Source organism: Hoplias malabaricus, chromosome 15, assembly GCF_029633855.1.
Source record: "Hoplias malabaricus isolate fHopMal1 chromosome 15, fHopMal1.hap1, whole genome shotgun sequence".
Classification (NCBI taxonomy): domain Eukaryota; kingdom Metazoa; phylum Chordata; class Actinopteri; order Characiformes; family Erythrinidae; genus Hoplias; species Hoplias malabaricus.
In genome coordinates, this window is record NC_089814.1 from 33,061,867 (window position 1) to 33,205,054 (window position 143,188).

The 143,188-nt window shown below is 41.4% G+C and overlaps 9 protein-coding genes across 10 annotated transcripts in view; 7 read left to right on the forward strand and 2 right to left on the reverse strand.

Annotated features, from left to right (window-relative positions):
* Positions 1–357: 357 nt before the first annotated feature.
* LOC136668347 (liver-expressed antimicrobial peptide 2) lies at positions 358–3,989 on the forward strand. The gene is made up of 3 exons (XM_066645823.1): positions 358–423; positions 2,237–2,379; positions 3,512–3,989. The coding sequence occupies exons 1-3, from the start codon at positions 358–360 to the stop codon at positions 3,552–3,554; spliced, it is 252 nt and encodes an 83-aa protein (XP_066501920.1). The 3' UTR covers positions 3,555–3,989.
* Positions 3,990–5,356: 1,367 nt separating this feature from the next.
* scarb2c (scavenger receptor class B, member 2c) lies at positions 5,357–34,804 on the reverse strand. 2 transcript variants are annotated; one of them, XM_066645821.1, is made up of 12 exons: positions 34,467–34,804; positions 30,395–30,552; positions 28,846–28,990; positions 28,215–28,406; positions 27,169–27,260; positions 25,861–25,980; positions 24,212–24,387; positions 23,924–24,042; positions 20,425–20,498; positions 11,409–11,460; positions 8,291–8,443; positions 5,357–7,674 (listed from the first exon to the last, which is right to left on the reverse strand). In XM_066645821.1, exons 1-12 carry the CDS (start codon positions 34,473–34,475, stop codon positions 7,636–7,638), a joined length of 1,329 nt encoding a protein of 442 aa, XP_066501918.1. In that variant the 5' UTR covers positions 34,476–34,804; the 3' UTR covers positions 5,357–7,635. The 2 variants fall into 2 exon arrangements, with proteins under 2 accessions (XP_066501918.1, XP_066501917.1); XM_066645820.1 differs by lacking the exon at positions 34,467–34,804 and adding an exon at positions 32,107–32,358.
* c15h18orf54 (chromosome 15 C18orf54 homolog) lies at positions 33,009–37,788 on the forward strand. Its single transcript, XM_066645819.1, has 9 exons — positions 33,009–33,133; positions 33,689–34,010; positions 34,860–35,250; positions 35,857–36,197; positions 36,310–36,466; positions 36,582–36,657; positions 36,741–36,923; positions 37,044–37,102; positions 37,192–37,788. Exons 2-9 carry the CDS (start codon positions 33,737–33,739, stop codon positions 37,289–37,291), a joined length of 1,581 nt encoding a protein of 526 aa, XP_066501916.1. The 5' UTR covers positions 33,009–33,133; positions 33,689–33,736; the 3' UTR covers positions 37,292–37,788.
* Positions 37,789–42,643: 4,855 nt separating this feature from the next.
* LOC136668846 (vitelline membrane outer layer protein 1-like) lies at positions 42,644–45,015 on the forward strand. Its single transcript, XM_066646574.1, has 4 exons — positions 42,644–42,914; positions 43,207–43,328; positions 44,235–44,348; positions 44,465–45,015. The coding sequence occupies exons 1-4, from the start codon at positions 42,738–42,740 to the stop codon at positions 44,649–44,651; spliced, it is 600 nt and encodes a 199-aa protein (XP_066502671.1). The 5' UTR covers positions 42,644–42,737; the 3' UTR covers positions 44,652–45,015.
* An 8,124-nt stretch (positions 45,016–53,139) lies between these two features.
* Positions 53,140–56,784, forward strand: LOC136668585 (vitelline membrane outer layer protein 1 homolog). Its single transcript, XM_066646200.1, has 4 exons — positions 53,140–53,386; positions 53,654–53,739; positions 54,700–54,813; positions 54,937–56,784. Exons 1-4 carry the CDS (start codon positions 53,210–53,212, stop codon positions 55,118–55,120), a joined length of 561 nt encoding a protein of 186 aa, XP_066502297.1. The 5' UTR covers positions 53,140–53,209; the 3' UTR covers positions 55,121–56,784.
* A 32,054-nt stretch (positions 56,785–88,838) lies between these two features.
* Positions 88,839–91,890, forward strand: LOC136668698 (vitelline membrane outer layer protein 1-like). The gene is made up of 4 exons (XM_066646372.1): positions 88,839–89,070; positions 89,391–89,512; positions 90,771–90,884; positions 91,008–91,890. The coding sequence occupies exons 1-4, from the start codon at positions 88,894–88,896 to the stop codon at positions 91,189–91,191; spliced, it is 597 nt and encodes a 198-aa protein (XP_066502469.1). The 5' UTR covers positions 88,839–88,893; the 3' UTR covers positions 91,192–91,890.
* Positions 91,891–116,112: 24,222 nt separating this feature from the next.
* Positions 116,113–118,520, forward strand: LOC136668973 (vitelline membrane outer layer protein 1-like). The gene is made up of 4 exons (XM_066646751.1): positions 116,113–116,289; positions 116,859–116,980; positions 117,870–117,983; positions 118,107–118,520. Exons 1-4 carry the CDS (start codon positions 116,113–116,115, stop codon positions 118,288–118,290), a joined length of 597 nt encoding a protein of 198 aa, XP_066502848.1. The 3' UTR covers positions 118,291–118,520.
* A 1,368-nt stretch (positions 118,521–119,888) lies between these two features.
* LOC136668972 (vitelline membrane outer layer protein 1-like) lies at positions 119,889–124,500 on the forward strand. Its single transcript, XM_066646749.1, has 5 exons — positions 119,889–120,192; positions 121,326–121,462; positions 121,688–121,801; positions 122,296–122,480; positions 123,288–124,500. Exons 1-4 carry the CDS (start codon positions 120,001–120,003, stop codon positions 122,477–122,479), a joined length of 627 nt encoding a protein of 208 aa, XP_066502846.1. The 5' UTR covers positions 119,889–120,000; the 3' UTR covers position 122,480; positions 123,288–124,500.
* Positions 124,501–124,521: 21 nt separating this feature from the next.
* The window catches only part of wdr91 (WD repeat domain 91), a 59,421-nt gene continuing 40,754 nt past the window's right edge, over positions 124,522–143,188 (reverse strand). Inside the window, exons 3-18 of the mRNA XM_066646752.1 lie at positions 140,226–140,388; positions 139,200–139,344; positions 138,594–138,773; positions 136,470–136,677; positions 135,926–136,008; positions 134,090–134,196; positions 131,769–131,937; positions 131,022–131,165; positions 130,343–130,524; positions 130,049–130,199; positions 129,705–129,799; positions 128,232–128,391; positions 127,751–127,859; positions 126,693–126,805; positions 126,283–126,480; positions 124,522–125,829 (exon numbers count right to left, since the gene is read on the reverse strand). Coding sequence (XP_066502849.1) covers positions 125,665–125,829; positions 126,283–126,480; positions 126,693–126,805; positions 127,751–127,859; positions 128,232–128,391; positions 129,705–129,799; positions 130,049–130,199; positions 130,343–130,524; positions 131,022–131,165; positions 131,769–131,937; positions 134,090–134,196; positions 135,926–136,008; positions 136,470–136,677; positions 138,594–138,773; positions 139,200–139,322 — 2,187 coding nt within the window. The 5' untranslated portion in view covers positions 139,323–139,344; positions 140,226–140,388 and the 3' untranslated portion in view covers positions 124,522–125,664. The remainder of the gene's footprint in view (positions 125,830–126,282; positions 126,481–126,692; positions 126,806–127,750; positions 127,860–128,231; positions 128,392–129,704; positions 129,800–130,048; positions 130,200–130,342; positions 130,525–131,021; positions 131,166–131,768; positions 131,938–134,089; positions 134,197–135,925; positions 136,009–136,469; positions 136,678–138,593; positions 138,774–139,199; positions 139,345–140,225; positions 140,389–143,188) is intronic.

Below are 143,188 nucleotides of genomic sequence, written 5' to 3' on the forward strand. Positions count from 1 at the left end.
TATTACTTTTATAAGGTTCTGATTTCAGACAAGGAATCTGAGTCTTCTGACCATTACCTCTCTGTCCCACACATACAGATAGCACTGTTTTTATTTCTCTCTTTTGTGTCTGTCTGTGGTTGCTCCTTAGACTGAGACAGATTTGGGTAAAGGTGTTCGTGGAGACGTGGACTCGTCCTAATTTCCCCGGTTAACGTGTCCCTTTTCGCGCCGTCGCGGGTGACCGTTGCCCTTTGAGACTCTTATCAGCAGGTTATCAGCGCTAATATAAAGCCAGTCCACGCTGCAGACTCTGTCGATGCCAACTGTGCTCTAAGCGTGACTGAAGGAAACCTCCAAACAAAGCAAGAAGCCAGAATGCGAATGTCGGATCACACACTCTTCGCCATCGCCATGCTCATCTCGCTGCTCTGGGCCGTCCAGGTAGGATGTCAGCTGTGCCAGGAGATGCCAAACTTCCTTTCTGTTGCTGGCATTGAAGGGGCTACAGAGTCCCTCAAAGCAGGGTGGGGGGAATGTAAAGAATGCTGTGGAGTTTGAGATTGTTAAACAGGAATAAGCTGAGTATCCCTTTTTATGTGGACAATGGGAAGAGCTACCAGGGACTGGAATTTCGAGTACCACCAGTACTTGGTCATTACTAAAGATCAAGGCTCTTAAAGGGGTTTTGGCTTCTACAGCTAGTCTGCCAATTAGAACTGACTGGAACCTAATTTAAAACAAGAGTTATCCAAAGTACCATCCTTGCAAACCTCCAGATTTTTCCTCTATCCCTGTGTTGGGTCGGCTTGGCAAAAATGTGGACCACCTGGTGGGTCACTTTGGAAACCACTTTCCCCAGGTTCCCCTGTGAACTCCTTAATGACACCTTCGTTTTCCAGAGCGTAGGGTCATATCGGTCAGTTACACCTGGGTGCAATTCAGTGGCATGTGGAGAGATATGGACTCCAGCTGTGGGTACAGAGATATGATTTATTGCTTTGAACTTTGATATTCAGACCTATGTCAGGTTTCTCATGCTCCTACATTATGGCGGACGGGTTCAGGAATGGTAGAGGAAATGCTGTCTGTTTTAGGTGGTTGCTAGCAAATGACCAAGCCTTGGTTCTTTAAACAAATGGCCTTTCCATTGGCCATCGTTATGTTTCTAATCTTTTGAGCTGGTAGTGAGTAATGAGGTATGAAAATTGCTGTTCACTCCCACAGTTGTTGAACAGTTGTTCCCAAAATGGGGGGCACTGCCCCTGGGAGGACTGGGGGAAATATATACGTTACTCATGTCGCTTGTAGTAATTGCACTGTAAAGGTTATTTGTCACTTTATTTTGTTTTGTTTAATACGTTTTTGAATAACCATGTTTGATATAAATTCCAGAGGACGTGTCAAAAGATGTGTTTGTTGTGGTCACTTCATCACAACTAAATTTGACATGTTTACACTCTAACATGTGCATGTTAACAATATGTTGTACACATTAACATGGAGAATCCAACAAGGCCGCCCTTTCTCTTCTGCAACACAAAATGGAGTGGCACTGGTGTTATGCTGGTATCAGACTACACATTATTTTTGTCTTTCACAGCCTTCCGTATGTCGGACTAGGCCAAAAGGTCCAAAAAGTTCAAACTTGCTAGACTTTTCGGTGGGGTGTTGTGGGGCATCCCAGATGCCACATGTCACATTACATGACTGATCCTCGCCCCCAACTTCCAAGTTTGTTGGATATGACAAAAACAAGCTCAATTTGTGTATTCTGATCCAACCCTAACCCTAGCTCTAGATCACAGACTTAAATCCAGCTCATCCTAAAGGTATCAGATTGAGGTCCATCATACAGGACAATGCAGCTCCACTGCTCCACAGCCTAATGCCCAAGTGCAGCTACTCCAGAGTCATGCTGTGTGCGCACAACTGAATGTGGGTATACCTTATGTTGCTGACTGCACTCATTATGAAGGACGGCCACAAAAGCTCGGATATAGTGTGTGTGTGTACCTGAGCACCAAGTCAACACTTGCTCATTAAGAGTAGATCAGGACGACCTGGTCTTTCAGGGCTGCCTCACTGATTAAACTTGTTATTTGACTACTGTGACAGAAATTGCTGACTTAATCAACAGTTACCAACAGGAGATAAGACGAATCATAAAAAGTCCTCGCCCACTGTGCCTAGTGTCTTCAGGTTGATTTACTCAGGTGCTTATCAGTCTAACCTTCCACTTTCCTTCTCTCTGCAGGTAGAAGCAGCTCCGCTAGGAGGTACCTGGGCCTCGGGCCTGATCCACCGCGCCAAGCGCTCATTACTGTGGCGCTGGAACACGCTGAAACCCGTGGGTGCCAGCTGCAGAGACAACTTCGAGTGTGGCACCAACTACTGCAGGTAAGCAACGTGGGATCAGATCAGGGTCCGGTTTACCGTGTGATCCCTAAAGTCACAATGGCCAATCCAGATCTAGATCAGTGGTTACCAACACTGGACTTGGAGATCTGTCTTCCTGCTGCTTCTAACGAATTGACCCATCATGATTCATCTATGTATTGCCTTCAGTACCTGATCAGCAATTGATGAAGAAACAGGAAAGAAATCACAAGGAGAAGTGTTGATGACCACTGGTCTAGACAATGTTTATGAGGCAACCATGAAAACAAACTGCCAAATCTTTCAAATCCTTGCCTGAGGTTCCTGATGGACAAACATCAAAGATCCCTGATTGAGTCCTCCTCCATTTTACCCTATGGTCTTGGTACCCAAATTGGTAAAGCCAAATCATCTCAAATGAAGGCCACCAAACTTGAGCGATTCAGATTTGCATTTCCATGTATCATCTATCGGTATCAGTAGTCACACAACATGTTTGTTCAGGAACGTTGCCCTGGAAGGCCAAGTCGTCTTCTAGCTGAACATTGACCAAAAGTTTATTGACTTCTGATAAGCATCTATAAGGCTATTAATACAGTCAGTGATTCAGCAATTTGGTGAGATTAAGCAAAGCGAGACTCCTAGGAATGTCTCCAATTGTCAGGTCAGAGTTCATGTAAGTGGGTATTTGGTTTACCACAATCCCAACTGCACCACTTTCGCTTTAGTAGTGAGTCAACTCTGTACTAAACTTGTAAATTAAAATGTCCCTTGAGATGATCTGCTTTGTGTCCCAACCACAAAAGGTACCAAGAAATATGGCGAATGTTGTGATAACCTCCTTTCAAATCTATAGACAAGAATTCAAATGCACAAATCTTCTTAAAAGTTGCTAGTCTCAAATAAAACAGGTTATAATCTAAAATCTAAAAGTTTAAACCTTGTGTGGAGGTTCCTCAAAGAACCCTGCATTGAAAGTGGTTCTTGTCAAACAGGTCCCACACTTTTGCTTGATTATAAAACATAATGATAGAGAGCAAACATCTCAGTTAGAGAAGACATTGCACAAAAAATAACAATCCTTTATCCTAAACCTGATTTATTTATAGTTCCTCATTTTAACCCATTTCTTTTTCCACTTCTTTTTTTCCAGAAGAAACATCTGTGCTTTCCATCCAAGCTTCTCTCCATCTTAACAAGAGAATCCCCACGCCCTCCCCACGCAAAAACCTGAATGAGATCAGCTCTAACGGAACACGAGAACATCACAACTTAAGACCCAACATCACTGCCCAATCATTTCACCCTGTATTGAAAGATCAATGTGTATAACTGTCAAGTGCATGACATTAAGTATGAAGTTTGGTCACACAAACTTTCACAGATCAAATACGGCTAATCCGATCCGAAACCAATATACACTGTATCAATAAGAAACTCCAATTCAGTCTCATTGAGTTCATTGTCAGCATTATTTATTTGTAAATAGTGGACACAAAACGGAAGACTGTTGTCACAATGTAAATACTGTTTATAAGGTTTTTTTTATATTGAGAGTGAGATATATTGTTATATTTGTTGGTTTTTTTATAAGAAAAATTAAGATGCCTACATTTTACATGATGCAATAAACAGACAAAAACCAACTCTTGGGAAAAAATACGAACATGAGTTGAATAATGTTCAGATTATTTTTGAACAAGCAATGATCGGTGAATATTTTTATTAGTGTTTACACAAAATAACGAACTGCAGAACACCACCATGAGGTTAAAACACAACACAGGTAGAAAACAGGGCTGGGTATTCGTATTTAATATTGAGTGCATTATTCAGTTCTGAAATATTCAGTACTGTGAGCATTAGTGAGTTTGTTCTAAATTCTAGACTGCTGATTGGCTGCCTCACAATTACAATACTGCCATTGTTTCCTGATCTGTTATCTGCCTGCCACAGTGCCCCGAGTTCTCGTCATTAAGCTCATGGTACTTACAGGATATTTATTTTGGGTAACATGATGGTAGCTTCCAAGGCACTTCCAACTCCCAATAGGTTGTAGGCACTAAATGATAACTATGTTGGAATGGGAATTATAACTGGGCTGAAAAAGAAAGAACTGAAGCTTACCATGGCTCCATTTGGTTCCTACCATTTTTCTCTGAAAATAAACACATATAAATATGTTGTCGTATTGCTAATCACCTACTTCTGGTTTAGTGTGATTTTGTCTGTATTTACCACTTACTTACTGCAGTTTACTGTAAATCATTTAGAGTGCTGGGTAATTACATAGTACTTTGTATGTTGTATCTCACACTTGGTACAATTTTAGAAACATTTAATAGTAATATAGATAATATAGACTATTATATAATAATTATATTACTCTGAACTATGTCATTTTCACTCAGTGAATATCTAGAGCCTGTTTGGTATTTCATTGTAATTTAGTTCTATTATTTTAGCAATAGTTAGCATGTTTCCCAAAGTAACTATCTAGTACCACGAAGATTGCATACTTACAATCACCCAGTGAAAATCTAGAACTTAGGGAACTGTAAAAGAAAGCATTAATAATATATCTCATATATCTCAGGCTCATGTTGGTTTAAGTTACTCCCACCAATGGAGTATTATGTAAACGAATGGAATATAAATTCAGGCACCAAACCTTAATTTGGCCAAATTTAAGGTGTCAATATCAAACATTTTTGAAAAGTATCCAGCCCTGAAATAAAAAACCCAACACAAGTATTTTCAGAAAAAGCAAAAACACAAAAATTCCCTTTAGAAATGTCACAGATGAATAAAATACTGAACCCCAGTTTAAGGAAAAATGACCACAACTTTTATTTAATGAAGCCACATTATCAGAGCAGTGACATTATTTTTGTCTATACCTTGATTAGAAAGCCATTACATTTGCAAAAATCCTCTACAATCCAGTTTATGCATGTTATGAGTGTATTTGGTGTGAAATGTTTGACTCTTAATAACTGTTTTATGGCCACACCATTCCATTTTACAACATTATGAAAAATCAGTATCATCCCCCATTTCATTTCTAAAAAACGCTATAAAAACACCATGTCTGTAGACACCACTAATAAACGTTATGCTAACCCATACATACTGTGGACATATACACTGTCTAGAAAAGCATGAAATGAAAATGGACACTCTGGAGCAGCTGTACATGAGTCTAAAGTCACCATGCTCAGTATTGTTACTGTTAACCCCACCAGCATTGCACTTGCGGGAACAGTGAAACTTGCTGTCAGTTCATGAAATTACACAGCAGCCGCCACTTACAACAAAAGCTGCTATTTATATGTATTTATATTATGTGGCAAACGTTTTTCAACTTAAAAGTCTTAGCATCATTTAAATGTAGATTTGCTAAATGGCAGCTGATACATGAAATAATGAAATGATACATGAAATGATTCTAAAATTCTGAACGTACGTAAAACGGAGATCCAAGGTCTTGTTCTGACAGAAATGGCTTACAGTCCATGACTGTGGTTTAATCTCAGCCTTAAGCCTAAATCAATGTTCACAATTGTTAAACAAATACAAAGTTATGTTTGAATAAGACACAAACTGTACATTTCAAGTAAGACATAAAAAAAAGAAGTCCCCACACCCACACTCCCCAAACCAAGAGCCAGTAAAATCATATTAAAGAAGCAATTAGTCATTTTTACTTTTAGAATGTAGCTAGCTGTTAATGAAAGTGTTTATTTATTATTTTTATATTTAAACAAAGTGCAATTCACGTGATTTAGAATCAAACTGCCCTGTCCTCCCTAAATGAACCAGTTTTTGTTTTATATAGTGGGTGGCAATGTTCATAACAGGTTTAGTGAAGGATCTCTGATACATTCAGGACACTAGGTGTCAGGACAATGGCTGTTTCATAATGGGAAGGAGAAACACTGGAGAAAAATGCACTTTTAAAGGATGGCACTTTTAACCAATGTTAATAACTTAGAAGAAAAAAAAAACAGTAAAAAAAACAAAGTAAAAATATTTATCAAATGCTTGTGATGAGCGCCACTGAACTGAACTGAGAAACTGAGGCAAAATAAAAAGGTGAGGTGAAATATGGCCATATGATTATTATTATATATTTTTTTGGCTTGTTCCACCCTTCACTGTCAACCACTTCGTACTCAGATGCTCAAAAATACGAGTCAGTTTCTAAATGTAACATTTGTGTTGACACAGCGAAGGTCAGATACTTAACGTGTCCCATGTTGATCCTGGACTAAGACAAACAGACTGGTCATCATCAGTGTTACATAAGCACAGTTTACTGAGCTAATCTTAAGAGAATTTTCGACTTTGTTTATAAAATATAGAAGATAATCACTGTAGAACTCCATACTGTATTATTTCCCCAGAATTGAATTCCAAAAAAGGGTCATAAAATGTGCTTTTAACTTGAAATGTAATAAAATACTATTATGGTATATGAGGTTATTAGTAAAAATATTAGGGCATTAATAATTATATATAAATAACCTGCCCATGATGGTGTTATAATATTTTTATTAACATTGCAATATCGAATTATTGTAGTAAATCTATGTGATATTTTATTTAACTTAGTACATTGCTGATTACGTTTTTTTGGGCAACTCATTATTTAAATTTCGGGAAATAATTACAATATTGGGTTCTACAGTCCACATGTCAGTCATGTTTCCCGTCAGTTTCAGTTCTGTGTTCACCATCCTGGAGCTGTGGGTTTGTGGGTAATTTCATTTACTCAAGTACCTCATGTACCGAAGTTAAAAAGGCGATACTTTAACTCCAACTTGAGAATATTGATGAGTACGAGTTAAAATACTTTATCGTCAGTTCACGTTTAGGCACTGATTCCCTTTCTGTGTTTGACTGTGTTCAGGTGAGAAGTTCCACTAATAACAACATAACCTTCTCAGCTGATACACTTTTGTACTAAAACCCAAGAAAAATATGGCCATTCCTTGGTTTATGGGATTCTATGGGAGATTGGCCTCTTACAACATTGCCATTATTAAAATAAAATGCCAAATAAATTACAAATAAACCCACTTCTCTCTCCAGGATCCCGCTACATGGCGACACTTGGCAGGTGATGATTGGCGAACAGGTCAAATACTGGACGGCATGCAGTTTTAACCTTATTAACGACTTAGTGGGTGGATTCAGTGAGAAAGCTACCTTTAGTTCATAGAACACGTAAACACTCTCATAGCTACAGCCCAGGAAACAGCAAACCTCCATCAGTTAGGATTCCAGTAAGGGTTGGCGCTCGGCCGCGGTGCTCTGTGGGAAAATAGAGAGGAAATTCACACATAAAAAAATTAAATAATATCATCTCAGGCCTAGGGCGGCACGGTGGTGCAGCAGGTAGGTGTCGCAGTAACACAGCTCCAGGGGCCTGGAGGTTGTGGGTTCGATTCTCGCTCCGGGTGACTGTCTGTGAGGAGTGTGGTGTGTTCTCTCGGTGTCTGCGTGGGTTTCCTCCGGGTGACTGTCTGTGAGGAGTGTGGTGTGTTCTCTCTGTGTCTGCGTGGGTTTCCTCCGGGTGACTGTCTGTGAGGGGTGTGGTGTGTTCTCCCCGTGTCCGCGTGGGTTTCCTCCCACAGTCCAAAAACACACGTTGGTAGGTGGGTTGGCGTCTCAAAAAGTGTCCGTAGGTGTGAGTGTGTGAGTGAATGTGTGTGTGTCTGCGTTGCCCTGCGAAGGACTGGTGCCCCCCCCAAGGGTGTATTCCCGCCTTGCGCCCAATGATTCCAGGTAGGCTCTGGACACACCGCGACCCTGAACTGGATAAGCGGTTACAGAGAATGAATGAATGAATGAATGAATCTCAGGCCTGTCTTAGCTAGGACTTCCCTAGTCTCTTGCCCATGTTCTCATCCTGTGCAGTGATTCTCACCTGTGGAGCTCTCTGTAGGTACAGTAGCACCATGAAAACCACCCCCAGAAGGATTCCTAGACCAATCACGATGAAGGGAATGTTGATCACCACGCTGGCCTCGGTAACCACAGCTCTGAGCTTCTTGGCCGAATCTGCATCAATGAGCATGCTCTAAAAAAAAAGAGAATTCTGCATTAATATCAAGATATAGTTTTTCAAAATTGATATTTTAGAAGCAAACCTGATCTTACTTTAGGAATCGTATGCATTTGTGAAGTTTTAAAAACGTAAACAAATAACTGAAGGTCATGAGAGTGTGTCTGAGACAAAATAGTGCCCCTTGTGGAGCAGTACCTGAACATGAGTGAGTATGTATTCAAGAGTGTGAGTTATATTCCAGTTCCATGTGGTGTTTAACATTGAAAAATGTAAGATTATATTTGACATCATCCCTGTGGGATTATTTTATCCTGTAAGAAGTTTCCTATATGAATTTCCTTACTCACGTCTTACTCAAATTTGTCATGGATGTCATGGTCCTGTTTCAATCTTCACAGTACAGTATTAAGAGCATTCTAACTGGGTGTGACAGGTGGGGTGTCTTAATATCTCTACAAGTTAACTAGTATCTTAGGACTACAATGTCTGTAGGAAGCCAAGCCCAGATTATAGTCTGTAATCTGTCCCCTGGTCTGATATCAGTCGGAAGAAATATCACAGTTAAATGGAGAAATGTTTCCTCACCATTGACTTCCTCTCCAGTCAGTTTGCACTGGAAACCAGTCTAATGTGTTTACAAAGCCAAAGTATTTGCAATGTGTCTCGGTCCGGTATGCTAGGCTCTCTCTCTCTCTCTGCTCATGGCAGAGGTATATGGAGTATGTTTGACAATGGCAAGAACTCCAAACATTAAAATATGGACTGAGATGAGGATATTGCTCTATTCCTGCTCCATAGGTGGGTAATATTGACTTATTTTTGCTGTTTCGGATCACTTAAGTTGGAAACGGCTAACTGCATTAGCGAAAGTGCTACAAAACTAAAGAACTAAAGTTACAAATGAGTTTCTGTGGTAATTCAGACATACAGTTCCACCTTAGAAAACGCAGAGCTTCTGAACGTAAACACACCAGAGAGAACAGCATTTACCCACCATTGTAGACGACCCCCTTTAAGGCCATACTTAGGCCATGGGTCATGGCTCTGGAAACAAAATATATAAGCCCCCATCTGTAAAAATACAGAGCTTTCCTGTGAAGCTCTATCACTTTCACAGACATCCTCTATGGGCCTGACAACTTTCAGGCAGCAGAAAATACAAAACAACGCATCCTCATCCTGAAGCACTGCCAATTTCACATGCACTACAAAGGGTGTGCCACGAGGAAGTGTGATCTCACGATATCCAATGGTAGAACGGTATCCGGAAAGTTGTAAAAACTGATGAAAACACAGAGCTGATGTGACATTCAGATCACAGCAGCCTCCATTCCAGAGAAAACCACAGGAACAAATACATTAATCACAAGCTTGTACTTTATTTGTGGAGAATCTAAAGGAAATAGTGTTTACAATGTAATGCACTTGATGTGAACAGCAGAAATGCCACACTGTAACTCCCAGAGCAGACATTTCTCTTTAGCGTACAAGGTTACAAACTTCCATAATGAGTGGGTTGAGGCTATTCAACCCATGACTAATTCTGTTCTAAACCCAGTAAAACAGGACAAATCATGCTCTAAACCCAGTTAAACAGGACTAATACTGCTCTAAACCCAGTTAAACAGGACTAATTATTTTCTAAACCCAGTTAAACAGAACTAATACTGCTCTAAACCCAGTTAAACAGGACTAACACTGTTCTAAAACCAGTTAAACAGGACTAATACTGGTCTAAACCCAGTTAAACAGAACTAATTCTGCTCTAAACCCAGTTAAACAGAACTAATTCTGCTCTAAACCCAGTTAAACATGACTAATACTGCTCTAAACCCAGTTAAACATGACTAATACTGCTCTAAACCCAGTTAAACAGGACTAATTATGCTCTAAACCCATTTAAAAAGGACTAATACTGCTCTAAACCCAGTTAAATAGGACTAATAGTGTTCTAAACCCAGTTAAATAGGACTAATACTGTTCTAAACCCAGTTAAGTAGGACTAATACTGTTCTAAACCCAGTTAAATAGGACTAATACTGTTCTAAACCCAGTTAAACAGGACTAATACTATTCTAAACCCAGTTAAACAGGACTAATACTGTTCTAAACCCAGTTAAACAGGACTAACACTGTTCTAAACCCAGTTAAACAGGACTAATACTGTTCTAAACCCAGTTAAACAGGACTAACACTGTTCTAAACCCAGTTAAACAGGACTAATACTGTTCTAAACCCAGTTAAACAGGACTAACACTGTTCTAAACCCAGTTAAACAGAACTAATACTGTTCTAAACCCAGTTAAACAGGACTAACACTGTTCTAAACCCAGTTAAACAGGACTAACACTGTTCTAAACCCAGTTAAACAGGACTAATACTGTTCTAAACCCAGTTAAACAGGACTAACACTGTTCTAAACCCAGTTAAACATGACTAACACTGTTCTAAACCCAGTTAAACAGGACTAATACTGTTCTAAACCCAGTTAAACAGGACTAACACTGTTCTAAACCCAGTTAAACAGGACTAATACTGTTCTAAACCCAGTTAAACAGGACTAATACTGTTCTAAACCCAGTTAAACAGGACTAACACTGTTCTAAACCCAGTTAAACAGGACTAATACTGTTCTAAACCCAGTTAAACAGGACTAATACTGTTCTAAACCCAGTTAAACAGGACTAATACTGTTCTAAACCCAGTTAAACAGGACTAATAGTGTTCTAAACCCAGTTAAACAGGACTAACACTGTTCTAAACCCAGTTAAACAGGACTAATACTGTTCTAAACCCAGTTAAACAGGACTAACACTGTTCTAAACCCAGTTAAACAGGACTAATACTGTTCTAAACCCAGTTAAACATGACTAATACTGCTCTCTTTGGGAAACCTGGTGGAGGTGGTAGTTTTTTGTAAGTGCTGACTCTATGCAGTAAACACAGTACATAAAAAGTAATCAATAAACGTATTTACCTCATTAAGGTACATGACCGGGAAGACCAGAGTCCTGACGTCCCCTGTTTGGCTGTGAGAGGGGAAAGACGAAGAGGACAGGGGTCAGTCTACAGAGAAGTTAACACACTTGGGTGTATTTATGGGGAAAATGTTCACGTAAAACAAGCCACCAACAAGCTACAGTCGCTTCTTACAGTCACACCATTCCACCTTAAAACATGCAAAGCTTCTGAATTAACACAAACAGTGGGGGAGATTGCTTTGCTTTGAGAACAAGGGTTCCCCCAGAATCGTCTGTGTTGAGCAAAGAGGAGCAGCTGTGCATGAGCTGAAGCTCTCTATCCTCAACGTCAAAAGACACTGGAGCAGGGAAACAATGTTTTCGGAAGGGACAGAGCGCCATCTAATAATTGGGAGGTCCAGAGGGTTCATGCGCCGTGGTGATAATTTTAGCCATGGCGTGATCTTTCCTTCCTCATGGTCATGTGATTTTTTCAGAGGTCACAAACTCAGTCCCCGTGCACAGCCCGATCTACAGCTGGAAAACGAGGGGGCATGTCTGCTTTCATCTCCCGATTCATACAGGCTTCACATTCCCAACACTAACCCTGGGCCCCCAGCATGTCCTACATAACCAACTCCCACAAATACAAAAGTCCACAGCAGGGACTGAGGGGGTGGAGTTGAGTTATCAGTCCCTCTCCTGCAGGTCAGGGTCTCAGAGCTTTGTGTAATTCTGATCTATAATTAACTCACATCAGTAACTCTATATTTGGAAAGGTGTAGAAAGGAAAGCAAGTCTCAGATATTTACTAATTGCTATTTACTAATTTATTAATTAATTATGTCAATATAAAAAAAAATGCAAATAGATTTTCAATATATGTTTGCATCAGTTGCAGCAGGAAGTGTCACACTCACACAGCACCAGGGACTTGGAGGTTGTGGGTTCGATTCCCGCTCCGGGTGACTGTCTGTGAGGAGTGTGGTGTGTTCTCCCTGTGTCTGCGTGGGTTTCCTCCGGGTGACTGTCTGTGAGGAGTGTGGTGTGTTCTCCCTGTGTCTGCGTGGGTTTCCTCCAGGTGACTGTCTGTGAGGAGTGTGGTGTGTTCTCCCTGTGTCTGCGTGGGTTTCCTCCGGGTGACTGTGTGTGAGGAGTGTGTTGTGTTCTCCCTGTGTCTGTGTGGGTTTCCTCCGGGTGACTGTGTGTGAGGAGTGTGGTGTGTTCTCCCTGTGTCTGTGTGGGTTTCCTCCGGGTGACTGTCTGTAAGGAGTGTGTTCTCCCTGTGTCTGTGTGGGTTTCCTCCGGGTGACTGTCTGTGTGGAGTGTGGTGTGTTCTCCCTGTGTCTGCGTGGGTTTCCTCCGAGTGACTGTGTGTGAGGAGTGTGGTGTGTTCTCCCTGTGTCTGCGTGGGTTTCCTCCGAGTGACTGTGTGTGAGGAGTGTGGTGTGTTCTCCCTGTGTCTGCGTGGGTTTCCTCCGGGTGACTATGTGTGAGGAGTGTGGTGTGTTCTCCCTGTGTCTGCGTGGGTTTCCTCCGAGTGACTGTGTGTGAGGAGTGTGGTGTGTTCTCCCTGTGTCTGCGTGGGTTTCCTCCGAGTGACTGTGTGTGAGGAGTGTGGTGTGTTCTCCCTGTGTCTGCGTGGGTTTCCTCCGAGTGACTGTGTGTGAGGAGTGTGGTGTGTTCTCCCTGTGTCTGCGTGGGTTTCCTCCGGGTGACTATGTGTGAGGAGTGTGGTGTGTTCTCCCTGTGGTGGGTTTCCTCCCACGCTCCAAAAACACACGTTGGTAGGTGGATTGCCTACTCAAAAGTGCCCATAGATGTGAATGTGTGAGTGAATATGAGAGTTCCTGCCTTATGCTGGATAAGTGTTTACAGACAATGAATGAATGTTTGTGTTATTATTAACAGTTTTAACTATTTAACCACAAACCTGGTGTTCTGTATTCAGGTTGTTAAACACATTCTAATTCACAGTTACTTCTATGAGATGTGAGTAAACTGATGGTGAAATTTGCATATTCTCATTTTACAACCAGTCTTGCCAAGTCAGTATTAATACAGTTCTAGAAGAAGGGCATGCGGTCACCATGCTGTCCACATTCAGCTGCTTAATGCGTTTTGGAAGAAGGCCATTTTGAGCCTCTTCATTCTGATGATGCAACATCTGATTACTTATCTGAGGTCAACTGGAGGGCGATCAAGAGCAGCTTTATGAACCTAAATGCCATTTAAGGCGAGTTAAATGTCTGAAATAAAAAATCTGCCATAAATGTAAGAGCAGATAACCATCTTCCTGCAAATGTTTATTTATAATTTGTATTGATGTTCTTGAATTTATTTATCAATTATTCATGAATTGGATGGTGCAACTGGGATACATCTGTCAATGCAGCAACAAAAGAAGTCAATGTGTCGATATATTTACCACAGAAATATGGTCGTTTTAATGCAGTGCTGTCTGAGGGATTGAGGGTTCCTAGCACTCTGTTGGTTTTTCTAACTTTTCCTTACGGCAGAAAATTCTTAAAACCTTTCTGAGCCTTTTGATGCTGTTTCATGCCATGCACGGTTTAACATCGTTCTCAAACAGTGGCCTAATTGCTGCCTGCTGCTCCGGGTGTATGTTTGCTGCCTCTAATCCTCTTGTTTGTGTTTGTGTGTGTTTTCATTGCCAGGAATGGGTTAATTGTGGAGGAAACATTTCACTGTTTATTACTTTTTTGTTAAACCACATAACTGCAAAAAGCCTGAACGATTAAAACTTCCCTTGATGCTCTGTTATGAAACTGCTTTGTAACTCACTCACTCACTCACTCAGTCAAACTCACTCACGTTTAAGAACTGCTACACGGACAGCGCTATTGCAGCACTTGGTTTTCCTTATTTTAACATCTAACTGTGTGGCTAATCTTAAAACTGCCCCGTCTCAACCTTTATGAAATGCACTGGAGTTATCGATTTCAGAATTAAACACCAGAAAGAAAAAAATTAAGGTGTTAAAAATTGAATATATGTTTTCAAATAAATACAGATGAATAATTCATTTAATTTCATTTACATTTTAAAAACAGACGTTTGTTCATTGTTGTTTTTGTGGATGCTGAAATGGTTTGTTTACTTCAAGCTACAATAATATGACTTTTACTTACAGGTGATTTTTTGATTCCTGTTCATTTCGGCCTACACTTTTTGATCACTTTATTTATACAACGGCCATTTTCGCCACCAGCTCTTCTAGTCTGATTGATATTAAGTAGAAATTCAATATCAGCAAACTTTGGCCCCTTAAAGATCAAAATTGAAGCTGTAATTGATTACAGTTCTGAAGATAAACTCAGATAACTCTTCATAAACACAGCAATAAAAAAAAAAAAAAAAATTAATGGCTTATGGAACAATTAAATGTACAGTGCCGGGGAAAACGTATTTATACAGAGCAACTACATTTCTTTCTTGTGTATATTTATCAGCATTGCTCTAATTTTGGACAAAGAATATATTTCTACAGTGAATACACAAACATATCATTTCCCTTCACTTTTAGAGCAGTTTATTGTTAGTTGCTAAGTTTGAAACACAATGAAAAAAAGGCTACGTTTTAAGTTTTATCCGTCCACTCATACGTACAATTCAATAAATGATCATTATTTAAGAATTAAATATGAAGGAGTCTGTTTATGATTTCAGCATGTGTACGCAAACATTTGTATATGATTGTATCCGAACCAGCTCTGCTTTGATTGGTTGCCTTGCACCATGCCACATTCAAAGATGAAAATGAAACACTCCTTATAACTTCAGAGTGAGTGAGTGGTTGTGGAATAAAGAGCTGACCAGACTGGAACTTAAATTCCAATTTGACGGCATTGATGAAGAATTCATGATGTGTTCACTCTTACACTAATACAGCTCAGGAAAACACACCCAAATAAACTTCAGACTTTTATTGTGTAATTACATTTAACTGTGCAGTTAGCATTGAGATTTGAACATACCTCAAAATAATGACTGGTTTGTATTTACTTTATTTATTCCAGGTCAAAAGGGTACGTGCTGTCAGTGAAAAAACACTAAAAGGAATTAAAACAGTATGAGAACCCAAACAAGAAATAGAGCATCAGATGTTTGAGTCCGAATCTGGGTCAGATTTAGTCTGGCCTCATGGGCGTGTAGACATCTGTGTTTTCTGAAACACTTTGAACTGTGTTCCTCAGGGATTTTTTCATCAGAAGACAGAGTATTTTAAAATGTCTGAAGTTTAAAAAAAAAAAGTCCAGCAAACAAAGCCATCCGAGAGATCTGTATGTGTAGCATAGGCCTGCTGTGAGCTATAGGTTGCAACACAAAGAGCTGCACACTTCCTCTGCTCTAATCTCATTTCCGCACATTCTCAGCTGTGCAAATATTCATACTTGTGACTGCACCAGTGATCCATACATAGATGCAATATAAGCAATGACACGCTGCAGATTTTATGCAACATATTGGTTTGGAACTCACACGCAACCAAACTTTACCTGAGTTGCGAATCCTAGAGCTGCAACCGCCTCAACTTTGTAAAACATGCCAATCAATATCCAGTCACTGGATCATTTGGATAACATTTGGAGACAGAAGTCAGTATGTTGAGTAAGAAAATAATTGTTTTGATATAAAGTCAACATTAGCAAAATTTGAGAAAACACGTTATTTTTATGTAATTTTTATGACAAAGTAAAAATTACGGAAAAATACAAAGTGAAAATTAGAAGTAAATATTTTGAAACAAATCATAATTGGGATAAAGTTGTCAAATGTAACAGAATGTTTTTATTTTGATGTACATGATGTCATAATATGTGACATGTGTGATGTCATAATGTGTGGCAAAATAAACCATTATTTTCACATACACATTCAAAATAAAGAAAAAGTAAAGTAAATATTAGGCGAAATTTGGGAGAATATAAGTCGATATTTACTGAGATAAAGAGTCAAGCCGAAAGTTTAAGACGTGCTGTATTTGTAATGCTGTGAGTTCGAACATTAATAGCTCAGGGAGATGTTAAATGACAGCATTATTTTAGGAGCTGTAAATGTTTATTTATAACAACATTGAGCAAGTGCTTCAACACGGCTGGTGCAACCCAATGACGTAACTCACACTCGTGTTTTATTTTCATCTCCAATAAGTCATGGTTATGTGGGAGAAATGGGTCAAAGGTCCTTTTCCACGCTGGATTCTAACTTGCCAAAACCTGAGCCACTGTGAGATCACAGCGGATGAGGAGGTAACCCCCAGGCCATGCTCACGTCTGGTGTTTAACTTGATTATATTCTCAGTGCATGCACTTTTTGAGCAGGTGGCTTGGGTGCTATCAATGAGGAAGACTTTCACAGACAGCCACAGAAGCTCCACCCACAAGTTGATATTTTCAGTGCGTTAAGTTGTCCTCACTGTGCATGTTATGCCAATATCACAGATTTGTGATTGGTCCTTTTGCTTGCATTTCCTGTAGTAGTAGGCGGTTCTTGGCCATGATAAGTGGCGGAAGCTACCAGAATCTCCCTAGAAAGTGTGGAAACGTGAGACTCATTTTCCCAGATTTAGACATTTTTTTTACTCTGAAGCCCATGTGGTTATAATTATTGCTGTAGCATGACAGATTCCTATGCAGTGCCATCTGAGGGCTCAAAGGTCATGCTCATTCAACACGACATGGAGTTGTATTTCTCAATATTTCCTGAAACATTTTTATGATATTACGGACTGTAGATGGTGAAATCACAGGAACGGCGTTTGTAGTAGTTCCGTTAATTGGATTTAGGGCAGAATCACTCCTGTTGTAATGGATTTAATGCAGAATTTGTCTATTTTATTTGGATTCCGCATATGTTTAGTGCTGCACAATGTACTTAACAAAGTAAAACATATATATCATTAAGATGCAGTTTTAAAATGTAGCACTAGTGCATTTTGTCTTTCTCTGAATAACATGAAAGGTGTTTACTATCAAGAAGTCGTGATTCTGATCCTTACTTCCATATCGTTGAGCCCTAATCCACGTTTGACAGACAGTAAATGATAGGAGCTAGAGTTCCTGTTGTGACTCACTGCCTCTCTCTCTCTTTATCTCATTTTATCTCACTTCAATCTAATTTACAGCCCTCAAATTGACACATAAAAGGAGATAAACATTTTGCCAAGTAACACTGTGAGTCCAGGGGCTGTAAATATGAGGTCCAAATTGCCCTGAGGATTACAGAACAACAGCATGCAATGAGATGAAGGTGAGTTGATCTGCATAAAAGACTATAAATACAAACCTCAAATGGTATATATTCTGTGTTAGTGCAAAATTTAAGAAGGTGAGGTGACCGGAGCTGTCATTTTGACCCACAGTTGGTCAGAAAGACAACATTACAGTTGGTAGTTGGAGATTTACAAAAGAAAGTAGCACGTTTGGGGTCAATCTAGAGCTGGACAATAATTCAGTATCAATATATATCGCAATATGAAATGTTTCAATAACGATAAGGGTTTTAAACCCATTTTCAATATTGCGATATACATTATTTACAGCATCGGTCATGGAATTTAAAATTAAGTTTTAAAATATTAATATTGACAAAGCCAATTGGATTATGTTCGATGGGGATGTCATATTTCTTGTTTGTTCTGGGGCGTATTTGTTGTTTATATCATTACGACTGAAGCATACAAACATATCATGATATAAATTTTGGCCGTATCGTCCAGACCAGGGGTCGCCAACCCGCGGCTTTTTGATCCCTCTGATGCGGCTCAGCTTTTGAAAATAATTAAGAGTATTTAATTAAAATGTGCCCTGTGAAGGATTGGCGCCCCCTCCAGGGTGTATTCCTGCCTTGCGCCCAATGATTCCAGGTAGGCTCTGGACCCACCGCGACCCTGAACTGGATAAGGGTCACAGATAATGAATGAATGAATGAATAATTAAAATGTATTTTATTTTTGGTTCGTTCATTTTCAAAATGTAATTCTATGAAGATTATGGCGATCTTGTAACATCTAGAATATTTTAATATTTAATATTTACAATATTTTCTCGGTGGCGGCACGGTGGTGCAGCAGGTATGTGTCACAGTCCCACAGCTCCAGGGGCCTGGAGGTTGTGAGTTTGATTCCCGCTCCGGGTGACTGTCTGTGGGGAGTGTGTTGTGTTCTCCCTGTGTCTGCATGGGTTTCCTCCAGGTGACAGTCTGTAAGGAGTGTGGTGTGTTCTCTCTGTGTCTGCGTGGGTTTCCTCTGGGTGACTGTCTGTGAGCAGTTGGTGTGTTCTCCCTGTGTCTGCGTGGGTTTCCTCCGGGTGACTGTCTGTGAGGAGTTGGTGTGTTCTCCCTATGTCTGTGTGGGTTTCCTCCGGGTGACTGTCTGTGAGGAGTTGGTGTGTTCTCCCTGTGTCTGCGTGGGTATCCTCCGGGTGACTGTCTGTGAGGAGTGTGGTGTGTTCTCCCTGTGTCTGCGTGGGTTTCCTCCGGGTGACTGTCTGTGAGGAGTTGGTGTGTTCTCCCTGTGTCTGCGTGGGTTTCCACCGGGTGACTGTCTGTGAGGAGTGTGGTGTGTTCTCCCTGTGTCTGCGTGGGTTTCCTCCGGGTGACTGTCTGTGAGGAGTGTGGTGTGTTCTCCCTGTGTCTGCGTGGGTTTCCTCCGGGTGACTGTCTGTGAGGAGTTGGTGTGTTCTCCCTGTGTCTGCGTGGGTTTCCTCCGGGTGACTGTCTGTGAGGAGTGTGGTGTGTTCTCCCTGTGTCTGCGTGGGTTTCCTCCGGGTGACTGTCTATGAGGAGTGTGGTGTGTTCTCCCTGTGTCTGCGTGGGTTTCCTCCGGGTGACTGTCTGTGAAGAGTGTGGTGTGTTCTCCCTGTGTCTGCGTGGGTTTCCTCCGGGTGCTCCGGTTTCCTCCCACAGTCCAAAAACACGTTGGTAAGTGGATTGGTGACGCAAAAGTGTCCGTAGATGTGAGTGAATGTGTGTCTGTGTTGCCCTGTGAAGGACTGACGCCCCCTCCAGGGTCTATTCCTGTCTTGCGCCCAATAATTCCAGGTAGGCTCTGGACCCACCACGACCCTGTACTGGATAAGGGTTACAGATAATGAATGAATGAATGAATGAATATTTTGTCGCTCATAATACACACACACACTTGAACTTTTTGACCGCTGACTGCACGGCGCCAGTAAAATAATGACGGCACGCAGAGAGGACAGCTTTTTTGTTTGCTGCCAGTGGATAATTTAAGTTCAGCGTTTTTTCCCCATTACTACAAGGACTCAAACAGACATTGAGTATTTTACTTAACCGTCAACACAAGGTCTTTTTTTCAGAGTTAAAAATGTTTTGTTGAATGCAGAAATGTTACTTCATTTTCTCTGCAGTCGTTCATTAATTACATGAATGTAACACAGTGTAGTTTGTTTATACACAGCACAAAGGCAAAAAACCCTGTTATGCGCAGTGTTATTTCATTTAGAATTTCAAAAGAGTTTTGTGGCTCCCAGTGTTTTCTTTACTGGGTGAAATGGGTCCAAACGGCTCTTGGAGTGGTAAAGGTTGCCGACCCCTGGTCCAGCCCTAGGTCAATCAAACTCCAAAATGGGTGTCCCAACTAAAAAGTTAAAGCCAGAAAGGGTGTGAAACTTGTGCGAACCAAATATAATCTCTGCCCCGGTTCCAGTGGTGTCTACACTTAAAAAAAATGGCAGTATATTTAGTGTAAAACTCCAGTGCCTTAAATTGGGAAATGTATTTGTGCCATATACCATTGCCTTTTCATCCGTTTCTTTATGTTGCACTGACTCCCAATACTCTGTTTAAAAAGGCTCCCAAAAGAGGTATTTAAAATTGGTTTTCGTACAAAAAATCTGTTTCTCCCAGGCCACTAGGTGCCAGTATATCTGTCTCGTAACATGACGAAGAATCACAGCTCCTTTAAATTGATTACTACTTATTTCTGTACTGTTATTACTGGACACACACACACACACACACACACACACACACACACACACGTACCTGAAGACTGGGAGCTTCTCGACAAAGACGTTGACCTGAAGTCTCTTTGCTGCCTGCACAACAAACCCCGTGAGCTATGGAAATAAATAAATAATTAATTAAATAAATAAATAAATAAAATGAATATCTTTCCTCCTCTTGCTTTTCTTCCCTCTCTCTTCATTTCCTTTTTCCGTTTCTTTGTTTCTTTACTTTAACCTCTTTTGCTATTTGTCTGTTTTCTTTGTTGTAATTTAATTGTCCCTCCACATTCTCTCATCTCTTTCTCCCTGTCCGTCTTCCCCTCACCAGAAACTCTGAAGACACAGTGTTATTACTCTTTTATCTTCGTAAACATTTAGAACAATGCAGTCAATTAAATCATATAATACTTTATTGATAAAGTCATAGTAAACACATTCGTCATTATTATTAAAGGTAATGTAGTAGAAGCAGTAGGAGAAATAATAATGACAATAATAGGCTTTCCAAGTTCCCAACAAACTCTTCCTATTACTATCACTGAGCGATTTCCCCAAATGATTCACGTGTAGGAAGTGATACAGTACGGTTCTCACTCTATAATTATCTCTGTGTACAAAGCTCCGGGGCTCGGTTTTGTCGTGTTATTGTTCTGCCGTCATTGTTCACTTACAGACGTCGGCTGATGTTTTTCTCAGATGTCACCTCTCACTACAGCGGCTGTCACTGACAAAACGACTTAAACCAAACAAAAGCCAGGCCAATGTTAATAGGAAAAAAAGCCCAAAAATGTGCAGGTTTTTGTCACGGCTGGAAAACAATCAGTAAAACAGTTATTTCCTGCAGTGGGAGAGATAACAAAACAAATAAGCTTTCTTTGGTCTCATGACTACATTTTTTTTAAACTCAATTTTATTTAAGCGGTAATCTACCGGCGTCTCCCCTAGGCACTAGTCACTAATGTGCACTGATCTTCTAAACACTAAATACTGCCCTGACCTGCATTCATCAGCTCAACATGCTTGGAGGAGAACACTAAATGCTGATTCTGTTCCATGTTCTCTGCTTCACAAATACAGTCAGTTATTAGAGAGAGGGAGGGAGGGAGAGAGAGAGAGGGGGAGGGAGGGAGGGAGAGAGAGAGAGAGAGAGAGAAAAAAAAAAGAGAGTGGAAAGAGTGTGAGTGTGAGAGAGTGGATAGAAAAAAAGTTATAGTGTGTGTGTGAGAGCAAGAGAGAGAGAGTGGGAAGAAAGAGACAGTGTGAGAGTGGAAGAAAGAAATAAAAAGAGAGAGAGAGAGAGAGAGAGAGAGAGGAAAAAAAGAGTGGAAAGAGTGTGAGAGTGAGAAAGTGGATAGGAAAAAAGTTATAGTGAGTGTGTGTGAGAGAGAGAGAGAGTGGGAAGAAAGAGACAGTGTGAGAGTGGAAGAAAGAGGAAAAAAAGAGAGAGAGAGAGAGAGAGAAAGAGAGAGAAAAAGAGAGAGAGAATGTGAGGCAGTGGACTGTTGAGCCATTGTGTCATGCCACGTTTTGTACACGTCTTGCGTGCACTATGTGCCAGGAGCATGATGGGTAATCAGAAAAGAAAGTGTGAACACACCCCCATTGTCCATCTCTAGACTGTGCTGTAATTATCACACTGAGCAGTGCCTTAGGTCAAACGTATACATAGTTGTCCAAACTGTACATTTGACTATAGTCAGAGTTGTGTGTAGGAGAACAGTGTTGTTAGGGAACTGGGCGTGTAACTGGAAGGTTGCTAGTTCGATCTCCAGAGCTGGCAGGTCATGACTGAAGTGCCCTTGAGCAAGGCTTCTAATCCCCAACTGCTCCCCAGGCGCCAAGGCTACGGCTGCTTACCACGCTGGGCATGTGTAATCACTGCCCCCTAGTGTTCATTAGTGTGTGTAAACGTGTCTTTCACTGCACGTATTGGGTTAAATGTGGAGAGGAAATTCCTCTGTGGACAATACAGTGATTCTGATTCTAATTCTAACACTAACCTCTGATACTGACACTAACCTCTAACACTAACCTCTGATACCTCATCAGACTCAACACGCTCAGAGGAGAACACTAACCTCTGATTCCATTCATCAGACTCAACACACTCAGAGGAGAACACTAACCTCTGATACTGTTCATCAGACTCAACACGCTCAGAGGAGAAAACTAACCTCTGACACTGTTCATCAGACTCAACACGCTCAGAGGAGAACACCAACCTCTGATTCCATTCATCAGACTCAACACGCTCAGAGGACAACACTAACCTCTGATACTGTTCATCAGACTCAACACGCTCAGAGGAGAACACTAACCTCTGATTCCATTCATCAGACTCAGCACGCTCAGAGGACAACACTAACCTCTGATTCCATTCATCAGACTCAGCACGCTCAGAGGACAACACTAACCTCTGATTCCATTCATCAGACTCAGCACGCTCAGAGGAGAACACTAACCTCTGATACTGTTCATCAGACTCAACACGCTCGGAGGAAGACACTGACCTCTTTTATCACAGAGTTAAAATAACAGTTGTCCCGTCCGGCCACTGTCTTCACTGTAAATATGCAAATGACACTAACTGGTTTATCAGGAAAGGGAAGACTCACAGGGATGTGATAAAAAGGGTTAACACCCTTTGTGATAAAGAGCGCAAACACCAAGATACAACCTCCACCACAATAAACTGTCCTTCACCAGCAGCCGCAGTCGCAGCAGAGCCTTCCCGTCTGCTTTATAACAGCCAATCAAAACAAATGAGCTAATTATTTTTCCACTGAACGTCCATATTTCAAAATACAAAGGTATCCCTCATGCACAAGCACGGGAAAAGGACGCAAGAGATGCCTAGGTACATCCTTCCTTCCAGTGTGGGTCTGAAAGGATGTGGGCTGTACAGAACATGAACTTGACCTGAGGAATATTTCAGGACTGATTGCTTTACTTTAAAAAAGTGTAACCAAGTGGTAAGACTGAACTTTGGGTGTATGTCTGATGATTTATTTATTTATTTTTATTATTTTGAGGTCCTGAAAATGAGTGTTACTTATTAATGCTTTAGTTAAACAGTGATTGCGGCAAAACTAATGATGGCAATGAGTCAGCCAATGTCACACACTCGAGCCATTATAAAATGACCTGCAGGATTAGTAGATTTCATCCATACCCAGATATATACCCCTCATATATATGTTTATGTGGTGTGAAAGCTCAAAATGGTCAGGACGTGCTGTACATATGTCCATTAGAGACTTTAATGTGTAACTTCAGTGTTGTTTCTGAATTAGGGAAATAAACAGAAGTACCATACTGCCCTCTTGTGTAAGAGTTGGTAACTGCACAAACAAAGAGGACTGGCCAAAGCCTGAAGGCATGAACTTACACTGTCACACTATAAAACAATATAATATAATATTTAGTGGCTTCAGACACAAGGATACAATGCAGGTACTGACTAATGAACAGCTGTTTACTGTCCTGTCCTTCGCCTGAGCTCTGTTTACATGTGTTACAATAAAGTGGGGGTTTACCGGGTTTATATCGATGGCCGTCTGATGCTCCATTTTATTGGGCTTCATCCCAAACACATCGTCAACATACTTCTCATCGGCCTGATAGAAATGAGGAGATGACATAATGATCGGAGCACCTGAGAGAAAAGAGGATAGTAAAGGACTTCAGATACAGAATCATTTGTTGATTCATGTATTCACTGATTCATGAATCGTTCAATAATTCCTTAAAATATTCTTGTTTATAATCTTGATCTAATCTGAACTTCACAAACAGCTTAAAACACACACAAACACACACTCAACCTTGTTTGCAGACGCTGATGTTGAGGAGGCCAGAGCCGAGACACTTCCCGTCCACACAGAAGCCGGCGTTATCGGGGTTAACAGTGACATTGGCGAACACTGCACTGGGAGGAACAAAGCGGTACGCGGGAATGTCCATCACATTTAGTTCGGAGTCGAATGTGGCGTACAGGGACCTAAGAACACACACACACACACAAGGTACTTCATTTTAAATATCCCTGTACCATATACATCAGAATATTTCACATTTCATTGGTTTGATTCCCAGCTCGGACAGGAACACCATGCTACACCAGTAAGAGTCTCCTCCCTCAACATCCACAGCTGGGTGCCTTTCAGCAAAGTACCTAACCCCACACTGCTCCCCAGGTGCTGGGATGGCTATCCACCACTCTGTGTGTGTGTGTGTTGTGGGTTCACTGCCACATAAGGGTTAAACAGGTTCTGCCCGACTGCAGCGATGTCAGGGCGTGTTCAGACATGTCCGCTTGGCTTTGATGAATTTAAAATGAACCCTGGTTGTTCGTTTAGTTTTTGAGCACATTTGGACTAACGGCATCTAAACGAAGCCAACACAGGATGTGAGGTCACAGGATGCGACAGTAAACTTCTTTGGTTTGTGCTGTGGAGGAATTTCTGTTTTATCTTTCTCAAAAATGAGAGCGAGGAACTCGGATTAAGACATTTCACACGTCTTTCATTTCCCAATGTTTATTACAAAACGAAAATGGTTGCTTAGGCCATTTCCACGTCCCAAACATCTCAAATTAACGTGAAAATGCTTTGGGCCGTAGTCTGAAGATCGTTAGTAACGGCCGGAGTGACGTAAAAATCACATAAATTCCGATCTGGCCGCTCAGACAGAGTCAAACAGCCACAGATCAGATATGGATCGGATTTCAACACCGCATACGAACGTGGCCCAAGTCTGATTTTAAAGAAGTCAGATTGTGGTTGTCAATGTGATTTGTGCTGTTCACACAGACACACAAACAACACAGCTGAATCACATATGAAGAGCGGGTTTTTTTTTAACATAGTCAGCCTCCAGTCAGTAAAAGTACCACCAGGTAAAGTACATTTTTTTTACTTATTTCGGTTAAATTAAGCAAACAAGGACTAAAATGTAATAACGTCTAATTGTCGTTTTTAGTCCAGTACAAGAACATCGACAAATATCAACATGCACTAAATGTACCATTTTCATCAGATTTTGTCAATAAGTGTTTTGCTGTATTTCTACAGTTAATCCTTCAGTAATTTTTGAAGACCGCTATAAAAATAGTTAATACAACATTGTAATTCATGTTTATGAAAGTAAAATCCAACTCTAACACCTCAACCCTAACGCTGGCAAACTCACTGCAGACACACTGACCTACAAAACCAGTTCTTCTTTCACTTCGCTCTGCCTCCCACACAGTGGCTCAAGGGCTGTTTACAGGCCAGTGTCTGTGCAATGCCTCTAAATCCAAAAGGGCTTTGGCCTGCACTGACCTACATAAAGTCCAGCCTAGTGGCAACCGACTGGTTTAGACTTGTGGTCAGACCTGATTAAACAACAATGAAGAAATATGAGTCAGGAAAGGCCAGATGTTTATGATGGTAGAGAGAGAGAGAGAGAGAGAGAGAAGAGAGATCTTCACCTGCAGAGGTCAGAGGAGAACATGTAGAGTTTCTCAGTCTTGGTGACGATGGGATGAAAAGATGCTCCGTTCGTTCCGTTGATCATGTTGCACTCGACAGTGCTCCACCAGTTCAGAGAGCTGCCACATAAACACATGAAGAGTCTGATTAGAGCGCACACACTAATTCTGTAATGGGGCTCACAGCACAGACCCGGGCAATCGGGCACTAAGCAGGACTTCTCAATAAACACTTAATTATATTAAGCCCAGTGTTATCTGTCTAAATCTGTGTGTAGCTACGGTTGTCAGGTTGCACACATTTCTGTTCTAGTCTGGACTCACTGAGGTCATTAGTTTCAATTTCATTTGTCAGTGTTCTCACAAATCCATCATCCAGAACCTGAGAATCTCTGGGGGTCGACAAATACTGACCTGCCATTGTAAGAGAACAGTAGGCAGGTATTCAGCAGGTATAGCAAACGTTATTCATTCATTCATTTGTAACCACTTCATCCTGAATCACTGGGGCAAGACAGGAACACACCCTAAACAGGGCATCACACACTCACCCAGTCAATCTCACACTCACCCAGTCACTCACACACTCACCTAGCCACTCGCACACTGACCCAGTCACTTACACCTGTGCAAAATTTCACACACTCACCCGGTCACTCGCACACTCACCCGGTCACTTAAACACTCTCACACACACACACTCACCCCTGTGGACTGTTTCACACACTCACCCAGTCACTCACACACTCACACCTGTGGACAGTTTCACATTCACACAGACACGCGCACACTCACCCAGTCACTCAAACACTCTCACACACACACACTCACCCCTGTGGACTGTTTCACACACTCACCCAGTCACTCACACACTCACTTACACCTGTGGACAGTTTCACATTCACACAGACACGCGCACACTCACCCAGTCACTCAAACACTCTCACACACACACACTCACCCCTGTGGAGCTTCACACACTCACCCAGTCACTTACACCTGTGCAAAATTTCACACACTCACCCAGTCACTTACACACTCACTCACAAGAGTCTTCCCACCATCATGTTTTTTTGTTTTTTTTTATTGTGGGAGGAAACAGACACAAAGAGAACACACCACACCCCTCACAGACAGTGATCTGAGAAGGGGATGGAACCCAGGACCCTGGAGCTGTGTGGTAGAGTCACTTTCTACAGCGCCACCCTGTGGCCCACCAACTGGTATAGTTCCCTCCTTGGTCCTGTGTCCTCTCCCTGACCCCATGACAGTTATAAAGAACTCTGAAGGTGTGACAGGAATTGTTACCTCTGTCCTTTCCACATATCGACCCGAGCAAAGTCCGTATAGTTTTGCTTCCCTGTGAGGAACACATACTCCCCATCGTCCGTCCCATTCATCTGAAACACAGACACACAGAAGAACACCCCGCACTGAGCCTGAGGCATGTACATGCGTTTCCAAACAGGCAACATTTCATCAACATAAAAATCATTATCCTGAATTCAGAGACTCCGTATTAAGTTATTCTACTTTCAGCTGCTCCAGGGACGGGTCGCTAGTCGCCAACGAAGATCAACAGATCCACACACTTGATTTTTAACTGTGGTTACACCATATACCTTTTTATTACATATACCTTTGTTACTCTAATATATGTTAGAGTATATTTTATCTTATACAAAATCAGTAAAGCATTTTGGCTGCACTTGTGCATTAAAGGTGCTATACAAATAAAGAGTATTAACACTCCCGGCTGGCTTGGGAACACCTAGGGACCCCCTGAAGGAGCAAGAGGAACTGAAGGGGACAGAGAGGTCTGGGCTTCTTTGCTCCCCTTGTTTCATATGGAATCAGTTCATTTTAAAAAACATAAAACGTAGAAACATGTTAGAAATTCAAAATGGAAATACATAGAGAATCATGGCAGCATGATTTGCCCAAAGAAGACCACTCCTCGTCCACTTTTCATCGTGTTGTTGTTGTATTTCCAGTGAGAAACGGTGCTGTATCTTGATCGTTACTGAATTGAAGTAAATAAAAGAGAATATCGCTGACATCCTGATTGCTGTGGACTTTGAGACCAAAAGTGGTAATAACAATCCTGAGTCACTGAAGATATCACAGTGTGTGTGTGTGTTTGTGTGTGTGTGTATGTGTGAGAGTGATCTCACAGTTGCAAAACCTGCAACGCCAGCGGTGCTTAAGCAACATAAGAACATGTCGACACATATTTTAGCCTAATTCAGCTTCATCAACACAGGATATGACCCGAAATGTCATCTAAAACCACTGTGTGTGCATATATATATCCAGCTGTAAAATAAGGTGAATAGCTTCACTGGAAACTCTACCTTGTAGAAGAGGCCGAAGTGGTCCTCCAGAGTGGGGACAAAGACTTTGAGGGCATTGAGTAAAGGGTCCTCGTAGCCCCACAGCAGCTCGCCAACGGGCCGAGCCACAAACAAACCAATGCTCCTAGCTACCATCAAGTCAGAGATGACTTTGCTGATGATGGTATGATCCTTATACAGCTCCATCACCGTCTGAAACAACAATAATAGGATCTGTAAATAACTCCAGAGGAACAATACAGCAGCTGACTGGATTGAAATGAATCTGTGACCGTGGGGATAAAATCCAGAATGGCACTTTTAATTTCAATATATTTCTGTCAATATTAGGTCAACAGTAATGAAAACAACGAAAACAAAATGATTAAGTTCATTCTTCGTTTTTACTTCAGGAGCTAAAACAAGCCTTACAACAGCCTGAATAGATCTCGATAGGAATTTATAAAAAAAATATATATATCTGACAGATTGTAGTACATCACAGGAAACACAGGGGGCGATATGACATTTATTGTTTCCTTTATTAAATGCCATATAAAGTTCACATCAACCAAACAGACTTCTGCCACACCGTAAAACCTTGCAGAAAATATTCTCCCCACTTGAATGTAACGGTAAAACCGAGTCTCACCATTGCGGGGATGTTGACGGTCCTGATGAGGTCATCCTCTAAGCCTTTTGACATGTTGGGCTCAAACACGTAGGTTTTGGGGTTAACTGCAGCTATTTTGGTATCGTTTTCCATGAAGATCACGTTCTCCATCGGCCTATATTCTCTTTAAAACAAAAGGGGAAATGAAAATAATTCAGCACCCATCTCTAGCCTCTAAAAGACATGCTTTAGTGCTTTGTACGAGACTCAAAAACCACAAACTACAATAACATCCTAATTCTGAATCTGCTGAACATGCCTCATGTGCATAACCCAATCTGAAGCGACGGAACAGAGCAAATCATCTTACATCTTCCTCCTTAATTATCTTCCATAATTACAGTCAGAGTTTCAGAGCAAACCGAGGGGAAGTTAGGGCTAATCACATTTCGGGGAAGAGTCTTGGAACAATCAACAAAGTGACGTGGATCAGTCACAGTCAGGGGGAGGAGTCTGAGAACAAACAAGACTGGAATTAAGAGGGAGGGGAAGAAAATTTTGAGTTATCACAAGCAGGGGAGGTTTCAGAACCAAGCCCAAAAGCAAACTGGGACCAATCAGAGTCAAGAGTAGCAGTCTCAGAACAATCAACACACTGATTAGGACCAATCACAGTCAATGGGATTATTGTACTTAGTGCACAGTCAGTGATAAACACAGGGGTAGAACAAATGAACCAATCACAGGGGGCGGAGTCTCAGGAAAAATCAAACAAACAAACAAAAAACCTGGTATATAAGCTTGATAACTTAAGCCCAAAGTTGAGGACTGTCCAATGGGAATCTCCCACAGCTCTTTTCACATTGTATGGGCTTGACTTTGGGCTTAAGATATCTAGCTAAACAGAGAAATCCTGCTTTGTGGAGTACTGGGAGAACAAACAAACCAATCATAGTGATTAGGACCAATCACAAGCAGGGGGTGGAGTCTTGGTGGAAAAAATAAAGAAAAAATAATGATTGGGAATATTAGGGAGAAGAAATGGACCAATCACAGCCAGGGGTACTATCAGAACCACCAGCACTGTGATTTGGACCAATCACAGTCAAGGGGGTGGGGCCTAAGAACAAATAATTAGGATTCAGGGGTGAAGAAACGGACCAATCATATTGAAATCTGTTCAGCAAGTAACTGAAAATGTATTCATTAAAACGTGTTCTAATTGGTCTGGGGTGTTTATTATAATAAATTCACATTTTATAGCAATAATTTCATAATAATAACTCCTGCTCTGAAAGCACAGGAAGCACAGATCATATTTAATGAACAAATATCTCAGAAATACCTCCTAAGAACACACATTTGTAACTGACCACAGCTAGATGACTGCAGGGTGCTCCCTGACTTTTGTACTATATTTTTCAACTCTGACTCATCTAAACTGTGGTAAGAAAACTGAACACAAAACGTGTGTCTCATGCGCGGCTTTGATTTCACTTCCCATCAACAAAGTCCTGTGACAGTCACAAACAACACATGCAGTATATGGAAACAGGTTCAACTGAAGGTTTCTGCAGGGGCATTTTACCTGTAAGTGTAGGGGCCAACCTCAATGACCACTGGCTTCTCTCCATTCACTACCTCGTCAGGATTGGTCAAATTGAAGAAGTAAAACTGCATGTAGATAGGAGACGGAGGGGACTGCCACACGGAGAAAGCCTCTGTTCCATTTTCCAGCACCACTTCCTGTAGGTCAAAGGGCAGTGAGTCGAATGTATACTAGAATTGGTAAAACACAACAATGGTCTGGAACAACTGGTGAGGGGCTTCAAAAATAGATATTTACTGGGTCATATTTACACTGGACTAATCTCTGACTACACCTTACAGTAAAAATAAGAAAGCTATAGATATTTAAAAGATAAATATGAAGAAACCAATATAAAAGGGCGGCACGGTTGCGCAGCAGGTAGTGTCGCAGTCACACAGCTCCAGGGACTTGGAGGTTGATTCCTGCTCCAGGTGACTGTCTGTGAGGAGTGTGGTGTGTTCTCCCTGTGTCTGCGTGGGTTTCCTCCAGGTGATTGTCTGTGAAGAGTGTGGTGTGTTCTCCCTGTGTCTGCGTGGGTTTCCTCCGGGTGACTGTCTGTGAGGAGTGTGGTGTGTTCCCCCTGTGTCTGTGTGGGTTTCCTCCGGGTGACTGTCTGTGAGGAGTGTGGTGTGTTCTCCCTGTGTCTGTGTGGGTTTCCTCCAGGTGACTGTCTGTGAGGAGTGTGGTGTGTTCTCCCTGTGTCTGTGTGGGTTTCCTCCGGGTGACTGTCTGTGAGGAGTGTGGTGTGTTCTCCCTGTGTCTGTGTGGGTTTCCTCCAGGTGACTGTCTGTGAGGAGTGTGGTGTGTTCTCCCTGTGTCTGTGTGGGTTTCCTCCGGGTGACTGTCTGTGAAGAGTGTGGTGTGTTCTCCCTGTGTCTGTGTGGGTTTCCTCCAGGTGACTGTCTGTGAGGAGTGTGGTGTGTTCTCTCTGTGTCTGCGTGGGTTTCCTCCGGGTGACTGTCTGTGAGGAGTGTGGTGTGTTCTCTCTGTGTCTGCGTGGGTTTCCTCCGGGTGACTGTCTGTGAGGAGTGTGGTGTGTTCTCCCTGTGTCTGCGTGGGTTTCCTCGGCGTGCTGTGGTTTCCTCCCACAGTCCAAAAACACACGTTGGTAGGTGGATTGGCGACTCAAAAGTGTCCGTAGGTGTGAGTGTGTGAGTGAATGGGTGAGTGTGTGTGTGTTGCCCTGTGAAGGACCGGCGCCCCCTCCAGGGTGTGTTCCTGCCTTGCACCCAGTGATTCCGGGTACACACTGGACCCACCGTGACCCTGAACTGGATAAAGGTTACAGACAATATACGAATGAATTGGGTTAACCATGGTCTAGTTGGTTTCTTTTTGTGTGTCCATTTGGGTTGTGTCTAAAGATACATGTGAACAGCCCAAAAACTCTCTTTATTCTGTGTCGACATGGGCCCATAATGGGAAGAACAACACAGGTGGGGGCCTATGTTCAACCCGCCCTGGTCTGGACAACCACGCCATGGACAAAACCTACTTGTACAAAGCTGGGCTGCCCATATGTGCCCTCTACGGGTGTTCTGGCTGGGAAATTAAACATAGAATTCATCCTATTATTTAACAGCCCTCAAGAGACACCACAGTCAGTGCCAACACCCAGTCTAAGGTCCACATTTTATTCCTACAACAACAACAACTACTTTAAAGTAGGTCATCTGAATATGACATATGTTAAGCTCATGTCCACTCACCGATTTTATATTTCTGTTTAAGGCGTTTACAAAGACGTGAGTCAACACCATAGCGATCCCTGCGATTAAAGTGAGAATGGACAACACTCCAATGCTGTAGATGCAGCAGGACTTCAGCATTTTGCCCACGGGTTTGTTTGGTTTCGTTGCGGATTTCTGGTGTTTTGGGCTGGAATCTCTCTCTCTCTCTCTCTCTCTCTCTCTCATTTAGAACTGACAATCCATTATAAACAACACCCGCGTTTCACATTAAAAGTTACTTGTCAATATTTTAGCAAAAACTGTAAAAAATATATATAAATATTCTGAATTTGTGAAATGTTAACAGGAAAGCAAGGAGTATTTTTTTTTTCAAAAATATACTACAAATAGTAATATTCAAATATATAATATTAAAACATCACAAGCCATAACCAATAAGATAAAAACGAGATTCGATTTAAAAAGCAAAATAAAGCCTATCAATCCACAACATATTATATGCTTAACATTTTCAGGGAAAAACAACCCTCTAAAATAAAAACTATCCACAACACAAACGTAATCCTGCCTCTTATTTTGACACATTCCCAGGACGTTGTGAACAATCAAATTTACCGTCAAAATAACAGTCATTTAAGTAAAGGACGAATCGAAGATATTCAGTAATAAAAGATTTTACCGTTAGAGACAAGTTCATTCATTCATTCAAGAATAGTCGTAATAGTGATATCCCTTACAAACTAATTTAGGCAGTCAAAGGAATGTTAAACCCGTATGCCTTTCAAAGCTGGCTCAATACCTTATTTAAACGCCCCACGTCTTATTAACTCGTTAACACGCATTTATTAATGTAAAAATATGTAACCCACAGGACTCTGTGGAATAGCTTAGAGGGCTTTTATTTTGACAGTATTGGGTTCGCCCAGTACTGAGAGCTGGTGGAGCCGTTAGAGCCTGTTGCTAATCACTGTTTTATGTTTGTTTACATCAATAAACAATAAATAACTCACCAGTACACAACAGAATACACCACCAGCGATGACTGGTAAGTTTTTCCCACTAATTTTCACAACAACCGATTATAACGGTATTAACAGATTGTTAGATTGTAACAAAATATGTTATTACCCTGTAACTTATTCATTCACATTGAGTTAATAATTTAGATCATGTATCACTATGTTAGTAACAGGATATATTATGGAGTGGTGAATTTTAGTGCAGTTTAGTGTTGTTTTATACTTCAGCATCTGCATTTAACAGTGTATTAGAAAACTAACTAATCAAATAAATAAAATAATAAATTAGCTTTATTATGGAAAAATATAAAAATAATGTTCAAACTCAATTGTGTGAGTGGTCTATTGTGGTTCAAGTTTATACCTTCAATCATACAACATAGCATCATCATCCATAAATCCAAAAATATGAATCAAAATTAACCATAATGTGTACATCTGAAACCTCTCCACCTCTCTCTATTATTAGATGAAATGTCAGCTCTATTTTGTTAAATGTGTAATAAATAGTGACCACTTTATTACAGATTTTTCCTGTTTTCTTTTCTAAAATATCTGACTGCTTTTTGTTTGCTTTTCAGCTACAACACACCGATAATGTTGGTGCCTATAAAAACACTGCTTGGATCATGGGGTCAGTGGATGGCCTTCTCTCTCCGGAGTCGACTGTCACCTCCCTGCTGGCCAGTTCTGGAAGACTGAGAAGCTCTCTGCACCCAGAGCCAGTTCACACCATTAAATACAATGACAGAAATTATGAATCTGCCTCTGAGGCACTGGACGCTTACATTGCGGATTTCCACCGAAGCCTGCAGACCTCTGAAGCCACCGTAGGACAACTGGAACTTCCTAAAGAACCAGTCACTCCTCGCCTGCATCTCTCGGGATACAGAAACAGAGACGGTGGAGGGGTTTACTGAATTCTGAATATTTACAAATGCTTAATTATATTATTGTATCTGGGGCTGCTTTGTTGTTACCCGTGTGCTAAAACATGATTCAGTTCTTGTTGACAATACAATCAGAAAGAATATATTTGATGTCTGAAATTCCTTGGTTTTAGGACTGGGGCTACAAGGCTAATGTAGCTAACACATAATGTAAATCTATGCCTCACGCATTAGCATAGTGCGGAGTGACAACCTGATAACTAAACTTAAACAGTCTGTGCTTTCTAACATTGTATGACACAGTGCTCCAACTCAACATGTGCTAACGTTTGGACAAAATTCTTAGCTAAATGCTAATACTCTTTTGTCCAGGTGTGTAGATGATATATACACACACACTGTTCAACAATATGTACAGAAAACTAATTAATGAATGATTGAGAGAGGACAAATTAATTTAAATACCAACTTGCTCCATTGTCTGGATTAGTTCAAGGTTGAAACTCTTATATGGGTTGTTTTTTGGGTCTTAACCTACCCACCACCCCCTGCCATGGATAGCGAAACCTCTGCTTGATCACAGCAATGACCGATATATTTTTCTTTCAGCGAAAGCAATTTTACACCCTTATCTTTGTACTTAATTAGTAGCATCGCAGTTTCGTGATGATGGGGGCCTGGATTTGAGTCTTGTCTTGGGTCACTGCCGGTGTGTTCAGTGTGTCAGCCACTGGGGTTGCGCTTGTGTGCCGCTGGTGCTGTTCCCAAGCCCTGGTGATATGAGAAGGTTCACCAACAGCAGCTTTTGTGCAGTATTTGATGGCATCTACTGATGGACCCTTCTGTTCTGCTCTTATTCCAGTGCTGAAAGAAAGACTAACCCAAAGGGAGCTGGACTTCCTGAAGCTTCCTGTTGGCTCTAAACGCAGAGACTCTGACCACCTCAGTGTGACCACCGACGACCTGCTGCTGCTGCCGTCCGACGGCACGCTTCCAGTGACCCGCACCTCAGCCTTCCTCTCCCGGTCAGAGAGATACCGGTTGGGCCACCGCTCTAACTCCAGCTCCCAGTCTCGTCTGATGCCTAGTGCTGCTTCACTAAGTTCACTCCATCGCTCCCAGGCTCTAAGGACTGAGAGGTCCCTGCGGGTTGATGATTTATTGCTTAGCAGGTCGAGGACGACGTCTAGAACCCTCCCTTCATCTTCTTTTCTTTCAACCAGAACAAATCTTCAACACACTCAGGAAAAAAGGTACTGACACAGGGTAACATCTTAAATTTTCCACATCTTTAATTAATGATAGGGAGCATATAGTGACACCCACAGTGTTAGTAGTGCTAAGTTTCTCTAATCGGTACTAACAGAATGGAAAGCTATGGAGCAGCTCAAAATGACTCCATGGTCACCATGCCCAATGCCAGGAACCTGCAAGAGGGGTATAAAGCCCTGGGTTGTGGAGGGACTGGGATGGGTTGGGTCAGGATTTGGAATGGTGTTTTTGACCCAGTCATAACAATAATAATTTGAGCATCTTCAAAAGACAACGGCATCATGTTACAGGGATTAGGGATGCACTGATATCAGTTTTTCTCTTCCGATGCCGATACCGATACCTGATTTTCAAATATCGGCCAATACCGATACAAATTAACACAGTGAGAGCTGCTGGATTTCCACTCTGTTTTGAGGTGAATTGCTTGTGCTATGACTCACAGGAATCGGTGCGCCCTTTAACCGACACTGATACTTTGTGTAAGTGCCAGCCTCTGCACCGATACAACACTTGTTTTTACCATGTGTATTTACTGGCGATATTTGCACACCACAAAAATCCACTTTCCCTTTATTTTCGGACAGTGCCGGCACTCCGTCTTCCCTCCCCCGATGGATCACGAGTCACAAATCCGAGATGGACTTCTCCGGTGTTACAAGCATTCCTGATCTGAAGTATCCAGTCTGGCTGAGAGAATATGAAACCGACTTAACGTCTGAAGTCTCAAAGGTTCCCTCTTGGATCGCTGAGCAGGGGGACAACACTTCTGAAGGTTTTCAGCACCCTAACGACCTCAAACACGGTCAAACCTGCAGTGACCAGACCACACTCGGGGAGCTGCGACTGCAGTTCTCAAAGACACCTGCGGCGGCCAAGAGCGGAGAAAACACAAACACAAAGTTTGATAACGAAGGACCTTTCAGAGGTGAGTGAGCTTGAGCACGACGGACAGGGGTTCGATTCTCAGATCGGGTAGGAACAGCATGATTTGCTAGTCCTTGTAATTAGCTCACACAAGCATGTGTGTCCCTGCTCAGGTGACAGGATCGGCTCTCTGATCCAGAGGGCCGAGCAGGTCTTGAACACCCCGTCTCTGGGTCTCTGCGATAAAGTCGCGGATCTGCAGCTTAGTCCCGGAGGCTCAGAAGAGCTGCTGGAGGCCGAGCGCTCGTGGGACAATCCTCCGGTCACGTTGTGAGTAAAAGCTCATTTATTCTCTGGCTTAAGACAATGGCATTTTGTCTCCTCTGTGACTGATTAAGCCTTTGGGTACACCCCCCGTTTCTATATTTGTTCTATATTTACACAGCAAGAGTCCAGTTCCTGTTGGGGATCCTGAGGAACAACTAAACACTGAAGAATCTCAGAAGGATGCAACAGAGAAGGTTGGTCAAAGCACATTTTTAGGACTTCTGTATCAGCATCTTCAGGGATTCATGGCTCTATTTTAACCCTTCTTTCCCCTCAGTCTATTGGCTCATCGTCAGGCTACAGCAGCAGGAGGCACCACGGCCCAGTCGAGGCCCTGAAGCAGATGCTCTTCAGTCTCCAGGCTGTGGAGCAGAGGGTTTCACAGCAAAAAGAAGCTGAGAGACACAGTGGAACTGTTCCAGATCCGCAAACACAGCAGGAGAACAGGGAGCTGACAGAGGTACATGTGTAACAACTATACTGCCAGACAGAATCAGCCTAGAGCTGTGATTGGAGGGACTCAGACAAGGGGGTGGGACTAAATGTAAAAAGGTAAAAACAAATATGGTTCTTTTGACAGGTTCCTGAACCAGAGGCTGAAGATTATGATTCAGCTCCAGGTGGGCAGTCATTACAGAGGTCAGTACAGGGTTAAATCTACTGAAGAAATTATTACAGACCAGGCTTATGTTGGCTGAAGTTTCTCTTGGTTCTTGGCCTGATTTCAGAGCTCTGCATCATCTCGGGAGACTGAAGAGCCTGGTGGAGGAACTGAATCAGAAAAAGTCCAGAGAGCTGCAGCAGAGGGGAGGAACAGAGCACAGCTAACAGCCTTCGTCTCTCAGACACTGTAAAGTGTGGACTGTAGTGGGATTGTTAGACTCAGGTGTCTTGGAACTGATGAACAGTGCTGCCCCCTACTGGACTGCGCCACAGTTTTCTGTTGAAATCACATAACTTTTATTTTTCTATACAAGTTAAATAGTTCAAAATACTGCCATTGCTGCTGTGCCTTGTGAACTATCAAGCACAGAGCGTCTTTGTAATACTCAGATAGTCTAATGTTACCTCAGTCCTGTGTTGGTGTTCATTTTCAACCTGTTTATATTTTAATAAATTACGTGTATTTGCTTTTTTAAATTAATGTCAACAGACAGAAATGGCCTTTTTTAACCGTGTGGACTTTGTTTGTGAAAGCCATTGTGAATGTGTAAGAGCATGACATTATCATACTGAAACCCAGTGAGCATTTTTGAATATTAGATTACAGTTTGTTTGGTTACAAACAGCACCAACTAGTGGAAATCATTATAAAAACAATTACACTGCCAGTGAATAAAAAAAAACAGTTCCAAAACAAAAATTAATCACCTTTGTCTTTGGGCAAATGAAATATATATATAACAAAAAGCTGAGACTAAGAGCAACGATCATTCCTGTCATCAGGAGATCCTTGGTCAGGTATCAGGTTTCCTAAGCCAGGAGTGCAAAGCCCCTTTCACACATTTATGATAACCCCAAGATTTCCCAGGCTTTACCAGGAGGATCTAAGTCTATTACCCAGACTTTATCCTGCCAGCCCCCTACTACAAAGTCGAGGTAATGTCAAAGTGAGTCCTTGTGTGAATAGAGCCGCTAATGTTCCGGAGTATGCGTAAATTCATGCAATGCCCACTGCATGTGCTGCCCAGGCACCCCCCATGCCTGAACCACTTGTGAAAACACTGAGACAGTGGGTTTGTTCTCTCTGGGTGTGTAGAATGGCTCTCCCTCTCCTCTCAGTAGAAGCACAGTGATAGTCTGTGCAGGTGTCTGTTTGCTCACACAGCAGATTTTATGGTCTCCTTCAAGTGTGTTGATCCGTCCAGTGGTGCTGTGTTAGCTGCGGTTTGAAAAGAAGTGATGGCTGGCTTCACCTGTCTTGAAGGAAGCGTGTGCTCTTCACTGGATTAAACTGTAAAATTGTATAAAAAACAAACAAACAAAAAACCTGAGAGACAAATTAAATTAAATGGTGACGTCCTGGGGACTTCAAAAAAGTAGTGGATGACAGATATGTCTTTTAGGGGATTCACTATGTGGTAATCTCTATTTCATATATTGCCTATGTCAGGATTTTTGGCTATGTGCATATTTTTAGATGTTTGTTTTTCTTTTAAGGTCTGAGAGGTTATGTAAATGGAGAATGTTGTAGTTGGACAAGCAGATGACTCCTATTGTTTATTTTTCCAAAGAGTTTAAGATTACCTGTGGTCCCTGGATTTCTGGCACACCATGTTCATTGTGCAAAAATGGAAAATCCCACATCATTCACCTGTTATACATAATATAATATATAACGTAGTTGTGGAGGGTCCTGGGATATCTCATACAGTACTGCAGTTATAACTGTAATAAGTGGCTACGTTTACTATGATATAGTTATTTTTTTTTAATCATTTGTACCTAAAAATCATGCCCCCTACCAGCATTAAAATAGCCCTATTCAATGCCCAGTCCTTATCAAACCTGGCACATACCAGAGTCCTATTCTGCACTGAATGTGGCCTGTCCCACAGGTTATACCTATTTGGAAAAGGCCAGGGGCACCGGTCGTGGAGGAGGCTTGGCAGTTATTTATCACGCAGACCTGCAACTGTCCCCGCTCCCCTTGCCCAAGCTGTCCACATTTGAATGTCTTTCATTCAAATGCATATTAAAAATGCCCACAACAATATTACTTATGTACCGCCCCCCCAAATCTAACCCAGGTTTCACAGAAATACAGGACCTGTTGACATCACTCTGTGCAACAACATCCAATGTAATATCCACGTGGACTCACCCACAAGTCCATTCACTGCAGAGTTTCTGGAGCTTCTTGAGTGTACCCATCTAAAGCAGCATGTTGATGTGCCTACACACACCAGGGGACATACACTTGACCTGGTCATCACTGATTCTGCCCCCATAACAAATCTCTCTGTGTATGATATGGGCATTTCTGATCATAAGGTTATCTCTATGGAGCCGTCTGTAACACGTTTACACTCCAAACCAAAACGCCTAATGAGTTTAAAAATATATAAATTCTGCTTCTCTCAGCCAGGATATGAAAGAACTGTCAACTACTGCACACTATACATCACTTCACAACATTCTTGAGTCCCATGCCCCACTTAAATCAAGAACAGTTTCTTTTTTCAGATCATCCCCATGGTTCACTGATGAGCTGCGGAGAATAAAGACAACTGGACGTGCCCTTGAGCGACGATATGTTACCACAGGACTGGAAGTCCATAAGCAGGTTTACCGTGCCCAGCAAAAGGCCTATTCTAAAGCTCTGGCCACAGCTAGGTCTCAATTCTATTCATACAAAATTAGTAATCATTCTGGAATCTCAAGAAAGCTATTTTCTACAATAAGTCACCTCCCGAAACCCCAAACCCATACATGCAGCGACCACACAGAAGAACAGTGTAACCGGTTTATGTCATTTTTCTCTAACAAGGTAGAATCCATCCGTTCTGCCTTTCCATTACCATCCCCACCTGTATCAGTGATGCAGACTCAGAGCCAGAGACCACACTCTCTCACTTCACTGATACTACACATAGGCCCTCCACATGCTCACTCGACCCTTTTCCAACATCATTGATAAATACAAACAACTCAGTCATTAGCCCACTCATCAATGCAATTATACATAAGTCCCTGCAAACTGGCCAAGTCCCTTCAGTCTTAAAAACTGCTCTTATTCGTCCTCACCTGAAAAAACCCTCATTAGATCCTGAAAACCTGGGAAATTATAGACCCATCTCCAATCTACCATTTCTCTCCAAGGTCTTGGAAAAAGTTGTAGCAGCATGACTCCATCACTACCTCCATACACACAGTCTGTATGAGACTTTTCAATCTGGTTTCCTCTCTGCACACAGTACAGAGGCAGCCCTGGTCAGAGTTACCAATGATTTGTTGATGGCTGCTGACCAGGGCTCCCCGTCACTTCTCATACTCCTAGATCTCTCTGCCGCCATCCTCCAATGGTTCCAGTCATACCTCACCGGCAGAGTTGAGTATGTGGCCCTGGGGGACGTGAAGTCGTCTCCCCACACTGTCACCTGTGGGGTTCCTCAGGGGTCAGTGCTTGGACCAACTGTGTTTACTGTCTATATGCTCCCACTGGGCAACATCATCAGAAAATATGGATATTTTTCCATTCTTATGCAGATGACACCCAGCTTTATTTAAGAACAGATTCCATCTCCACTTCAGCCACCCCCCCAGCTCTCACAGCGTGTCTGGAGGAGACAAAGGCATGGTTGTCTGAGAACTTTCTTCAGTTAAACAGCAGTAAAACAGAAGTCATTCTCATCGGTACTCCACATCAGATTAAGACATCTTTTATCAGTAATATTATTGTCTCTGGTCATAGCATTCCCCTCACTTCTTCTGTTACAAATCTAGGTGTCAAACTGGACCCACATTTATCACTTGACAATCACATTCGCCATCTATCCAAAGTCACTTTCCTCCATCTCAAAAACATAGCAAAACTCCATCCTTACCTCCCCCAACCGGATGCTGGAAAATTGGTCCATGCCTTTGTCTCCTCCAGGCTGAACTATTGCAATGCCCTCCACATTGGTATCTCTGGCAGGAGCCTGCAGAAGCTCCAGCAGATTCAGAACTATGCTGCCAGGATCCTTATGAGGAAGCGGAAATATGAGCACATTACAGCGATTCTAAAATCTCTACACTGGCTACCCGTCCACTACAGAATCCAGTACAAAATCTGTTCTCTCACTCACCAATGTCTCTATGGATACGCCCCGCTGTACCTCAAAGAGCTCCTTACCCCGCACAATACCTCAAGACATCTCCGTTCCACCAATGCCTATCGCCTTCAGCAGCCCCAGACCAAACTCTCTACTATGGGAGACCGGGCTTTTCAAGCTGTTGCCCCACGTCTTTGGAATTCACTCCCAGATTCTCTGAGGGCTCCACAGAGCATGGAGTCTTTTAAAAAACAACTAAAAACTTTTTTTTATTCAAAAAGGCTTACTAGGATTTACATTTTTCTTTTTCTTGTTTTTATTTACTTGCTCTTAATAGATTTTTATTGTTCTGATTATCCTGTAGCACTTTGAGATCTCCTTGAAATGTAAAGTGCAATAAAAATAAAATTTATTATTATTATTATTGTTATCATCATGACAATTAAAACTGGAATCAAACTGTACACTGCACCTTAAATGCACAACTTTCCAAGGTGCAAGTTAGCTTTTTATTCAGATTTTCAATACCACCTTAAATGGACAATTTTACAAGAGGCAAGTTGGCTTCTTAGTCAAACTGTCAATGCAAATTTAAATGTGGCCCTATGGGCATCTTTAGGAAGCTGAAGTTGGCTTGTAGCATTATGGCTCACATTTCCATTTCATTACACATTAAATGAGCAATTTTACAAAGCCCAAGTCAGTTTCTTTTTTAAATGTTCTGTTCTTAAAAGGGCAAGTTTACAAGGTGCACGAGTTTCTTTTAAATTTTTGCATTCCACCTTAAACGGGTGTGAAGTTAGCATTTTGTTCAAATTTAACAAAAGTACTGTTATAGTTTTTTTATTCACATCTTCCATTCCACCTTAAATTTGTCAAAACTAATGGTGCATGAAAGATTCTTTTTAAAATGTTAGCATGTTAGCTTCTTTTAAATTGTGCAGCAGTTTTTGACAGTTTAAAGGGCAGATGTGTATCATAAAATAACAGCAACCATGACACTCAACCACAGCCAACCACAGCTTCTTTTCAAATTAATGCTACCACAACACCACTGCAAAGCTCAACATACTTGAAGGAGGATGCTAACTGTCCAGATCTGCTGTCTGATGAGGAGAGTAGGCTGCTGTATGTGTTCTAATTGTCTCTAATAAGATATAGGTGTAGAATAATTTCAATAACAAACTGTCATGCTTGTGGTCATGCACTCGTACCAGTGACCACAGCTTGACCAGCGCCAGTATCTAGCACCGTTTTGTACGTGTCATTGCGTAAATTGTTCCTGCTTTATGATCTCAGTGTCCCTGTTACTCTGTACCTGAACAGGAGCTCTGCCGGGAAATCAATAGTCCCTAAGAGGGTGATGAGCCAGTTGATACGTGAGTTATGGTCAATCATGAGTGTCTGGAGTGACTATAAAACAGTTTATGTTTTGACAGCTCTTCTAAAGACACAGCAACAGCTGGGAAAGGAACCAAAACAAAAGCTTTCCTAAGGAGTCCATACAAACAGGACCAATGCAGCAGCTAACTTTCCTAACAGTGGTTCTGTTTTTAGCCACTAGTGGATGCTACGCTTTTCCAAATCGGCAGGTTGGTTCTACAATATCAGTTCTAAATGGTGGTGGCTGGGGCACATGGGGCCCAAAACAGATGTGTCCATACGGCTATTATGCTGCAGGTTTCAGTCTGCTGGTGAGTGCACTGTTTTCCAATTGATTCTGTCCACTAGGGGGTGCTATAATACTGGGGTAATACATTGGTAAGCTCAAGTATTCAGACACCTCTTTTGTGGAGGACTGAAACTGTTACTACTGTGATTTAGGGGGATGGAGCTCCATCCAGTTCTTTGGGGAAGAGTTAGAGTGGGGTTTATGATTCAGAACTAATCATCCAACACAAAAACCTGACCTCACTTTAATGTGCACACTCTCTGAAAACATTAGACAAACAGAACAGGAAGAACTAAAAAGTAGTGTGTTTTTAGGTGGAGTATCCAATACGTGGAGATGACACGGCCTTGAATGGAATTCGTCTCCACTGCGTTAACTCACCTTTTGGCAAGTCTGTACTTTCATCCTACGCCACGGTCACATCTGCGACGGGAAGGTGAGTGGGCCTTTCTTATTAATTGTGTCTAATAATTATAATAGGACTCAAATTTTACATTGCCCCTTAAATAAGCAACTTTACAAGGCGCACGTTAGCTACTTATTATTCCGATTTTCCATTCCACCTTGAATGGCCAATTTTACAAGGCGCAAAATGGCTTCTTATTCAAATGATCCATTCCAACTTAAAGAGTGCACCTAAAGTGGGCATGTTTAGGAGGCTGCAGCTGGCTTCTTTATATTTGAGAACAGTAGCATTGTGACTCTTTTTCTCATGTTCCATTCCACCTTAAATGAACAAATTTACAAAGCGCAATTTACCTGACCCTCTGGCCAGTCTGCCACTCCTCATTTTGAGGTCATTAAGTCATTAAGGCTCTTTTTTCTTCCTAAAACTTAGAAAATAATAAATGGACTTTTTGACCCTTTGATGGCCCTTGTGGTTAGACACTGTTGTCTTAGGTGGAGTTTGCTCTCTGTATTTTGGGATGGTTTCGATGCTGGAATTAATTGTTTTTTAACGATGAGTCTATTATTTTAATGGAGTAAGAAAGCCCACTGCTGCCCTGCATTTAGAGAAGCCAGTTGAGGTGGCATTTCAGAAGATGGCTCCCTACTGGATGCCTCCCGCTGGAGGTATAACAGACATAGCCAACTTGGGGGACATCCTGACTTTATCTGTCTGGCCTGGGAAAACCTGGATATCCTCCAGGGTGAGCTGTAAGAAGTTGTAGGGGTCAGAGGCTGCAAATGCCTGGATTTCTTTGCTCACCATGTTGCCAATAAGATGCTTTTTTTGGCAGAAACTAAGGGTACGGCAAGGACAAGGGGAGGGTGGAAAGTGTAGAGGCTGTTTAACATTTGGATAACAGGAATCCTCTCCATGTTTGTGATCTTTCATCAGCTGGGGTACATGGACAAAAGCAAAGTATTGTCAAACTGGAGTGATGAAGAACTTTCAGCTCCGCGTGGAAGGTCATCAAGGAGATGGCGATGACACGGCTGCAAACAACATAAAGTACTGAACTTGTTTATTATAAATACCACTAGTTTTGGTCTCAGATTGGACCATCCATGGTCTTAATTCTTAGTGCTCTACCTGAATTAACATCATCTGATCTGATTTCTTTCCAGGTTCCAGTGTTCAGATCGCAGTGAACTTGTCGGTGATGGTACATCCTGGGGAACCTGGGGTGGCTGGAGTAAATGGTGCAGTGGACAGGGCATCTGTGGCATCCAAACAAAAGTAGAGGGTCCTCAAGGGTCAGGAGACGACACTTCTCTCAATGACGTTCAATTCATCTGCTGTGATGATTACTGACACGTGCCGTGGAAACCAGACATGTCGTTACTCTCCCTCTGTTTGTTTGTCTTTTACGGCTGATCTTTCCAGATTATTGTCTGTCAATGCACTAAAAATTTTGAAGATAAAATATGTATGCATGCACACTGCCTTTAACTTGTTCATGTAGCCTGTTTCCACAGGCCCCCTAGTGGCCATCCTGCCTGCTGAACTGAAATCTACAGACACAGTTGATTTTTCTCCTGGTGTGAATCTTTTGATAGAGGAGTTCCAGTATGTGCATATTCACTCTGCACTCGTCTTCACTCAGAGTGAAATGTATCAAATTTGGAGCGGTCAGGGATGACCTTGTTTGTATTTAATCAGAGTAAATTATATTGTTGTTTATGTGTCCTTCTGTTGTTCTGATGTCAACAAAATAAACATCTACAAATATTTGGCATTGTTCGACAGTTTTCATTACACAATTAAACGCATACACACATGCACACACACAAACACACTCTACATCACTGACCAATCATAATATCAACAGAGAAGAGAAAACAAAATAACAGCCACTTGGGTCAATGCAGAAAGGGCTTAATGAAAGAAATAATTGGAACATAACCTGATTGTTGTCTATTTCCTCGGCTCCACTGACCTTACAACAACAACTCTGCATACGTTTGCCAACCCCCACAGTGCAGAAACAACTTGGTGGTGGGTCATTCTCAGCGCTGCAGTGACACTGACATGTTGCTGGTACGAGTGGATCAGACACAGCACATGCTGCTGGAGTTTGAAAACATTTCAAAGTTACTACTGGACCGAGAATAGTCCACCAACCAAAAACATCCAGCCATAATCTTCCTGTGGTGGGCATCCAGTGATCACTGATGAAGCTTGTTTGCTGGCTGTTTGAACAGCTAGCTAGCATGCTAATCTACAAATACACTCTTTAAAATAAAAGTCCCTCAAAAGGTTCTTTGAGCGATGCCGTAGAAGAGCTGGTTTTGCTGGTAAGTTTCAGTGGGTAAAAAAACTTAAGATCAAGTGATGGATTTTTAACCCTTAAAAAGGTTCTTCACACTCACACATCTCTTAAAGGAACTAAAAGTGGTTCTTCTATTACCTCATCATAACTAAACTTCACAGAACTAAGTGTAGCACTGGTCTCCGTGTTGAACTTGAACAAGGTTTCAAAACAGCAGGTGGGAATCAATAGGCCAGTCCTGCCAGTAAAAGGGGGGTGGGACTGTTGAAAACTATGTTGGTGTCATAGTCGTATTCTACAGAGCGTAAGGAAATATTTGGCACTGACTCTGAACTCTTCCAGAGCCTGGAGAACTCTGCCGGGGCGAGTACTTAAGAAGAAAACAGAGGAGGGACAGTTTTCTCCAGATTTTAGAGATGCCTCGACTCCTTTTCATTACAGTGATTCTGTTTCTTTCTTCTGGTATGGAAGCAAATCTGTCTCATCAGATTTTGAAATATTACCACCACAATTTGCTTTGCAATTATGCATCTGAATATAACTACTCTTGAACTGAACTCATGAACATTCAAGAACAGGTTTTCACTCTTATTATTCAAGGTTAATAAATTCAGATAAAAAAATGTCAAGCTTAAACAAATTCAAACAATATATTTCGAAGTTGCTCCAATTCAGGAGCCAAAATACGAGGAAATTGTAAAAAACTGTAATATTAGATTACAGTTTGTTTGGTTACAAACAGCACCAACTAGTGGACATCATTGTAAAAAAACAATCACACGGCCTGTGAATTTACTAAAAAGTTTTGGAACAAAAACTAAACTCATTTGTCTTTGGGCAAATTTATTTATTTTATTTTATTTTCAAAATGAAACATTAAAAACATCAGCTGAGACAGAAAGCAAGAGTCATGCTAAGTCAGGAACCCAAAGCCCCTTTCACATATGCAACCCAGAAATTTTCCAGACTTAACCAGGGGGAGCTCCATCCATGAATGCAACATTTGTACCATTGTACATTTGGAAACAGAAATTTTCTGACATCCGCAGGGAAACACATTGCACTTCACACATTAGTGGCAGCACTATTAAAACCACTCCTGTTGCCAAAAGCTGTTGCCATGATTAAATGCCAGACTCACACAAAAGACACTTCAGAAGTGGCACGAGGAAATTATTTTGCAGATGTAGCAGCGAAAAAAGCAGCTGGAAATGACCCAATGTTTTCTCTTTTTCTGGAATCCTGTGTTCCGGAGCCCCACCCTCTCACACTCTCACACACAGAACTAACATCGCAGGCCTCAGAGGCAGAGTGTTCTGCTTGGTGCAAAGCAGGCTGTGTATTCAAAGATGGAATGTGGCAAGTTTTAGATGGTAGGCCTTGCCTACCCTCTGTTTATTTTCCCTATTTTGCAAAATTGTCTCATGGGAAAGATCATGCATCTAAAGGGGCTATGGTATCTGCAGTACAACGAATCTGGTACACAAAGGTTTTGTGAAAAATGTCTCATATGCGCCCAGCACCATGCAGCCCGAGGCATCAAAATAACACCAGGGGGAAAACCCTCCACCCAATGTGCTATTTGAACATTTGCAGATGGATTTCATTGAACTCAACCAATCCGAGGGGAAATGGTATTGTTTGGTGATAGTGGACATTCCAAATGGGAGGAATGTACCAGAAAGCAAGATGTGCAGGCTGTAGCAAGAGTCTTGGTGCATATTATTCCACATTGGGGTATTCCCTGACACCTTGGCTGTGACAAGGGACTAGTCTCCATTAGCACAGCACTCACTCAGCTCAAGGGGAAAATGTATTATCATTTTATCCACAAAGTGTAGGTTCATTGGAGGAAGTGCAACAATCAAAAGCAAGCTTCAGAAATGTTGTGTGGAAACAGGGCTCAATTGGGTGCAGGCATTACCACTGGTCTTAATGTATATGCGCATGCAAAACAGAACCAGAACTTGGTTTAACACCTTTTGAAATTTTGTTTGGCAGGCCACCAAGAAGGGGTTTGGATCCACCAGGCCACGTGGACGACGTGGGACTCCTGGAAGACCACATGTTGTCCTATTGTAAGAAATTACTAACAATCTTACGCTCTGTTCACTCACAGGCAGCAGCAGCTTCGCCTAAAAAGTTGGAGGGGAAGTTACACTCCTTGAAACAGGAGACTGGGTGGTGAACAGCGATGGTTGGGGCCCTTCCAAGTCCTGCTGACTAGCGAAACTGCGGTGAAGGTGGAGGGACGCGCACCTTGGATCCACGTGACGCACTGCAAGAAGGCACCCACCTTACAGGGGGACGACAGCGACGCCGTGAAGCGAGAATAAATGTTTTCCAACTGTTAATCTTTATCTTTTGGCTGATGTTGTTGGCACCAGCATTAACTAGGCCATTTCAAGGTTCAGGTTATCCCAGCGACACCATACGATCAGGTATAAATCTTTGGCATCAAAAGGCTAAATATGCTGTTACAACAGCAACAGATTCATCATGTTATGTGTGTATGGGTACTCGGGAAGTCCCCATTATAATGCCGTTTCCTTACAATGCTTCCACTTGTACCAAATACATGAGAAAAATGCATTCAGATCCATTAAAGATAGAATGCTTACTTCAGGAGAATAAAAGTAAAATGTGTAAGACATCCTTGATCAGTCAATAAATGGAGGCTATATGTGTCCTAGAGATCGTGCTCTAGCAGCTGGCTCAAAAACATCCAATTATTCAGTTATACATCGTGAATGTCCCACATGGCTTAAGTCTTTCTTAATGTTGTCCCGTACAGGGATGATTGAAAACCCAGATGATTATGTTGACGATTTGAACACTCCCTGTGAGTGTTACACTAGAAACTTGTCAAAAGATGTAATGTGTGTTGTAGCGAACCGCTTGCGCCCTTGCACGATAGAAGTGGAACATTTTCTAGGGCGTTGCTCCATCATGTGGGTGGTTGATCAAAATCAAAAAGTTTTTCAACTGGAGTCTGATCACGCAACTACATTTCAGAACATGTATACTCTCTATCCCCCACGCTACATGCACTTAGTGACTCAACTCTGGGGGAATTCTGGGGGAACAGTTGCATTACACTTCACAAATGACATATCAGAACCGAACTGCCCTAGATATGATTTTGGCTGAAAAGGGAGGTGTATGTCACATGTTTGGTGATCACTGCTGCACTTTCATTCCTAACCACACAGCAGCAAACAGGTCATTCACTAAGGATATGAAACAGTTAACTTTCACGGAGGAGTTGTATGGATTTTCAGGTATAAATAATGACTGGATGGCATGGTTTGTTTCCTATTTTGGCAAATGGGGAGCATTGGGGCTGAAACTGGCTGTCACGGGGGTCATTTCTCTATTAGTAATAGCACTGATCATCCACTGAACTAGTGGACAGCATTGTAAAAAACAATCACACAGCCAGCGAATTTACTAAAATGTTTCAGAACAAAAACTAAACTCCTTTGTCTTTGGGGAAATTTATTTATTTTATTTTATTTTCCAAATGAAACATTAAAAACATCAGCTGAGACTGAAAGCAAGAGTCATCCTGGGTCAGGAGCCCAAAGCCCCTTTCACATGTGCAACCCAGAAATTCTCCAGACTTAACCAGGGGCAGCTGTATCTGTGAATGCAACCTTTGTACCAGACATTATCCGGACTTTATCATGCCAGCCCTCTACTACAATGTCCGGGTAATGTCAGAGGTGAATTCATGCCATGCTTCCTGCACGTGCTGCCCAGGCACAACCCCATGTCTCTGTCATGGGCGACTTCCAGAGAAGTCTCTGTTATGGGAAATCTTCACCTTATTCTCCAGACATTTTCTGGAGTTCATATGTGAAAACTGACTGAGAAAGCGCAACTGGGATTGTTCTCTCTTCGTGGGTAGAATGACTCTTCCTTCCCTGTCATCTCATTACAAGCACAGTGATAGTCTGTACAGGTGTCTGTTTACTCACACAGCAGCCTTCTCCTCCAAGTGTGTTGATCTGTCCAGTGATGCTGTGTTAGCAGCGGTCTGAAAAGAAGTGATGGCTGGTTTCACCTGTCTTGAAGAAAGCATGTGCTCTTCACAGGATTGAAGCAAGAAGATTACTATATAAAAAAAACGAACAAACAAAAAGCTGAGAGCCAAATTAATATTATATGGTGACTTCCTGGGGGCTTCAAAAAAGTAGTGGTTGACAGAGGTGTGTAAAATGATTTGATTTGATTACACTGTCTTAGGGGATTCACTGTGTGGTAATCACTATTCCCTACAAGTCAGGATTTTTGGCTATAAGAATATTTTAGTTGGACAAAAAGATGTTATTGTTTATTTTTCCAGATTTCATGTTTAACCTGTGGTCACTCTGAATTCCCGGCACACCATGTTCATCACACAGGAAGAAAAAAAACCCACATCATGCTCCTATTATACATAATATAATACATAACTTGTAGTTGTTGTGGGTATTGGGATATTTAAAACAGTACAGCTGTTATTTAGATATTTTTTACTATGATTATGGTTATTTTCTCATTATTTGTACCTAACGATCATGATCATTACAAATTGAATCAAACTGTACACTGCACGTTAAATGAGCAATTTTACAAAGTGCAAGTTAGCTTTTTTACTTTGATTTTCAATACCACATTAAATGTGCATTTTACAAGGAGCCAGTTGGCTTTTTATTCAGATTGGCAATACAAATTTAAATGTGGCCCTATGGGCCTATTTAGGATGCCGACGCTGGCTTGTTCAAATTTCACAATAGTACCATTATGACACTTATGTTTCCATTTCATTACACCTTAAATTATCAACTTTACAAAGCACAAGTTAGTTTCTTTTTTAAATTTTCTGTTCCATTTTCTTTTACAAGTAGGCTTTTTGTTGAAAATGAACAACAGTAGCATTCTAGCTTCTAATTCATGTGTTTCATTCCACCTCAAAATGGACAACACTTAATGTGCATGTTAGCTTCTTTTTAAAATGTTTCATTTCACATGAAATTGCAACAGTTCTTTCACCTGGACAGTTTAAAGGGCAGATGTGTATCAAAAATAACAGCAAGTGATACACAAAGACAAAACAATGACACTACCACCGTGTTTCACCTTAAATATCACAGGTAAATCTATTGCTGTTAATCAAAACTAGTCACAAATGGAGAAACTGATCCATGGGAGAAGAGTCAGTGAGTAGCTTGATCCATTTTAGTTAGAAAAGTAACTAAAATTGGACTTTATTTCATCCAATGTATTGTTGATTATCCCCCTTTAGCTAAGACTCCTTCAGTCACACACTGTCCTCAGCCTGAGAGTGAGGACCATGTGCTTCATCTGACACAAGGTAAAGCCAACCACAGCTTCTTTTCAAATGAATGCTACCACAACACCACTGCAAAGCTCAGTGTTGCTTGGAGGATGCTAACTATCCACATCTGCTTTCTGATGAGGAGAGAGGGCTGTTTTATGTGTCGTAATTGTCTCCAATAAGATATACAGGTGCTGGTCATGAAATTAGAATATCATGAAAAAAGTTGATATATTTCAGTAATTCCATTCAAAAAGTTAAACTTGTATATTATACTTATTCCTCACACACAGACTGATATTTTTCAGGTGTTTGTTTCTTTTAATTTGACGATTATAATAGTTCGAGCATAAGGGTGTCCAGAAGTGGACTGGCATCAGGATACCCTAGGCTGCATTTCGATTATCAGCTTTATAGTCATATCATCAGACTTGCGGCCATATGTTCTGGACGCTCGGGTGAAGAGAGGTGCTGAGCTGTTAACTGATCACCACCTAGTGGTGAGTTGGATCAGATGGCGGGGGAGGATGCCGGACAGACCTGGCAGGCCTAAAGGTGTGTTGAGGGTTTGCTGGGAACATTTGACAGAGGAACCTGTCAGAAAGATCTTCAACTCTCACATCCAGCAGAGCTTCGACTGCATCCCGGGGTAGACCTGTGACATTGAGTCAGAATGGGCCATGTTCCAGACCTCCATTGTTGAGGCGGCTGAACAGAGCTGTGGCTACAAGGTTGTCTGTGCCTGTCGTGGTGGAAATCCCCACACTTGGTGGTGGACACCTTGGATGAGGGAGGCTGTCAAGCTGAAGAAAGAGTCCTACTGAGTCTGGTTGGCTCAAGGGACTCTGGAGGAAGCTGACAGGTACCGAAGAGCCAGGCGGCTTGCAACTTCAGCTGTCGTTGAGGCAAAAACTTGGGTGTGGGAGGAGTTCGGTGAGGACATGGAAAACGACTTTCAGTCAGCTCCGAGAAGATTCTGGCAAAGCATCAGGCGACTTAGGAGGTGAAAACAGTTTTCCACCAACACTGTATATGGTGTGGGTGGGGAGTTGTTGACCTCAGCTGGGGACATCATTAGGCAGTTGAAGGAATTCTTCAAGGATCTTCTCAATCCCACCAGTACGTCTTCCGCAGAGGAAGTAGAGTTTGGGGATCCTGGGAGGGCTTGTCTATCACTGGGGCTGAGGTGGCTGAGGTAGTAGGAAAACTCCTTGGAGTTAGGGCCCCGGGGGTGGAACTGCCCCGGGTTCCTCAAGGCTCTGGATGTTGTGGGTCTTTCCTGGCTGACATGTCTTTGCAACATCGCATGGACATCTGAGGCAGTGCCTCTGGACTGGCAGACTGGGGTCGTGGTTCCCCTTCTTAAGAAGGGGGATCGGAGGGTGAGTTCCACCTATAGGGGGATCACACTCTTCAGCCTCCCTGGTTAGGTCTATGTGGGCGTACTGGAGAAGAGAGTCTGACTGATAGTTGAACCTCAAATGCAGGAGCAACAATGCGGATTCTACACTGGTCGTGAAACACAGGACCAGGAGGGTGCGTGGGAGTTTGCTCAACCAGTCTACATGTGTTTTGTGGATCTGGAGAAGGCATTCGACCGTGTCCCTCGGGATATTCTGTGGGGCGTGCTATGGGAGTATGGGGTACTGGGCTCTTTGCTAGGAGCCATTCAGTCCCTGTATAAACAGAGCAGGATTCTGGTTCCTATGGCTGGCAGTAAGTCCGACTGGTTTCCATTCTGAGTTGGACTCTGTCAGGGCTGCCCATTGTCACTGATTCTGTTCATAATTTTTATGGACAGAATTTCTCTGCATAGCCAAGTGGCGGAAGGTGTCCGGTTTGGTGGTCTCAGGATTCCATGTCTGCTTTTTATGGATGATGTGGTCTTGTTGGCTTCATCAAGCCGGAATTACTGAAATAAATACACTTTTTCATGATATTCTAATTTTATGAACAGGACGTGTAGATATAATTTCAACAACAAATTGTCATGCTTCAGTTCATGCACTCGTACCAGTGACCATGAGTGTTATTGCGTAAGTTGTTTATGATTTATGATCTCAGTGTCCCTTTTACTCTCAAAACTGCAGCTCTGCCAGGTAATCAATAGTCCTGAAGAGGGCGATGGGCCAGTTGATAAGCGAGTTATGGTCAGTCATGTGTCCTGAGTGACTATAAAACAGTTTAAGGTTTGGACAGTTCTTCTAAAGACACAGCAACAGCTGGTAAAAGAAACAAGACCACAGCTTTCCTAAGGAGTCCATAGAAACAGGACCAATGCAGCAGTTAACTTTCATAACAGTGGTTCTGTTTTTAGCCACTAGTGGATGCGCCCCCTCTCAATCCCAGGGCATTGATTCTACAATAACTGTTTCTAATGGTGGCGCCTGGGGCACATGGGGCCCAAAACAGATGTGTCCACAAGGTTCTTATGCTGCAGGTTTCAGTCTGATGGTGAGTGCAGTTTTCCAACAAATTCTATTCATCAGGGGGTGCTATAAAACTGGGGTAAAACGTTGGTAAGATCAAGTATTCAGACACCTCTTTTGTGGAGGAGCTCCAACCAGTTCCTTGGGGATGAGTTGGAGTGGTGTTTGTTATTCAGAACTAATCCTCCAGCATCTTCCCCTGACCTCACATCAATGTGCACATTCCTTGAAAACATTTAAAACAATATTTTGACACACTGAACAGGTTGAACTAAAAAGTAAAGTGCTTTAGGTGGAATATCCAATAAAAGGAGATGACACGGCCTTGAATGGAATTCGTCTCCACTGCATTAGCACGGTCACATCTGCAACTGGAAGGTGAGTGTTCCTTTCTTATTAATTGTGTCTAATAATCAGAATTGGAATCAAATTTTACATTGCCCCTTAAATGAGAAACTTTACACGGTACAAGTTAGCTACTAATTATTCTGATTTTCCATTCTACCTTAAATATCCACTTTTACAAGGCACAAGATGGCTTCTTATTTCAATGATGCATTCCACCTTAACTGGTGCACCTGAAGTGGGCATATTTAGGAGACTGAAGTTGGCTTGCTGTTTAAATTTCAGAGCAGTAGCATTCTGACTCTTTTTCACTTGTGCCAAATGCAAGTTACCTAACACTCTGACCAGTCTGAAGCTCTCCCTTTTGGGTGGTTTTAAAGTCATTAGGTCTATTTTCCTTCTTAAAAGAAAATAATAAATGGACATTTTGACCGTTTGATGACCCTTTGGGTTAGACACTGGTATTGAGACCACTCATGTCCTATCATGTGGTCTTAGGTCCTATGGAGTTTGCTCTCTGCATTCTGGGATTGTTTCGATGCTGGATTTCTTTGTTTTCTAATGATAAGTCTATCATTTAAATGGAGTGGAAGAAGGCCCACTGTTGCCTTGTGTTAGAGAATCCAGTTGTGGTAGCATTTGATAAGATGGCTCCCCACTGGACGCCTCCCGCTGATATTATAAAAGTCATAGCCAACTGGGAGTAGGTCCTGAAATAGACTTTATCCCCATGTCTGGCCAGGGAAAACCTGGAGATCCTCCAGGAAGAGCTGGAGGATGTTGCAACTGCCTGGACTTCTTTGCTCACCATTTTGCCACCATTTGTAGGAAAAATCAGAATCTGCACGATCATATATATATTTATATATATATATATATCTGTTTTTGGCAGAACCTGAGCGTACCACCAGGACAAGGGGAGGGTGGAAAATGTAGAGGGTCTTTAACATTTGGATAACAGTAATCCTCTCCATGGTTGTGATCTTTTGACAGCTGGGGAATATGGACAGAACCAAAGTATTGTAAATCTGGTGCACTGAAGAACTTTCAATTCCGTGTTGAAGGTCCTCAAGGAGATGGCGACGACACGGCTGCAAACAATATAAAGTACTGATCTTGTTTATTATAAATACCAGTTGTTTTTGTCTCAGATTGGACCATCCATGGTCTTAATTCTTAAGTTTTAGTGCTCTACTTGAATTAACATCATCTGATCTGATTTATTGCCAGGTTCCAGTGTTCAGATAGCAGTGAGCTTGTCGGTGATGGTACGTCCTGGGGAACCTGGGGCGGCTGGAGTAAACAGTGCAGTGGAAAGGGCATCTGTGGCATCCAGACAAAAGTAGAGGGTTCTCAAGGGTCAGGAGATGACACTGCTCTCAACGATGTTCGCTTCATCTGCTGTAATGAATAATTTCTTTGAACCGACATGTGCCGTGGAAACCAGACATGTCATTACTTTCCCTTTGTTTGTCTGTCTTTTACTGCTGATCTTTCCAGATTATTGTCTGTCAATGCACTAACAATTTTGAGGATAAAATATGAATGACAAAAACATACTAATGATTCGTTCCAATGACCAGCACCATGAGACATCAGTAACATCCAGATCCTCTACATCATCACAGCATTTAAGTTTGCATTAGCATCTCAAAATAAGTGTTTAAAAACATATTGGAAAAAGACAGAGGGTGCAGTGGCTTGGTAAATAATTAAATTAATATGTACCATCTTCTCAATTCATTCTCACAGTTTTAAAACTTTCTATTCACTTAAAGGCAAAAATTCTACAAACTGTAGGATTGTGTGGCCACAACTGAAGTAAACATGCATAAAAACATGCATGCACCCTGCCTTTAACATGATTATGTAGCCTGTTTCCACAGCTGTGGAGCAGCAGCCATACCAACAGTAGATTCATGTTCCCCAAACACGAGGCAGTCCTGTAGCAGCATAGCTAGAGATGAAAGTAAGGGGAGGCTCAAAGCCATGCACCAGTGTCTGAGGCAGATGCGAGTGGGTCACTGAGTAGGCCGGTTGCAGTGGGAGGAGAAGCAGGAGAGCAGAGTACCGATTCGGAGCGGGTAAGACCGCGGAGAATAGTACAGTTGAAGCGGTTGCAGGCGCGACAACGGCCGTACGTAACTTCAGATACCGGGCAGATCCATAGCAAGTTTTAAATCAGGAGGCTCTGTGGGCTTGATAAAGGCCGAACACGGCTAAGAATATGGGAATCATCAGGAATGACCCAGCGCGGAGGAGCGAGCTGACGTAGTGAAGCGAGTCGAGATCCGTCTAATGAAATTAAATGAAGCGAGTTTGTTCGACACAGAAATGACGTGAATTTGTGGGGTATATTTAGGGCGGAGAGGAGGAGTTTGGGCGTGGTCCTACTCCCAAAATTATGTTATTACATAACTTCAATTAGGGAAAGTAATTATTGGCTCTGCCAACATGACTAGTGCACACGTACCTGTCAAATTTGAAGGAAGGGTTGATCTGAGGCACCCTCCATTGCCACATCGCCAAAATACGCCAGCCCTTTGTCTCTGTTGAGTCACCAAATGCATAAAACGTGGCAGATAGAGAGTATACACATTTTGAAGTGTAGTTATGTAATCAGAACCCTGTCGAAACACCCTTTGATTTTGATCAACCACCCACATGATGGAACATTGCCCTGGAAAATGTCCCACCTCTATAGCGCATGGGCGAGAGCAATTCGCTACAACACAATGTTTTTTGACATGTTTCTCGTGTAACACTCATAGGGAGCATCCAAACTGTCATTGTAGTCATCTGGATTTCCAATTGTCCCTGTAGGGGATGCATGCACCCTGCCTTTAAGTTGTTCATGTAGCCTGTTTCCACAGGCCCCCTAGTGGCCATCCTGCCTGCTGAACTGAAATCTACAGACACAGTTGATTTTTCTCCTGGTGTGAATCTTTTGATAGAGGAGTCTCAGCATGTGCATATTCACTCTGCACTCATATTCACATATTCACATGTTTGTGTTAATCAGAGTAAATTATATTGTTGTTCATGTGTCCTTCTGTTGTTCTGATGTCAACAAAATAAACATCTACAAATGTTTGGCATTGTTCGACAGTTTTCATTACACAATTAAACACACACACACACAAACATACTCTACATCACTGACCAATCATAATATCAACAGAGAACAGAAAACAAAATAGCAGCCACTTGGGCCAATGCAGAAAGGGCTTAATGAAAGGAATAATTGGAACGTAACCTGCTTGTTGTTTATTTCCTCAGCTCCACTGAACTTACAACAACAACTTTGTAGTTTTACAATTACAGGCTGTAGTCCATCTGTTACTCTGCATACGTTTGCCAGCCCACTTTCACCCTGATCTTCAGTGGTCAGGACCCCCATAGCGCAGAACTGGCTTGGTGGTGGGTTATTCTCATCGCTGCAGTGACACTGACGTGTTGCTGGTACAAGTGGATCAGACACAGCACATGCTGCTGGAGTTTAGAAGTTACTACTTGACCGAGAATATTCCACCAACCAACAACATCCAGCCATAATCTTCCTATGGCAGGCATCCAGTGATCACTGATGAAGCTTGTTTGAACAGCTAGCTAGCATGCTAATCTACAAATACACTCGTCCTTCAAAAGGTTCTTTGAGCGATGCCGTAGAAGAGCCGGTTTTGCTGGTATGTTTCAGTGGGTAAAGAATCTTAAGGTGAAGTGATGGATTCTTCACACTCACACATCTCTTAAACAAACACATCTCTTAAAGGAACTAAAAGTGGTTCTTCTATTACCACATCACAACTAAACTTCACAGAACTAAGTGTAGCACTGGTCTCAGTGTTGATCTTGAACAAGGTTTCAAAACAACAGCTGGGGATCAATAGGCCAGTCCTGCCAGTAAAAGGGGGGTGGAACTGTTGAAAACTATGTTGGTGTCATAGTCGTATTCTACAGAGCGTAAGGAAATATTTGGCACTGACCCTGAACTCCTCCAGAGCCTGGAGAACTCGGCCGGGGCGAGGACTTAAGAAGAAAACAGAGGAGGGATGGTTTTCTCCAGATTTTAGAGATGCCTCGACTCCTTTTCATTTCAGTGATTCTGTTTCTTTCCTCTTCTGGACTCTACATCAGAGGAAACCGAGCTGTGAGAAGCATTGACAGACCCTATAAGATTTGGTATGGAAGCAAATCTGTCTCATCAGATTTTGAAATATTACCACCTTTGAATTTGTAGCACAGAATGTTTTTGAAATAATGCATGTGAATTTTGTTGCTTTTGAATTTAGGTCTTCAGATTTCCACCTTCGCAATTATGCATCTGAATATAACTGCTCTTGAATTGAACTTAATTAATATTCCATATTTTCAGATAAAAAAAACAAAATATTGTGAAGTTGGTCAAATTTGATAGGCCAAATTCAGATGTCAAAATACGAGTGAAAAAATCCTGAATATGAAGAAATTTGTAAAAAAAGTGTAATATTAGATTAGTTTTTTTGGTTACAAACAGCACCAACTTGTGGACATCGTTTTAAAAAACAATCACACGGCCAGTGAATTTACTAAAATGTTTCAGAACAAAAACTAAACTACTTTGTCTTTGGGGAAATTTATTTATTTTATTTTATTTTCAAAATGAAACATTAAAAACATCAGCTGAGACTGAAAGCAAGAGTCATCCTGGGTCAGGAGCCCAAAGCCCCTTTCACATATGCAACCAGGAGGGTATGTATCTGTGAATACAACATTTGTACCACACATTACCCAAACTTTATCATGCCAGCCCTCTACTACAATGTCCGGGTAATATCAGAGTGAGTCCTTGTGTGAATAGAGCCGCTAATGTTCCAGAGTATCGGGTGAATTCATGCCATGCTTCCTGCACAAGCTGCCCAGGCACAACCCCATGTCTCTGTCATGGGCGACTTCCAGAGAAGTCTCTGTTATGGGAAATCTTCACCTTATTCTCCAGACATTTTCTGGAGTTCATATGTGAAAACTGACTGAGAAAGCGCAACTGGGATTGTTCTCTCTTCGTGGGTAGAATGACACTTCCTTCCCTGTCATCTCATTACAAGCACAGTGATAGTCTGTACAGGTGTCTGTTTACTCACACAGCAGCCTTCTCCTCCAAGTATGTTGATCTGTCCAGTGATGCTGTGTTAGCAGCAGTCTGTAAAGAAGTGATGGCTGGTTTCACCTGTCTTGAAGAAAGCATGTGCTATTCACAGGATTAAAGCAAGAAGATTACTGTATAAAAAAAACAAACAAACAAAAAGTTGAGAGCCAAATTAATATTATATGGTGACTTCCTGGGGGCTTCAAAAAAGTAGTGGTTGACAGAGGTGTGTAAAATGATTTGATTTGATTACACTGTCTTAGGGAATTCACTGTGTGGTAATCACTATTCCCTATAAATCAGGATTTTTGGCTATAAGAATATTTTAGTTGGACAAAAAGATGTTATTGTTTATTTTTCCAGAGTTCATGTTTAACCTGTGGTCACTCTGAATTCCTGGCACACCATGTTCATTACACAGGAAGGAAAAAACCCACATCATGCTCCTATTATACATAATATAATACATAACTTGTAGTTGTTGTGGGTATTGGGATATTTCATATAGTACAGCTGTTATTTAGATATTTTTTACTATGATTATGGTTATTTTCTCATTATTTGTACCTAACGATCATGATCATTACAATTTGAATCAAACTGTACACTGCACGCTAAATGAGCATTTTACAAAGTGCAAGTTAGCTTTTTTACTTGGATTTTCAATACCACCTTAAATGAGCAATTTTACAAGGAGCAAGTTGGCTTTTTATTCAGATTGTCAAAACAAATTTAAACGTGGCCCTATGGGCCTCTTTAGGATGCCGACGCTGGCTTGTTCAAATTTCACAATAGTACCATTATGACACTTATGTTTCCATTTCATTACACCTTAAATTATCAACTTTACAAAGCACAAGTTAGTTTCTTTTTTAAATTTTCTGTTCCATTTTCTTTAACCTTTGGTTTAAAATGAACAACAGTAGCATTCTAGCTTCTAATTCATGTGTTTCATTCCACCTCAAAATGGACAACACTTAATGTGCATGTTAGCTTCTTTTTAAAATGTTTCATTTCACATGAAATTGCAACAGTTCTTTCACCTGGACAGTTTAAAGGGCAGTGTATCAAAAATAACAGCAAGTGATACACAAAGACAAAACAATGAAACTACCACTGTAATTGATGAAGCACAGTCTTGTGCTCAACGTGTTTCACCTTAAATATCGCAGGTAAATCCATTGCTGTTAATCAAAATTAATCACAAATGGAGAAACCGATCCATGGGAGTAGAATCAGTGAGTAGCTTGATCCATTTTAGTTAGCTAAGTAACTAAAATTGGACTTCATTTAATCCAATGTATTGTTGCTAATCCCCCATTAGCGAAGACTCCTTCAGTCACACACTGTCCTCAGCCTGAGAGTGAGGACCATGTGCTTTATCTGACACAAGTTAAAGCAAACCACAGCTTCTTTTCAAATGAATGCTACCACAACACCACTTTAAAGCTCAGTGTTGCTTGGAAGATGCTAACTATCCACATCTGCTTTCTGATGAGGAGAGAGGGCTGTTTTATGTGTCGTAATTGTCTCCAATAAGACATACAGGTGTTGGTCATGAAATTAGAAAAAGTAATTTTACTCCAAAAGTGAAACTTGTATATTATTCTCATTCCTGACACACAGACATATTTCAGGTGTTTGTATATAATTTGACAATTGTTCGAGCATAAGGGCGTCCACAAGTACATCTGGCATCAGGATACCCTAGGCCGCAGTTCGATGATTGACTTCATAGTCGTATCATCAGACCATATGTTCCAGACACTCAGGTGAAGAGAGGTGCTAAGCTGTCAACTGATCACCACCTAGTGGTGAGTTGGATCAGATGGTGGGGGAGGATGCCGGACAGACCTGGCAGGCCAAAACGTCTGTTGAGGGTTTGCTGGGAACATTTGATCGAGGAACCTGTCATAAAGATCTTCAACTCCCACATCCAGCAGAGCTTTGACTGCATCCCGGGGTAGACCTGTGACACTGAGTCAGAATGGACCATGTTTCAGACCTCCATTGTTGAGGCGGTTGAACATAGCTGTGGCTGCAAAGTTGTCGGTGCCTGTCATGGTGGCAATCCCTGCACTCAGCAGTGAACACCCCGGGTGAGGGAGGCTGTCAAACTGAACAAAGAGTCCTATTGAGCCTGGTTGGTTCAAGGGGCTCCAGTGGAAGCTGACAGGTACTGAAGAGCCAAGTGGCTTGCAGCTTCAGCTGTCATTGAGGCAAAAACTCTGGTGAAGGAGGACTTCAGAGAGGACATGTAGAACGACTTTTGGTCGGCTCAGAGAAGATTCTGGCAAACCATCAGGCAACTTAGGAGTGGGAAACAGTTTTCCACCAACACTGTGTATGGTGGGGGTGTTGAGTTGTTTACCTCGACTGGGCAGTGGAAGGAATACTTCAGGGATCTTCTCAATCCCACCAGCACGTATTCCACAGAGGAAGTAGAGGTAGCAAGAAAACTCCTTGGCGGTAGGGCCCCCGGGGGTGGAAGAGGTTTGCCCCAGGTTGCTCAAGGCTCTGGATGTTGTGGGTCTTTCCTGGCTGACACATCTTTGCAACATTGCATGGACAAACCTCTGGATTGGCAGACTGGGATGGTAGTTTCCCTTTTTAAGAAGGGGGATTGGAGGGTGAGTTCCAACTATAGGGGGATCACACTGCTCAGCCTCCCCCGGTTAGGTCTATGAGGGGCTACTGGAGAAGAGAGTCTGACTGATAGTTGAACCTCAGATCCAGGAGGAACAATGCAGATTCCACACTAGTCGTGGAACACAGGACCAGCTCTTTACCCTTGCTAGGTTCCTGGAGGGTGTGTGGGAGTTTGCTCAGCCAGTCTACATGTGTTTTGAGGATCTGGAGAAGGCATTCGACTGTGTCCCTCGGATATTCTGTGGGTGGTGCTCTGGGAGTATTGGGTACTGGGCTCTTTGCTAGGAGCCATTCAGTCCCTGTATAAACAGAGCAGGAGTCTGGTTCGTATGGCTGGCAGTAAGTCCGACTGGTTTACAGCAAGCAGTTGCAAGATACAATGATGTACTGTTGATTCAGTGGAGCTGGACTGAAGATTGAGTAGCAGAAAAACACAGCATATATAGATTGACAGTACTGCCTTCCCCAGAGCTCCTCCTAAAGGATGTGATGTCATTTGTGTCTGAATAGAGTCTATGTGCAAATACCACTCAAGTTCTAACTCAGTGGAAGTTGAGTTCTGCCACCTTTGTTGAGGCTCTTCCTGATTTGCCAGTTCATATGCTAAATAAGTCAAGTGGTCACCCTCTCTCTAGGAAGACACACTGGTTTGCAGTGAGGTAAGCCAGTTAGATTTGGGTCAGCAGTAATGCGGACTCTGTACTGGTCCATTGTGGTGAAGAGAGAGTTGAGTAGAAAAGCCAAGCTCTCGATTTACCCTTCAATCTATGTCCCAAGCCTCACCTATGGTCAAGAACTTTGGGTAGTAAACGAAAGAATGAGATCGCGGGTACAGGCGGCTGAAATGAGTTTTCTCTGCAGGGCGTCTGGACTCTCCCTTAGAGATAGAGTTAGGAGCTCGGACATCTGGGAGAGACTTCGAGTGGAGCCGCTGGGTTTCTTTACTCGGACTGCTTCCCCCATGACCCTGACTCGGATAAGCGGTGGATAATGGATGTATGGACAGATGGATAATTGACAACTAGTAAAAACTGCAAATTCAGTATCTCAGAAAATTGGAATATTGTGAAAAGGTTCAATATTGAAGACACCTGATGCCACACTCTATTCAGCTAATTAACTCAAAACACCTGCAAAGGCCTTTAAATGATCTCTCAGTCTAGCTCTGTAGGTTACACAATCATGGGGAAGACTGCTGACTTGACAGTTGTCCAAATGACAACCACTGACACCTTACACAAGCAGGGCAACACACAAAATGTCATTGCTAAAGAGGCTGGAGCACAGAGCTGTGTCCAAGCTCATTAATAGAGAAGCATTAGTGGAGATTCACAGAGACTGGACTGCAGCTGGAGTCAGTGTTTCAGGAACCAACACACACAGACGTATGCAAGACATGGGTTTCAGCTGTCTCATTCCTTTTGTCAAGCCACTTTTGAACGAGAGTCAGTGTCAGAAGCATTTCGCCTTGGCTAAAGACTGGACAGCTGATGAGTGGTCCAAAGTTGTGGTCTCTGATGAAAGTAAATTTTGCATTTCTTTTGGAAATCAAGGTCCCAGAGTCTGGAGGAAGAGAGGAGAGGCACAGAATCCATATTGCTTGAGGTCCAGTGTAAAGTTTCCACAGTCAGTGATGGTTTGGAGTGCCATGACATCTGCTGGTGTTGGTCCACTGTGTTTTCTGAGGTCCAAGGTCATTGCAGCTGTCTACCAGGATGTTTTAGAGCACTCCATGCTTCCTGCTGCTGACTAACTTTATAGAGATGCAGATTTCATTTTCTAACAGGACTTGGCACCTGCACACTGTACCAAAGCTACCAATACCTGGTTTAAGGACCATGGTATCCCTGTTTTTAATTGGCCACCAAACACGCCTGACCTTAACCCCATAGAAAATCTATGGGGTATTCTGCAGAGGAAGATGCAATACGCCAGACCCCACAATGCAGAAGTGCTAAAGGCCACTATCAGAGCAACCTGGCCTCTCATAACAGCTGAGCAGTTACAAACTGATCGACACCATGCCACGCCGCATTGCTGCAGTAATAGGAGCCCCAAACTAAGTATTGAGTGCTGTACATGCTCATACTTTTCATGTTCATACTTTTCACTTGGCCAGCATTTCTTAAAATCATTTTTGTATTGATCTTAAGAAATATTCTAATTTTGGGGTTTTCATTAGTTGTCAGTTATACTTTTTCATGATATTCTGATTTTATGAACAGCAACTGTATGTGTAGAATAATTTCAACAACAAATTGTCATGCTTCAAGTCATGCACTCGTACCAGTGACCACAACTTGTTCAGTGCCAGTATCTAGCAATGTTTTTTATTTTTTTTGCATGAGTGTTATTGCGTAAGTTGTTTCTGATTTATGATCTCAGTGTCCCTTTTACTTTCAAAACTGCAGCTCTGCCAGGTAATCAATAGTCCTGAAGAGGGCGATGGGCCAGTTGATACGTGAGTTATGGTCAGTCATGTGTCCTGAGTGACTATAAAACAGTTTAAGATTTGGACAGTTCTTATAAAGACACAGCAACAGCTGGTAAAAGAAACAAAATAACAGCTTTCCTAAGGAGTCCACAGAAACAAGACCAATGCAGCGGCTAATTTTCATAACAGTGGTTCTGTTTTTAGCCAGATGCTACCCCTCTCAATCCCAGGGCATTGATTCTACAATAACTGTTTCTAATGGTGGCGGCTGGGGCACATGGGGCCCAAAACAGACGTGTCCACAAGGTTCTTATGCTGCAGGTTTCAGTCTGATGGTGAGTGCAGTTTTCCAACAAATTCTATTCATCAGGGAGTGCTATAATACTGGGGTAATACATTGGTAAGACGCCTCTTTTGTGGAGGAATGAAACTTGTTACTTCTGTTGTTTAGGGGGAAGGAGCTCCAACCAGTTCCTTGGGGATGAGTTGGAGTGGTGTTTGTGATTCAGAACTAATCATCTTCCCCTGACTTCACCTCAATGTGCATATTCCTTGAAAACATTTAAAACAACTGGTTGAACTAAGACGTTGAACAAAAAAGTAATGTGTTTTTAGGTGGAATATCCAATAAAAGGAGATGACACGGCCTTGAATGGAATTCGTCTCCACTGCATTAGCATGGTCACATCTGCAACTGGAAGGTGAGTGTTCCTTTCTTATTAATTATGTCTAATAATCAGAATTGGAATCAAATTTTACATTGCCCCTTAAATGAGCAACTTTACACGGTACAAGTTAGCTACTTATTATTCTGATTTTCCATTCTACCTTAAATATCCACTTTTACAAGGCACAAGATGGCTTCTTATATCAATGATGCATTCCACCTTAACTGGTGCACCTGAAGTGGGCATATTTAGGAGACTGAAGTTGGCTTGCTGTTTAAATTTCAGAGCAGTAGAATTCTGACTCTTTTTCACTTGTGCCAAATGCAAGTTACCCAACACACTGACCAGTCTGAAGCTCTCCCTTTTAGATGATTTTAAAGTCATTAGGTCTATTTTCCTTCTTAAACGTTAGAAAATAATAAATGGACATTTTGACCGTTTGATGACCCTTTGGGTTAGACACTGGTATTGAGACCACTCATGTCCTATAATGTGGTCTTAGGTCCCATGAAGTTTGCTCTCTGCATTCTGGGATTGTTTCGATGCTGGATTTCTTTGTTTTCTAATGATAAGTCTATCATTTAAATGGAGTGGAAGAAGGCCCACTGTTGCCTTGTGTTAGAGAAGCCAGTTGTGGTAGCATTTGATAAGATGGCTCCCCACTGGACGCCTCCGCTGATATTATAAAAGTCATAGCCAACTGGGAGGAGGTCCTGAAATAGACTTTATCTCCTGTCTGGCCAGGGAAAACCTGGAGATCCTCCAGGAAGAGCTGGAGGAAGTTGCAACTGCCTGGACTTCTTTGCTCAGCATTTTGCCACTAAGTAGAAAAATCAGAATCTGCATGATCAGATACATATATACAGGTGTTGGACAATGAAACACCTGGGTTTAGACCACAATAATTTATTAGTATAGTGTAGGGCCTCCTTTTGCAGCCAATACAGTGTCAATTCATCTTGGGAATGACATATACAAGTCCTGCACAGTGATCAGAGGGATTTTAAGCCATTCTTCTTGCAGGTTAGTGGCCAGGTCACTACGTGATGCTGGTGGAGGAAAACGTTTCCTGACTCACTCCTCCAAAACACTCCAAAGTCGCTCAATAATATTTAGATCTGGTGACTGTGCAGGCCATGGGAGATGTTCAACTTCACTTTCATGTTCATCAACCCAATCTTTCACCAGTCTTGCTGTGTGTATTGGTGCATTGTTGTCCTGATACACGGCACCGCCTTCAGGATACAATGTTTGAACCATTGGATGCACATGGTAATCCAGCATGATTCGGTAGTCCTTGGCAGTGACGTGTCCATCTAGCACAAGTATTGGGCCAAGGGAATGCCATGATATAGTAACCCAAACCATCACTGATCCACCCCCATGCTTCACTCTGGGCGTGCAACAGTCTGAGAAGGTACCCTTCTTTGGGGCTTCTCCACACCGTAACTCTCCCGGATGTGGGGAAAAACAGTAAAGGTGGACTCATCAGAGAACAATACATGTTTTACCTTGTCCACAGCCCAAGATTTGTGCTCCTTGCACCATTGAAACCGTGTTTGACCTTGGCATGTGTGACCAAAGATTTGGCTATAGCAGCCCAGCCGTGTACAAACCGGATTCCAAAAAAGTTGTGACACTAAACAAATTGTGAATAAAAACTGAATGCAATGATGTGGAGGTGCCCACATCTAATATTTTATTCAGAATAGAACACAAATCACAGATCAAAATTATAAACTGAGAGAATGTATCATTTGAAGGGAAAATATACTGTTTCAAAATTTCATGGCGTCAACTAATCCCAAAAAAGTTGGGACAAGGCCATTTTTACCACTGTGTGGCATTCCCCCTTATTCTTACAACACTCAACAGACGTCTGGGGACAGAGGAGACAGTATCTCAAGTTTTGAAATAGGAATGCTCTCCCATTCATGTCTAATACAGGCATATAACTGTTCAATCGTCTTGGGCATTCTTTGTCGCACCTTCCTCTTTATGATGCGCCAAATGTTCTCTATAGGTGAAAGATCTGGACTGCAGGCTGCCATTTCAGTACCCGGATCCTTCTCCTACGTAGCCATGATGTTGTGATTGCTGCAGAATGTGGTCTGGCATTATCTTGTTGAAAAATGCAGGGTCTTCCCTGAAAGAGATGACGTCTAGATGGGAGCATATGTTGTTCTAGAACCTGAACATAGTTCTCTGCATTAATGGTGCCTTTCCAGACATGCAAGCTGCCCATGCCACAAGCACTCATGCAACCCCATACCATCAGTGATGCAGGCTTCTGAACGGAGCGTTGATAACAACTTGGGTTATCCTTGTCCTCTCTGGTCCGGATGACATGGCGTCCCAGTGTTCCATAAAGAACTTCAAATCGTGACACATCTGACCACAGAACAGTCTTCCATTTTGCCACACTCCATTTTAAAAGACCCCTGGCCCAGTGCAAACGTCTGAGCTTGTGGAGCTTGCTTAGAAATGGCTTCCTCTTTGCACTGTAGAGTTTCAGCTGGCAATGGCGGATGGCACGGTGGATTCACTGACAGTGCTTTCTGGAAGTATTCCTGAGCCCATTCTGTTATTTCCTTGACAGTGGCATTCCTGTTTGAGGTACAGTGACATTTAAGGGCCTGGAGATCATAAGCATTCAGTAGAGTTTTACGGCCTTGACCCTTACGCACGGCAATTGGTCCAGATTCTCTGAATCTTTTGATGATGTTATGCACGGTTGATGATGATAACTTAAGTCTTTGCTATTTTACACTGGGTAACACCATTCTGGTATTGCTGTACTATCTTTCTGCACAACAATGGTGGAATTGGTGATCCTCTTACCATCTTGGCTTCAGAGAGACACTGACACTCTGAGAAGTTCTTTTTATACCCAATCATGTTGTCAATTGACCTAATTAGTGTTAATTGGTCTTCCAGCTGTTCGTTATATGCTCAATTTTCTTTTTCCAGCCACTTATTGCTACTTGTCCCGACTTTTTTGGGATTTGTTGACACTGTGAAATTTTGAATCAACATATTTTTCCTTTAAAATGTTACATTTACTCAGATTAAACTTATGATCTGTCATCTATGTTCTATTACGAATAAAATGACATTTGCCATCTCCACATCATTGCATTCAGTTCTTATTCACAATTTGTTTAGTGTCCCAACTTTTTTGGAATCCGGTTTGTATATTGACCCTGTGGAGCTCCCGACGGACAGTTCTGGTGGAAACAGGAGAGTTGAGGTGCACATTTAATTCTGCCGTGATTTGGGCAGCCGTAGTTTTATGTTTTTGGATACAATCCGGGTCAGCACCTGAACATCCCTTTCAGACAGCTTCCTCTTGCGTCCACAGTTAATCCTGTTGGATGTGTTTCCTCCTTCTTGGTGGTATGCTGACATTACCCTGGATACCGTGGCTCTTGATACATCACAAAGACTTGCTGTCTTTGGCCACAAATGCGCCAGCAAGACGTGCACCAACAATTTGTCCTCTGGTACGTCACCCATAAGGTTGTGTGCATTGCAATATTTCGAGCAAAACTGTGCTCTTACCCTCAGCTAATTGAACCTTCACACTCTTCTCTTACTGATGCAATGTGCAATTAATGAAGATTGGCCACCAGGCTGCTCCAATTTAGCCATGAAACCTCCCACACTAAAATGACAGGTGTTTCTGTTTCATTGTCCAACCCCGGTATATATAATTTTTTTTTTTTTTTGGCAGAACCTGAGCATACGGCAAGGACTAGGGGAGGGTGGAAAGTGTAGTGGCTCTTTAACATTTGGATAACAATAATCCTCTCCATGGTTGTGATCTTTCAACAGCTGGGGCACGTGGACAGAACCAAAGTATTGTAAATCTGGTACACTGACGAACTTTCAGCTCCGTGTGGAAGGTCCTCAAGGAGATGGTGATGACACGGCTGCGAACAACATAATGTACTGATCTTTATTACAAACACCAGTTATTTTTGTCTCAGATTCCACCATGAATGGTCTTAATTTTTAGTGCTCTACCTGAATTAACATCATCTGATCTGATTTATTGGCAGGTTCCACTGTACAGATCGCAGTGAGCTTGTCGGTGATGGTACGTCCTGGGGAACCTGGGGCGGCTGGAGTAAACAGTGCAGTGGAAAGGGCATCTGTGGCATCCAGACAAAAGTAGAGGGTTCTCAAGGGTCAGGAGATGACACTGCTCTCAACGACGTTCGCTTCATCTGCTGTAATGAATAATTTCTTTGAACTGACATGTGCCGTGGAAACCAGACATGTCATTACTCTCCCCCTGTTTGTCTGTCTTTTACTGCTGATCTTTCCAGATTATTATCTGTTGAGGTATATTTATCAGACGGCCTTATAAGACAGTATTAAGAAATGTTCAGTGTGTTTTTATGCTCAGCCATATGAACATATGTATGTGCGCTACAGAGAGGGATGTTTAGGATAAGCTGTCAGTGAGGCAGGACACTATTAATTTTACACCCTCCCTTAAGTGCATGCAAATGTAAACTATTCTCTATGTTTGCCTTATTTGGAAAGGAGAGAGCCATATAGACAAAAGGATTCGAGCCAGGAAGGAGAGAGATCCTAGACACAGAGATGATCGGAGCGCTCAAATTGAACACCCTCTCACGGGATCCTTAAGAACCCGTAAGACACTGTTTTGGTAAATAAAGATGTATTTACACTTTTAACCGTGTCTACGGAGATTCTTTTCCATCACCTGTCTTCACAACACAGCAAAAGTTAACAACAAAGTTGGCGACGAGGATGGGATTTGAGCTGTGACCTGTTTGCTTCAGATGACCCCTGCATTCGAACTACCGCTTAAAAGCCGGCAAATAGAAGGTGAGATTTTCACAAACTTGAGCGCTGGTTGGGTGTTTGGGCTGTCTGATGCAGAAGGGTTGCACCGAGATAGACTCATTAGTGTATGCAGTGTTGTGTTGGAAATGGTGTTGGATAAAGATTCTCCGTTCTAAATTTTTAACTATAGTCATTGTAATAGAGAAATGAAGAAAATAAAAGGGAATAATGAAGAAAAGAGTAAAGAGGAAAAAGAAAAGGAAATGTTGAAGTAAAAGTAGAATAGCTTAATTAGTAACGATGAGGTGAGCTGATGATGACATGCACGTTTGGGTAAACAGGGCCCTATTTTTGCTTGAAACTGTAAGACATGAATCACAGTCATTGCGTGAAAGTCAGCTTTGAGTTATTGTGGAATTGGATTGTATTGAAATAGTGAGAAGCCCTGGGCCCAGTGGCATTTGGTTAAAATTTATTTAAGGTTTTAAGGATAACGAGAAGGAATAAAAGAGAAATATATGGAAAATAGAGGAAAAGAGACTTAAATAAAGAGAGGATGCCGCTGATTTGGAAAAAGCCCTCGTGGAGGCGGGATTAGCCCGGCCGCAAATCCTGAAAAATTCACTAGGTGATTTTTTGGGTCAGTTTGATGAGAAACTGGAGGTGTGATGCAGAGATTTAATTAGGGGTGCCCACTCGAAACACTGTTGACGAACACTGTATTGATGCTGCCTCTTTTTGAATTATTACACCTCATAAGGTAGCATAAATTAAAAATAAGGAATAAGAAATAAGGAAATAAGGTAAGGGCGGCAATAAAAAGCATGCTGTTAATGTGTGAATGAGTCGACTATGAGAAATTGTGTTAAAAATGATGAGTGTGTGTAAGCGCTGTTTGGAGGATGTTGGAGTATGTGTGTGTGCCTAGTGAGTTAAGAAAAAAGGAGTGTCTTGCTGTGCATGTGTGTGTGTCAGCTGAAAGAATTTTTTTGGGAGAAAAAAGAGAAAAGGGGGAGTGATCAACCCCCATATTGAGTGTGTGAGGGGGAGAACTGGTATCTCCCTTGCGCTGTAAAAAAAGCCATGAATTTTCTGTGGGAGTGTTTTTAGAAAAAGGGGGAATGTGATAAAGAATGAGTGATTTAGAAATTAATAGGGAAGAAAATTTGTAATGGTAAAAATTATGAGCTTCGTTCAAGTACAGTTATTTAAATGAATATGAACCTCAATAAAATGAGGGTTTGTTTATTTATGACAATGAGCCTGAACGGAAGACGTTTTTAAAGTAAAAATATATAAAGTAAAAATAAATGAGCTTTCTGGGAGACAGTAAATTAAAGAAAACAGTAGAAAATGAGCTCCAGAGAGACGATTTTATGAGCTTTTTGGAGACTATACATTAAGAAAATATAGACAATGAGCTCCAGAAAGACGTTTTTAGATGCTGAGAATAGGAGAAAGGAGAGCAAGGTGTAAAGCTGAGTAATTAATAGGGTACATTGGGGAAACTGTAAGGTTTAATCATGGGAACTAAAGGGAAAATTGTTATTGGGGAAAGGAGAAAAATTTTGAAATCTCCATATGATGGCTTTTATTGAAAAAAAAAAAAAAAAAAAAAAAAAAAAGGGATCATGGGTCTAGCTCCTCTCATTTTATTGAATTTTTGAAATCTTATGCTTTGCAAGGGGGGTCTCTTTCTGCAAGTGTGTAAGGCCTAGAATTCACTTTTGAAAAAGAGAGAAATGGTAGGACTTTGATTTGTGATGTACTGATAAAAGCCACGTTGATTTGATTTAAATAGAAACTAATAGTTATTGGGCAAATTAGAAAATATTGATGTATAGTGCTGTGCAGGGGTTTGGAGCTCCTGAGAATGGGTGCGTTTGAACTGAATTTTTTTTTTATGGGTGTGGTGCTTGTTATGATCTAAAATAAAAGGGAATAGAGGATTAATTTAACATAGTGGGTGAGAGTGAATTGGTGGAGCAGTAATTTGGTTGTGTTCTCTTTGAATGCAATAGTTTGATGAAATTGAGATACATTGAATGGGGTAATTGTTTTAGGCCAGTGGAACTGAGGAATGGCCTTATATGGAGAGAGCTGCTACAAGATGGAAATTAGAATTGAATTAATAAAGTGTGTTGGAATGGTGTTATTTCAGTTGCTCAGAAAAAGGGGTTGAATTTTATAGTCTATGGTGTTGAGATCTCTGTGAAGCACTGTTACTTTATATGAGAAAAATAATAATTTTTAGCTGCCAACTGATAATTGAAAAATACTGCAAATGTGTGAATATTGGATAACTCTCAGTGTTTGGCATTGGTGCTTTCTGGGGTTTAAACATACCACTGCGATGTTTATATGTGAAGAGTACAACAAAGTACATTAATCTTATCTTAATATATACATCTTAGGAACCAAGATGCAGGGTTGGAAACTTACTATCATGTGGTCATAGAATAGTTTGTGAAATGTTTATGCTAAACTGGTTAGGCCGAACCAGATGTTAAAGGGAGCTGCATTAAGGATGAACTTATTGCCATCAATCACTTTAGACCCTTTTTAGGGGGGTTGAGATTAAGGTCGTTTGGGCTTCAAGCCAATGAAGAGATTTGTTGGAGGTGTTTACAATATTGAATGAAGGGTAAAAATGTTATGAATGAACTAAATGTTGGTAAATAAAATACAAATAAGCATATTGAATGTTTAATTACTAAGAAGTAAGCTGAATGTATTAAATTTCTATTTGACTTTTTATCCTGTGGGGTGTGTGTGTATATGTGTGTGAGTCTCATCTTAAAGGAGACGGTGAGAAGACCAGGAGAAGAAAAGGGGGGTCAAATTTGCCCATAGCAGAGCAGACTGCACAAAGGCCAGTCATTTTATCCACAAACTTCTTTCACAAACACCTGCATTGATACATTTAGATTAAATCATTAATAGGTCTCATTATTAAAAGGTAATAATTGGAAATTCATTGATTTGTTTATCTATTTGCATTTAGTCCATTATTGGTGCTATAGTACATGACATAGACTTCTTCAAAGAAAGCTTGGCAACAGGTTGTTCATTTTTAAGGTAATAATTTGATTATAAAGAATTAACAACGTGGTTTATGAAGAAAAATTATTATTTGAAAAGGGATTTCTGATCTAAGCTTTGCTATAAGTGTAATGGGGTTGCAAATATTTAGTGGTAATCATATTTAGAAGTGCTTGTAGAGTCTTATATAAGTTTGTATATTCTTTAATTACAAGGTAGTTATTGAATGTTTAATAACTTTAGGTTTATGGTGCACTTAGTAGTTATATCACTTAGTAAAGGGGATTTAGTGGTGTGAATTGTATTGCATATTAAGGTTTGATTTCTCTGAAGTTGGCAAATTCAATTGGGGATTAATTTTTATTGATTGTGGTAATATAGTGGCATATAAACAGAGGAAAAAAAAGAGGGAGAGAAATAATTAATAAGTGTAAGTTGGGAACATATTTAGTCATTATTATGCCAAAAATGGGCACTAATGTTTCAAAAGGGGTTACTCCTGTTGATATAGTTAAGAAAAATAATCCTTTAATAAAAGGCATTGCAAGAAGGAGCACATCCTTGGATTTCAAAATTGGAAGAGCTTCTGGTGGGAACGCAGCCAGCAATAGGTGACATAAAGAGACTTTTAGCAGATCTCCTTGGAGTTCCAGCCATGGAAGAAATTCTACAGAAAGCGGGCCTAGATCGATATGTAAGAACTGCTGTTAATGATCCAGAGCTGTTTGCTGCAATCAGAGGTCGAATGTGGAGAGCATTGAAAGATTCATTTCCAACCAATGTGCATCCTGACAATATCCTGATTGAGCCTTTGGGAGAAGAAGAGAACCCGAGAGCCTATGTGTCAAGAGTCCATCAGGTATGGAGAAATGTCACAGGAAATGATCCAGATTTAAATCAGATGGAGCAGTCAATTTTGCGAGCCAAATTACAGAAGGGACTACCCTTACCAGTGAGAAGTAAACTGGCAGAAGTAGTGGGTCTTGGAAGCATGGCAAAGAGTGTCTATACAGATCATATAGCCCATCAAGTGGAGCTATATAGAAAGAAGGAACATGATCAGAAAATACAGGATGAAGAGACCCTCAGAAAGCTGAACCAAATACAACTGGTGGACAACAAGAAAAAAGAAAAGAAACAAGCTGTAGTCATGCAAAGTCAGCCTCCTAATCAGCCAGGACCGCATCTGGATCAGACTCAACCTCAAGTGAGCCAGTCAGCATCAGTTGCTCCAGTGACTCCCTGGCCACAGCCAGTGTTTGGTCAGGTGCAGACATGGAGAGGAAGAAGTCAAGGAAATCTAGGAAGAGGAAGACCAGGAAGATTCAGTCTGAACTTTCAGCAGCCTCCTGAAGTGTGCTATAATTGTGGACAGTTTGGTCATTTTGCTCGTGAATGCAACCGGCCAGGAGGAAACTTCAGGGGATACTTTAGAGGAGGATTCAGAGGAGGATTCAGAGGACAACCAAGGTCAATCAAGGGACCTGTGAACCCTTATAGGGGCCCGGAACCAGGATTCTAGGGATGCCCGGAGAACTCGTGTGGGAGGTGTCAGCTGGTAGCAATAGGGCCGGAGAGAGATCCAACAATAGAGGTGAAAATAAATAATCGACCATTGACAATGATGGCAGATAGTGGAGCTGCTTTCACCTGTATTCGGCCTGAAGATGCTATGCACCTCCCCAGGTCTGGTCAGATGATTCGGACAATCGGGTTTGAGGGAGTAAAACAGCTGATTCCTCTCACAGAACCAATTGAGCTCTGCTATAAACATCTGAAGACTACAATACCCATACTGGTATCAGAACATACACCTATTGCACTTTTGGGAAGAGATGCTTTGTGCAGACTGAACTGTACAATAAAATGCACACCGGACGGCTGCCTGGTGGAAGTGCCGAGTGAAATGATTGATCAACTGATGATGAAAACAGAGACTGAAGCTTCTTCAGTATTTTGGATTGGAAATCTTAGCGAAGAATTCTTAAAGCCAAGATGTGGGAGAAGTTTATTGTAGCAAACATGCCTGATGCAAAGACTCCAGAGTATCCATTTCATTGTACACTGAAATACTTTAAGGATGCTGAACAATCAGATGGAGAACAATGGCTGAGTCATCAACCAAAGCAAGTTGAATTACGTTCATGTTACATAATTTTGGGACCACAAGGAGCTGCTATGAAGATAGACAAAATTGATTACTTGCATAAAGAGTTTGAGATGGGAAAAAGTGTACCACATGTGACTTTGCTGGTGTCTGAAGATTGTGAGCAGAAACAAATAGGTGAAATGATGGCAGAAGCAGAAGAAGTTGTCTTTAAACCGCTTAAAGAGAATCTTTCCATCTGGAGGAGTGAAGATCAGCGATTTATTGAGATTATGATTACTGCTCAAGGACAAGGACAGCCACAAGTCGTCAGGATGACACATGAATCACTTTACAATGAGAAGATGGATTCAAACTCTTTGAAAGAGGAAATGCTGCGATGTGTTCCAAAATGTTTATGGTCACAACATAGCACTGACATTGGATTTGTGAAGTCAGCTCAACCAGTGAAAGTTGAACTCCGACCAGGAACAAAACCTCCGTGGAAGCCTCAGTATCCTTTGAATGAAGAAGCAATCAAAGGGATCGAACCACAAATTGAAGGTCTTGTGAAGGCAGATGTTCTGAAGATAACACAGAATCCGCAGAGTAATACACCTTTGTTGCCTGTGAAGAAGCCAGATAACTCTTATCGTTTAGTACATGATTTGAGAGCAGTAAATGAAGTAGTAGCAGATTTTCCAGCAGAAGTGCCAGATCCACATGTTTTGTTAGCCCAAATTCCTCCGAATGCAAAGTATTTCACAGTATTAGATTTATGTGGTGCATTTTTTAGTGTTCCACTAAGTGTAGAAAGTCAGGGTTTATTTGGGTTTACTTACAAGGGACAATTCTATGAGTATAAGAGATTACCACAGGGATATAAACATAGTCCTCACATTTTCAATAAAGTATTGAAAGATGATTTAGTTGGGGTAGATCAGAAGTTAAAAAGTACTGTCATTCAATACATGGATGATATTCTTCTTAGTGCACCAGATGAGGAAATAGGTCATAAACTAAGTGTAAAGATGCACAAACTGTTGTCAAAATTTTTGTGTAGAGAAGTCATAAGCAGGTGGGGACTTCCAGATCGAATATCCTCAGATAATGGGAAAGAGTTTGTGGATAAAACAGTGAAATTAATTTTGCAAAAATTGGGAATTAAACAGCGTCTGGGAGCTGTGTACCATCCGCAAAGTCAAGGGATTTGTGAAAAAATGAATGGTGTCTTGAAAAATCGGATTGTTAAAATCTGTCAGCACACGGGGTTAAATTGGATAGCAGCACTTCCATTAGCATTAATGGTTTGTCGCTCAAGTGAGCTGCGTGATTTACACATGACTCCTCATGAGTTGATGACAGGCAGACGAATGCCAACGCCATGTTTGCGTACAAGTGGAAAAGGTCCAAGTTTAGCTCTTTTAGAAGATGACATGAGAGCATATGTTTCATACTTAGCTAATTTACATAAAAGAATATCCACATACGTTTCAGAAAAGCAAAGAAAAGAAGAGGAGCAGGAGAGGCTGGATGAGCAAAGGAAGAATACAGTGCAGCCTGGAGACAAGGTGTTTGTAAAGGTATTTAGAAGAAAATGGTATAACGAACGCAGAGAAGGACCTTGTTCGCAGTACTGGAACGGCAGTTCAAGTCAAGGGGTCTCCAACGTGGTATCATTTATCTCACTGTGTTAAAGCACCAAGTGAAGAGGAGCCTTTCTCAAAGGGAGGAGAGGTTGCAGGTTCAGGAGAACCAAAAGAACATGAGGGAGAACAGGTTGAAAATAACATGCAAGAAACAAATCAGAGAAGATCTCCTGAAGAGGAGATTGTCCCTGGTTTGGGTGATGCTGATGACTCTGTGTATATTTCTGATGATGCCAGACATGACACAGCAGATTGTAAACGAGACAAAAAGTTTGGAGAAATTGAATTTCAATATGTCCCAGAAACAGCAGGTCCCATTCCAGAAAGCAGTAATTCCATTTCAAAACAGTTCAGAGACTTGGATCAAGAGAAGAGTCCAAGACCAGTTCGGAAAAAGGTTAGACCTAAACGGTATGAGAACTAAAGAGAATGAAACTTTAAAGAATTTTACTTTTTCAGTGTCGAAAGTTAGTGAGGGGGTAAATGGATCACATCTAACTACACTAATGCCTTTGATAATTTCAACAACATCATCATCTTTCAAGACAGTGGTTAAAGCTAAATTAGGTAAAGCAGTTCATCTTCCCTGTAAATGTGGAAGATTTAATACAGGGAGTAATAGTCCTCCTGAGTGGAAAAATAGTCGTGGTGAAAAAGTGGTGTTAACAGGACCTGAAGTTGATCATTTGCCTCATGACCAGAGAAAGTATCTTTTGTTTAATGCTTTTAGGTGGTTCAGAGTTAGAGATGATTGTTCAATTCTTTTACGTAATGTTACATGGGAAGATCAAGGGGAATACACTTGTACTTATTTGGAACCAGAGCTTAAGTTTGTGCCATTTCAAAATGTGTGGAGAGAAGGGTACATAACTCGTACAGTGATAGTGATGATAAAGGACCAGAGTCCTATTGAAGTTTTTACATCTATTAAAAGAGTTCAGGACCAAACCACTATGGTAATGACTTTAAAGGTTACTAAAGAACAAATTAAGCCAATTACTTTAGCTCCAGAAATAAGTAAAGGAAATAATGTAACTAATCGGATTACTACTTTAGATATGCCATTAAAGGAGATGAATAGTACTACACTGCCAATGATGACTTCTGCTTCGGGTACATCTGAATCTAGCACAACTGTTGAAAATGGAAAAATAACAAGATCACATAATGTTGTAAAAGTAACCCAGACTCCAGAACTAATGTCCTTTCCATTGCAGAAGGAAATAAACATAACACAGGGTCCAGAGTTAAATATGGAGCATGAAGTGAATATCAGTCAAGTGACTTTTGAAACTAGAAACCCAATGGAAGACATGGATTCAAAGGGTTTAGTAACCACTGAGAAAATCACTTTAGAAGGGCAGAGTGAGTTTTTTGATTCTGACTGGACATCTGAAGAAATGACTGACCATTATCATGCATTACAGAAAAGAGAAGCAAAATGGAAAGCATATGGATTTGATTCTTCAGTGTTACAAATCACAGACCCATGGGCATCTAGAAATTTATGGTTTCAGCAAATAACCCATTCCGTAAGAATGAGTATGAGGTTGACTGGTCCATGTGTGGTGAAAGTTCCATCACCAAGCACATGGCCATCAATTTTAGAGACAGTACCAGAACCATTGCATGCTATGTGTCAATCTTATGCTTTATCGTGGTTATTATATCAGCAAAACTCTGAAGAAGATATAATAATGGCTTTATCAGTGCATTTGTTTAGACCTAGATTAAATTGTACTTGGTTGATGAAGTTGCCATATGTGAATTTCCTTAATCGGCATGAAAATATAATGACAGCACGGCCTGATGCGATGGAAGTAAAATCTGTGAAGACTAAAGACTGTTTTTGTTCCAGTGATACTCACAATGGACAGGGGATGTTTATGGGAATATCTGATTGTGCTCGATATAAGATGAATTTTAAAGAGCTTAAACCTAAGGATGTTTTGTTTAAAGTGAATTTTCATACACCAGATAGCAAACAGAGTAGAACATTAATGGTGCAGTATGACATTTTGCCTGTAAATGTGACTATAGGAAATTTTAAGGATATTTGGTGGGTTTGTGGAGATAAAGCATACATATTTCTACCATATGGGTGGACAGGCTGTTGTTATATGGCAACATTAAAGCTTCCTTATGAGGTTTATACTCTCCAAAAAGTTGAAGCAACTGATGAAGGGAATTCTGAAGGTAATTCTGTGAGAAGAAAGAAAAGGGAAATGGCTCAGTTTCATAACTTGGAAGCATATCATTGGAGAATCAGTACAGGAGAAAAATGGGGTATAGGATTATTCCCATGGTATGGTGTGACATTTTTAGCAGATCATATAGATAATATTACGTACACTTTACAAGGGTTTGCTAATGAAACAATAAGAGGGTTTCAGTTTTTGTCAAATACTCAAAAAAGTCACAGATTAACTTTGTTGAAACATGACATGGCTCTGGATTACATTTTAGCTAAGCAAGGGGGTTTATGTGTAGCTTTGAATCTGACAGGGGATGCCTGTTATACTTTGATTCCGGATAATTCTGATAATATGACTAGTGTTATGGAAGCATTGAAGCATATAAGGGAGGCGTTTGGTCCATCAAAAGGAGCTGGATGGTCTGTGAATGCTTGGTTATTGGAGAAATTAGGACCACTAGGAGCAATGTTGGCTCAAGTTTTTGGAGCAGCTCTTTTAGCAGTGTGTATAATGTTTTGTTTTTGCACACTGTTGTTAACTTGTGCAAAAGCTATGATTTTGAAATGGGTTGGAGTTGTAATGCCTGGAGATCAACTACAGATGCCGTTATTAAGTAGAACCGACTCAGACAAACATGAGGAGGAAATGTTGGAAAACAACCTGGTAGAAAGATATCCATTTTGAATATCCACTTTTATATATTTTTCCATTCACTTATGATATTATCTTTTATTTTGTTAGGTTTATTATTTAGTAATCAAGTAAAATGATTGTAGGATGAAGTATACACTGTAGCTTATAAAACGTATTAATCCATTAATGTTACTATTATTAAAGTTTTATTTGATGTTTATTTGCATCTGTCATTTTTTGCAAAAGATACTGGCTGTTGTTTCTTTCTTCCAGAAAGAAAAAGGGGGGAAGATCACTGTAAGGGAGGATGGTTGTTCGAGATTCCTGAAATGCTACAGGGATCCAAAAACTCAAAAGAGGACAATAAAACAGAAGGACTTTGAAACAGAATGGTGAAGACTTGCTGAAGCTCAATATGTCATCAACATCACATCAGAAGAAAAAAATGCTATTGAATTGTTTATTATTAGTAATCTTTGATAGTGATAAACCATTATATGAGTGATATTAAAAATTGTAACAACTGTTTATTATGAAGATTTATAGACTGATGAAATGTAATCTGTGTAAGTGTATTGAAATCTCAGAGTTTTTGTTTGTTTTATCGATGTTAGGGCCAAGGGGTGTGTCAGGTAGGGACAGGTCCACTAGAAGGTCCGATGGGTCGACCAGCCTGAATTTGGACATTGGTTTGATTTTATTTTCTGAGATTTTTATATACATTTACTTAAGTCAACTCCCTACACATATAGAATAAATTTAATTGGATTGGAGTACAATTTTTTTGTGATCGCCTGGGCAGAAGGGGATCGTTGAGGGAATTTTTCCTGTCTAAAATGTTTGAAGGATTTTCAAGAAAGATGGCTGCCTGGCAGGTTTTTTCGCCCTCACACTCCATGAAATTTTGTTACATCATAATGCAAGTGATGTTAAAATTGTGTGTAGGAAGGTATCACTTATTTGTTATGACATTAACATGTATGGGTTGCTTAAATTTTTACGAGACTTTAACAATCTCGAAGGGAGGAAATTATGAGGTATATTTATCAGACGGCCTTATAAGACAGTATTAAGAAATGTTCAGTGTGTTTTTATGCTCAGCCATATGAACATATGTATGTGCGCTACAGAGAGGGATGTTTAGGATAAGCTGTCAGTGAGGCAGGACACTATTAATTTTACACCCTCCCTTAAGTGCATGCAAATGTAAACTATTCTCTATGTTTGCCTTATTTGGAAAGGAGAGAGCCATATAGACAAAAGGATTCGAGCCAGGAAGGAGAGAGATCCTAGACACAGAGATGATCGGAGCGCTCAAATTGAACACCCTCTCACGGGATCCTTAAGAACCCGTGGTAAATAAAGATGTATTTACACTTTTAACCGTGTCTGCGGAGATTCTTTTCCATCACCTGTCTTCACAACACAGCAAAAGTTAACAACACTGTCAATGCACTAACAATTTTGAGGATAAAATATGTATGACAAAAACATACAAATGATTTGTTCCAATGACCAGCACCATCCAGATCCTCTACATCACCACAGCATCAAAATAAGCGTTTTAAAACAAAAAGGAAAAAGGCAGAGGGTGCAGTGGCTTGGTAAAGAACTAAACAAATATGTACCATCTTCAAGTCATTCTCACAGTTTTAAAACTTTCTATTCACTTAAAGGCAAAAATTCTACAAACTGTAGGATTGTGTGGCCACAACTGAAGTAAACATGCATGCACCCTGCCTTTAACTTGTTTATGTAGCCTGTTTCCACAGCTGTGGAGCAGCAGCCATACAGACGGTAGATCCGCAGAGCATAGAACAGTTGAGGTGCCCTTCATTGCCACACCGCCAAAATATGTCAGCCCTTGGTCTCTGTTGATTCACCAAATGCATATAACGTGGCGAATAGAGAGTATACACGTTTTGTAGTGTAGTTATGTAATCAAAACACCCTTTGATTTTGATCAACCACCCACATCGCAACAACGCCCTGAAAATGTCCCACCTCCCAACAGAATGTTTTTGACATGTTTCTCGTGTAACACTCATAGGGAGCATCCAAATTGTCAATGTAGTCATCTGGATTTCCAGTTGTCCCTGTAGGGGATGCATGCACCCTGCCTTTAACTTGTTTATGTAGCCTGTTTCCACAGGCCCCCTAGTGACCATCCTGCCTGCTGAACTGAAATCTACAGACACAGTTGATTTTTCTCCTGGTGTGAATATTTTGATAGAGGAGTTCCAGCATGTGCATATTCACTCTGCACTCGTCTTCACTCAGAGTGAAATGTATCATGTTTGGAGCGGTCAGGGATGACCTTGTTTGTGTTTAATTAGAGTAAATTATATTGTTGTTCATGTGTCCTTCTGTTGTTCTGATGTAAAAAAAAAAAAACACACGCACACGCACTCTACATCACTGAACAATCATAATATCAACAAAGAACAGAAAACAAAATAGCAGCCACTTGGGCCAATGCAGAAAGGGCTTAATGAAAGGAATAATTGGAACGTAAACTGTTTGTTGTCCATTTCCTCAGCTCCACTGACCTCACAACAACAACTTTGTAGTTTTACAATTACAGGCTGTAGTCCATCTGTTACTCCGCATATGTTTGCCAACCCCCACAGCGCACAAACAACTTGGTGGTGGGTCATTCTCAGTGCTGCAGTGACACTGACATGTTTCTGGTACGAGTGGATCAGACAGAGCTCAGTTACTAACACTTCAAAGTTACTACTGGACCGAGAATAGTCCACCAACCTAAAATATCCAGCCATATCCTTCCTGTGGTTGGCATCCAGTGATCACTAATGAAGCTTGTTTGCTGGCTGTTTGAACAGCTAGCTAGCATGCTAATCTACAAATACAGTCTTCAAAATAAAAGTCCTTGAAAAGGTTCTTTGAGTGATGCCGTAGAAGAGCAGGTTTTGCTGGTATGTTTCAGTGGGTAAAGAAACTTAAGATTAAGTGATTAATTTTTAAACCCTGAAAAAGGTTCTTTACACTCACACATCTCTTAAACAAACACAGTTCTTTATGGAACTAAAAGTGGTTCTTCTATTACCACATCACAATTAAACTTCACAGAACTAAGTGTAGCACTGGTCTCAGTGTTGATCTTGAACAAGGTTTCAAAACAACAGCTGGGGATCAATAGGCCAGTCCTGCCAGTAAAAGGGGGGTGGGACTGTTGAAAACTATGTTGGTGTCATAGACGTATTCTACAGAGTGTAAGGAAATATTTGGCACTGACCCTGAACTCCTCCAGAGCCTGGAGAACTCGGCCGGGTGAGGACTTAAGAATAAAACAGAGGAGGGATTTTAGAGATGCCTGGACTCCTTTTTCATTACAGTGATTCTGTTTCTTTCCTCTTCTGGACTCTACACCAGAGGAAACTGAGCTGTGAGAAACATTGACAGACCCTATAAGTCAGTGCTTTTCGTGGACAATGGTCATCGCTCGGGCACATGGGGACTCAAAGAAATGTGTCCGAAAGGTTTCTACGACACAGGCTTCAGCCTTAAAGTGAGCTTATTGATTTTTTTGTGTGCACAATTTAAAAGATAAACAAGGGCAGCAAAGGCATATTTACAGATTCACATCGGTGGTTCGGCACACGTCTGCGATTCGACTGCACCGGTAGATTCAACGTGCATCGGGTTTAATTTCCGGGCGAATTTATGGTGCATCTCCTCTTGCCTTTTTGCATCGGCAAATACCATGGTTAAATCGGTTGTTTTGTTTTCCAGTATCTATTCCTTATTCTAACGTATTTTCAGAGGCAACATATTTTTTATTTTTATTGATTTCCTTTTTTTTGAGGCAACATAAATGCACCATCGTGTCCTCAGGTACTGACGCAAGCACACAGACGTACACAACAAATATGGAGGGAAACGAGAGCATTAGCAACGACAAAGAGATTTAATGCACCAAAAAAGACACACAAATCAAACGTGTGGCAATATTTCGGGTTTTTTAAGCGAGGTGGTCAACTTGACAAGACGCACGCAATCTGCAAACAATGCCATGGGGCTATCAAATACGTTAGTAGCACAACGAACCTGGCGACACACGACACATAAAAAGACGGCACGGTGTGGATCTCTACGGCCGCTACCCCATCGTTTTCTTCGGATCCTGCTGAAACACGAGCCACACTGAGCAGTAGCAAAGGAGGTGACAGGTCTATCGCAAGTTTATTTAGGCAAACCACGCCCCTGGCAGCTAACTCTGCTCACTCTTTTCAGTAGTATGTGTTGCAGATCATAATTTTCACTATGCACATTGTTAATACAGTACTTTTAAAACTGTTCATCTTATGTTTTATACATTATGTATAAATGTAGATGGAGAATATAACTGAATAATTCAGTTGAATAAATTAATGCTCTGTCTGAATATACTGAATTATGCATTTTTTTATATTATGTATTGATTTTGCTCCATTGAAAACAATCAGATGCATACATCCCTTAAATTGCTAGAGAGTAAAGTAGAATTGTGCTATTGAGTTAAGAAAACTGATGGGTTAGAACAATACATCCTCAAACCTCAACTAACTGTATCGAATGATCACTTATCAAACCGAATCCTCATATAATTAAGTCATATCGTTATCAAATCATTTTTGAATCGCATCATATCATGAACAGGAGTGATTTGTATCGCATCGTATCGACAAGGGGTTTCAGTGTATCGCAATTATATCGTATCGGTGGCAGTGTATCGAGATGTGTATTGAATCAACCTTAGTGGTGAAGATATACATCCTTACAGTACAGGGTTACATCTACAGTCACGGGATGTCAGACAAGAACACTAAGACATTATTACAGACCAGGCTTATGTTGGCTGAAGGTTCTCTTGGTTCTTGGTCTGATTTCAGAGCTCTGCATCATCTCGGGAGACTGAAGAGCCTGGTAGAGGAACTGAATCAGAAAAAGTCCAGAGAGCTGCAGCAGAGGGGAGGAACAGAGCACAGCTAACAGCCTTCGTCTCTCAGACACTGTAAAGGGTGGATTGTAGTCGTGATCATTAGACTCAGGTGTCCTGGAACTGGTGAACAGTGCTGCCCCCTACTGGACTGCGCCACATCACAAAAGACCAACTGTAAAGTTTGCCCAAACTGAGAAACAGCTAAATCTGTTCATATCATTGCTTGTGTTCATATCATTGCTGGATATTTTAACCAGGCTAAATTGAGGACTGTACTGCCACATTACTACCAACATGTGGAATTTGCAACAAGAGGGAAAAACATACTGGACCATGTTTACTATAACATCGAGTGCATTCAGGGCAGTTCCATACCCGCACCTGGGGAATTCAGACCACCTCTCTGTCATGGTAAGACCAGTATACAGACCCCTGCCTACCAGAAACAAACCATCCGTGAAGCAGATAAGATGCTGGCCAGAGGGGGCAGTTTCAGCTTTACAGGACTGTTTTGAGTGCACGGACTTGATTATGTTTAGAGAAACTGCCAGTGTCAACCAACACATCGTACTTGAAGTGTATGCTGAGTCAGTAATCGGATACATATCCAAGTGTGTGGAAGATGTGAAAGGCACAAAAAACATCACCACACGGGCTAATCAGAAACCCTGGTTCAACAGTCTGGAGACAAAGATGCAGTCAGATCTGCAAGAGCCAAACTGAAAAAGAGTGTGAGATCTGCTAAGCGTGCCTATGGACAGAAAATCCAGAGCCACTTCATTGACTCAAAAGACCCCAGATGGCTGTCGCAAGGCATCCAGTCCATCACAGACTACAAGCCATCCACTTCACTCAGCAATGCCAACATCGACTTCCTCAACAAACTCAACATAGTTTTATCAAACCTGCTGAATTATAACACCACACCAATAACAAAAGCCCCTTTGGATCTGGACGATGAAGTACTTAGATTAGATCAAGCCAAAGTACGCACAGCCCTACACAGGGTCAACCCACGAAAAGCTGCTGGTCCTGATAATATATCAGGTTTTGTTCTTAGGGAATGCACTGATCAACTTTCGCATGTGGTTACTGACATCTACAACTCCTCCCTGAGCCAAGCCACTGTTCCCAAGTGTTTCAAGTCCACCACCATTTGCCATTGCCAAAAAAGTCACCTGTATCATCACTTAATGACTACCGTCCGATTGCACTCACCCCCATCATAATGAAGTGCTTCAAAAGGCTGGTCAAAGATCACATTACAGCAAATCTCGCTGCTACACTCGACCCACTCCAATTTGCATATCGCCCAAACCGATCAACATATGATGCCATATCAGCAGCACTTCACTTGAGCTTGACTCATCTGGAGCAAAAAAACCCATATTTATGGATGCTCTTCATTGACTTCAGTTCCGCATTTAATACAGTCATACCCCAGCACTTGATAAAGAAGCTCACAAAGATAGGCATCAACACTCCGCTATGCAACTGGATATTGGACTTTCTCTTCGATAGACCCCAGACAGTAAGAGTGGGAAAGAATACCTCTCAAACCATCAGCACAAACACTGGGGTTCCTCAGGGCTGTGTTTTGAGTCCCCTGTTGTTTACGCTGATGACTCACGACTGTTGTGCAAAGTACAGTTCCAACCATATCATCAAGTTTGCGGATGACACAACAGTGGTGGGCCTCATTAACAACAATGATGAGGTGGCCTATAGAGTTCACACTTCACTCCACTCATAATCCGTGGTAGTATTGTGGAATCTGTTAAAAACACTAAGTTTCTGGGGGTTCATATTACAGACAACCTCAGTTGGACAAAACACACTACCTCTCTCATCAAGAAAGCACAGCAGCACCTCCACTTCCTGCGAAGGCTGCGGAGGGCACATCTCTCCCCTCCTGTCCTCACCACCTTTTACAGGGGCACCATTGAGAGCATCCTGACTTGCAGCCTCCCTGTCTGGTATGGTAACAGTACAGCTGCAGACCAAAAGTCTCTCCAGAGAGTGCTGAGAACAGCAGAGAGAATCATCAGTACCCCACTCCCACCAGTACCCTACGCTGTCTCAGCAGAGCCACAAGGATATTCAAGGATCCTACCCACCCTGCACACGGACTATTCAAGCTTCTGCCCTCTGGGAAGCGTTACCGCAGCATCCAGTGTAAGACTGCCAGACTCTGCAAGAGCTTCATCCCTCAGGCCATCAAACTTTTGAACTGTAAAAGCTCACACAATAAACAATTTAAAAAAAATCCCATCACCCTTATCTTGATATGAAGCAATGTATACTATGTATACTACAATAATGCAGATGTGCAATATCTGATGTGCATTATATTCATATTTTATACAGCACAACTTACATTCATTTATATACCTAATGTGCAATATTTTTCTGCTTCATATGTATTTACATTCTATGCGTATACCTATTTGTTTATTCACACTGCCATGCCTTGCTGCTATTATTCCATTTCATAGATATAGTGCCTTATTCTGTGTAGTTGTATTGTCTATAGTTGATTGTGAGTATGTCTATTTAAATTACGTATTGTCTTATTTTGCCTAGCACATTGGACTATAGAGAACTGGAATCTCGTTTAGCTGTGCACTGCTGTGTGTTGTCTAAATGACAATAAAGTTCACTTTGACTTTGACTTTGTTGTTTTCTGTTGAAATCACATAATTTTTATTTTTCTATACAAGTTGAATAGTTAGAAATACTGCCGTTGCTGCAGTGCCTTGTGAACTATCAAGCACAGAACGTCTTTGTAATACTCAGATAGTCTAATGTTACCTCAGTCCTGTGTTGGTGATAGTCTGTGCAGGTGTCTGTTTGCTCACACAGCAGATTTTGTGGACTCCTCCAAGTGTGTGGATCCGTCCAGTGGTGCTGTGTTAACTGTGGTTTGAAAAGAAGTGATGGCTGGCTTCACCTGTCTTGAAGGAAGCGTGTGCTCTTCACTGGATTAAACTGTAAAATTGTATAAAAAACAAACAAACAAAAAACCTGAGAGACAAATTAATTTAAATGGTGATGTCCTGGGGGCTTCAAAAAAGTAGTGGATGACAGATATGTCTTTTAGGGGATTCACTATGTGGTAATCACTATTGCGTATATTGCCTATGTCAGGATTTTTGGTTATGTGCATATTTTTAGATGTTTGTTTTTCTTTTAAGGTCTGAGAGGTTATGTAAATGGAGAATGTTGTAGTTGGACAAACAGATGACTCTTATTGTTTATTTTTCCAAAGAGTTTAAGATTACCTGTGGTCCCTGAATTTCTGGCACACCATGCTCATTGCGCAAAAACAAAAAATCCCACATCATTCACCTATTATACATAATATAATATATAACTTGTAGTTGTGGAGGGTCCTGGGATACCTCATACAGTACTGCAGTTATAACTGTAACTAAGCTATGATAATAGCTTAAATAGGTAATTTTCTTATTATTTGTACCTAAAAATCGTAACAATTAGAAATGGAATCAAACTGTACACTGCACCTTAAATGAGCAACTTTCCAAGGTGCAAGTTAGCTTTTTATTCAGACTTTCAAGACCACCTTAAATGGACAAGTTTACAAGGAGCAAGTTGGCTTGGGCAATGGGAATCTTTAGGAAGCTGAAGTTGGCTTGTAGCGTTATGGCTCTTCCATTTCCATTTCATTACACTTTAAATGAGCAATTTTACAAAGCACAAGTTAGTTTCTGAGTGGCGCAGCAGGTAGTGTTGCAGTCACACAGCTCCAGGGACCTGGAGGTTGTGTGTTCAATTCCCGCTCCGGGTGACTGTGATGAGTTGGTGTGTTCTCCCTGTGTCCGTGTGAGTTTCCTTCGGGGCTCCGGTTTCCTCCCACAGTCCAAAAACACACGTTGGTAGGTGGATTGGCGACTCAAAAAAGTGTCCGTAGGTGTGAGTTTGTGAGTGAATGTGTGTGTGTGTCTGTGTTGCCCTGTGAAGGACTGGCGCCCCCTCCAGGGTGTATTCCCGCCTTGCGCCCAATGATTCCAGGTAGGCTCTGGACCCACCACGACCCTGAATTGGATAAGGGTTACAGATAATGAAAGTTAGTTTATTTTAAATGGTCTGTTCCACCTTAAAAGAGCAAATTTACAAGGTGCACAAGTTTCTTTCAACTTTTCCATTCCACCTTAAATGGGCGTGAAGTCAGCATTTTGTTCAAATTTAACAACAATACTGTTATAGCTTTTTATTCACATGATTCATTCCACCTTAAAATTGGCAAAACATGTGGTGCATGTTAGCTTTTTTTAAACTGTCCACATTAAATGTTGCAGCAGTTTTTGACAGTTTAAAGGGCAGATGTGTATCATAAAATAACAGCAAGTGATACACAAAGACAAAACCATGACACTGCTACTGTATGTGCTCATTCTGTTCCACAATAAATACCGCTGGTAAACACATTGCTTTTAATCAAAACTAGTTAAAAATGGAGAAACTGATCCATAGGGAGTGGTATGATTCATCCTCTAATATTTAACTGGGACTATATTTCATCCATTTTGTTCTTGCTAGTCCCCCATTAGCTAAGACTCCTTCAGTCAGACACTGTCCCCCGCAATAACAAACTGTCATGCTTGTGGTCATGCACTCGTACCAGTGACCACAGCTTGACCAGTGCCAGTATCTAGCACCGTTTTGTACGTGTCATTGCGTAAATTGTTCCTGCTTTATGATGTCAGTGTCCCTGTTACTCTGTACCTGAACAGGAGCTCTGCCGGGAAATCAATAGTCCCTAAGAGGGTGATGGGCCAGTTGATACGTGAGTTATGGTCAGTCATGAGTGTCTGGAGTGACTATAAAACAGTTTAAGGTTTGGACAGCTCTTCTAAAGCCACAGCAACAGCTGGGAAAGGAACCAAAACAAAAGCTTTCCTAAGGAGTCCATACAAACAGGACCAATGCAGCAGATAACGTTCCTAACAGTGGTTCTGTTTTTAGCCACGAGTGGTTGCTACGCCTCTCCAAACTGGCGCGTTGATTCTACAATATCAGTTCTAAATGGTGGTGGCTGGGGCACATGGGGCCCAAAAGAGATGTGTCCAAATGGCTATTATGCTGCAGGTTTCAGTCTGCTGGTGAGTGCTTTGTTTTCCAATTGATTCTGTCCACTAGGGGGTGCTATAATACTGGGGTAATACATTGGTAAGCTCAAGTATCCTGACACCTCTTTTGTGGAGGAGTGAAACTGTTACTACTGTTATTTAGGGGGATGGAGCTCCATCCAGTTCTTTGGGGAAGAGTTAGAGTGGTGTTTGTGATTCAGAACTAATCATCCAACACAAAAACCTGACCTCACTTTAATGTGCACACTCTCTGAAAACATGACAATTTATCACTTTTAAAACAATACTTAGACAAACAGAACAGGAAGAACTAAAAAGTAGTGTGTTTTTAGGTGGAGTATCCAATACATGGAGATGACACGGCCTTGAATGGAATTCGTCTCCACTGTGTTAACACATATTCAGGCAGGACTATATATTCATCCTACGCTACGGTCACATCTGCGACGGGAAGGTGAGTGGGCCTTTCTTATTGTGTCTAATAATCATAATAGGAATCAAATTTTACATTGCCCTTTAAATGAGCAACTTTACAAGGCGCACGTTAACTACTTATCATTCAGATTTTCTATTCCACCTTAAATGGCCAATTTTAGAAGGCGCAACGTGGCTTCTTATTCAAATGATCCATTCCACCTTAAAGGGTGCACCTAAAGTGGGCATGTTTAGGAGGCTGAAGTTGGCTTGTTTATATTTCAACCTTAAATGAGTGTTAGGTCTCGGTCTAGGAGATGATTTCCTAAATAAAGTGGTTAACGAAAATTAAAAAGTAGAGGGAAACACAATTTACAATAAATGAGAATATGTGTATTTACAAATAAAATATGGATATTAGACAAAACCAAACAATCAAACCATAGAACAACAACAAACAAAACCTAAGGCAATATCTCCAGGGGTAAGCCAAGGCCAAAATTACAAAGAAAACACAACACTGACTCCAACCCCAACAATAACTTCCATATTTAAAAAAAGTAAACAAATAAATGACAATGAATATATCTGACTCCCTAGCTATGAAGAAACCAGGAGAAAACAGGCATACCCAAAGTCAAAAGGCGCTTACCCCCTTCTGGCACAGGTGATTAAAAAAAAAAAAAAGATTACAGAGCATAACTAACAATCACAAGGACCAAGATATGGAAACACACAGTATCCAGATTCACAAAGTTCTCACACAAAGACACAGCAAACACCAAGCACCAAATAATAAATGGACTTTTTGACCGTATGATGGCCCTTGTGGTTAGACACTGTCGTCTTAGGTCACGTGGAGTTTGCTCTCTGCATTCTGGGATGGTTTCGATGCTGGATTTCATTGTTTTTTTAACGATAAGTCTATTATTTTAATGGAGTAAGAAAGCCCACTGCTGCCCTGCATTTAGAGAAGCCAGTTGAGGTGGCATTTTATAAGATGGCTCCCTACTGGATGCCTCCCGCTGGAGGTATAACAGGCATAGCCAACTGGGGGAGGTCCAGACTTTATCTGTCTGGCCTGGGAAAACCTGGATATCCTCCAGGAGGAGCTGTAGGAAGTTGTAGGGGTCAGAGGCTGCAAATGCCTGGACTTCTTTGCTCACCATGTTGCCAATAAGATTTTTTTTTGGGCAGAAACTAAGGGTACGGCAAGGACAAGGGGAGGGTGGAAATTGTAGAGGCTCTTTAACATTTGGATAACAGCAATCCTCTCCATGTTTGTGATCTTTCATTAGCTGGGGTACATGGACAAAACCAAAGCATTGTCAAACTGGAATGATGATGAACTTTCAGCTCCGCGTGGAAGGTCATCAAGGAGATGGCGACGACACGGCTGCAAACAACATAAAGTACTGAACTCGTTCTCATGTTTATTATAAATCCCTGTTTTTTTGTCTCAGATTGGACCATCCATGGTCTTAATTCTTAGTGCTCTACCTGAATTAACATCATCTGATCTGATTTATTGCCAGGTTCCAGTGTTCAGATAACAGTGAGCTTGTCGGTGATGGTACATCCTGGGGAACCTGGGGTGGCTGGAGTAAATGGTGCACTGGAAGGGGCATCTGCGGCATCCAAACAAAAGTAGAGGGTCCTCAAGGGTCAGGAGACGACACTTCTCTCAACGACGTTCGCTTCTTCTGCTGTAAAGCATAATTTCTTTGAACTGACATGTGCCGTGGAAACCAGGCATGTCATTACTCTCCCTCCGTTTGTCTGTCTTTTACTGCTGATCTTTCCAGATTATTGTCTGTCAATTTTGAGGGTAAAGTATGTATGACAAAAACATACTATTGATTTGTTTCCATGACTAGCCCCATGAGACATCAATAACATCCAGAGCCTCTACATCAACACAGCATTAAAGTTTGCATTAGCATCTCAAAATAAGTGTTTAAAAAAAACGTTGGAAAAAGGCAGAGGGCGCAGTGGCTTGGTAAAGAACTAAACAAATATGTACCATCTTCAAGTCATTCTCACAGTTTTAAAACGTTCTATTCACTTAAAGGCAAAAATTCTACAAACTGTAGGATTGTGTGGCCACAACTGAAGTAAACATGCATAAAAACATGCATGCACCCTGCCTTTAACTTGTTTATGTAGCCTGTTTCCACAGGCCCCCTAGTGGCCATCCTGCCTGCTGAACTGAAATCTACAGACACAGTTGATTTTTCTCCTGGTGTGAATCTTTAGATAGAGGAGTTCCAGCATGTGCATATTCACTCTGCACTCGTCTTCACTGAGAGTGAAATGTATCAGGTTTGGAGCGGTCAGGGATGACCTTGTTTGTATTTAATCAGAGTAAATTATATTGTTATTCATGTGTCCTTCTGTTGTTCTAATGTCAACAAAATAAACATCTACAAATGTTTGGCATTGTTCGACAGTTTTCATTACACAATTAAACACACATATACACATACACACACACAACATCACTGTCCAATCATAATATCAACAGAGAACAGAAAACAAAATAGCAGCCACTTGGGCCAATGCAGAAAGGGCTTAATGAAAGGAATAATTGGAACATAACCTGATTGTTGTCTATTTCCTCAGCTCCACTGACCTTACAACAACAACTTTGTAATTTTACAATTACAGGCTGTAGTCCATCTGTTGCTCTGCATACTTTTGTCAGCCCCCTTTCAGCCTGATCTTCAGTGGTCAGGACCCCCACAGAGCAGAAACGACTTGGTGGGTTATTCTCAGTGCTGCACTGACATTGACACTTCAAACTTACTACTGGACCGAGCCTGGAGAACTCGGCTGGGGCGAGGACCTTAGAAGAAAACAGAAAAGGGACAGATTTCTCCAGATTTTAGAGATGCCTCAACTCCTTTTATTACAGTGATTCTGTTTCTTTCTTCTGGTATGGAAGCAAATCTGTCTCATAAGATTTTGATATATTACCACCTTTGAATTTGTAGCACTGAATTTTTTTGCACTGAAATTATGCATCTGAATTTTGTTGCTTTTGAATTTAAGTCTTCAGATTTCCACCTCTGAATATTTTGCTTTGCAATTATTCATCTGAATATAATTGCTCAATTTTCAAGAAACCCGTTTTCACTGTTATTAGTCAAGGTTAATAAATTCAGATAAATTTATATATATATATATATATATATATATATATATATATATATATAATTAATTAATATTAAATATATTCAAAACAATATATTTTGAAGTTGCTCAAATTCAATAGGCCAAATTCAGATGCCTAAATACGAGTGAAAAAATTCAGTTTACACAACCAGGATACAAAGAATAAGCAATCGATTCATTAGCATTTTCTGTGTCACCTTAAATGGTGCACTAGTTCATTCTGTCACTGCTAGATGGCAAAACACGAACACAACTACACGTTTAGCTTCCTTCCGCGGATATTATCTCTCAAAAATCTGAAAGGCTCACTAAAGACACAATATAGCAGACTATTGATATCCTGAATATGAAGACATTTGTAAAAAAATATAGTATTAGATTACAGTTTGTTTGGTTACAAACAGCACCAACTAGTGGACATCATTGTAAAAACCAATCACACAGCCAGTGATTTTATGTGAAGTTTCAAAACTAAAACTAAACTCCTTTTTCTTTGGGCAAATGTATTTATTTATTTATTTTATTTTCAAAATGAAACGTTAAAAACATCAGCTGAGACCGAAAGCAAGAGTCATCCTGGGGCCCAAAGCCCCTTTCACATTTGCAACAAGAAATTTTCCGGACTTAACCAGGAGGAGCTGTATCTGTGAATGCAACATTTGTACCAGACATTACCCGGACTTTATCATGCCAGCCCTCTACTACAATGTCCGGGTAATATCAGAGCGAGTCCTTGTGTGAATAGAGCCGCTAATGTTCCAGAGTACGAGGTGAATTCCTGCCATGCTTCCTGCACGTGCTGCCCAGGTACAACCCCATGTCTCTGTCATGGGCGACTTCCAGAGAAGTCTCTGTCATGGGAACTTTTCACCTTATTCTCCAGACATTTTCTGGAGTTCATATGTGAAAACTGTCTGAGAAAGCGCAACTGGGATTGTTCTCTCTCGGTGGGTAGAATGACTCTTCCTTCCCTGTCACCTCATTACAAGCACAGTGATAGTCTGTGCAGGTGTCTGTTTACTCACACAGCAGCCTTCTCCTCCAAGTGTGTTGATCTGTCCAGTGATGATGTGTTAGTAGTGGTCTGAAAAGAAGTGATGGCTGACTTCACCTGTCTTGAAGAAAGCATGTACTCTTCACAGGATTAAAGCAAGAAGAATACTGTGTAAAAAAACAAACAAACAAAAAGCTGAGAGCCAAATTAATATTATATGGTGACTTCCCGGGGGCTTCAAAAAGGTAGTGGTTGACAGAGGTGTGTAAAATGATTTGATCTGATTACACTGTCTTAGGGGATTCACTGTGTGGTAATCACTATTCCATATAAATCAGGATTTTTTGGCAATGTGCATATTATTAGATGTTTAATTTATTCTGAGAGGTTCTGTAAATGAGGAATGTTTTAGTTGGACAAAAAGATGTTATTGTTTATTTTTCCAGAGTTCATGTTAACCTGTGGTCACTCTGAATCCCTCACACACCATGTTCATTACACAGAAAGGAAAAAACCCACATCATGCACCTATTATACATAATATAATACATAACTTGTAGTTTTTGTGGGTATTGGGATATTTAATACAGTACAGCTGTTATTTAGATATTTTATACTATGATTATGGTTATTTTCTTATTATTTGTACCTAACGATCACGATCATTACAATTTGAATCAAACTGTACACTGCACGTTAATGAGCAATTTCCAAGGTGCAAGTTAGCTTTTTATTCAGATTTTCAATACCACCTTAAATGTGCAATTCTACAAGAGGCAAGTTGGCTTTTTATTCAAATTGTCAATACAAATTTAAACATGGCCCTATGGGCATCTTTAGGAGGCAGAATTTGGCTTGTAAAAATTTCACAGGAGTAGCATTATGGCTTTTTTTTCCCATATTTTCAGTTCATTACACTTTAAATGAGCAATTTTACAAAGCACAAGTATTTTTGAAATTATATGTTCTACATTAAAAATGCAAATTTACAAGGTATATGTTATGGCAATCAGTCTAAATGTCACCAGGAAGGACAATCGATTCTCAGAGAATTCTTTGGCCCAAGGAGAAAACAGGGAGTCAAGAATTCTCTCCGATCTCTAGTTTATTTGAATATTTGATGCGGTATATATAGTACCCCAGTCACGTACACCCTACTGTCATGTGCCCCTTCGGCACGAACACCAAACATTATGTGTGCCCTTTGGACATTACTACATCATGTCTCATTGCAAAATCCCAGACATTTCCTTAATTGGCATTTGTGCTATGCATGTATCTGTTATCTTCTATTTTACTCCTGTCAGCAAAATAATTGCAGACGGTTAGGTCAAGTTCAACCTGTACTCGAGATGTCCTTCAACTTGTTGATTGGATTTCTCTCTTCTCTAATCTATCTAGGGACCTACTTCACCATTTTATTCTCAGAAGTGTGATATTCAGCACTTTCCCCCCTCCCACAGTTTCTCCTGGGTCGTGCCCTGGGTCACAATGTCACAAGTCTTTTAAGGTCACAAGCACACTATGCCCTATGTCTCTTAACAGTTCATTAGTAATATTTTATATATTATATATATATTATATATATTTTATATATTATAATATAATATATTATAATTACTCACTGAATATATTGGGTTATCATTATCAATATTACTCGTTAGTGTTAGTATGCATTTTCCCATTACATTCCTCCCTTTTTATGATTTAAAAAACATCATACATGAAACTTTTAAACACAATATCATTGTAAGAAAATGCAAAAGATAACATCAACTTTCAGTCTAGGCATCATAACTCATGCATTAAAAAATATAACATACTGAATGATTACATGTGATGTGATTACATGTGAAGATTAGACCAAATGATGAATCAAATGAAATCATATAAAATCAATGTAAAATCAGAACAATAAATGAAACTCATTCTTAATGTAAAGATTTACTCCTCATCATCAATAGAGTCATGCTCCAAGGAGGCATAAATTGGCGGAGGCTTTTCAAGAGGCATTTCATCCAGTGGATTGCACATATAATCAGGAATTGCAGAGTGAAGCTCCATGTACACTTCTTCACTTACCATACTGAATGTCACAGAACTCTCAATAGTTTTGGTGATCAGACTTCTGACACAGGGGATAATACAACATCAAATAGTGCCATCACTAATAATAGAATGATTACCATGACAGCCAATTTCAACCCCAATGCACCCCATTTGCCAAAATATGAATCAAACCATGCCATCCAATCATTATTATTCTCAGTGAAAGCAGTTAATTCTTCCATAGCCTTAGTGAATGACCCGTTTGCTGTTGTGTGATTAGGAATGGAAGTGCAGCAGTGGTCACTGAACATGTGACAGACACCTTCCTTTTCAGCCGAGATCATATCTAAGGTGAGTCGGTTCTGATAAGTCATTTGTGAAGTGTAATGTAACTGTTCCCGCAGAACTCTCAATGTGTCACGAGTCATGTTGGCCAGACGTTGTTAATTATACCATATGAAATTTATCCAATCCACATTTTTGTTGACCGTAACCCATATGAAAATAGACTCAAACCCTTCTGCTATAGGGTTTTGTGCTTTGAATTCATCAGGGACCCCTCGTGGAAAGCCCATAGCATCTAAGTATATTAAGCAGTCCCCTAAGAAATCCCTCTTGTTTCTTTGAATTACCTTTTTAGACGCTAGGTCAGACAATTTGAATTTCAACTACTGATCAACTACTAATAGAATTTTAAAGTATCACTAGCTAAATGTCATTAAGCTACAGTGTAACAATAATAGTGACATTAATCTGGGGCCACCATGATTGTGCATTAGACCTGATGCATTGGACAGAGTGTTGCTAAGTCCAATTTCTAATTTCAGTGTAATTGATGGTGGTTGGGTATTGGTGAGGGGTCTGAGGCTGGCAACAATAGGTGGAAAGTAGATTAGTAGCAGCCTTGAAGTCAAGTACTGCAGAGGGGCAGCATTAATAAAGCGAGATGTCTTCGTTGGCAGGTGTGCCCTGGTGGTGCCTTTCCAATGGCATAGAGGGAATTGAGAACGGAAGGATGATCTAGAGGGATGAGAGATGAGGCCAAATAAGAAGCCCAAAAAGGTTCAGCACCGCAGAAATAGCAAGATAGAGAGAAGGCAGTGTGTCACGTGGGAGAAAACTCTGAAAGAGACAAAATCCAAAGGTGCTGAGGAGCTCGAGCAAGGGGGCAAGGTAGAAAGTTAACTCAAAGATAGCAAAAATGCCAAGATGGTGATGAAAAGCAGGTGCCAGAGAAGAGGCAGCATGTAAGAAGGTAAATTGAATTTGAGGTGGCGTCAAGTGCCTGAGTGCTGGTCAAAGGTAACACCTGAGGAGAGAGCATAAGCTGTAACTTAGGGGCTAGGAGCAGCATGGTTGTGAAGATAAGAGGACAGGTTGAAGGCCCATAGTGCCTGGAGGAATCAATGCGAATGGTACCATAGGAGGCAGGGTGAGGTGCAGTTGCTAGCAGAGAGATGAAAGATGAAGGTCCTCGGTGGCACGAGCTAGAAAGTTAGAAGCAGAGAGCGACAAGGCTGCATGTGAGGGGGTGAATTGAATTTGAGGTGGCGTCAAGTGTCTGAGTGCTGGGTAGAGGGGCTGGTCCAAGGCAACGCCTGAGAAGAGAGCATAAGCTGGAACTTAGGGGCTTGGAGCAGCATGATTGCAAAGAGGAGAGGTCAGGTTGCCAGTCTGCAGCTGCTGGAGGAATCAGTGCGAACAGTACCATAAGAGGCAGGGTGAGGTGCAGTCGCTAGAAGATTAGATGCAAGCAGAGAGGCAGAAAATAAGATCCAGCAGGATGAGAGTGCAAGCCATACAGTGGACGCAGGACGCTATTTGTTTGTGAGGGGAAGGCATAGGGATGAGCGTCCACAGCAGTTTCTGAGGAGAGAGTGCAAGCTGTGAAGTTGGAGGCGGGTGGTGAGGCCGTAAAGCTATGGGGTTGGGACAAAGGTCCGTGGCATGAGAGAGGAGGGCTGTACAGGAAGAGGCAGGATGCAGCAAAACCAAGGGGAAGGGGATTAGGATGAAGGACCACATTAGGATAGAGGGTGCACTGTAAAGGAAGAGGAGGGGTGTGGGACAGCCAAAAAGGAGAGAGGATTAGGACATGGCCCGTAACAGCACCCAAGAAGATGATGAGCTGGAAAGTCAGAGACAGGGAGTAGTGCAGCAGCAAAACGTGGGGGATGAAGGTCCACCGAAGCACCTAAAAACAGAGCAGGAGCTAGAAGCTGTAGAGTGTGAGCAGCAAGGCAGCACAGAGGAGGGTCTGGTACGATAGTCCACAGCAGCATCTGAAAAGAGTACAAACTGGAAGCCAGAGGGTGGGAGGAGCACAGCAGCAGAGGAGTCAGGATGAGGGTCTGCAGCAGCACCTGAATAGAAAACGGCCACAAATGGAAGAGGTTGGGAGGAGCATCCACGAAGTACACAAGCTGCTGATTTAGAGGCTGGGAGAATGAGACGATAGGATGAGAGCGAATCTAGGATGAGGAAGCTGTGCTGCAAGGAGACTGCTTAGAGTGCCCAGAGGCCTGTAGCTGTGGCTGCAATTTGGGAAGAGGTGGGATGATAAAAGGAGGGGTGGAATGTATGAAGGGAGGGGTGGGATGATGCATAGACACAGATGTAGAGGAAGAGAAAGGGAGGGGTTGGGATGATAAAGGGAGGGGTGGGATGATCAAGGGAGAGGTGGGATGATGAAGGAAGGGGGTATGATGCGTAGAGTAGACAGCGTCAAGTGCCCAGAGCGCTGGACAGGAGACATGCCTGCTGCAGCACTTATATAAGGGTGCGGGCTAGAAGGCCTGTGGCATGTAGCTGCGGCTGTAAAGGGGGAAGAGGTGGGATGATGAAGGGAGGGGTTGCGATGATGAAGGGAGGGGTGGGATGATGCGTGGAGTAGACCGCATCAAGTGCCCAGAGTGCTGGATAGGAGACAGGCCTGCCGCAGCACCTTTAGAGGGGTGTGGGCTAGAAGGTCTGAGGCATGTAGCTGCGGCTGCAACGGGGGAAGAAGTGGGATGATGAAGGGAGGAATGGGATGATAAAGGGAGGAGTGGGATGATGCAGGGAGGGGTGGGATTATGCGTAGAGTAGACCGCATCAAGTGCCCAGAGCGCTGGACAGGAGACAGGCCTGCCGCAGCACCTACAGAGGGTTGTGGGCTAGAAGGTCTGAGGCATGTAGCTACGGCTGCAACGGGGGAAAAGGTGGGATGATGAAGGGAGGGGTGGGATTATGTGTAGAGTAGACCTACGTAGAGTAGACCATGTCAAGTGCCTAGAGCACTGGACAGGAGACAGGCCCACCACAGCACCTATAGAGGGGTGCGGGCTAGAAGGTCTGAGGCATGTAGCTGCGGCTGCAACGGGGGAAGAGGTGGGATGATAAAGGGAGGAGTGGGATGATAAAGGGAGGGTTGGGATGATGAAGGGAGGGGTGGGATGATAAAGGGAAGTGTGAGATGAAAAAGAGAGGGGTGGGATGATGCCTAGAGTAGACCTACGTAGAGTAGACCGCATAGAGTGCCTAGAGCGCTGGACAGGAGACAGGCCCGCTGCAGCACCTATAGAGGGGTGCAGGCTAGAAATTCTGAGGCATGCAGCTGTGTCTGCAATGGGGGAAGAGGGAACGAAACGAGCAAGGAGGGCTGTCTAAATGGGTGCAATGCTTTCAATCAAGGCAGTATTCAGAGGGAAGGAGGAGCCGATTCGGAATGAAGGCTTAAACATTTTGCCTGCTTTCTTTTCTAACATTTCAGATAGGACCATCTTGGCAAGCAGTGTAGGTGAACTAGTGCCCTGGTGATGTGCATAAATATTGCAGATTCCAAGCCATTATCCAATGCAGTTCAGGTAATTATACTATTATCAAAACAGCCCTCTAAGCCCTCTAACCTGTGAGACAGCAAAGACTATAAGAGGTTGAGGCACAACCAGGAAGGGTAACAGGAAGACGAATAATTGAGTCATGGGAGAGAGGAGTGGGCGTTGGGTCATGGGAGAGAGGAGGTTGTGACATCATTGCATTGCTATGCAGGGGCTCCATACACCGGCAGACGGGTTTCACTCTTTAGCTGAGTGAGCAAAATTGTTTCAAAGCATGTTACTGGAACGCCGAGGCTGTTCTGCCGGAGAGGGGGAAATGGGAGTCTCAAGGCGCTGTAGAGCTCGTAGCTGTGGAGCAGCAGCCATACCGATGGTAGATTCGCGTTTCCCAAACACGAGGCAGTCCCGTAGCAGCGTAGCCAGAGATGAAGGTAAGGGGAGGCTCAAAGCCGTGCACCAGTATATGAGGCAGATGCAGGGGGGCGAGTCAGGAGGCCGGTTGCAGTGGGAGGAGAAGCAGGAGAGCAGAGTACCGATCAGAAGCGGGTAAGACTGCAGAGTATAGATTAGTCGAAGCGGTTGCAGACACGAAAATGGCCGTACATAACTTCTGATACCAGGCAGTCCCATAGCAAGTTTTAAAACAGGAGGCTCTGTGGGTTTGATAATGGCCAAACACGGCTCCGAATATGGGGATCAGCAGGAATGACCCAGCGCGAGGAGCGAGCTGACATAGTGAAGCAGTTGAGTCGAGATCTGTCTAATGAAACTAAATGAAGCGAGTTTGTCCGACACGGAAATGTTATGTAATTATATAATGTTGTAAGTATGTAATTATGTAGTTATGTAATCAGAACCCTGTCGAAACACACTTTGATTTTGATCAACCACCCACATGATGGAACTACGCCCTGGAAAATGTCCCACCTCTATAGCGCATGGGCGAGAGTGATTCGCTACTAAACAGAATGTTTTTTAACATGTTTCTCGTGTAACACTCATAGGAAGCATCCAAATTGTCAATGTAGCCATCTGGATTTCCAATAATCCCTGTATGGGATGCATGCACCCTGCCTTTAAATTGTTTATGTAGCCTGTTTCCACAGGCCCCCTAGTGGCCATCCTGCCTGCTGAACTGAAAACTACAGACACAGTTGATTTTGAGTCCCAGCATGTGCATTATTCACTCTGCACTCGTATTCACTGAGAGTCAAATATTTCACATTTGGAGTGGTCAGGGATGATCTTGTTTGTGTTTAAAGAAGGTAAATGATATTGTTGTTCATGTGTCCTTCTGTTGCTCTTATGTCAACAAATTAAACATCTACAAATATTTGGCATTGTTTGACAGTGTTCATTACACAATTAAACACACACACACACGCATTCCACATCACTGACCAATCATAATATCAACAGAGAACAGAAAACAAAATAGCAGCCACTTGGGCCAATGCAGAAAGGGCTTAATTAATGGAGTAACTGGAACATAACCTGCTTGTTGTCCATTTCCTCAGCTCCACAGACCTTAAAACAACAACTTTGTAGTTTTACAATTACAGGCTGTAGTCCATCTGTTGCTCTGCATACGTATGCCAGCCCCCTTTAACCCTGATCTTCAGTGGTCAGGACCCCCACAGTGCAGAAACGACTTGGTGGTGAGTCATTCTCAGCACTGCACTGACACTGACACTTCGAACTTACTACTGGACCGAGAATAGTCCACCAACCAAAAACATCCAGCCATAATATTCCTATGGTGGGCATCCAGTGATCACTGATGAAGCTTGTTTGCTTGCTGGTTGAACAGCTAGCTAGCATGCTAATCTACAATTACACTCTTCAAAATAAAAGTCCTTCAAAAGGTTCTTTGAGTGATGCCGTAGAAGAGCCTGTTTTGCTGGTATGTTTCAGCGGGTAAAGAAACTTAAGATCAAGTGATGGATTTTTAAACCCTTAAAAAGGTTCTTCACACTCACACATCTCTTAAACAAACACCGTTCTTTATGGAACTAAAAGTGGTTCTTCTATTACCACATCACAATTAAACTTCACAGAACTAAGTGTAGCACTGGTCTCAGTGTTGATCTTGAACAAGGTTTCAAAACAACAGCTGGGGCTCAATAGGCCAGTTTTGCCAGTAAAAGGGGGCTGGGACTGTTGAAAACTATGTTGGTGTCAAAGTCGTATTCTACAGAGCGTAAGGAAATATTTGGCACTGACTCTGAACTCCTCCAGAGCCTGGAGAACTCGGCCAGGGCAAGGTCTTAAGAAGAAAACAGAGGAGGGAGGTTTTCTCCAGATTATCTAGATGCCTCGACTCCTTTTCATTACAGTGATTCTGTTTCTTTCCTCTTCTGGTATGGAAGCAAATCTGTCTCATCAGACTTTGAAATATAACAACCTTTGAATTTGTAGCACTGCATTTTTTTGCACTGAAATTATGCTTCTGAATTTTGTTGCTTTGGAATTTAAGTCTTCAGATTTCCACCTCTGAATATTTTGCTTCGCAATTATGCATCTGAATATAATTGCTCAATTTTCAAGAAACCGGTTTTCACTGTTATTATTCAAGCTTAATGAATTCAGATAAACATAAATATTCATATATATATATATATATATATATATATATATATATATCATTATTTAATATATTCAGATAAAAACAGAATATAGTGCAAAGTTTCAAAACAAAAACTACACTCAATTGTCTTTGGGCAAATTTATTTTATATTATTTTATTTTCAAAATGAAACATTAAAAACATAAGCTGAGACTGAAAGCAAGAGTCATCCTGGGGCCCAAAGCCCCTTTCACATATGCAACCCAGAATTTTTCCAGACTTTACCAGGAGGACCTGTGTCTGTGAATGCAACATTTGTACCAGACATTACCCAGACTTTATCATGCCAGCCCTCTACTACAGAGTATGTTCCAGAGAATGAGGTGAATTCATGCCATGCTTCCTGCACGTGCTGCCCAGGCACAACCCCATGTCTCTGTCACGGGCGTCTTCCAGAGAAGTCTCTGTTATGGGAAATGTTCACCTTATTCTTCAGACATTTTCTGGAGTTCATATGTGAAAACTGTCTGAGAAAGCGCAACTGGGATTGTTCTCTCTTCGTGGGTAGAATGACTCTTCCTTCCCTGTCACCTCATTACAAGCACAGTGATAGTCTGTGCAGGTGTCTGTTTACTCACACAGCAGCCTTCTCCTCCAAGTGTGTTGATCTGTCCAGTGATGCTGTGTTAGCAGCGGTCTGAAAAGAAGTGATGGCTGGTTTCACCTGTCTTGAAGAAAGCATGTGCTCTTCACAGGATTAAAGCAAGTATAATTTTGTATAAAAAATAAACAAACAAAAAGCTTAGATGCAAATTAATATTATATGGTGACTTCCTGGGGGCTTCAAAAAGGTAGTGGTTGACAGAGGTGTGTAAAATGATTTGATTTGATTACACTGTCTTAGGGGATTCACTGTGTGGTAATCACTATTCCCTTTAAATCAGGATGTTTGGCTATGTGCATATTATTAGATGTTTAATTTATTCTGAGAGGTTATGTAAACGAGAAATGTTTTAGTTGGACAAAAAGATGTCATTGTTTGTTTTTCCCGAGATCATGTTAACCTGTGGTCACTCTGAATTCTTGGCACACCATGTTCATTACACAGAAAGGAAAAAACCCACATCATGGACCTATTATACATAATATAATACATAACTTGTAGTTGTTGCGGGTATTGGGATATTTAATACAGTACAGCTGTTATTTAGATATTTTATACTATGATTATGGTTATTTTCTTATTATTTGTACCTAACAATCAAGATCATTACAATTTGAATCAAACTGTACACTGCACGTGAAATGAGCAATTTCCAAGGTGCAAGTTAGCTTTTTATTCAGATTTTCAATACCACCTTAAATGGGCAATTTTACAAGAGGCAAGTTGGCTTTTTATTCAAATTGTCAATACAAATTTAAACGTGGCCCTACGGGGCATCTTTGAAGGCTGAAGTTGGCTTGTTGAAATTTCACAGGAGTAGCATTATGGCTTTTATTCACATTTCCATTTCATTACACCTTAAATGAACAATTTTACAAATCACATGTTCTTCAACTTGTTGATTGGACTTCTCTCTTCTCTAATCTATCTAGGGACCTACTTCACCATTTTATTCTCAGAAGTGCAATGTTCAGCACTTTCTCCCCTCCAACAGTTTCTCCTTGGCCGTGCCCTGGGTGACAATGTCACAAGTCCTTTAAGGTCACAAGCATACTATGTTCTATGTCTCTTAACAGTTCATTAGTAATATTTAACCAAGATTAATTATTATTAATTACTCACTGAATATATTGGGTTATCATTATCAATATTACTCATTGGTTCTAGTATCCATTTTCCCATCACATTCCTTTTATGATTTAAAAAACATCATATATGAAACCTTTAATCATAATATCATTGTAAGAAAACGCAAAAGATAACATCAACCATAGACTCGATAAGCTTTCAGTCTAGGCATCATAACTCATGCATTAAAAAAAAATATAACATACTGAATGACTACATGTGATGTGATTACATGTGAAGATTAGACCAAATGAATATATGAAATCATATAAAATCAAAGTAAAATCTGAAACTGAGAATAAATTAAACTGATTCTTAATGTAAAGATTTACTCCTCATCATCAATGGAGTCATGCTCCAAGGAGGCATAAATTGGCTGAGGCATTTCAAGAGGCATTTCATACAGTGGATTGCGCATATGATCAGGAATTGCAGAGTGAAGCTCCATGTATACTTCTTCACTTACCATACTGAATGTCACAGAACTCTTAATTGTTTTGGTGATCAGACTTCTGACACAGGGGATAATACAACATCAAATAGTGCCATCACTAATAATGGAATGATTACCATGACAGCCAATTTCAACCCCAATGCACCCCATTTGCCAAAATATGAATCAAACCATGCCATCCAATTATTATTAGTACCTGACAACTCATACAACTCCTCAGTGAAAGCAGTTAATTCTTCCATAGCCTTAATGAATGACCTGTTTGCTGCTGTGTGATTAAGAATGAAAGTGCAGCAGTGGTCACCGAACATGTGACAGACACCTCCCTTTTCAGCCAAGATCATATCTAAGGTGAGTCAGTTCTAATAAGTCATTTGTGAAGTGTGTAGTTAAAATAGTATGCACACGTTGCGGTGGCATAAATACTACATAGCGGAGTCAATGATAATTAATTATTATTTTATTAATAATTAATTATTTCATTCATTTTGGTAAACTCCACGTTTGGGAGCCATTAAATAATATGCAGTGTCTTTACCTGTCCAATTTTAGCTTAGACAAGTAGGTCATCATGTTAGATGTCTTTACATATTATATAGCAGAATTAGCTAGGATTAATTATAATTAATGAATTATGCTCATTGACCCACTGTAGGTTCTTGGCTCTGAATTTGAATCTGAACTAAAAGAAATAATTCTGTACAAGAAAAGTGCACACACAAATAACCAAGGATTGGTTTTATCACACAACTGGTTTATTAATAATAATAATATCAAATAATGAGTATTGATTATACATTCATATAATGAAATGGATTATAGCGATACATGAGGCAACAGGGGGATTAACGTATGCGGAAATTTCTCTATAATAATTACCTTAAATTCTAGAAAGACTATTGTTTATTCCAGCAAGCATTCAGCACCAACCTCCTGAGCAATGTAAGAAATAATACCATGTGACCTTACGTATCCCGGAGATAGCTGGGAGTATGTCGCTGATGTGCGGTGCTTTCCAGCGTGGCTTCCTGGAGCAATGGGTCTTGTAGCTTCAGCTGCTGGCGTTCCTTTTCTCCCCCTTCTCAGATACGGTGACCCCTCCGTCGAAGCTGGTGGCGTTCTGAAGTTCTCTGTGGGGATTCTCAATCATCACTGATCTGCCACCTTGTGAGAGACATGTCCATGCAGGTCTCTCCTGGTCTTCATCTTAGAAGGTCATTCTGAGGGTGCGTGTGGCCATCTTCTCCGTTGTTGTTCCGGAAGCTGTTGTCATCACTTTGAGGGTCTGAGGTCTTCTTCATGCTCTGGGTGGCAATTAATTTTTGCTGGAGTTAAACCATAGCTTTTCTTAAACTATAGTTTTCTACAAGAGATAAAATTAAAATAGAGCTTCTGTTTTATCTGGACCATGCTTGAGAGTCATTTCAAACCTGAGTCATTTCTCTCCCTAGCCTTGAAAAAGGCTTAAAAGAGAGAAAATGTGAAGTGAAGCGAAGGTGTGGGGAAAGAAGAAGCCAAAATCTGTCTCATTTGGTGCCACTGGGCTTTTTAAGCAGAGTTTAGAAAACCCACCTTGAAAACCTGATTGGAGCCTCTCTTGCTCCTGATTGGCTGTTTCCTGTACCTTGGTAGTGACATCACATAAAATTTATGACCCTTGACAAGACAAAGGCTTGAAGACCATCCCTTTTTGAATGAATGTCCCAGGATTCTGAATCGTACTTTGCAATATAAAAGATTGTTAACACAAAGTAATATCATTAAGACAAACAGTTTTACACAACTATTAACCAACTACACACATAGTATGTGTCTACCTTGGTTCTACATAAGTTCATATAAAAAAGAAATGACTTTAAACACATGTAAATTAATCCCACCCATTTTGATTGTCCAAATGGAATTAATTTCAAACAGTTGTGCCCATAGGCAACTTGTTGTTTTAAACCAATGGGAATTAAGGTTTAATTCTATAGTTTGAGAAGTTCTTCATTAAGCAATTTTATACAGAGCATAAACTGATCCTCAGGAGTGTCTGCCAAAATATTCTTCTCTTGACCCTGTGTGGCCTTGGGTCATAAAAAGGTCCCTGGAGAGTGGTTTACGAGCCTGCTCTGTGTTATCTGAAATTCCCATCTGGGCTTGTGTGGCTTGGAGATGTCTCTGAAACCAGCTAAAGTTTGGGTATTTAAAATCAAATCTCAGAAAGTCAAATTTCCTATTAGAAATTAATACACATTCATCATATCACACTACATATCCCCCCTTTTTGGTTTGATATTTTCCCTCAGAAAATATTGGACCAACAATATGGAGATGAATGGTGATGGTAAGGTCAGTGGAGACATTCATTCATACACTCAGAGTTGATACCTTTCTGGGATCATTTAATATGGGAATAAACATTTATTGGACTTGATCCAATATGCTGGTATGAGTGTTCACCTTACTTTAAAAGTATCTGTTAACTAGGAAATATTATTGTTATCAAAAGAAATTTTGAGTAGTAGTTACCCATGCAAATATTTAAAAATAAATCTTTGCTTTAGTGATAATTACTGGATAAGCAGGGTGTTCCTTTATAGTTAAGCTAACTACTACAACCCCTAGAAAAAATTATGGAATCACCAGTCTCTGAGGATATTCCTTCAGTGGTTTAATTTTGTAGAAAAAATAATAATCAGATAATCAGATCACAGACAATAATAATTGAGAAAAATAATTGTGGTAGCCAGTATCAGTTAAAGTTTTAGAACAAGCACAGAGAATAAATTATGGAATCACTCAATTCTGAGGAAAAAAATATAGAGTCATGACAAACAAAATAACACTCCAACACATCATTAGTACTTTGTTGCACCACCTCTGGCTTTTATAACTGCTTGCAGTCTCTGAGGCATTGACTTAATGAGTGACAAACTCATACTCTTCATCAATCTGGCTCCAGATTTTTCTGATTGCTGTTGCCAGATCAGCTTTGCAGGTTGGAGCCATGTCATGGCCAATTTTCTTTAACTTTCACCACAGATTTTAATTGGATTGAGATCCAGACTGTTTGCAGGCCATGACATTGACCTTATGTGTCTTTCTTCAAGGAATGTTTTCACAGATTTTGCTCTATGGCAAGATGCATTATCATCTTGAAAAATTATTTCCTTATCCCCCAAACATCCTTTCGATAGATGGGATAAGAAAAGTGTCCAAAATGTCAATGTAAACCTGTGCATTTATTGAAGATGTAATGATAGCCATCTCCCCAGTGCCTTTACCTGACATACAGCCCTATATCATCAATGAATGTGGAAATTTGCATGTTTTCTTCAGACAGTCGTCTGCATAAATCTCATTGGGACGGTACCAAACAAAAGTTCCAGTATCATCACCTTGCCCAATGCAGTTTCGAGATTCATCACTGAATATGACTTTCATCCAGTCATCCACAGTCCACAATTGTCTTTCCTTAGCCCATTGTAACCTTGTTTTTTTTCTGTTTAGGTGTTAGTGATGGCTTTCTTTTAGCTTTTCTGTATGTAAATCCCATTTCTTTTAGGCGGTTTCTTCGGTTTGGTCACAGACGTTGACTCGTTTCTTCCCATTTGTTCCTCATTAGTTCTGTTGTACCTTTTCTATTTTCAAGGCATATTGCTTTAAGTTTTCTGTCTTGACGCTTTGATGTCTTCTTTGGTCTACCAGTATGCTTGCCTTTAACCACCTTCCCATGTTGTTTGTACTTGGTCGAGGTTTTAGAGACAGCTGAGTGTGAACAACCAACATCTTGTGCAACACTGTGTGATGATTTACCCTCTTTAAGGAGTTTGATAATCCTCTCCTTTGTTTCAATTGACATATCTGGTGTTGGAGCCATGATTCATGTCAGTCCACTTGTTGCAACAGCTATCCAAGGTGTGATCACTCCTTTTTACCTGAATAATTACGAGCAGCTTTAATCTGATGCAGGTGTTAGTGTTTGTAATGAAAATTTGCAGGGTGATTTACAGTGAATGATGTTTTCCTCAATATTGAGTGATTACATAATTTATTCCATGTGCTTGTTCTAAAAATCTGTTACTGGCTACCACAATTATTTTTCTCGACTTCTTTTAGTGTTTCTTAAAGCCAGAAAGTTGCCATTTGAAATGCCTTTAGTTTTTTGTCATGTCTGTGATCTGCTTTATTTCTACAAAATTAAACAACTGAAGGAAAATTCTCAGAGACTGGTGATTCCATAATTTTTACCAGGGGTTGTAAGAACACTGATTTAACATAACTAGTGGGCATACGTTTTTCTAGAAGAAAAAACATTTTTAAAACAGTACTGTGTGTTGACTGCGTCACCCCCCCTTTGAATAGTTTGTCATGGCTTAATGAATTAGCTGTACACAGCGATGGACAGCGATACACAAGTAAGAATGGAATATAATGCTTAAAGTAGAAATTAGAATTTTACTTCTAGATTGATATACCACGGATTACTTTATCAGGCGGATGCAATGTAAGTACAGATGAAAGTTTGTTTGTTTTTTTATATACTTGGTTGTGGAAGCTGACTATTAATACCATTAACGCTGACTGATTTGGCAACCCGTTTGGCTGTTCCTGTACCCGTTTAGAAGAAGCTGTTTTGATCGCTCAGGTTTTCCTGTTTACTTAATTCTACTGTTATTTCTGTATTTACATCTGTTTTTTTTAACCTACTAACCACCCATAGATCTATCTTTTAGATTGTCTCCGCAGGAATATTTATTACAGAGGCACTAAAACTGCCACCGGACCCGGGAGTAACGTTCTTGGTGTAAGTTACTAAAATCAACTAAAAGCGGTAAGTACCTGCAATTCCATGGCTACTATTGGCTGTTTTGCCTGCTCAGAGTGTGGCATGTTTAGTTTAACCCCCTTTTCCACCTCTAGCGACAATGATAGTGGTTGTGTTTGTACTAAGTATCAGTTAGTTAGCTCTCTGGTGGATAAAGTGGACCAGCTAGAACTGCGCATCCGGAGCTCATTACTGTCAAGGGATAAAGAGCGAGATTCAGTGTTAGCAACTCCGGGCACCGTAGGGAGAATTAGCACCCCCCCCCGACTCTGGCGTTAGAGCCCTCACAGCGGGGTGAATGGGTGACGTCTCTGCGTCATAGCCGGAAAGCTAAGGCTGATGCTAACGCTGAGGCCAAAGCTAGCCCACCGGGACACCATGCTCCTCCGATTCGTGTGTCAAACAGGTTTGCCCCGCTCCGCGAAGCACCCGCCGAGGAGCCTGTTAAGAGTGCTCTGGTTATAGGAGACTCTATTGTTCGACATGTGAAATTAGCTACTCCTTTAGGGGTGCCGGCAGTAACAGTTAGCTGTTTATCGGGACCAGAGCGCCGGATATTAGTGGCAACCTTAGACTTTTAGCTAATAGGAGATATTCGAAGGTAGTCATTCATGTAGGGGCCAATGATATTCGTCTGCGGCAGTCTGAGGTAACTAAGGGTAATATTACAGAGGTGATTAAACTGGCCCAGACAATGTCCGATGCCGTAATCTGCTCTGGTCCCATACCAATGTGGAGTGGCGACGAAGCTTACAGCAGACTTTTGGCGTTAAACTGCTGGATGTCCAAGTGGTGTTCCAAAAATCAAGTGGGCTTTATAGACAATTGGTTACGTTTCGAGGGCAAGCCTGGTCTTATAGGTAGGGATGGTATCCACCCCACGCGGGAGGGTGCTGCCTTACTTTCTTGCAGCATAGCACATAGTCTTTTAGTTAGTCAGCAGAGTAGTGTAGACAGCTGCTGACAATCCAGAGCCGGGACCAGGCCGCAGACAGACAGGCTAAACCGACCGTCTGCAAACTGTCTTGAGGCATCACCCAGGTTCAACTGTATTGAGATTGTGTCTTTCCCCCGAACTAAACGTAAAAGTAGAAAAACAAAATCAGCCTGTTTTAGCAACCTAATCAATATTAAATCATACACAACACCTAGCAGCAACACCTCAGAACTAAAATTTGGGTTACTCAACATAAAATCACTAAACTCAAAAGCACTCATCGTAAATGATATTATAAGTGATCATAAATTCAATGTTTTCTGTCTCACGGAGACATGGGTTAGACCAAATGAGTATTCAGCACTAAATGAAGCCACCCCCCTAGGCTATAGTTATGCACATAGCCCAAGAATATCAGGCAAAGGAGGTGGAGTATGTGTAATTTACCAAAATACCCTAGAAATTAGTCTTAAACAATGTGACACCTTCTCTTCTTTCGAGGTTCTCTCCACTATTATTACAAATCCGGTCACAAAAAAAGGACACATTTTTATTATGCAACATTTACAGACCACCAGGGCCTTACTTAGAATTTCTGAAAGTGATTTTGCTACAAACCTAGCTTTTGAGAAGTAAAGTGACCCATTAAAAAGGCATTTACCTCAATCTTAGACTCTATTGGTATTACTCAAAATGTAACAGGGCCTACACACTACTGCAGCCACACTTTAGACTTAGTTCTGACACTAGGTCTTAACATTGACAAAATTAATATCTTACCGCAATCCTCAGTAATCTCCGACCATTACCTAATTTCATATGAGCTACATCTTAGCCATAATATATGTAAGAACCCTCGCTATTCTACAAGGCGTATAATAAAACCATCTACCGCCCTACAATTTATAGAAAACCTCCCAGAACTATCAACCCCAGTTCCAACTCCATCAGACCCAATGGACCTAGATGTACTAACTGATTACCTAGAAAATACCTGTCGATCTACTTTAGAAAAGGTAGCACCACTTAAACATATAAGTATAAGACAGAAAAAGCTTGCACCATGGTATAATGATAAGACCCGTACTTTAAAACAAACATTACGGAAACTAGAGCGGAAATGGCGATCAACCAAGCTGGAAGTGTTCCACTCTGCCTGGAAGGACAGCCTTATAGAGTATAGAAATGCCCTCACTAAAGCTCGCTCAGCATTTCTGGCCTCGCTGATCTCCAATAATAAAAATAATCCGAGAGCACTGTTTAGTGTGTTTTCTAGACTTTTTTAATTATAAAATTGAGAATATTAGACAACAAACTCAAGCCACAGGATTAACTCTGACCTGGCTGCCACCCGATGTGAATGATATAAAACATAATGTAACTGTAAAAGAAAGACTTGAAACCTTTTACCCACTCCCACAGTTAGAACTAGAGAAGATTATCACCTCCGCAAACTGTACAACTTGCACACTTGACGCAATTCCCACAAAATTGCTCAAAGAAGGACTACCAGCTATTATCGATCCTCTTTTAACTATAGTAAACTCATCCCTTAGCCTGGGCCATATACCCAAAGCTTTTAAACTAGCAGTTATTAAACCTATGATCAAGAAACCAAATCTTGATGCTAGTACACTGTCTAATTACAGGCCTATTTCAAATTTGCCATTTCTGTCCAAGATCTTAGAAAAAGCTGTGGCCCAACAACTCAGTTCATATCTACATAAGAATCATATATATGAAAAATTCCAATCTGGATTCAGGCAACATCATAGTACAGAGACAGCTCTAGTCAATATAACAAATGATCTTCTTGCCTCTGATCAAGGCCACGTATCCCTGTTGGTGCTTCTTGACCTAAGCGCAGCCTTCGATACAATAGACCACAACATTCTCATCAGAAAGGTTAGAAAACATGGTTGGAATCACAGGGACAGCCCTATTATGGTTCAAATCTTACTTAACGGAACGTTATCATTATTATTCTAAAGTAAGATTTGGAATTCCACAAGGCTCTATTTTAGGACCATTATTGTTTACATTATACATGTTACTGCTAGGCACAGTTATAAGAAACCATGACATTAACATTCATTGTTACGCAGACGATACGCAATTGTATATTTCAGCCAGGCCCCATGACAAACACAGATTAAAGAAAATAGAGGACTGTGTAAAAGACGTGAAAGGCTGGATGTTGCGTAACTTCCTCCTTCTAAACAGCAACAAAACAGAGGTCCTGCTTTTGGGTCCAAAAGTGGCAAGAAATAAATTATCAGATTTCATTTTAAATCTCGCTGACTTTCCAGTTAAACTTGGTTCAGCAGCAAAAAATCTTGGTGTCATAATTGACCCGGATTTATCATTTGATCAACACATAGGCAGTATCACTAGGACAGCTTTTTTACATCTTCGCAATATTGCTAAGATTAGAAATGCCTTATCCCTTCAGGACGCAGAAACATTAGTACATGCCTTTATTACTTCAAGGCTTGAGTACTGTAATGCACTACTGTCAGGATGCACCAGCAGCAATTTAAGAAAACTTCAACTAGTTCAAAATGCTGCAGCTAGGGTCCTCACTAAAACTAGAAATTTTGAACATATTAGCCCAGTTTTATCATCACTTCATTGGCTGCCTGTTAAATTCCGTATTGACTACAAAATTTTATTATTATTTTTTTATATTATATATATTATTTATATTTTATATATTTTTTTATTTTATATATTTTTATATTTTTTATATTATATTTTTATATATATATAAAATTATATTATTATTATTTTATTATTATTATAGGTTATTAACCTATAAAGCTCTACATGGGCTTGCTCCCGAATACCTTCAAGATAAAATTTCCTATTATGAGCCTCCACGTTCACTCAGATCACAGAATACTGGATTTTTAATTGTTCCCAGAATTCAGAAGGCCTCAGCTGGGGGAAGAGCCTTTTCTTATAAAGCCCCCAAACTCTGGAATGATCTTCCAGAAAATGTTCGGGACTCAGACACAGTCGCAATCTTCAAATCTAGGCCAAAAACTCATTTGTTTAGTTTATCTTTTGGTAGCTAATGCTCCCCCATAGATAAAGGCGGCAGATCCGGGGGGTCCATGGACACAGGGAATTATAGTAAACTGAGACGCTGGTGCTGTCGTCCCGCCGCTTCTTGCGATCACTCAGGTTTGTTGACGGTGGAGCGGAGGGATGCCAGTGTTTCAGGATGCTCCCGTGTCTGTGTGTCCTCCTGGTTCTCTCCTTTTAGATAAAGCTGTTATAGTGAGATCTGCCGGAGTCATTAGCCACACTCTGGAAATTTTCATATTTTATACTTTACAAACACAAAACAGTTCAAAACTAATTCCATCCCTTTACATCTTTCCGAGTAAATGACCTGTCTATCTAGACACTGATGGATGACTGTCGAGATCCTCCTCCACGCTTCAGATCAGCTGCCCACGCTCCAGGAACCACCAAGTGCCTTTAAGCTGCCCCTACACTGAAGTTCTCACGGACTACTTACTGTTATCACCAGTAGATTGACCAGAGGAGGATGGGTCACCCCTTGTGAGCCTTGGTTCCTCCCAAGGTTTCTTCCTCAGCTGGGGGAGTTTTTCCTTGCCACTGTCGCCCCTGGCTTGCTCACTTGAGGGTTTTACATTTTGTTTTTTTACATTTCATGTCAAATCTTTGTCTTACTGGAATTCTGTGAAGCTGCTTTGTGACAACATCAGTTGTGAAAAGCGCTATATAAATAAATTTGATTTGATTAAAGGTATTCTGGGTGTCTGCTGCTCTTTTATGACTTAACAAGGGTGTTTTTGTTCCCTACAAGTCCCATGGGGATTTGGTGAGGTTCCATCTGGTTGTGGTGAACCCATTTGAAGTCAGTGCTTTGCTGATCTGTATTCACATTCCTGGATAAAGAATGAATGATGGGGGAAAGACTTAGGATCCTTGGGACATGCTCATTTTCACCTGAGGTGTCAGAGGTCAGCTGTCTGACGCTCCTCTTTACACAGGTGCGAAAACACCTGTTCAGCAATTACTGGAATTTCTGTGCTAATTCCAGATACTTCAGACTCATTCGCATCATCTGAGCTTCCACACTGGTGCCAGTTCTCATCCCTGTTCTTGTTAGTCGAGTTAGGACAGGGGCTTTTGTATAGGGTTTTGTCACGTGTGTGCGAGTTTTGGGGACAACTGTAGTCCATCATATTTTCCTTGGGTACTGGATTCTCATGCCTACTAGCTGGGAATTTATTCTGAGGATGCCCTGACATTAACAGATTAACACAGGGGTTTGAGTGATGTTGGGTGTCACCTGACCAGCGAGGACCGTATTGTGGTGCAGGTAGTGTCGCAGTCACACAGCTCCAGGGGCCTGGAGGTTGTGGGTTCGATTCCCGCTCCGGGTGACTGTCTGTGAGGAGTTGGTGTGTTCTCCCTGTGTCCGCGTGGGTTTCCCCCGGGTGACTGTCTGTGAGGAGTTGGTGTGTTCTTCCCGTGTCCGCGTGGGTTTCCTCCGGGTGCTCCGGTTTCCTCCCACAGTCCAAAAACACACGTTGCAGGTGGATTGGTGACTCAAAAGTGTCTGTAGGTGTGAGTGAATGTGTGTGTGTCTGTGTTGCCCTGTGAAGGACTGACGCCCCCTCCAGGGTGTATTCCCGCCTTGCGCCCAATGATTCCAGGTAGGCTCTGGACCCACCGTGACCCTGAATTGGATAAGCGGTTACAGATAATGAATGAATGAATGAATGATTTTCTGTAAGCCTGTGATATGGAGCGGGTTTTGGATACCATGATTCAGCCCTAGGGGTTCATCTTGCTCCATGGGAGAAGGCTGAGTATAACGGCCTTTTTCCCCCCGTTAGGAAGACACCAGATACCTGAGATATCCCGGACAAACCCCCAAATTGTTATGGCAATCAGTGTCACCAGGAAGGAAAACTGATGCTCAAATAATTCTTAGGCCCAAGGAGAAATCAGAGGAATAAAGACACGGAATCAAGAATTCTCTCCAATCTCTAGTTTTTTTGAATATTTGATGCAGTGTATATAGTACCCCAGTCACTTACACCAAGCATCATGTGTACCGTTTGGACATTACTACATCATGTCTCATTGCAAAATCCCAGGCATTTCCTTAATTGGCATTTATGCTATGCATGTATCTGTTATCTTCTATTTTACTCCTGTCAGCAAAATGATGGCAGACGGTTAGGTCAAGTTCAAGCTGTACTCAGGGTGTTGTTCAACTTTTTGATTGAACTTCTCTCTTCTCTAATCTATCTAGGGACCTGCTTCACCATTTTATTCTCAGAAGTGCAATGTTCAGCACTTTCCCCCCTCCAACAGTTTCTCCTGGGTTGTGCCCTGGGTCACAATGTCATAAGTCCTTTAAGGTCACAAGCACACTATGCCCTATGTCATTTAACAGTTCATTGGTAATATTTAATCAAGATAAGTTATTATAATTACTCACTGAAAATATAGGGTTTTAATTATCAATATTACTCATTGATGTTAGAATGCATTTTCTCATCACAGTATACATTAGCTTTTTTCAACTATTCCATTCCACCTTAGGGTTGCTAATCCCCCATTAGCTAAGACTCCTCCAGTCACACACACTGTCTCCAGCCTGAAAGTGAGGAACATGTGCTTCATCTGACACAAGGTAAAGCCAACCACAGCTTCTTTTCAAGTTAATGTTACCACAATACCACTGCAAAGCTCAACGTTGCTTGGAGGAGGATGCTAACTGCCAATATCTGATAATGCTGCTTATTGCGCAAGTAGTTTTTGCCTCATGGTCTGTGTCCGTTACTCTCAAAACAGCAGCTCTGCCGGGAAATCAATAATCCGCTTTCAAGAAGAGGGCAATGAGCCAGTTAATACGTGAGTTATGGTCAGTCATGAGTGTCCGGAGTGTCTATAAAACAGTTTAAGGTTTGGACAGTTCTTCAAAAGCCACAGCAACAGCTGGGAAAAGAACCAAAACAACAGCTTTCCTAAAGAGTCCATATAAACCAGACCAATGCAGCAGCTAATTTTCATAACAGTGGTTCTGTTTTTAGCCATTAGTGGATGCTATGCCTCTCCAAACTGGCGCCTTGATTCTACAATATCAGTTCTAAATGGTGGTGGCTGGGGCACATGGGGCCCAGAACAGATGTGTCCAAATGGCTATTATGCTGCAGGTTTCAGTCTGCTGGTGAGTGCACCGTTTTCCAATTCGACAGTAACACGAAAACTCTTCCTCATTACAGGCGTCATTACTGATGCGAATTACAGATCATAGGTTCTTATTCCAACAAAGGCATAAAGTGTTTTATTATAATTTACTCCTAAGCAATGCTTATTATTTGTGTCCTACTTTAGCTTTAACTCTAACAAGAACATTTCTTTCACTTAACACTAATTTAGACTAATTTTCAAAAGAAAAGGACATTTCTCTAGCCTATATTTGCTTCGATATTTTAGCAAATAATGAATTAATAATGTTATATTTTCCATAAATAAAAATAAGACAGTGGTGTTAACGGATGGTAAAGACGCCTGTAATGAGGAAGAGTTTTCGTGCATAACACCGGGCACTGATGATAGTTTCTATTTCCGTGTGGATGAGTTGGAGTGGTGTTTGTGATTCAGAACGAATCATCCAACATAAAAACCTGACCTCACTTTAATGGGCACACTCTCTGAAAACATGACAATTTATCACTTTTAAAACAATATTTTGACAAACAGAACAGGGTGAACTAAAAAGTAGTGTGTTTTTAGGTGGAGTATCCAATAGATGGAGATGACTCGGCATTGAATGGAATTGGTCTCCACTGTGTTAACTCACCTGAAGGCAGGTCTGCATCTTCATCCTACGTCACGGTCACATCTACAACTGGAAGGTGAGAGGGCCTTTCTTATTAATTGTGTCTAATAAGCATAATATGAATCAAATTTTACATTCCACCTTAAATGGCTAATTTTACAATGTGCAAGGTGGCTTCTTATTGAAGTGGTCCATCCCACAATAAATGGTGCACCTAAAGTGGGCATATTTAAGAGGCTGAAAGTGATTTGTTATTGCAATTTCAGAGCAGTAGCATTCTGGCTCTTTTTCCACATGCTCCACTCCACCTTAAATGAGCAATTCTACAAAGCGCAGGTTATTTAACCCTCTGCCCAGTCTGCAACTCCTCCTTTTGAGTGGGTTTAAACAGTCATTAGGACTGTTTTTATTAGAAAATGAAAAAAAAATAACTTTTTGACAGTTTGATGACCCTTGGGGTTAGACACTGGCATTGAGAACACTCATGTCCTATCTGGTGGACTTTTATCTCTGCATGAAGGATTTCTTTGTTTTTTAATGATAAGTCTATTATTTAAATGGAGTGAAAAAGCCCACTGCTGCCCTGCGTTTAGAGAAGCCAGTTGACATTGCATTTCATAAGGTGGTCCCCCCACTGGATGCCTCCCACTGGAGGTATAACAGGCATAGCCAACTTGGGGTAGGTCCTGAAGTAGACTCAGTGCTTGCTGGAGGGATTTTATCTCTTGTCTGGCCTGGGAAATCCTGGGGATCCTCCAGGAAGAGCTGGAGGAAGTTGCAACTGCCTGGACGTCTTTGCTCACCATGTTGCCACCATGTAGAAAAATCAGAATCGGCAAGATCAGATGCTTTTATTTTTCGCAGAAACTAAGGGTATGGCAAGGACTAGGGGAGGGTGGAAAGTGTAGAGGGTCTTTAACATTTGTTTAACAGCAATCCTCTCCATGTTTGTGATCTTTCATCAGCTGGGGAAAGTGGACAGAACCAAAGTATTGTCAAAGTGGAGTGTTGATGAACTTTCAGCTTCGTGTGGAACGACCTCAAGGAGATGGCGATGACACGGCTGCGAACGACATAAAGTACTGAACTCATTCTCTTGTTTATTATAAATCCCAGTTCTTTGGTCTCAGATTAGACCATCCATGGACTTAATTCTTAGTGCTCTACCTGAATTAACATAATCTGATCTGATTTATTGCCAGGTTCCAGTGTACAGATCGCAGTGAACTTGCCGGTGACGGTACATCCTGGGGAACCTGGGGTGGCTGGAGTAAATGGTGCACTGGAAAGGGCATCTGTGGCATCCAGACAAGAGTAGAGGGTCCTCAAGGGTCAGGAGATGACACTGCTCTCAACGACGTTCGCTTCTTCTGCTGTGATGATTAATTTCTTTGAACTGACATGTGCCGTGGAAACCAGACATGTCATTACTCTCCCTCTGTTTGTCTGTCTTTTACTGCTGATCTTTCCAGATTATTGTCTGTCAATGCACTAACAATTTTGAGGATAAAATATGCATGACAAAAAATTCGAATGATTTGTTCCAATGACCAGCCCCATGAGACATCAATAACATCCAGATCCTCTACATCAACACAGCATTAAAGTTTGCATTAGCATCTCAAAATAAGTGTTTAAAAACATATTGGAAAAAGGCAGAGGGCGCAGTAGCTTGGTAAAGAACTAAACGAATATGTACCATCCTCAAGTCATTCTCACAGTTTTAAAACGTTCTATTCACTTAAAGGCAAAAATTCTACAAACTGTAGGATTGTGTGGCCACAACTGAAGTAAACATGCATAAAAACATGCATGCACCCTGCCTTTAACTTGTTTATGTAGCCTGTTTCCACAGGCCCCCTAGTGGCCATCCTGCCTGCTGAACTGAAATCTACAGACACAGTTGATTTTTCTCCTGGTGTGAATCTTTTGATAGAGGAGTTCCAGCATGTGCATATTCACTCTGCACTCGTCTTCACTGAGAGTGAAATGTATCAAGACTGGAGCGGTCAGGGATGACCTTGTATGTGTTTAATCAGAGTAAATTATATTGTTGTTCATGTGTCCTTCTGTTGTTCCGATGTCAACAAAATAAACATCTACAAATGTTTGGCATTGTTTGACAGTGTTCATTACACAATTAAACACACACACACACACTCTACATCACTGACCAATCATAATATCAACAGAGAACAGAAAACTAAAGAGCAGCCACTTGGGCCAATGCAGAAAGGGCTTAATGAAGGGAATAATTGGAACATAACCTGCTTGTTGTCCATTTCCTCAGCTCCACTGACCTTACAACAACTTTGTAGTTTTACAATTACAGGCTGTAATCCATCTGTTGCTCTGCATACGTTTTCCAGCCCCCTTTACCTTGATCTTCAGTGGTCAGGACCCCCACAGTGCAGAAACGACTTGGTGGTGGGTCATTCTCAGTGCTGCAGTGACACTGACATGTTGCTGGTACGAGTGGATCAGACACAGCACATGTTGCTGGAGTTTTAAAACACTTCAAAGTTACTACTGGACCGAGAATAGTCCACCAATCAAAAACATCCAGCCATAATCTTCCTGTGGCGTGCATCCAGTGATCACTGATGAAGCTTGTTTGCTGGCTGTTTGAACAGCTAGCTAGCATGCTAATCTACAAATACACTCTTCAAAATAAAGGTCCTTCAAAAGGTCCTTTGAGCGATGCCGTAGAGGATCCGGTTTTGCTGGTATGTTTCCGTGGGTGAAGAATCTTAAGATCAAGTGATGGATTTTTAAACCCTTAAAAAAGTTCTTCACACTCACACATCTCTTAAAGGAACTAAAAGTGGTTCTTCACCACATCACAACTAAACTTCACAGTGTAGCACTGGTCTCAGTGTTGATCTTGAACAAGGTTTCAAAACAACAGCTGGGGATCAATAGGCCAGTCCTGCCAGTAAAAGGGGGGTGGGACTGTTGAAAACTATGTTGGTGTCATAGTCGTATTCTACAGAGCGTAAGGAAATATTTGGTACTCCTCCAGAGCCTGGAGAACTCGGCTGGGGCAAGGACTTAAGAAGAAAACAGAGGAGGGACAGTTTTCTCCAGATTTTAGAGATGCCTCGACTCCTTTTCATTACAGTGATTCTGTTTCTTTCCTCTTCTGGACTCAGAGGAAACCGAGCTGTGAGAAGCATTGACAGACCCTATAAGTCGGTGCTTTTCGTGGACAATGGTCATCGCTGGGGCACATGGGGACTCAAAGAAATGTGTCCGAAAGGTTTCTACGGCACAGGCTTCAGCCTTAAAGTGAGCTTATTGATTTTTTTGTGCACAATTTAAAGCTAAACAAGGGCAGCAAAGGCATATTTAATACTTTCTGACAAGTTTTAATGTAAAAGATGAGCAAACATGGTGAACAGAGAAGATATTCATGTGTTTTCTGCACAATGTTTTGCATCCTTTATATTTATTTGCTGGGTTTAACTCATCGGGGAAAAAAACAGGAAATACAGTGTCCCATTACTTTTGCACAGGCCACATTTTACGTGGCTGAACTGACTGTTATTCAATATACATATGTGGCCCTGGGGAATAATAAAATAAACATAAAATAACTAAAAGTAATACGGAATTGATTTTCTCTATAAATCAATAAAAATAAACCTCTTCTATAGTGACCTGGCTACTTTCTACAATTGATATTTATTTGTTGATTTTAACATATTGAGAACTTGGGAACAACGTTGACACAGGCCACAGTTAAATTTCCTGGAATATATCAAATTTGAGCAAGTATGTTGTAACTGTGCATTAAAATATTAAGTTATTTTAACTCACACAATCAAAATGTGCACTGGAGGCAATCAAACTCCTGCCTACGCCTGTGTAGTTCCAAGGTAACTGACATTATCTAGGTTCAAATGGACATTTTCCAACCAATGGATGTTAGAATGCTCAAGGTGGGGTGTTTTAACACATGTTTTAGGGAATACGTTCTTTCATGGGGTTCCAAAGCTGAAATAATATGCAATGTTATGTCTAGATTAAAAGTAATTAGACTTCATATACAGCAATTTATATACATTTACCCAAAAACAGCTTGAGTTGAGTAGAAAGTAGAGTGTCTTTCCTCTCTTCCACAGCCACCACACGCATGTGGGACCTATATGAGCAGCCCAGCTGGGACACAGCTAGTGTTGTCTGTGGGTTAAATGTTGGCCTCACATATTGGAAATATGCAGCCCACCTGGGTCCCGCTAATAGCCCGTGTAGCAACCCACTCTGAGCCCACGTGGGCCTCACTAAGGCGTGCTGGCTTAGTAGGTGTATTTGAGTAGACGTGGTATTATTATTTAAGAATATTTAGATATGTACAAATATCATATATATGTTTATAAGTCTGCATGTGGGGTCTACAGTGAAATGTGATGTGTGTGTAGGTTGCAGGACACTGGGAATCAATGTTAATAGGAGATAACACTGCCCTAAATGGAATTCGCCTTCACTGTGTTGACACTTCCAAAGGTTCCTCAGGTCCTTATAGCGACTACGCCACAGTGCAATCGGATACAGGAAGGTGAGGGGTTTACAGATTATATCTCCCCCTACTTTTAGTCTTAATTCCCTTTTGTTACATAATGAAATGACTGTATACAATGTAATGGCAGTGAAAATCAGTGAAACACTAGATCAGAATTTTGTATTGTAAATACAGTGCTATAACATGTTGTTGGGGGTAAATGATTGACTAATTGGATTTGGCAAAGCAGTGAAGCTCTCTGTGTTTGTGATCTTTCACCAGTTGGGGGAAATGGACAGATATTAAATGGTGTAAATCAGGGACGCTGAAGAGCTTCCAACTCCGTGTGGAACCCTACCAAGGAACCTGGGACGATACAGCTGCAAACAACATCAAGTAAATGACCTCCATTTAACATTTTAATCTACAGGGGAGCCTTCAGGGCCTTATGTAAATTAATAAGCCTGGGAACACAATTCTGTGTCTGTGACCTGCTTTGGTCAAAATACCTCAAGGATCAAACCCGACAGCAGGTTTCCCTTGTTCAGAATGTCCAGTTATAGCATCTGTTCCTTTGAATGATAATGAGCCACTCGCTGTTCACCCCAACCCCGAGCGCACAGCAGTGAGGAGCAGAAGCTGTATTTATTTATTTATTTATTTATTTATATATTTTAGCCGTTTTCCCTCGGTTCTCTTTCTTTACTGTTTTTACTCAGAGCTATTATTTCTCCTCGCTTGTTTTGCTCCAGTTTAAGAAAAGAAAGAAAACATACGGAACAGCTTCCAAAAGTGTGCATCACTTCCTCAATGATTTGTAAACAGTTTAAAACAATTGTACTAAAGAAAATAAATAAATAAATAAATAAATAAAAACGACTCCTCACCAGGTTCAAATGCAGTGGAGACGATGAGGAGCTTAAGGGGGCGGGAACATCCTGGGGTGACTGGGGCAATTGGAGTCTGCCATGTATGGGAAAAGGAATCTGTGGCATCCAGACAATGGTGGAAGAACCACAGGGTCTAGCGGATGACACGGCTCTCAACGATGCTCGATTCTACTGCTGTGACTAAGGTACCGTTCCCTTGGCACATGATCATGATCTACACAAAGGGTTCGGAGTGAAAAACAACCACAACAACAAAAAAACATAACGCCTGCATCACTTTGCAAACAAGTAACCGCCATGTTGCATCACCTTCAGCTGCAATAACTGCATTCAAACACTTGATATCAACATTTTGGACAGATTTTTGAAGAATTTAATTTAATCATGAAGTGCTCAGTTCTGAAGCAACCACTGCTTTTCAAAACCTAATAAATAATTTTATTTGAAACATTAATTTATTTTTCTGAGCCATTTAAACATGCACTTATTATAATTAGCAAATTAATGATAAACATGATTACATCAATAATGTGTTACGTTAATTTTATCGTAAATTTAACATTAAATCCAATCACACCAACTTAGAACAATATATTAAAATTATATAATGATACTACTATACATTACTATTAGATGTAATGTAATTGTGTTTGTTGTTGCGCGGTTAACCATTAAATTATGACTGGCACCATCTCCTTTTTAAAGGGAATGAGAGGAGTTAATCTGATTGGATATTTTGGCAGTGCCCAGTCTAATCGACCCTCTTATTGGAACTGTGCTGCTCTTGGCTGGATCAGTGCGCTCCCACGGTCACAGTCAGAGCAGACTGAATAAGACACTGAATTCTTTTAGTGAGGAATATTGTTATTAAACAGATGCAGGACCAACAAAGAGGCTTATGATCAACAGTATCATCTGCTGCTGTGGTCGTCATCAGCATTGAACCGTACTTGTGATAGCACTCTACATCTTCGTGTGTCATTCTGTTTCAGGTTCCCACTTTTCAGCTACATCGGGGAAACGTGACAGGTCAAGATGGAGCTACCTTCCTATTCTTCTGTGTGTATTTGGCTCTTTGTTCTCTCAGTATCAACAGTAATATCTACATTTACTGGAACAATAAATAAAAATGAAATAACCACCCCCCCCCCCCCCCCGCCCCCCAAATAAAACACTATGGGTGTAATTTCATTTTCATTAATAATCTCTTTCCCAAAATAGCTATATTTATTAATTTAAAAAATATCGTACCTTCTAAAAACATCAAAAAGGTAGGAATGTTTTTAAAAGGCGATGTTCACTTTTTTTTTTTTGTAATAAAATTCAGATGTCTCTTTGTGTGCACAGAACCAGTCTAAAAACATAAATATATACATAAAAAACTGCTATGGACACTGCTACGCTTTCTCTTTCTCTGCTCACGGCCGTGAAAGGCGTCTGGAGGTTTCTTTTAAACAGAGAGAACTCCAAACGTGGAAAAGCACGAATCGCAACGTGGATATTGCTCTATTTCCTGCTCCGTAGGTGGATAATATTATGGATTACTTAATGTGAAAATATCTCCAAATTTGAGAGAGTAAACAGACCAAAAATGTAACAAAACTAAACAGCTCGGGTTACAAATGAGTTTCTAAACGCTGACAGACAAGTTACCCTTCACCCACGTACAAACAAGATGTGATTTACTTTCCTCAAAAGTCACAGCTTCTGAATGTAAACGAACCAGAGAGAACTGCAGTTCCCCACAATTGTAGATGTCCTCTTTAACGCTTAGCTATTTAATTCCTAGTATTTCTTCTTCTTTAGGAGCGGATTAGTCGAACAGTGATGGAAAAATGCAGATTAACACTAATGAGTAATGGTTAATAATAACTAATGATTTATATTAATTCATCTTGACTCTGTTCTTATTGCATTGTGTAGGCCTTAGTGAGCTTGTGTGAGCTGAAGGAACATTGTGTTGTGTTACTGTGACCCAGGAGATAGCGGAGACTGTGGGAAAGTGCTGAAAGAGCAATTTTGAGGGAGTAGGGGAGACTAAATAGAGTGGAACTCAACACCCTCACCTGCAACTTTATTTTCCTGACAGTAATAAACTAAGATCCACGAATAAGGGAATGTTTGGGTTGATGTAATAACGCATGATGGTGTACGTGACTGGGGTCATATATATACTGTATGTTTTTGTTCAATAAATGAGAGATAAGAGAGAATCTTTGACTGTGTCTTTATTCCCAAAGAATACTTTGTGCATCGATCTTCCTTCCTGGAGATACTTAGAGATTCATTTTAGATTTGCCATAAACATAAACTCCTGTTGGTTTTTGCGGTTGAGTTTGGAGTCTGAAGCTTTCTGTTGGACAGTCACTTGAATGGATTATTAAGTGCGGTGACACTGATCAGGACGACGCGGCTACAGAAGATTAATGATTGAATGAAATGCAGTACCTGTTTTACAGGCCAGGCCTGAATACCACTTTCAGTGAGCCCACGTTTGAAGGACATCTAACAGTGTAGCATTAAACATTAGGGTGAGCAAAACCAGAAAGAGACCAGCACAAAATCACATCATTTTAATACTTGCTTTGATTCGTATATGTCGTGTGTCATAGTCATAGTTAGAGCGCTGGGGATTTCTGTACACGGCTATGCATTATTTATCTCAGATCTAACGTCTTTAATACACACTAATGCCCCCACACTAACCTCCTGACTGTACAACATACGCTGTCATTGCCTCTGGTTTAATTTACATTTTACACGTAACAGAGTTCTCCATAGAAACTGGCATCATTCAGATTTATAGAGGGCTTCAAATAAGAAATACGAACATAAAGGTAACCTAAAGACTACAAACTGATTCCTACTTCTAACTAACACTTTGCTCTCACCTTAAATGTTAATCAGTCATTGTTTTCATATTCAGATGCAAAATTTTGGCCAACATGAATGAATACATGGTTAAATTTGATAAATTCAGACAAATTTGTGTGATTTCTACAGAAACTTTTGTATAATTATAGTTTTTTTTGCTGTGTTTTACATAATTTAGCACAGTTTACATGTTGTATTTATCCCGTCCATTAAATACTCAGTCACTACATATTAAAACGCACAGTAATTATGCTCTCTAAAGAGGATTGGTCACTTAGAATGTAAACGATACATGTACATATAAGCAGGGGCACTGAAACCATTGCACATGACTGTAACGTAAAAAGGCAGATGCCACTACAGTGTAGCCGACCCCGACAGCCAGTGGCGGACTCTGGACCCAGGGTGTATGTGAAGAGCTGCTCTCAGATCAGCTATTCTTACCACAGTGCTAATACCAAGAATGTTAAGGCTAAATGGAAAGCTGTTCTCGGATCAGGGTTTCTGCGCCAGAAGCGTGCTGAGTTTGATTTTTCCGTCCATGGAGGCTGTGAGGCACGTTCCACAGTCAACTGCGGAACACCAGTCCACTGTTACAACCGGAGCCTTGTGTCCTCCGAGAGACAACACACTCTCCAGCCCCGTCTCGCCTTTATTCAGCTACAAAGACATATACACACAGACAGGGGTTAAAACTAGCTAATGCACCCAATTATGTTTATTTGTCTTTCCACCTTAAAATGTTTTGGCAGTAAAAAGTCTGGCACCTAAGCACTGTATTCAGATTTGACCTTTAGTTTTAAAATGCTGCCATTCCACCTTAAATAGCGCAGAAGCTGCATTACCACCTGCAGGCGTCTTACTCAATTGTGTTGTTCTACCTTAAAACAGAGCAGCCATTACATAATTAGTAGGATTTAACAGCTGTAATATATTCCTTTTATGCTTTGAGAATATAACCGATGCAACATTTAAGGTGGAATGGGTTATTTGAAATAAAAGTTGGTGAAGAGAAAGCATTATTTTTATTACTGATTTATTATTATTTATTATTGATTAGTAACTCCTTGTGGTCCTGGCCAGAGTACAGGTACAGAGGTCAGGTGTGTTTACCCGGTAGATGATTCCTCCATTGCTGGAGCAGGTGAGGACATGCTGCCCCTCGGAGTCAAAGGCAAACAGTCGCCCTCGTGGCACTTGGACCTGTTTATAACCACTGTAACCCGACAACACAAACGGCCCCACCGCATCACTGGACAGAGAGTACTCTGACTGCTTCACGCCAGAGCGGTGGATATTCCATTGGATAAACTGGAGGGAAAAAAAAAAAAAAAATACTCAGACACAGAAACCATTAATAAATAAATAATAGAATCATAATATAATCAAATACAATATAACATCTATGAGAGAGAGTTTTTGATTCTCTCTTTATTTCTCTTTAAATCCATCTCCTCGTCTTCTCTCTGCACTCTCTCTTTCTCTTGTCAGTCCTCCCCAGTGCCTCCCTCCCTCTCTCTCACCTTGCCATCCTCTCCGATGCTGAAGACTGTGTTTTCGTCGTAGCTGAACTCCACACTATACACTTCTCCATCGTGAGCTCTCCAGCTCATCACACTCTCATAACGCTGCATATCTACAGACAGAGAGACAGACATTCACCTTAACATCTGCAGATTGTGATCTCATTTCTAATTTGTTGTAGGTTGAAATACTTTTCCAGATTTTAACATTATTAATTCATTCATTCATTGTCTGTAACCACTTTTCCAGTTCAGGGTCGCGGGGGATCCGGAGCCCACCCGGAATCACTGGGCGCAAGCAGGAACACAACCTGGAGGAGGCGCCATTAACTCACTCACACACTCAAACTTTTGAGTTGCCAATCCACCTACCAACGTGTGTTTTTGGAGTGTGGGAGGAAACTGGAGCACACGGAGGAAACCCACACAGACACAGGAAGAACACACCACACTCCTCACAGACAGTCACCTGGAGGAAACCCACGCAGACACAGGGAGAACACACCACACTCCTCACAGACAGTCACCTGGAGGAAACCCACGCAGACACAGGAAGAACACACCACACTCCTCACAGACAGTCACCCGGAGGAAACCCACGAAGATACAGGGAGAACACACCACACTCCTCACAGACAGTCACCCGGAGGAAACCCACGCAGACACAGAGAGAACACACCACACTCCTCACAGACAGTCACCCGGAGGAAACCCACGCAGACACAGAGAGAACACACCACACTCCTCACAGACAGTCACCCGGAGGAAACCCACGCAGACACAGAGAGAACACACCACACTCCTCACAGACAGTCACCCGGAGGAAACCCACGCAGACACAGAGAGAACACACCACACTCCTCACAGACAGTCCCGCGAAGCGGGACTCGAACCCACAACCTCCAGGACCCTGGAGCTGTGTGACTGCGACACTCCCTGCTGTGCCACCATGCCGCCTCAAATTTTAATATTAGAAGGCACTAAATCTATTGTCTATAAACAGTGGAGTGTTGTAAGCTTAGTCAGACTTTGTTAATGAAAAAAAGCGTATGTGTTACCGAAGAGGCGAATTCTGCCATCTGCTGCGCCAGTCACCAACAGATTCCCGTTGTGGTTGAAGGCGGCACAGTTTACAGCCACAGGACCAGGCTCCAGAGCAAACTGCAGCTACACAACACGACACAAACATTGTGAATGACTGTATTTACACCTCAACCACTCTGTCCCCTTCAGCAAAAACTAGTGCCCCCTCCTCTTATATCTTAGAGGAGCTACCTGTCATTTTACCAAACAATTCTTCTTCACTTTGACACCTAGTGGCCTGGATGCAACTTATTTTAAACACAGTCTTTCCCATATGAATAACACAGTCCACGGGGCATGAACTGGTCTACACTACACAGCAATGTGATTTCTCCTCCATGTGAGCTGCACTTATACTATTTTAAAAACATTGTACTTAATTCTGCTTGCCAATTTTTGGTGGTGAAAATGGCTGACTGCTAGTTTTAATACACCGGATGCTTTTTGTGGAGGTACCTGTTGTTTGACAGTCTTGGTGTCCCAGAGCAACAGCTGCCCGGGGACTGGGAGAGATGTACGAGGCGTTGCCTCGGTAACACTGGCCGAACGGGATAGGTTCGCTGCAGCGGAGCACACAAAGGATGTCCCGCTGGGACTGCAGGCCAGCGACAAGATACTGAAGATACACACACACACAGTGTCAAATTTCCACCCCTATGCAGACAAGCTACATCCGAAAATGAAAGAAGCAGCAAGTCAAACACACACTGCACGTGCGGAAAACAGCCGTTTTAAAGGATTTAAAATTCACACTATGAATTAAGGATGGAGAGAGAATTGCAACAAAAATATTTATAAATTTAAAAGCTAAATTCTTACCTGTTGAGTTTAACTGTTTTATAAATGCTATCTATGTTTTTATATAAACATAGCACAAAAAATAAGGAAATTTGTGTTTGTAGATTATTTCTTTGTTGTAACTATGCTTCTTGGCAATAAATCTTATACCGCTTTAAGACTGTTAATTTCCCTTTTAAATGGGGCCACCTTTGTAAGGAACAAGCATTTGTGGGATGAGCAGTAGAGCTGTGTATGTGGGTTGTGCCTATGAGAAATCCTGTGCCAAATCCTCTCTGCCAGTGCCAAACAGCTTCTTCTGTGTGATGGTGTGGGGCGGCATCTCCCTCGCTGGAAGAACGAGGCTCGTCATCATTGGAGGCAATATCAATGCAGAGAGATATCGAGATGAAATTCTGCAGCCAGTGGCAACCCCATATCTCCACAGTCTGTGACTGAACTCTATCCTCCAAGATGACAAGGCTAACCCCTACAGAGCGGGGTTTATCACAGACTCCCTGTGATTGTGGAGAGGATGGAATGACCTGCCAGCGTCCTGACCTCAACCCTAATGAACACTTGTGGGATCAGCTTGGGCGAATGGGAATGCCGTCCCACAGCAGTGTGTGACCAGGCTGGTGACCAGCATAAGGAGGAGGTGGAGGGTGCTGTGGCTGTGTATGGTTCTTCCACACGCTTCCGAGGCTCCTGTTTGTTGCCAACACATCTTGTTTCTTCAACCTTCAATCATCCAGTCACCAAACGAGTCAAAGGCAGAATAAACTGTTTGGCATTGGCAGAGAGGATTTGACAAATTTTTCATGAGTGCAACCCACATTCTCAGCTCTACTGCTCATCCCACAAATGCATGTTCCTTACAAATGTGGCACCATTTAAAAGGGAAATTAACAGCCTTTCCAACGGTATACGAATTATTGCCAAGAAGCACTGTTACAACAAAGAAATAACCCACCAAACACAAATTTCCTTACTTTTTGTGCTATGTTTATATATCAGTCAAAGCATGACTTACTTTATAAACAACTTAACTTATTAAAACTGCAGAAACATGATTTATAAAAAAGCTGGACGTTTGGGAATACCGCATAAAACGGCAAGCACTTGTGAGTGTAACATTTCTGAACCTCTCACCGTGGGTGAGATTCGTCGATGTTCATTTCATATAGATTCTTCTTTGCTTCTGTATCATAGAGTCTCACTGTCCCAACCCCACTTCCCAACAGCAACTGAACAGGAACAGAATATAAATAAAGCACAGCTTTAAATTCATGTCCTATTATGAAAACAGCCGCAAAATAATTATAAAAGAAATATTTAAAGGCTGTCATAAAAACACACACGTATAATAATGAGTAATCAAACGTTCAGGTGCAACGTTTAAGCAAATGACAAACAGGTACATTACAACACTTAGTCTTTAAAGTTTGGTTTTGATGCTAAAGAAAACCGTGAGAGTAGTAAAGGAGGTCTCTGACTAGTCTGTCAGGTTTGGTGGCCCACTCCAACGACAGCAGAGGGGATTTGGACATGATGGTGGCTTTGGTCTGCATGATGGGGTTAAAGGACCATACTTTCACCACACCGTCCACATCCAGACTGGCCACTCGTCTACCGGAACAGTCCACCCTGTTTATTAAAGGAAACAACAACAGCACAGTACACATAAGTAATAATAATAATAATAATCGATCAATAAATACGTAAACATCAAATTGTAAATAAAATTAATGATAATCATTCAGAATAATTTTGACGATTTTTAGGTTTACCTGCAGTGCATGATGGACGAGTGATGCTCGCCGTACTCTTCCTGACTCAATTTAATGAATGGTTGCTCCGCCCCTGCCCCGCCCACTTCACCACCAGCTTGTGCCTGATTGGTGGGCGAGTCTGAGGGTTCACATTCAGGTGGAGCTTCAGTGTCGGAATTCTCAGGTTTTTTCTCAGGACCCTGTGAATGCGCGCACACACACACACACACACAGTCTGTGTGTCATTACTGTCATAGAAGTGAAATACGTATACAATTTATAGGGAAATGCTCTTCTCTCTGGTTTGTTTATGTTCAGAAGCTCTGCATATTTTAAGGTGGAATGGTATTTTTTGAGGAAATTAATGATAGCCATTTGAGCAAGACTTTTCCAAAACAGCAAAAACAAGTCAATAATTCCCCACTTATGGATCAGGAATAGAGTAATATCCTCATCTCTGTTACTGCTTTTCAATGTTTGGAGTTATCTCTGTTGTTTAAAAAACTCCAGCTGCCATTTATCACAGTAAGAAAATCCTAGCATACCGGACGAAGACGGACACTGGGGCTTCGTAAAAACAAATCAGACCTCAAACAGACTGGAGATCAGCAAATGGTGAGCAAACATCCTCAGAATATAAACATTGCATTTAATACACAGTAGTTACAGTATAGTTCTGATCAGGAACATTTCTAACCTGTGCTGTCTGTTTAGAGAACAGCTCTTTCCTTTCCTTCTCGTGGTCCATATATCTCTTCTGTCGTGGGTAACCAGTACCCGGGTCCACACTCAGAGCTGTCTTCAACTCCTTCGAGGCCAAACTGTCCTTCACCTTCACAGACTAGTGACAGAAACCAGAACTTCAGTTGATTTTTCAAAAATATTATGGGCATATTTTAAATGGGTATAATTGAGTATGTCTAGCCACCCAGGCCACTAAGTGTCAGTATGACTGCTACTACTGATGGCTCCTTTTTTATTTAGAATCAATAATATAAATATAATTTGAATATTCTACTTTAATGGGGTAATAAATAAATATAAAAATAAATGAATGAAAGACTATGTTGCTGTGGAAGGCTAAAGAAATTGAAATAAAAATTAGCAGAACATCAATAATATACTTAAAAAATGAAACATACAGAACAAAAACTAACATTTTACAGAACAGTCGGGCATTTTCTCTAATGATTCTTCTTTACGTTGTGAGATGGCCTAAGTGTATCAGAGAATCTGTACAGGACCTCTTTTAAACATGGCCGCCCCCATATGGGGGACCCATTCTATGGAGCATAAACTGGTTCATTCAGGGTCTACAGTGAAAGTTGATTTCATGTGAGTGGTTATTTTTTGATTCTCCCTTTAACATCCAATAAAAAAAAAAAAAGCCACTAACAACAGTGACAGCAGCCATGGATTTGTCTCCATGGCGACGGGCCCTTACCTGACTGGCTGTAGGGTCTTTCCTGCCGAGGGCCGCCTGTGTAGGTGATGAAGCCGAGGGTCCTTGAGGCGTACGGGTCGTGGCTCTTTTCCCCTGCGGCAGGAAGGTGGAGAAAAAGTTTCGGGATGGAGTGGTGGGGTTAGTGGCGCGCTGACTGGTCACCAGGTCCCTGTGAGGATGAACAGGACACTCCTCATTCTCCTGAACATGCAAAAAACTACAGCATCACATACATACCGTCCCACAATCCTCTGCTCTTTATAGGAATCAATCAACTCTCCCTCTCCCCCTTCAAGAAGTCTCTGGAGTGAGATGATTTGGTTTAAATGTTAGGAAACAACTTTCTGATGATGTATATGGAGAAAACCTGTGAAGAAAACCTCTGAATAACTGCAAGCGCTCTGGGGAGGTTTGGTTATGTTCCACTAGCTGGCAAACTTTGCAGAAAGCTAAATAGTAAATGGTACTAATGTGCATTTGATAGACTTTAGGTAAACTACTAGTGGTGGTATGATGTATTTGTATAACGTACAAGTGAAGAGAATAAGAGCACCATTATACTTTTTCAAAAATCAGTCAAGACCTGATTAGAGTCTAATTCTTTATCTCAGCATTGAAATTACATGGCTATAAATGAACGTTTAACACAAGAAATGTTATATTTTGCAAGAAAAAAAGAATGTCATTCACATGAAGCACAATAGCACCCCCTTGTGATCATTAACCTTAAATGTGAGTGAGTATGTGTGAGTGAGTCTGCTCCATGGTGTGCTTTGCATCTAAAAAAACAAAAACTAGGTGGATAAACTACATTTACATACATTTAATTTTTTTACTGAATTAAGTTACTTGGGTGATTATCTTTTGGTACAAGAAGCTCCATCTACTTGAAGGGAAACAGAGATATTAAGACTTTATTTTTTAAACCTGTATTATCAATGCGTTTGGCTCCTAAGGCTTGAAAGCTATTAATGCCTTTCTATTTGAGAATAAAAACAACAACCTGTTCTCTCCTTGAACCAGATCCAGAACTTAAGTCCAGGTTCTGGTCTTTGCTTTTGTATTTACTGGAGATAATGAAACAGGAGTCCTAGCAATTACATCTCAGTTAGTAAAACTAAGTACAGTGATCTCTTGTTTTTCGCGGGGGATGCGTTCCAAGACCACCCGCGAAAAACGAATTTCCACTAATTAGAGGAAAGATATTGTTGTTATGTATTTAACAAGTATTTGGACTTTTAAACTCCTCCCTGTTACTGTTAACACCCCACCCTTTGCATTAAACAGTCATTCTATAATGTTTTTCAGCTGGAGCTACATGTGATATCCTACCAGTTTCTTTAATAGAGTCATTCCTAAACTGTGATTTAGCGTCAGTAAATTTCACTCGGATGTGGACATGAACAATACATGTACTGTACGTAAGAAACACTTGTAAATTATATATTTTGTCACCTACAGCCCCAGTCTAATACATGGAAATAATAAAAAAAATACTTTTAATTCACACACCATAAGAAAATGTTATTTTTAGGCGATGTAGTGGCAATAAGCCCCCTTGAAAAAACCCACGAAATAGCGAATCCGTCAAAGATGAACCGCGATTACCGTACCAGTCAATATAAAACTAAAAAACATTGGCTTCCAAGACTAGAACCTGGACTAAACGCCTGGCACCGGTCTACTGATGTTTGTAGTCCTGGACTTTATTAATCACTTTCCTGTTAATGTAAATAACTGGTCCTCTAGGGTCACACTACCCGTATAAACACCCAGCACCAAACTAAGATTCAAAGCCTGGAATTAGATGACATCTGTTCTATGAGGAAGAAAGAAGGACTACGTGGATTTTATGTGTGGCGTTGGTCTGTCGAGAAGATTTAGGAGATTTTCACTGCTCCAGAAAAACAGAACAGAAAAACAAGACTGTAGACTTGTAGGGAGAAAAATCACAACTCAATTCACAACGGTGAATTTTTATTCCCTGTTGAAAGACGGGTCGTACCACACGTGTCATCCACCAGATACAATTGTATGCAAAGAAAAAAAAAAAAAAAAAAAAAATATTTTGCTGTTTTTGGTTTGTTTTTAGTTAAAATATTTACAGAGAATCAACTTCTGCCTCTCATTTTCATTTAAAATTAGTTATTTGCGAAATATGCTAAACGTATATTCACTAAGAAAATCTGATCGTTTTTTTTTCCCGCATACAATTGAAGAAAAAAGAAAAAAAGTCAAGACGAAGAGTCTCGTCCTTAGTTAAATAAAAACACTCTAATCCCAAAAGAGGGAAACTGTCCTGTTGTGAAAGGGGCCCTCACAGCTCTGTGTCGCCGAGTCGGTCCATGTGCTGGACGTAGGCGGGAAGTTTGTGATGCACCATCTCCTCGGCTTTCTTGGACTTGGATTCTCCTTGAAGCGCAAACAACTGAAAATCAGAGCATAAAACACCAACCTTTAGCTTTTAACTTTTAGAACCCATAATGTGAATAGTCATTTAATATGTTCCAACAGTTCAGTGAGTTAAACATAACAGGGTCATCACTGTAGCACTCAGTTCTTCATTCCTAATCATTTCTAATATTCAAATAAATTAAAGTAGGGCATTTCTGTGCAAAATGTAGGGCGTCAAAACAGGTTCTAAAGTTCGGAGAACCGAAAAATGGCATCCATAACCAATAAATGTCATTTTAAAACTGAGAAAAGTGTCATTAATATTGAGAGTTATAAAAATGAATATCTCTGTATTTAACAGACTAAGGGCGGCACGGTGGCGCAGCAGGTGGTTTCGCAGTTACACAGCTCCAGGGGCCTAGAGGTTGTGGGTTCGATTCCCACTCCGGGTGACTGTCTGTGAGTAGTGTGGTGTGTTCTCCCTGTGTCTGCGTGGGTTTCCTCCGGGTGACTGTCTGTGAGGAGTGTGGTGTGTTCTCTCTGTGTCTGCGTGGGTTTCCTCCGGGTGACTGTCTGTGAGGAGTGTGGCGTGTTCTCTCTGTGTCTGTGTGGGTTTCCTCCGGGTGACTGTCTGTGAGGAGTGTGGTGTGTTCTCTCTGTGTCTGCGTGGGTTTCCTCCGGGTGACTGTCTGTGAGGAGTGTGGTGTGTTCTCTCTGTGTCTGCGTGGGTTTCCTTCGGGTGCTCCAGTTTCCTCCCACAGTCCAAAAACACACGTTGGTAGGTGGATTGGCGACTCAAAAGTGTCCATAGGTGTGAGTGTGTGAGTGAATGTGTGAGTGTGTCTGTGTTGCCCTGTGAAGGACTGGCGCCCCCTCCAGGGTGTGTTCCCGCTTTCATTCCAACTTTTCTCAGTTGCGCTTCTCTCAGTCTCGCTTTCCCTTCCAGAAGTTTCTCGCGTTTGACTTTTGACAGGGGCGGGATCTAGTTAAGTCTCGCCCACCCAGCCGATTCTGCACACCCCGCTACGTCAGCGAGAGCGCGCCAATCTCACCCTGGAAAATGACCAACAGGCAAACACAGGTAAGACATATCAATCCTTTATAACGATTATGTCTTTTATTAATGCACAGTTGGTCATAGAAGCTTAGAGTTATTTTCCAATCAGGGTTAGTGTGTGCAGAATAGGCTGTGTGGGCGGGGCTTAACTTCAGCAGCCAATGACTGTCTAGATCCCGCCCTCCCTCATCAAAAGTCAAAAGCGAGAAACTTCTGGAGGCGAAAGCGAGACTGCGAGAAACGCAAGTGAGAAAAGGTGGAATGACAATAAAAACGGATTCTTCTAGAACATTAAACTCAAATTAGACGATTAAATACAGAAATATTCTCGTTACAAACCTGTTTTTATAACATTCAATATCAATAAGAGTTTTCTCAATTACAAACTCTAATTCATTGGTTATGGATTCTGTTTTTTGGGTCTCAGAACATATTCCTACGCCATACAATCGATATATTTACTTCTAGTGTTAAATGTAACAAACTGGAGAAAAGACCAAACGTGCCACATTAGTTATTTTTTAAATATAAGTGCCACATTAAAGTTAACGCATATATTCATTTAGCTAATAAATTAAACATTTTATCTGACAGTAGATATACTCTAAAATAAATACATTTCTTACAGAGGCTCAATCTTATTTATATAAATACAATACAGTGTTTTTTTGAACTTATATCAAATATAAAAAAAAACCTTTCCCACCATCTGCCGCATCTGTTCGTTCTCTTCTTGAATGCCAGTGGTCCGCTGCACGTCAGCATCAAAACTCAAGAGAACTGGCTGGGGTGGGAGCATTAAGGAGCACTTTATAAGAAACAGCCCCCTTCTACCTCCTCTCAATGGCCACTTTATTAGAAACGCCCCCTTTGTATTTCATTATAAATGGTTTCATAAAAGGCAAAGATATACAACTGTATTTTTGTAGAAGCTCTTTTTAAAGGTCAGTTTGAGGTCGTCCTCCATCAGTGAGGAGGATGTTTTAAAGGAACACTACGTACGATTTGGGTTTTTTTGGCTCCTGGGGCTCCCCCTAGTGTAACTAATTTGAACAGCACTGCACTGAAACCAACGGGGACCTGTTACCAAAAGTTACACAGTGCAGTTTCTGTAGTGCTGGGCCTGGAGTAGAAAAGACTTTCTGTCACAGCTCAGTGGAGCATCACAACGATTTTGAAGCCGGAATTTTAAGGTGAAAATGTTACGTAGTGTTCCTTGAAGTAAGTTAATAACTTCAATGAAAGGATATGCATGCACTGGAAAAGAACGCTGAGGAAGTTGTGGAGGGAGACGAGGAAAGTGTCGGCCCACTGGCGCGAGAAATACGGAGAGAAGATGGGATTCTGCTCTGGAACCGGGATAAATGGCAGAACGAACCAATCCCTCCACTCCACCTGGCCCAGGAGCTCTGCTGTCTGCTTCTGGAAAAACTCCTGGGTCTTCTCCTGATTCTTCATCTACGGAAGGGACAGAAGCAAATTAGTTAAACTCAGTCAGTCATCCCTTTATCTTTTGGTGTCCATTTTGACCCCATTCAAAGTTTAACTGCTGTCAGTTCTTGCTTCACGTTAAATGACTGTTCCCACATCAGTGTTCTTTGGGGTCAGGTTGACCCCAGGTTGTTTTAACTGTATAAAACATACTAAAAATATCAACATTTCACACATATATTGGATTTGATGTGGATAATACTGATGTCACTAGAACATATAATCATCAAAAAACACCTCCCCATTGTAAAGTATACTTAGTGCCTTTAGGGAATCAGCAAAGAAACATAAACCTGTGAATCAATTTTAATTTTTTGAATCATTTTCTGGAGGTAGGGCAGCACGGTGGCGCAGCAGGTAGTGTTGCAGTCACACAGCTCCAGGGACCTGGAGGTTGTGGGTTTGATTCCCGCTCCGGGTGACTGTCTGTGAGGAGTGTGGTGTGTTCTCCCTGTGTCTGTGTGGGTTTCCTCCGGGTGACTGTCTGTGAGGAGTGTGGTGTGTTCTCCCTGTGTCTGCGTGGGTTTCCTCCAGGTGACTGTCTGTGAGGAGTGTGGTGTGTTCTCCCTGTGTCTGCGTGGGTTTCCTCCGAGTGACTGTCTGTGAGGAGTGTGGTGTGTTCTCCCTGTGTCTGTGTGGGTTTCCTCCGGGTGACTGTCTGCGAGGAGTATGGTGTGTTCTCCCTGTGTCTGCGTGGGTTTCCTCCGGGTGACTGTCTGTGAGGAGTGTGGTGTGTTCTCCCTGTGTCTGCGTGGGTTTCCTCCGGGTGACTGTCTGTGAGGAGTGTGGTGTGTTCTCCCCGTGTCTGCATGGGTTTCCTCCGGGTGACTGTCTGTGAGGAGTGTGGTGTGTTCTCCCTGTGTCTGTGTGGGTTTCCTCCGGGTGACTGTCTGTGAAGAGTGTGGTGTGTTCTCCCTGTGTCCGCGTGGGTTTCCTCCGGGTGCTCCGGTTTCCTCCCACAGTGCAAAAACACATGTTGGTAGGTGGATTGATGACTCAAAAGTGTCCGTAGGTGTGAGTGAATGTGTGAGTTTATGTGTCGCCCTGTGAAGGACTGTCGCCCCCTCCAGGGTGTATTGCCACCTTGTGCCCAATGATTCCAGGTAGGCTCTGGACCCACCGCAACCCTAATCTTGATAAGGGTTACAGATAATGAATGAATGAATTTTCTGGAGGTTTACATTCTTAGGGTCAAGGAAAAATTGAAGATAACAGGGTAAATAAATTTATGTTTTTATTACTATTTGGCTCATTTTTACAGAAAATATCGACCGTATTTCTCCAAATGTGAGTTAAATCCATGTAGCTACTAAGACTCCAATATTTTCAGCATCGTTCTCTATTACTGAATGAATTAATTACATTCATTAGTCTTAATTTGGGAATGGAAGAATGATGTCAATACAACGATAATCAAAATTTTTAAGCGCATTTGGGGATTAACAAATAAAAAGGCTCTATTTAATAAACAAAGTACACTATACCTGCTCATCCCATATACAATTACAAGTTTATTAACAGGGAGATTGTCTCCCGTTACTGCAGTGACAACTTCTACCCTTGTGGAAAGGCTTTAAACAAGACACTAGAACATTGCTGTAAGGATCCGATAGCATCCAGTAAAATAGTGAATAACAGGTACTGATTTGTTGGTATTCCGACCACAGCTGGGGAGAGTCATAGTGAGACATCAACACTGCCCTACTGCCCTGAGCAGTGTGAACTAATTAAGACATTCACACACGGAATTAGGATGAAGCAATCCCGGCTGAAGATTATGAGGATTACAGGAGCACGGTGTTGACTGGATTACTTATGAAACCCAAAAGCAGTCCTGATAGGTGAGGAAAAAAAAAAGAACACAGCCCCCAGCCCTCACGTACCTGGATGGTGTGTACGAGGTAATAACGGAAGAGGCTGGTCCTCAGCTTGTTGACCGTGGGTCTGTAGACGTCCTCCAGTCTGCAAAAGAGCCTGCGCTCCAGATAACCCCAGTACTCCTTCAGTCCGCTCAGGTCATAGCTATGAATGAACTGCTGGAGCTGATCGATGATTTTATCAACCTGCACAAGAGATCATTGTCGTTATCAGCATGGACACAATAGTGGAAATATTGATAAACATGGGGGACAGTGCATGGACAAATAATAAATAATAATAATTAAAAATAAATAATTGCTAAGCAATCCCAAGGTATTTACAGGCTGATGTTAAATGCTAGAAACAATGCCAGAAAACAAGTGCTACTTAGTTTTTATGATATTCCAGGTGGTTGCTAGTAAATGTGAATGCAATGTCTGCAACTCATATCCTACAGACAAATGTCTGAACACCTGTTGTTTTAAAATTATACACTTCAACAATTGTGCAGAGTTTGTTGGTTCTAGTTTAAAGGTTTAGAAGGAGTACTTTAGACAGTTTCTGCACAGTACAAAAAACACAAAAGCCGACATAAACTCTAAGAAAGGGAAGATGTTTTTGTATTTTACCCGAAACCCTTTCTCCTTATCAGCTTTGATTTCTGAATCCAGATGTTTGAGGGTGCTGGTGAAACCTCTGTAAATCAAATATTCTCTCACAATATCATCAGTCCTCTCCACAGCGGATGCCATGTTCACATTTGTTCACTCGCTCCTGCAGGAAAAAAAAACTTATAAATCATATATATGAATAATGTGGTTCAAGCGGATCAGACACAGCAGCTGCTGCTGGAGTTTTTATACACCGTGTCAACTCACTGTCCACTCCCTTGTTGTTCCACCTTGAACACGTGAGGTCAGAGAGAGCAGCTCATAGTGTTGTTCGTTTTCTAGTCCTTCATCAAATGACAGAGGAAGCTGTCGGCTGGATATTTTTGGTGTTAAAAACTCCAGCAGCACTGTTTTGTCTACTCTACTCTTACCTATGGTGCACACACTACCACAGCACCAACTACAATGATCCACCTCCCAAATAATACCTGCTCTGTGCTGTTATGACCATTGAAATATAGGGTGAAAGAAGTAAACATATAGAGCAACAGATACAGTCAATAAAGGCATGCCCCTGTATTATCTACAGACCTGATAAAATTAATTATGTATTAAAATAGTAGGGTTTAATATTTTAAAAGGTCAGTACATAATAAAACACATGATATTTTATGTATTACCAAATAGTCAACAAATAGAGAGTACCTGTGCATTAAAAAGAGCAGTAATATTCTCCTTATAAATATATATATATTTAAAATAATAAAAGCCTTCAGTTCACCAGAGGTAACTGTGTATATTCACTAAAAATAAATCTGTATTAATATATTTTGCCAGCTTCCTATTTAAATTTCCCGTTCCACCTTAAATGCTGCAACGGTCATACTGCAACTGCTGCGTAACTTAAGGTGGAAGTGAATATTCGAATGAGGAGTCAAATCCAAGACGCTGGTAAAAAAATAAACAATGGAGATACAAAACTGGGATTCTTCGTGTGAAACGCAGCTGAAAAAACACGTTAAACCGTAAGAAAAGTTCACTTACCTCGGGAAAATTTGTTAAACTGGCACCCCAGCGCTTCCTATTATTATTTAGGAGCGCCTCGTGTAGGTCATGTGACTGAGCTCAGCTGATCTGCCCGGCGTTTCTCCTTCTGACCACAAGGGGCGCTCTCGTTTTAACAGAGTTACAGCTCACAAACATTAGCCTAAATCAGAATCAGAATCAGAATCAGAAATACTTTATTGATCCCAGGGGGAAATTGCAGTTATTACAGTAGCAACCAGTTGTAAAAGAATAAACACTCTAATAAAAATTTAACACAAAAGGAATTTTTTACAAATATGTACACATCTATAATAATAAATACGGATATACTGTATACAGCAGTATGAGTATTGCACATTTGAGTTGTTACACTCATAATTAAAAAATTTGTTCTATTGTAATTACTGTACATGTGAAAGGTGTCGTGCTTTAAGTGTGGAGTTATAAAGTCTGGTAGCCACTGGTAGGAATGACCTCCTGTGGCGCTCTGTAGTGCATTTTGGCTGAATGAGTCTTGCACTGAACGTGCTCCTGTGTCTCATTACCATATGATAAAGAGGGTGGGAGCCATTATCCATGATAGCCTGCAGTTTAGACAGCACCCTCCTCTCAGACACTGCCGTCAGCGAGTCCAGCTCTACCCCCACAACCTCACTGGCTCTACGGATCAATTTATTAAGTCTGTTGGCATCTGCCACCCTTAACCCGCTGCCCCAACATGCAACAGCATAAAGGATGGCACTGGCCACAACTGACTCATAAAAAATCCTCAGCATAGTTCTGCAGATGTTGAAGGACCTCAGACGCCTCAGAAAATAGAGACGACTTTGGCCCTTCTTGTAAAGGGCGTCAGTGTTCTTAGCCCAGTCCAGTTTATTGTCAATGTGTACGCCAAGATATTTATAGTCCTCCACAATGTCCACATTGACCCCCCTGATGGACACAGGGGTCACCGGCGTTTTGTCCCTCCTCAGGTCCACCACCAGCTCCTTTGTCTTTGTCACGTTGAGCTGCAGATGGTTCAGCTCACACCACGCAACAAAGTCGTTCACCGTCTCCCTGTACTCATCCTCATCACCCCTGCTGATACATCCAACAAGTGCAGAGTCATCAGAAAACTTCTGGAGGTGGCAAGTCTCTGTGCAGTAGTTGAAATCAGTGGTGTAGAGGGTGAAGAGGAAGGGAGAGAGGACAGTTCCCTGCGGGGCTCCAGTATTGCTGACCACTCTGTCTGACACACAGTGCTGCAGACGTACATACTGTGGTCTGCCAGTCAGGTAGTCAACAATCCAGGACACGAGGGGGGCGTCTACCTGCATCGCATTCATCTTGTCACCCAGAAGAGCAGGCTGAATGGTGTTAAACGCACTGGAGAAGTCAAAAAACATGACCCTCACAGTGCCGCCTGGCTTATCCAGGTGAGCATACGCTCGGTTCAACAGGTAGATGATGGCATCCTCAACCCCCAGACGAGGCTGGTAGGCGAACTGGAGGGGGTCTAGAAGTGGCTGGACCATGGGCCGGAGGTGATCCAGGACAAGTCTCTCCATGGTCTTCATGATGTGGGACGTCAGTGCCACCGGCCTGTAGTCCTTGATGTCACTGGGCCGCGGAGTCTTTGGCACAGGAACAATGCAAGACGTCTTCCACATCACCGGGACCCTCTGGAGACTCAGGCTCATGTTGAAGACATGTTGCAGGACTCCACAAAGTTGGGTGGCACAGGCTTTAAGCACCCTGGGGGGAACACCATCAGGGCCTGCAGCCTTGTTCGTGTGGAGTCTCTGTAGCTGTCTTCTCACCTGGTCAGCTGTGAGATTCACTGTAGAGGTCCCTGGTGGGGGAGGAGAGGAGGTGTGACGTGGACTATCACAGGAGGTGTGACGTGGACTATCACAGGAGGGGGGGAGGGGGAGTGGAGTGGGCTGTTGAGGCCCGACAGCAGAGGAGTCAGGGCTCACAGTGTCAAATCTGTTAAAAAACAAATTTAACTCGTTGGCCCTGTCCACACTGCCCACTACTCCCCTATTATTGCTGGACCTTAAGCCAGAGATGGTCCTCATACCACTCCAGACCTCCCTCATGTTGTTCTGCTGGAGTTTCCACTCCAGCTTCCTCCTGTATCTTTCCTTAGCCTCCCTGATGGTTCTCTTCAGTTCCCTCTGAATCGTTCTCACCTCCTCCCGGTCTCCAGCTCTGAAAGCCCTCTTCTTCTTATTGAGGAAGAATATGTAGGTAGTAATCAGATATAATTTAACTTGGAGTTTAAGGGAAAGATAATCACACACAGATAATCATGAATAATTTGTTTAATGTAAGTTAAGAAGCCATTTTGTCCGGCTGCTGAAAACAAATTATTTGTCTCAACAAAACTAAACAGAAATGTTTAGATCAATGTAATGTCACTGCCACGTTGAAGTAGATACGCAGTTACAGACTGGATGAATGAATGAATATATTTATGTGTGTGTGTGAGCGTGGGTGTCAGTGTGATGTGTTTAGTGTATGCTCATGTTCCCTCAGGCAAAACGAAAGAACATCAGCATCACTTTTGCACAATCACACATCAGAGCAAAGACTATTCTCTCTCTCACACAAGCCAGAGTGAAAATAACAGTAAGAGAGCACGTCACAAAGAAATATTTCTACCAAAACTGTAGTGCACTGTGTTACTAACGCAGTAAAGTTTAATTAACACTAAGTGTGCAAGAGGAAAGCACAAATAATGGTTTACAAAATGGTGCCTATATTCCACGTTAAATAATGCAGTTGTTACATTGAATACTGAGCTGAAGCACCTGCACTTGCATATGAAACTAGTTACTACCCACTTCTGGGCATATCTTGCATTTGGAAACATTAGACAGAGAGTCTCTATGCGGAAGCTTATCGGCCTGCGACAAACAACTAAAGGCCTTTTGGTTTTTCAATGTTTCCATGGTGATGAGGGATGACAAAGG

Excerpts from the sequence above, each read along its gene's own strand:
- LOC136668846 (XM_066646574.1), top strand. The coding sequence starts at position 42,738 with ATGCAGCAGCTAACTTTCCTAACAGTGGTTCTGTTTTTAGCCACTAGT. Across the intron at positions 42,915-43,206 it reads CTGCAGGTTTCAGTCTGCTG|GTGGAGTATCCAATACGTGG; the intron begins GTGAGTGCACTG and ends GTGTGTTTTTAG. Across the intron at positions 44,349-44,464 it reads ACGGCTGCAAACAACATAAA|GTTCCAGTGTTCAGATCGCA; the intron begins GTACTGAACTTG and ends ATTTCTTTCCAG.
- LOC136668698 (XM_066646372.1), top strand. The coding sequence starts at position 88,894 with ATGCAGCAGATAACGTTCCTAACAGTGGTTCTGTTTTTAGCCACGAGT. Across the intron at positions 89,513-90,770 it reads GTCACATCTGCGACGGGAAG|CTGGGGTACATGGACAAAAC; the intron begins GTGAGTGGGCCT and ends ATCTTTCATTAG. Across the intron at positions 90,885-91,007 it reads ACGGCTGCAAACAACATAAA|GTTCCAGTGTTCAGATAACA; the intron begins GTACTGAACTCG and ends ATTTATTGCCAG.
- c15h18orf54 (XM_066645819.1), top strand. The coding sequence starts at position 33,737 with ATGGGGTCAGTGGATGGCCTTCTCTCTCCGGAGTCGACTGTCACCTCC. Across the intron at positions 34,011-34,859 it reads GGGATACAGAAACAGAGACG|TGCTGAAAGAAAGACTAACC; the intron begins GTGGAGGGGTTT and ends CTCTTATTCCAG. Across the intron at positions 36,658-36,740 it reads AGAAGGATGCAACAGAGAAG|TCTATTGGCTCATCGTCAGG; the intron begins GTTGGTCAAAGC and ends CTTTCCCCTCAG.
- LOC136668585 (XM_066646200.1), top strand. The coding sequence starts at position 53,210 with ATGCAGCAGTTAACTTTCATAACAGTGGTTCTGTTTTTAGCCACTAGT. Across the intron at positions 53,387-53,653 it reads CTGCAGGTTTCAGTCTGATG|GTGGAATATCCAATAAAAGG; the intron begins GTGAGTGCAGTT and ends AAAGTGCTTTAG. Across the intron at positions 54,814-54,936 it reads ACGGCTGCAAACAATATAAA|GTTCCAGTGTTCAGATAGCA; the intron begins GTACTGATCTTG and ends ATTTATTGCCAG.
- LOC136668973 (XM_066646751.1), top strand. The coding sequence starts at position 116,113 with ATGCAGCAGCTAATTTTCATAACAGTGGTTCTGTTTTTAGCCATTAGT. Across the intron at positions 116,290-116,858 it reads CTGCAGGTTTCAGTCTGCTG|GTGGAGTATCCAATAGATGG; the intron begins GTGAGTGCACCG and ends GTGTGTTTTTAG. Across the intron at positions 116,981-117,869 it reads GTCACATCTACAACTGGAAG|CTGGGGAAAGTGGACAGAAC; the intron begins GTGAGAGGGCCT and ends ATCTTTCATCAG.
- LOC136668972 (XM_066646749.1), top strand. The coding sequence starts at position 120,001 with ATGCCTCGACTCCTTTTCATTACAGTGATTCTGTTTCTTTCCTCTTCT. Across the intron at positions 120,193-121,325 it reads GCACAGGCTTCAGCCTTAAA|GTTGCAGGACACTGGGAATC; the intron begins GTGAGCTTATTG and ends ATGTGTGTGTAG. Across the intron at positions 121,802-122,295 it reads ACAGCTGCAAACAACATCAA|GTTCAAATGCAGTGGAGACG; the intron begins GTAAATGACCTC and ends ACTCCTCACCAG.
- LOC136668347 (XM_066645823.1), top strand. The coding sequence starts at position 358 with ATGCGAATGTCGGATCACACACTCTTCGCCATCGCCATGCTCATCTCG. Across the intron at positions 424-2,236 it reads CGCTGCTCTGGGCCGTCCAG|GTAGAAGCAGCTCCGCTAGG; the intron begins GTAGGATGTCAG and ends TTCTCTCTGCAG. Across the intron at positions 2,380-3,511 it reads TGTGGCACCAACTACTGCAG|AAGAAACATCTGTGCTTTCC; the intron begins GTAAGCAACGTG and ends CTTTTTTTCCAG.
- scarb2c (XM_066645820.1), bottom strand. The coding sequence starts at position 32,313 with ATGAGAGAGAGAGAGAGAGAGAGAGAGAGAGATTCCAGCCCAAAACAC. Across the intron at positions 30,553-32,106 it reads TAAACAGAAATATAAAATCG|GAAGTGGTGCTGGAAAATGG; the intron begins GTGAGTGGACAT and ends TTTGACCTACAG. Across the intron at positions 8,444-11,408 it reads CGGTCATGTACCTTAATGAG|AGCATGCTCATTGATGCAGA; the intron begins GTAAATACGTTT and ends CTTTTTTTTTAG.